Source organism: Jaculus jaculus, chromosome 7 (assembly GCF_020740685.1).
Source record: "Jaculus jaculus isolate mJacJac1 chromosome 7, mJacJac1.mat.Y.cur, whole genome shotgun sequence".
NCBI lineage: Eukaryota > Metazoa > Chordata > Mammalia > Rodentia > Dipodidae > Jaculus > Jaculus jaculus.
In genome coordinates this window covers 131,205,813-131,349,991 of record NC_059108.1, presented here as the reverse complement: position 1 = coordinate 131,349,991, position 144,179 = coordinate 131,205,813, and the positions used below count along the sequence as shown (strand labels likewise).

The window sequence follows — 144,179 nt, the reverse complement described above, 5'->3', positions numbered from 1 at the left end:
TGAGTGTGGTGGGATCCAGCACTCAGAATGCAGAGGTATAAGGATCTCTGTGAGTTCCAGGCCAGCCTGAGATGGCATAGTGAATTCCAGGTCAGCCTGAGCTAGTCTGAGACCCCCAACCTCGAAAAAAAAACAAAAACACATGTAGCATAAGTGTGGCGGCTTGCATGTAGTGTTCCCAATAGGCTCGTGTGTTTAAATATCTGACTTCTAGTTGTAGGTGTTGTTGGGGACGATTGTGGAGCCTTTGCTGTAAGAAGTGTGTCACTGGTGGCCGACCTTGGGGTGTTAAAACTCATCCCCACTTGCCACACTCAGTTCCCTGATCCTACTTATTCCCTGCTACTGTGAAGACGTGATGCTCAGTCATTTGCTTCTACCATGCTTTCCCTGCTGTGATGAAACTGGCCTCAAAACTGTAAGATGGAAATAAGTCCTTTCCTTCCATAAGCTGCTGCTAGTAGGATTACCTGTGACCCCAGAGAGTGGAGAATAGGAAGTGAAGTGGAGGCTGAAACTCCCCAGAGCTCACATGTGAGCTGGGAACCTACCTCAAAACAAAAGGGAGTGTGAGGACCAACACTCAGCATTGTCTTCTGGCCTCTTCACATGCACCATGGCACACAAGAGCCCACACTTATGCAGGTACGCACAACGTGCACATGCACATGTAAACACACACAATAAAAAACAAATTCTGGGGCTGGAATGATGGCTTAGTGGTTAAGGCACTTGCCAACAAAGCCAGAGGAACCAGGTTTTATTCCCAAGTACCCATGTAAGCCAGATGCACAAGGTGGTACATACATCTAGAATTCGTTTTCAGTGGCTTCAGGCTCTGGTGCCCATTCTATCTCTTTCTTATATCTCTCTCATTTTCTCTCTCTCTCTTTCTCTCTCTCTCTCTCTCTCTCTCTCTACCTCTCTCTATATATATATATTTCTGAAATAAATAAATAAAATACTTTTTAAAAATTCTTAAATAAATTCTGCCTTGAGATTAAGATAGAATTTCCAACATCTAAAGAGTTCTTGAACATACATCTGCTATTTTACACTATTTATGAAAAGAAATAGTCACATAATTGACTATTATAAAATCAAATATTGATTAATTCTGAAAAATATTGAATTTGTTCTGAATGTCCTATAGTATCAAATGTTCAGCCAAGATAAATAAGCACATTCACCTCATTAGTATGTAAATTTTCCTTCATCTTAATAAATAATGAAACTATATATACCAAAGAATTACTTTAGAATAATCTTCCACATGATTTATTAACAGTAACTGTTTGATTTGTGTACCTACTCCATAATCTGCACAACATGTGGCAAAGGTTTTAAGAATCTCTGCTATATGTAGCCAGTAATGTTGGAGTGGTTCCAGGATTATAATCAAACTTTGAAACGCCCTGTTAAATGTACCCACCGGGGCACGCTTTGGCTTTGCACTTGGAATAGGTCTATCTGAAGCAGGGACCAAAACAGAGGGGCTTCTAATAAAACAGCCTCTGATTGTATCTCCAACACAGTTTCAATTCAGAAATTGGGAGGTCCTGTTGAAGCAAATTTTACCTGAGTTCAAATCCCCCCTCCCCATGCCTGGATCCATTCTTCAGTCTTCCAGATGGTCCTCTTGGGCAGACCCAACATGTCAGCCACAGTGTCCATATCTGTTCCACACTTGTGTATCTTTGATGTACTTCCTCATCCTTAGCCTCATCTCCAACCTTCCTCTGAGCACTCTCCCCAATTAGGATCAATCTCAGTATGTCCCTTAAGTGCCAGGACATACAACCCACTTTCCAAGTTGTCCCACTGAAGCTTTTCACTAAAGAAAACAAAAGGAGGAAAGTGGCAGCTGCTCTTTAAATCTTCATAAACCCACTCTCGCTGCCCTTTTTGTCCTCCTGGTGGCTTTTCATGCCAGATACCATTTGGTCAGCATATCATTTAGCATTGCATATATATAGTATTCTCTTCCTTAACAGGTTACCTCCTATCACAGGTGTCCCAAGTGGATAACATATGCCAAGCACAAAGTGAATATTTAGCAATGCATGTGCCAAAGTAGCACTGCCAGTCAGAGCTTGCAGCACTTACAAGGCAGAGTGCCCTGAAGTTTGAAGGGCCAATCGGAGCACAATGCTTCATTGTTAAGAGTCTTCTAGTGGTTTCTCATTGCACTTGGGATGAACATGCCTTCTAACATTCACATTTTAACTCCTACACATTTGCCAAACTGTATCTCCTTCCACTCACCTCTCCCTGCATTTCCTCCAGCCACAGGGGACGTTTTTATTACGTTGCTGTGTCTCCAAAACCCTGAGCATTTTCTCATCAAGGGACCTCTGCTTCATACTCATTACCTAAGGATCCCTGTGATCTCTACTCTCCTTCCAACCCCATTAGAGAGATCCACCTAATTGGAGTAGATGTCTCTACTATATCCTATTCCTAAGCACAAACAAATCCATTCTCTATTATTATTATTATTATTATTATTATTATTTATTGTTGTATATATTTGGATGTGGCATACACATACGTGTATATGCATACTCATGTGTGTGTGGCATACATTCTGTTGGCATGTGGGTGTATGTTTATGTGTGTGTACATGTGTGTTGATACCAGATTACAACCTTGGGTGTTATCCTCAGGAACAATGCCCACCTTTTTTTTGAGACATGCTATCTCATTGTCTTGGAGCTCCCCAGGTTTGGATAGGCTAACTAGCCATTGAGCTCCAGGGATGCTCCAGTTTCCACACTCCCAGTGCTGAGATGATAGGTGCCTGCTATCATTCCTGGCTTTTTAATGTGGGTACTGGGAATCAAACTAGGACCTCATGCTTGCAAACCACTCTATCCATTGAGCTCTCTCCTTGACCCCAGGAAGAAATCATTCTTACAAAATGTTTTCTTCATATCATTTTCTACAACAGAGAACAACCTCAAACTTTCTATTTAATAATGTTATGTGCTGAATGTTTGTGCTTCCCTCAAATTCATATTAAAGTTATAATCTCCAGTAGGAAGGTATTAGAGGTGAGGCCTCTCAGAGGTACTTAATGTGAGAAGAGGTTTTGAGAGTGAGGCCCTCAGGGTAGGGTAAGTGCCCTTAGAAGAAAAGGAAAACTAAGCTTTCTGTATCCATCTGTCACACGGGCCCACAGCAGTAAGTCAGCCATCGTCTACAGGTGTCCTCACCAGGGACTGAGTCAGCTTCTCCCTTGATGCGGAACCTCTCAGATTCCAAAACTGTGAGCTAGAAATGTCTGCTGGTTAGCCACTCGGTCTTTGGCATTTGGTGATAGCAGTCTGAGATGAATAAAACCACTTAGCATTTGTTTCATTTCCTTCCTCAAACAATGGGTACCTCCTTTACAATGTCCATCTAAAGAAAACCTCTTCTTCTCAAAGTCGTTTTGGTTTTCTAAGTTTTTTTAGGTAAAAGAGAATAGTATAAATTCTTATGGGAGAGGCATAATGGCCTGATTAACTCAATTAACTCAATAATCCTATGTTATAACCAATTGTCCTGAAAAACTAATGCATAATAACTAGGCCACAGTTAGGCAAATAGGAAGTCGTAGCACTGAGTTTGAACACAGACCATCTCCCAAAACCAGACAGGCTCTTCACCAGCATATGGTGGAGTATCTCACACTGTCTATCACCTCTGTGAGTAGGGAGGAGCGTCATTGCTGATCACCAGTCTACCTTTGCCCTCACTCTGCAAACAAATGGCTCAGCTGCAGACTGAGGACTGAATTTTTACATAATTGCACAGAGTACTCATAAATCTATAAATTTAAGGCTCTAAGATTTTACCATTCAAATTCTTTTAAGCTTTATATGATAGTTCTAAAGAAATCTATCAACACCAGCTTGGCACTGGCTAAAATGATAGATTGCAAAATTTGCTAATTGTTTATGTGTGGACTCACTCACACTTGTTTGGCTTATCCATGAGATGTCACTTCTATGCCTAGTCCATAAGAAATCCTCTCACTCCCGTTTTCTCCCTTCTTACCTTTCACATTTTGAGATAAAGCAGAGGCGCTAGGGGTCAGAACTTCAGGACATGTCTCCCAGACATTCATTTCTGGCTCTACAAGAACGGTAACAATATCCATGTACTGAAGACTTCTTGCAGATATACAGTATTGAGCAGTGAGCTCACACGTAAGCTTTGGAGCCACATTTGGGCTCATCACATCTCTGGAGTGCATAGTCTTCAAATGAGAAATACATCCATAACAGAATGTTTTAATATGAAATGAGTTAATATATCTAGAATGTTTGGAACAGTACTGGCATACAAGTGTGCTCAAATCAGAGAGACATGCTCATCTAGGAGAAGACAGTACAAATGAGGGGTGTTTGGGAGGTTGGGGAGCCCTATAGACTGAGAGAGGAGCTATCTGTTGACACAATGGTTCTCCAACTTGGCTTAATGAAACACTTTTGCTTCATTAGCCCAGTATTCAAGAGCTGAAAGTGGGTAATGAATAAAGTCATAGGAAGATGTATACCAGCTATTAGTTTCTAAAACATGTTGGCACTAACTGTATCCAAGCATATTTAGTCCTTATAGCAACTCCCCTCTTCTAGGTAAGCAAGCAGGCTTCAAAAGGTTAAGCAATTTGTTCAGCCATAAAGCTAATGAAGTTGCCAAATGTGGGTGAAAACCCAATTTGAATCAAAAAATTAATTATGCTAATTCAACATAAAATTATATCAAGCTTGAGTTTTTATTCCACTTTTTTTATAGGGATATACTATCATGTCTACCATCATGTACAAATAGAGAGCCCCATGAATGAATGAACAAAATGGAAAGCACATTAGCAATAAAACTCAGAACTTCCAGTGCCTAACATCAGATCCCTTCTTCAAAAACACAAGGAATTTGAACTTCATCTTTGTAATACTGCATCATTTGACAAAGGGCATCATTTATTTGTATTAACATAATAAACATAGTAAACCTAAAACAATGAACTTGACATTGATTTTTAAAGATTCCTTTTGTATAGCAGGCCCCTGGATACAACAACTGTCCTATGAAATGGGTGATTTTTAATTCTGTATCACAAAAGGACAAGAACTGAGGCTTTCCAAAAAAAATTTTTAAATTAAGAAATTTAAAAAAAATTTAAAAACTGGCCCCAGGTCATCGACTTAGGAGCAGCAGAGCCAGAACAGCGCGTTCTGAAACCTCACTCCTTTCTGCAACCCCTGAGGGGATAAATACCATCAAACCCTAATCCCTGTCCCCTCTCAAGGAAAAGCGTCATCCAGAGCACCTCACCCTATGTTCAATCCCTTCTGATTCACTCTGGTTATAGTATAATGACCAGCTTTGTGGAGAAATGTGAGGGAAAGGCCAAAGGCAAAGTGAAAGTACCACTAGGTAATTTTTTTTTTTTTTTTGAGAGTAGACAAAGAAAGCAAGGACATCAAAGCCTGACATTCCCCAGGCTAGAAAGCCATCCATGCTAACGAGCCCACATGTCTGCGGCACTCACTTCCATACGCCTCTGGCACCTCAGAAAACGGGCTTGTTCGCCTTCCATCCAGAGGGTTTTCATGCCTCTCTATATTTTTGTTTGTATCTGAGCTAAACATTTCCTTTTCTTCAATTACCACTGATGTGACAAGGTTTCTGCTTTGGGATCTGCCAAAAACAGAGATGAGTCCTAACTGACTGTGACCTTCATTTTAGTATGTCATCTCAGCAAGATGGAAGCCTCGGGACACAGAGAGAGGGTTTTTTTTGTGTTTTTTTTTTTACTTTGTTTTTTTATTTTTCCTTTAGTTGCTTTCAAACTGTGCAATGCGATATTTAGCTCTTCCAGACACAGCTCGCAGCCCTTTTGAATGAAGGGTAGTAAGCTGCCATGACTTCTTGACACGTGAAGAGGACACAGAAGGGTGAACCATGCCTCACAGCCAGCCAGCCTGGGGACCAGAAGCAGATGTGAAGTGAGAGTCGCCCTTGTAGTCCTTCACTGGAAGCAGAAACAGTCTTGCCTCACCAAGGCATTAAGGGGCAGGCTCCCTCCAACCCCACAGAAGGGCGCCAACCTGAGGCAGCAGGCACTTAGCACAGGACCGCCTTGATCATCCAGTGAGAACTCACTGTTGATTTAACTGGGCTCGTGGACATGCCACACTGGTCAAATCAATTTGTTCCTGTGAATAAAGTATTCAGTTCAGAACAGGGTCTGGGCCCCTGGACGCAAATCACCAATGGTCTCCCGTAGCAGTTTTCGTCTTCACCATCTCAGCTCTCCTCTAGATAATTTTTACTTAGACCAGGGTGTCTGCACCAACTCAATGGATGTTTGTGACATGCTCTTCTTTTGCCCATCTTTGTAATCCATCCGAGGCTGGAGGTCAGTGGCCACAGGTGGGTAAGCCCCCAAATTTTTGCTCATCTACTCTTGCAAGTCTTGCTTATGGTTTTGTACCTCGCCAGAAACCGCAGCTTCCATTTAACATGTGTGAACAGCTGAAATTGGGACTAGAAGACCTCTGTTTTAATACCTCTGCAATAATAGTATAAATAACTATCATGGCAATCCATGGTTATAGGTCACTGAGAAGCTTCCAGCACTGTGGAAGTTTTGTAGGAGTTCTCTTAATGACGCCTCCTGGGAGACTGTGACGTTGTCTTCACTTAAACCTTGTGGAAACTGAGGCCCAGGTTGTGTCTTTGACTTGCCTCAGATCACAGAGCTCATAAGCAACAGTGGTAGAATTAGAGGTCCATCAGCTCTGAGGGCTTTCGTCGGAGAATATGTGTGCAGCCACCACCAAGCAGCCATTTCCATGATTGTCCATGAGAAAATGCGATGTAAAACCATAAAGTATTCTTCCATTATTTGCATTTGTTATTATAGCTATAAAAACAGTAATTTTCATTGTCTCATTCAAATGGCATAGCTCTTGGCTGCCTATATAACATACATTAAACACTCTAAAAAGATTTCAAATTAGGGGGGTTGGGGATGTAGCTCAGCAGTGAAAGGCATTGCTTGCAAATCCTGCTGCTCTGGGTTCAGTTCACTAGCACCCACATAAACCAAGATTCACAAAGTGACGCATGTGTCTGGAGTTTGGAGAAAAGCAAGAAGCCCTGGGCTGGAGAGATGGCTTAGCGGCTAAGCGCTTGCCTGTGAAGCCTAAGGACCCCGGTTCGAGGCTCGGTTCCCCAGGTCCCACGTTAGCCAGATGCACAAGGGGGCGCACGCGTCTGGAGTTCGTTTGCAGAGGCTGGAAGCCCTGGCGCGCCCATTCTCTCTCTCTCCCTCTATCTGTCTTTCTCTCTGTGTCTGTCGCTCTCAAATAAATAAATAAAAATTAAAAAAAAATCTGTGTTTAAAAAAAAAAAAAGAAGCCCTGGCATGCCCATTCTCCCTCTCTCTCTCTCTCTCTCTTTTCCTCTTTCTGTCTCTCTCTCAAATAAATCAATAAATATAAGATATTTTTTAAGAAATTTTAACAACATGGCATAGGTGAAACTGGTGATAATCAGCTGGGGCATAATGAGATACTCCTTCACTAAGCCCTCGACTGAGTGTACTGCAAGGACGGCTTCTTTGTTCTGTCTTGGCACTGTGAAGTAAAAGCACTCAGGCTCCTACTTTACTCGGGGAGGGGACTTGAGACATCATCGCCACAACAGCAAAGCAGTCCCCTCTTCCCAACAATGTCCATGCCCTAGTCCCTGGAGCTTGTTACTCTGCTGCCTTCCAGGAGAAAACACTCTGCAGATGTGATGAAACTTGGGACCTTGACATGGGGGTTATCTAGTATGACCCAGATAGACCTGATATAATCACAAAGACCTTCCGAAGATGGAAGAGGGAGGCAGAAGATCAGAATCAGAGAGATTCAAAGATGTCGTACCACTGCTATGAAGATGGAGGGAGGGGCCATGAGCCGAGGAGTGCGGTCGCCTCCGGAGCTGGAAGAGACAGGATAGGCTTTCCCCAAAAAGTTCCACAGGGCTGCGTCTCTGCTAACTTCCTCATCTCGTCCCCGTAAGACCCACCTCAGACTTCAACCTCCAGAACTGTGAGATCAGAGATTCTGTGTTGCTTTATGTTTCTATTACAGTGGTAATAATAGAAACTTAAGTAGTCCCCTGGCATTAGTAGAGTGGAGGCTGAATCTGAACTCTGGTAGTCAGGAGCTTACTTTCTGTGTGATGAGTGTCTCCACCTGGATAAAACAGAGTAAGAGTAATAACAGGGTTTCTCTCACCAGGCCTTGAAGATGGTGAAGTCACGACGTATTTGAAGGTCTCCAGACAGCTCATGACTAAGCCCTGCAGACCCTGCTTCTCCAAGTAGAAAAACTGAAGTTTAGAGACATTGAGACTGTCCCCAAGGATGCATGGCTTCTAAACAAAACAGGGTTAAAAATACAAATCCTCAGGCTGGAGGTATGGCTTTCCATTTAAGGTGTTGGACTGCGAAGCTAAAGGACCCAGGTTCAACTCCCCAGGGCCCACATAAGCCAGATGCAGAAAGGGCACAAATGTCTGGAGTTCCTTTGCAGTGGCTGGAGGCCCTGACACACCCATTCTCTTTCCCTCTCTCTCTCTCTCTCCCCCTCTTTATCAAATAAGTCAAATATATATATATATATATATATATATATATATACATATATATTTTTACATATATATATATATACATACTTTATATTATACATACACCTATGCCATATATATAATTTAAAGTTTATATATATATATATATATATATATATATATATATATATATATATATTTTAATACAAATCCTCAGGCTGGAGAGATGGCTTGGTGGTTAAGCGCTTGCCTGTGAAGCCTAAGGACCCCAGTTTGAGGCTCAATTCCCCAGGACCCACGTTAGCCAAATATGCACAAGGGGGCACACACATGTGTAATTCGTTTTCAGTGGCTGGAGGCCCTGGCATGCCCATTCTCTTTCTGTCTCCCTCTGCCTCTTTCTCTCTCTGTCTGTCACTCTGAAATAAATAAATAATAAAAATACAAATCCTCAAAACCCAATGCAGAACATTCTGCACTTTAACATCCTGTCTCTCCATGAGTTTTTACGTCATGATTCTTTAGTGTTCTAGGTTGAACTCAGTCTGAACCCTTCCATCTTCTTTGCAATTATAAATTTAATTCCTCTTTCTATGCCCACCCTACTCATTCAATAAAGATTACAGTTTCAATAAACCACAGTCTTCTTGCTCAAATTCTTTTATGAGAACTTTATCTCAAGAAGTAACTTGTTTTCTTGCCTAGTAGTAAGGCAGCTCAGTGAAGGCAAATGCCTTCACGAAATACAACCCTAAGGGCGTGACAGATAAAAGGCACATGAGACCCCATCACCAGCTACCACCAAACCCCCTGACCTGACATTGTCTACCTAGCTCATCCTAGCAGAGTGGGGCCCACCCTACGAGCTCACAAACTTGACTTCTTTCAGGACTTTCAAATGAACGCAGCACCCTGCAGATGCAAAGCTGCTTTCAGAGCAAACTTCCACCTCATAATATTGCTTGCATGTATGTCTCTATCTGACTATCTCAGAAAGTGCTTCTCCTTAAAATTATGGGATGCAGAATGAAAAACCCATCAGGATTTAATAACCATATTTCAGCCTCTCACTGCTTAACAGAACTTGGCTTTTTCAGCATTTTTTTCAGTTAATTCAAACTGGAAGAGGATCAAAAAGGTGGAGAGTTCTAATTCTATTTTTAGCTGCCACAAACCATCCATCAAAGTTAAGCAACCGTGGGGAAGCGAGCAGAAGGAAGGATGAGGCGTGAGTGTGGAGGTTGGAGGGATATTTTAAAAAGACAATCTCACAGCCCAACAAAATATAATTAACAAAATTTGATCAAGACTTCTCTAAAAAAAAAAATACACAAAGAATCAATATTAGGCATAAAATCCAAATGTGGGTGGCTATCTTTAGAGCAGAAAAAGAAATCATTAGGCTAAAAGACTTTACCCTCCCATTGGGAAAATTGCTTTTTCTTCACACCCCCTCCTTTTGCTCACTCAGAAACTCAATTGAAAAGTCAATCATCAAAATCACTTAGCAAATGTCACTAGGTGCTGCCACTTTCCACACACATTTGTTTCTTGATGGGAACTTCAGGGAGCAGAAACCCTGGTACATTTCCTCTGACATTCTGCAGTCTTTACTCTTTGGTGGTTTTTCTTTTTTATTTGTTTGTTTCTTTGAAACAAAAAGTCCATTTGGTAAGGTTACAGGCAACAGCTTTTCCCCTTACCATTTCAATGTCCTTTAAATACTCAGCGCACCACTGAGAGCAGCAGTTGCCCTGGTTATAAAGGATCACAGCACTCCAGTCATCCTCCCTGCAGCCGGGCTAGCCTTCTGCAGCTAGATGCCACGGGGTGTCGGCTTTTGACATTTCATCCTTGGAAATGCCTGTTGCTTAACAGACATCCTGACCAAGAGTAACGCTCGGTTGGTTTATGATTCTGCAGGCCCACAGATCAGCAAGGCCTCACCCTGCTTCTACCTCTCTCTAACACGCAAGTGAAACAGATACACACAGATGCACAAAGACTCCAGGAGCAGAGTTTGTAGATCAGACACACACGGTCAAAGTGGAGCCTTAAAGAAGCATCTGATGACCTCAGTCATGAATTCCTGAACTGGAAAGAACTCTGTACGAGCCTCCGATGCCTGGTACCACAAGTGGGCTGCTAATAATTCATAGCCAGAATCAAGTGGCAATTTACTGGATACCTTCTGTGTGAACTTGATGTATGATCATTCTACTTCCGGATTCTATTCTCTGGCCAGCATTGCGAGTTGGGACAGCTTGCATCCTTTTCTCATACTGGGCTGAGAAATTTACATGTGAGATAGATAGATAGATAGATAGATAGATAGATAGATAGATAGATAGATAGATAGATAGATTATCAACCACTAGATGTTTTAAAGATGAAAGAATTATTTTGCCAAACCCAACACAATGACCTGTGCTTTTAGTGTATGTTCAACTAACCAAACTCACTGCACACACACTTCTAACTTACTTTGTCTTAGCCATGGATGAATCCTAAAGATGACAGATGGTGACAATAGCAGACAGCTGCAATGGAGCCCTGGTTCCTCACGAACATTCTGGTGTCAGTCTTCCAATAATCCTTAAATTTGGAAGGCAACCACTGGTGATCTTGCTTCCAAACTTTTTGACCTTTTTGCTTAATCACCCAGCTACTTACAAGAGAATTTTCCATACTCAGTAGAATAAGAAGCTTGATTTTTTTTACATCAAAATATTAAAGAAGAATTTGCTTTCTAACCAGAGCATGACTTTATATGTGAGTCATCATAAATATTCCTCCAGAGTGTAACTATAAACATCGTATTCTACATTTCTAGCAGCTCATACACGACCTGGCACTCTGAGGACAGTTATTTAATATTTCAACTCCATGCCATGTCCAAAGCGGGGTTGCAATTAGTATGAAATCACAATAGAGAAGACAAAGTGAACTACATCCTACAACTGAGCTAGAATCATGATGGAACAGCAGTTAAGAGCATCATAGCCATGTGGCTTGCTTTAGGCCAGAGTCATGGTGAAAACACATCACCTAGCCTTTGAAGAATGCAGCTTTAGCCACACAAACGATGTAACTGCCAGACCCAAGGTGGAAGTAACCTACAAAAGATGCTTTTTCCATGACCTTAAGCCTAATTAAATCATAGATGATTTAAGAACTCATAGTAAAAATTTCAGTAAGAACAGCAATGATACTAGTAGGAATTCTGTTTCATACCTCCGTGCCTCTTTCCCTCTTTCTGTGCACACATACACACACCCCGTAGTTAGAATGCCGTAAGAATAGATTTATATCCATAAAACCTTTTGCATTCCAACCTCAGTTCAGTGTAATAAATTCCTTTCTCTATGCCCCAAATAGCCAATATATTTTAACTGTAGTCATACTGCCATCTAGTGGACATTCTCCAGTACTTAGGTTCTGCTCTCCTCCAGAAATGCCAAACACCTATTATTTTTCTTCCCGGGACTCAGTTTTGGAATATCCTCTATAGGTTTTTCTGAGCACAGATAAGAGCATTCTTTGCACTCTCCCTCTCTCCTGCCATAGTAGAAAGATATTTTCAAATGTGCCAGTCACACTCAGTGAGCTGGAATAGAATTTCTGTCTTTCTGCTTTTCGTCTAAAAATGAGAAGATTCTCACAGAGAAAATGTGTCCCCTGGTGATGGGGGTGGCAAGACCAGACCTACCAGCCACAGCCTACCCTCTTTTGTTTATCTATGTGGTGAGTCTTTGAGGAAACAGGCCTGAAACAGACAGTGACATCCGCTGAGAGATGCTCGCTTTTTGCTGTAGTCCCGACACAGTTGTGAGCAACACTGTGCGGCACAGGTGTTATCTGGAAGGGGATTTTACCTCAACCCTTCATACACTGCGGTGATTTTAATGGAAGAATGTCCCCATGGCCTGCCTCTCTCTCTCTCTCTCTCTCTCTTTCTCTCTCTCTTGTGTATACATATATATGTATAGATATATATATATATCTCCATATATCCTCCACCATGATGAAGCTTCCCCTGGAATCTTTACCCCTGAAATAAACCCTTTCCTGCCATGAGCTGCCACTGGCCAGTTGTTTGACCCAGCAACGATAAGGTAACTGCAACACACACCATGACACAGCAAGATCACAACCACCAGGAAGGCCACACGGAGTGAAGGAGAGAGCGGAGACCTTGTTTCCTCCTCAGCGGAGGGACCATGTAGGTCATGTCTTACCAAGGAGCCTCAGTTTCTCCCACTGTTAAGTGAGTCATGAGATTATATGAGGTGCTCAAAGGCCTGTCCCAGTATTCAATTATATGTGAGATGTGACCTGTGTCATCTTGCAAACAATGCCAGCGCTAGACCAGGGTGACAAATATAAGGCTTAGATTGAAGATTGCCCATTTTATCTTACATTTCTCTTTTCAAAAGTGTTTTATTTATTTGAGATAGACAGAACTGACAAGCCAAAGCCTCTAGCCTCTGCAAATGAACTGCAGATGCATGCGCTATCTTGTATACCTGGCTTACATGGGTCCTGGGGAACTGAACCTGGGACTTAGACTTCACAGGCAGGCTGAGCCATCTCTCCAGCCCTCTTACATCCTTTGATTAAAAGTAAGACCTTTCCTGTATCGGGACAGACGGACTGCTTGTACTCACTCCCTAGAAAGTTGGTACGTGGTTTGATTCCTTCAATGTGGATCTTGGGGTAGACACTGGAGTCATCCAGGGTTTGGAAAATATTGACATCTGGGTGCTGCAGGGACTTTAGGGACAGTCCAGGTGATTGTAGTTTGCATGGAAGAGGAGGAAAAATAAAACATAAGGCCTTTGAATAATGAAATGAATCCTAGGAAAAGGAAGGAGTGCAAGACACCTGTACCCAGTCACCTCACCCCTCGTCCTCCTCACTCTGAGAGCTATGACCCTCCCCCAGCTTCCACGAAGCCCTTCTACCCACAGTGAGAAATTTCAAATACTATTACTTGGTTTCTTGTGAGTGCATTGTGACAATTCATTCTCGAAAGAAAATAAAAGATAAAAGGAATATTAAATTTTCTTTGCTAAAGGATTTTTAAGTATTGTAGATGTTTGAAAGAGAAAAGGAAATGTAGAGACCATGAATTCCAAGTTCTTGATTTGACAAAGATGTAAGCTGGGAGAGATCAATGGGATCAATAACTAGATATGTATAAGCTGACTGCTTGCTGCCACTTTCATATCCATCATCATGTCATTGACTCCTCACTATTACCTTGCAAGGTGGTCACTTAAAGCTATGCTGAAATTTCATGGTCAACGTAGGGAAATTTCTAATCAACATAGATAATTTTGGGCCTCAGTTTGAACCTACGCCCCTCTGGCATCTCCATGTCATGCAAAGTTCCATGTCCTGTGAGGGAGTCAGACCAGAAGCTGTGTAGTCTTCTCCACAATACCCTGGCTGGTTGGTATCCCTTATACCTACCTGAAATCTCAACCTCTGAAGCAATTCATCTGCCAGCAGTTGGTAGAAACCTGCTGTATTAATCAGCTTTCTGACACCTTAACAAAATATCTGAACAGTCTATTTACGAAGTAAACATTTTCTCCTGTCATTAAATATTCTTTGCCAGCATGATTAAAAAAAAAAAAAAAAGCTTCAGTGCTACATGAGCGACTGGGTGAAAACGACCAACATCTGTCCAAGCAATGCACGGTCTAACCTACTTAGCAGCAAACAACCTGACGTGATTTTCATACAAGTGCAATAGTGGCGCATAGCCATGGTGGGAAACCAACTTCTCTTGATTTGGCTAACTGATCTGCTCAGTGGAACAGAACCCATAGCTGGAGCTAGGAAACAAGTCAGAACCACACCCAAAAATGAGCCCACTCTTCATTAAACTCTCTCTAAAAAAATAATGGTTATCACATTTACTTCGTGCTAACTTTACTCTCCATTGGAGAATTTGCTTCTCTTTTTCGGATAGACTCAGATCCTTAGGAGAGAACCACCCCAACATACCTCAAAAGGGCCCCAGCTGAAACTAAGAATAACTGGGGAAACATGCAAGAGTGCTGTTTTCTTGGCGAACCAGGCACCAGCACAACGATGAAGGATATGGACACAGAGAACAATCGGCCCCTACCAAGTCAGAGCCACATGTTGGGTCATGACACGCAGAGACATTTTCTCCTACCCTAAACTAAAGGCTAATGCCACAATGCATGACCCATATACCCAACCAAGGAGGGTCCCTGTTAAGTGGGGTGGGGGGGGACAGGGAGGAGGCTCACAATGGTACCAACTTGACTGTATTCACTGATTACCAAAAATTTTTAAAAAGAGGATGGCCCCTAAGAAAAAAGCTTCAACTGTACAGTATGGGTAGACACAATTTCTTCATATCCAACTGATTAACATTTAAGTAGCTTGAAATTTTTCACTAATATAGAGGCCTGTAATAAATATCCTTATGCACACATATTGGCACCTTTATGAATTTTATATAGATAATAATAATAGTAATATGTTAATGGATATGTAATAGAGAACTAAATAAAACATATTGTATACATTATGTATTATGTATGTGGTGCTTTGAATTAGGTGTCCCCATAAACTCATGTATTTTGAATGCTTCATCCCCAGCTGATGAAAATTTAGAAAGTTGGGCCTTGCTAGCAGTGAGTTGTTGGGAGAAGGCTTGGGGTGCTACAGCCAGACCCCCTTTGCTGGGCCTCAGCTCGCTCTCCTGCGGCTGCTTCTCGCTTGCTGTGGCAGAGGCGTGTCTCTGTCGTCATGCCAGGCTTCCCCTCCCATCATGAAGCTTCTTCTTGAGACATTAAGACAAAAAAAAATCCCCCCTTCAGCTGCTTGCATTGGGTGCTTTGTCGCACAATTAGACGGGAATTGCAGCAATATAAATATTTTCATATGTATGTACTTTCCAATGAGATGGGCAAAATACTCCATTATTTTAATTAATTTACACATTTTTGTAATGTCGCATATTAATTAGAACCACAGGTCTCAAGTAGTTTTGATCAGAGCTGGGTTTTCCATAATCACAACTTGCAAATAACAAGAAAGACACCTCCTCTTACCAGAATAAATAAAATAAAAACACGTGCTAAGACGTCATTTCCTATGGCCTCTCCCTGGCTTTCCAGAGGTCCCAAAGGGTGAGAATTAGAACAACCCCGCTGAGCTGTGGCTGCCCTTCCTAAGTGTCCCCGGCAGGAAAGGCAAGCTTCTGGTTTGTTACCATGGCTATCAAAGACACCCACGCTAGAAATTTCCATGGAGCTGGGTATGACCCCAATCCTTCCACCTCTCTTTGTCTCCCTCACCTGGAACGTTCCTGACTTCCCAGGCTTAGTGTTATCACCCCCACCCCCACCAGAATAAATGCGGTTAGGTGCAGAGGCGTTGCAACCGCTCCCTCCCTCCTCTGCCCTGGAAGGGCCTGCTGCCTCTGCCCTTGGGCTTCAATTCCAAGGTCCCCTTTCAGACCCCTCAGAAAGTCCTAGTCAGGGGCGGGCAGCTGGCATGGCATCCTCTCCTTTCCGATCCGCCCCCCTCCACACTGCTGTTGGACCTCCAGAGATGGAAAACCCCAATCCCACAGCCCCAAATGCCTCCTTACCTAGCCCCCACCTCAGTCTAAGCAAAAGGACTTAACCTCGCCCAATCTCCAAATACCATACCTTCCCATCTCTCACACAAAAAAAGGGCTCTCCAGCACAAAATGACTAAAAGCAGAACTGCAAAATTATGGTCCCCAAACTCAATGGAATGTTATATGGCCACCACAGGTAAGTTAGTATGCACAAAGCCTGAGGGTCCAACCCCACTAGCTCAAAAAATAAATAAATACACATATAGATAGATGATATATAGATACATAGATTAGATAGATAGATAGATGATTGATTGATAGATAGATAGATAGATAGATAGATAGATGGTACATTTTGTGAAAATGTAGACTATAGAGTAATATTATCTACGTTAACCAGTTGTGGGAATGTCAAAATGCACCTCTATTTTGGGAGAGAGCTCAAAGATAAAAGGGAAGGTATAAATGGGGGGTTGATTAGGTCATGAGTGTTATGAGTACATTACTTATATTTTTTTACGTTTTTTTCCATTACTGTAATGAGCCTGAAAACAAATTTCATCTTGCCAGGGGGGAAGAGCATAATTTGTCTATTTAACTTTTCTCTCTTTGGGATGGGCAGACAGCAAGCACGAGGACCTGAGCTCAAGCCCCAGGACTCACATGAAAAGCCAGGCATGGCCACATTATGCCCCACAACCCCAGTGCTGAGGGCGTGGAGACAGGAAGGTCACTGGGGCTCCTGAAAAATCCCGGAGCTCCGGATTGGGAGAGAGACTGTGTCTCAGAGGAGCGAGGCAGAAGAGAGATAAAGGAGAGGATACCCGAAGTCGTCTTCTGGACTTCACATGTGTGCATGGGTGTTTGTATCTGCATACAGCGCACACACACACACACAGACACACACACACAGACACACACACACACACACACACACCACATACTATGCCCACCAAAATCAAAACTGAAATTTCTCTTAGGAAGTCAAAACAAATGTTAACTTTTTGGTTTCTAAAACTAATAGTACTGGGTTAACTACTGCAAGCTTAAAGCAGCTATCATTCAGTGAGTACTTATTACACTGCAAGCTTGAGCTTAGTACTTCCCATTCACCACCTAACTTAATCTGCACAACCATACTCACAGAACTAGCCAGCCCACCCACCTGTACACACCTTGAACCCAGAAGGCAGACAGGCTAAGTGAGTTATCCAAGATCAGTTAGCTGACAACAGACAGAGCAAACGTGGTCATCAATGCTTGGAGGAATTTTGACACACACAATTTATTCCTAACATTTCCAAGCACATAAAGACTAACGGGAAAATAAAAGTTTGATAAAGTTTCCTGCCTCATTTAACAGTATAAGCATGCCCAAATACTTCATTTAGACAATTTATGTTAGTAGAAAAAAAAAGCTCAAAATCAAATTACACTTTTCATTTTGCCTATCTACATGCTGTATTTAATGGGCTACAGGTAAGCTATGTGATACTTATGGAAATGAACTTTTATTGCAGTCTAAATAGCTTTGATAGTTTTGCTGTGGATTTTAAATTTGCACTGCATTTATTTTTACTCAGGAAATATAATTTATGTGCGGGCTTTCTAATATGTGTCCTATCTGATTAATAGCTGATGGCTCCATCTCAGCAGCTGACTCTAATGATGCCACCTATGAGAGTGGCTGTGGCATTATGGGATTATGCTACTTGGGCAAGGCCGTGTAAAATGTCAGGAAAACACCACACTCAGCTTTTGTCATTCAACCATTCGGAACTTTGTATGAAAATCACATCGTACTCAACCGACTTCCTACCAATTCTGTTTAAGCTAATGTGGTAGGTGGTTTGAAGCAAATGTCCCCCATGAACTTGTGTGTTTTGAATGTACGGCCCCCAGCTGCTGGCACTTGAAGAGGTGGAGCCTTGCTGGAGGAGACATGCTGCTGGAGGATGAGCGTTAGGGTGTCATAGTTCTTCCTTGCCAGAGCTTGGCACACTTTCCTGCTGCTGCTTTCTACCTGCTGTGGCAGAAGTGATATCCTGCCTCTGCTCACGTGTGCTGTCCCCTGATATCATGAAGCTTCCCCTGGAGACCATAAGCCACATGAACCCTTTCCTCCCATCAGCTGCATTTGGCCAGGTGTTTTTGCTCCAGCAATGTGAAGGTAAGTACAACCACTAAGTTGCTTTAACTGGACCAGGCTAGTTTTTTTTTTTTTTTTTTTTTTTTATCGTAGCCCTACAGTAACCCAATTTGGCCTCAAACACATGATCGTCCTGCCTCAGCTTCCCCCCGTCTCTGTTCTTGTCTCTCCCTTCTTCTCAATATGTCCCTCTCTCACACATACAGATACACAGAAACATCACAAGTATACCTTCGTACATCTATTCATACAGACAGACTCACATGAACCCTGATAGAAGATATGTAGTTTCCTGCACAATAAATTAAACTGAAGACTTCATAAACCTCGGAGGGAAACATTACTAAAATACAACCCCTTCAAATTAACCTCACATGTGTGGCACATGTGTATACAACATTCCTTTGATCTTATGAGCATCAACAAGGACACTTCAGTGGCTTCTGGTCACCACTTAAGCTCCTCGCTGCTTCCTGTTCCTATTCCTCAAAATCCCATGCACAGCAATTGTAAAATGTCTTTGGTCACCTTTGCTCACCATGAGTCCTGATAGCAGTCAGTACATCCCCAAATGGTTTGTCAGTATACTTTCCAAAAATAGAAATACCTTCCTGGGAATAATGCTAGTAGTATATGTGAAAATAAAATATACCTTTTACCGCTACCAGACTTTTCATGACTTGAGCTTGGTAATCAGGACAAAGAAATACTGAGATCTGTATTTGGTAAATCTTGGCAACAACAACAAAAACATTATTACAGTAATAATTTCAAGGCAAATCCATCATTTAGGGGTGTTCCACTAGCATACAGAGCTTGTCTGGAAAGATCTGTGTTAAGCACAAGGGTCCTGTAGTTCCCTGATTTCATCAAAAGGCCCAAACTCCTGTCAGGGACAGCTGCTCAACTACCAACAACAAAATTTGAAGCACAGAAGACAGATGTTCAATAACACAAGAAGACTGTCAGCAGGAGATATCAAATGTAAGATACTACACCAACACAGAGACTGCCAAAGACTCCACTTAGCAGGAACTAAAGTCTTGCCAAGCAGGAAGGACTTCAAGAAAATCAGTAGGAGTGGGCTTAGAGTGGACCAGCTAGAGTGTGACTTTCAGAACTCAGCTGATCTTGCCAAACACTCAAACTGAACAAAGTGGGGGAAAATAGGACAAAGTTGTCAGCAGATTCCAGCTGAAAATCCAGGTGACATGTTTACATGACCAAAAGAGGGGAGAGAAGGGAAGAGAGCAAATGTCCTGGATACATGACCTTAAACACCGGACCAGTTCTGAGCCTAAGACATTAAAGATGATACACAACGAGCCAGCTCCCTTTACTTGTCTGTCTGTCTTGGTCATCCTGTTTCACCTCTACCCACATTTGCCCAGATACACATCTACTAACTCACTCAAAAAAGACCTGTCCAGCTGTTGTCTCCATATAAAAACCAAAACACTTTCTATACCTCTTCAGGGAAACTGCTGAGCTACATCTACCCAAAAGAATAGAAATGTGTTGATTTTAAGATTTCATCCATCTTACCTCAGGGAACAAGAGAGGGTGGAGAGCCAGCATGCAGGTGTATGGAGCTCCTGGAGTTTTATAGGATGTTTGTGTTGGTTCCAGAAATCACTGTCTGAATCTGCTGGCATTTTCTCCCCCAGTACAAAGAGAGTAGCTTAACCAAAGGTCGTGAGTAATTTGAAAGGTGCAATTTGCCTGTCAAGTTGCCAAGTCATGAAGGAAATGCGTCTTGTCTAGAGAGCAAAGAGTGATGATGGCACAAGAGATGTCTGAAAGCAGCAACAGGGAACAGCAGGGGAAGTAGACTCTTTCCCTAAGGAAGGGATAAGGGTTCTCCATAAAGCTCTAGCATGTCAAAAAGCCCAGAGCACATTGTGAGATGTAGATCACAGTCTTCAAGCTGGTCACCCCACCAACTGCACTGGGCATTCCAATTTTACCCTCCACCTTGCCCCCATTCTCCTTTATCCCTGTCTTACCTCTCTGGAGCACCCCAGAGCTCAGTCCACGCTGCTCTCATCTATCTACATTAATTCTGGGTCATGAGCTTAATCTCATCCATTGATCAAGAAGCATCTGTATGCCAATGACACTCAGATTTATAGCACCAAGTCTCCCAACTGCATATTAGGATAGTCAAGTGCCCTCTCACAATCCTTATCTGAATATCTTGTATCCAACTTAACAAGTCTCAAACCCAGTTCTTGGTCTGGCACCCAAAACCCATGGAAAAGCTATTCTTCCAGAGGTATGATAAAATATTAGTGTCATCCTTGAACTTTGCTTTTTCTTATGTGCCTTAAATCTGAAACCATCACCAAAGATTACTAGATGTACCTTCAAATTCTATCCATAATTAAACCGTTTCTTACCACTGCACTATCATCGTGTCCTAGACCAGCCATTATATCCTTGGTACATGAACCATTGAAATAACCTCCCAGGTGGCTTCCATGTTTTCATACCTTCACAGCATATTCCACTCAGTATATACACACTTTCTTGGAGTCAGATCAAACTGTTTTCCTGTCCAGAACATCTGCAAATTTTCTATCTTATTTGGAATAGATTCCTTGACAATTTGGCTCTTGTGATTTGTTATACCCTTTAAACTCATAGCACTTAGTCGTACTTTTCCAGAGATAGATAGATAGATAATAGATAGATAAATAAATAGGAAAATACAGATGCCTACAGATACACTACAGCCCCTAAGGCAACCATGTTCTTTGTAAATAAAGTTCTAATGGAAGATAGCCATGTCTATTTAAAAAGAGCTGCCTGGGCTGGAGAGATGTCTTAGTGGTTAAGGGGCTGCCTGTGAAGCCTAAGAACTCATGTTTGACACTCTAGGTCCCATGTAAGACAGACGCACACTGACTCAAGCACACAAGGACACACATGCTCACTAAAGGGGTGCACGCATCAGGAATTCGGTTGCAAAGGCTGGAAGCCCTAGTGCACCAGTTTTCTATCTCTCTCATAACAAAGTCCAGTTTGTTGGGCTTGCCTCAGAAAAACAAACAAACTAAAAAAGACCTTTTCCTTGACTAAACTTCTGCCATTGTCCTCTTCTCAACTATTTCTCGATCTTAGTCTACTTCCTATCTTGTAAGCTTCTGTTTATCAAGATATACATAAGTCAGTTTAATAAAAACTTGCTCGTCTTTGATATCATTCAAATTTCTCATCTACTTCCCTTGATGTCTAAGCCTTTCTCTCTCTCCTACACACACACTCTTCTCTGCGTGCCCAAGCAAGTGTGTCCCGGACTCTGAGGAAATAAAGTACCTGGGCCTTCCCAGTGTTGGATAAGGGACTTCCCCTTGTCTCTGGTCACTGGACAAGAGGTAGGTATGAAAGTGGGCAACAATTTGAAGAACTAGCTAGACCCAATAATTTGACATAGTGACCATTGGATACTTTAAGCTGTTCTATATGGTCTCTGGGCTTCTGAACAGCTACCTGGAGCTTGAGAATGAACTTGGCCCATGTAAGATGGAAGGGCCAAGAGAGAAGCCATGTCCCCTAAATCAGAACGAGGCACTAACAATGAGAAAACAATGAGAACTGGCACAGAGCAATTATGCTTACTTATACTCTCAGAGCCAGAAGGGATGGGAAGCAGAAGTTTGGACATAGAATATGAGAACAGCAGAGAGAACTGGTTCTGAGAACAGCTGAGTGACAGCCCTCCAAAGAGTGCACAAAATTATATCAAAGACAGAATTTCTAAGCTCAAAATAGGGTAGATGTTCTCATGAGGATACTTCCATAGGAATCATGATTTTATTTTAGATCACAACCTGCTGAGACCAGGACACTTAGCTTATAATAAAGCTAACAATTTAAAGGACATTATTTTAATGACCACCGTGGAGTGTTCACTTATGCAGTCATTTAATAAATATTGATTGAGTATCTGTCACATGTCCATAATTGTGCTGGTAATGAAGATTGAGTGGTGAGGCCAACAGGCATGGCTCAGAGCAGAGGGGGTAGTGGAGGAGACAATGAGCTGAAGTTAAAAACCATTATGCACCTGTTATAAATTCTACAAGAGAAATCCAGGGGGATGGGTAGATGGATGGATGAGTTTTCTAACTGACACTTCTAACTTCATCTAGTTCACTGAAGAACATGCCTGCTTCCTAGTTGGTTGGCTGTGTGATTCAATGTTACATGCCTGATGAGGATCCTTCACTTAATCAGGGCCTATGTCTTCCATACTCTTGCCTTACTCTCACCTGCAGTCAGAACAGAGCTGTCTCTTTGCTGCCTCATTTTCCAGGCCAGGAGACTTATGGGGGACTTCCCAGGAAGAGAAAGGTGACTCTGCTCCCAAAGACCTTCCCTGAGAATACAATTCTGTGGATTTACCCATTGCTTATAAACATACTCAAGAAGCATATGGTCCCCTTCATTTGTGATACATGCATGGAATGAACTGTCCTGTCCCAAAGAATCTAATCTACTACTAAAAACTCTGTGTTGGAGAGAAGGGAAATTTTAGGAAAATTATAACTCAGTTCCATCACATCTTAGTCACTTTCAGTTACTCACATTATAATTCCAGTTCTTAAAGATCCATCGTCATCTGAACCTTGTGGACATCCATATGATTCAAAGCCCTTCTCACACGGCAAGTTGATTTGGGGTTCCATTAATCTATTATTTCCATTGTTCATTCATTTTCTCTTTTCTCTTTCTTCTTCCTCTTCCTCATCTTTTTCCTTCTTTTTCTTTCTTTCTCCCTCTCCCCCCACCCCATCTCTCTCCAGTTGCTGTGCTGTGGATAAACAGAAGTGACTCGGGTACCTGCCTGACTTCGCAAGCTGCCAGTGGCCAAGCTGCCCAATCCTTTCTCTTAGCTGACTCTGTTTCTCCATCTACCCTTGCCTCAAAACCAGGGTCCACTATGTGATAGGAGCTCAGAATGGACTCTTGTTGGACTTGGTGATGCATATTATAATCCCATCACTTGGGATGCTGAGGCAGGAGGATTTCAAGACCAGCTTGAGCTACATAGGGAGTTCAAGTACAGCCTGGACTACATAGGAAATATACTGCCTTACAAAACAGGGCTGGATAGATGGCTCAGCACTTAAGGCACTTGCCTGAAAAGCCCAACTGCCAGAGTTCCATTCGCCAGTGCCCACAAAAAGCCATATGCACAGGGTGGTGCATGCATCTGGAGTGCATTGGCAGTGGCTAAAGGTCTTGGCATGCCCATTCTCTCTATTTTTCTTCTCTTTTGTCTCTCACTCTCTCCTTACAAATAAATATATAAAATATTTTTAATCGGGAGCTGGAGAGATGGCTTAGTGGTTAAGGTGCTTGCCAGCAAAGCCTAAGGACCCAGGTTTGACTCCCCAGTAACCACATAAGCCAAAGAGGTGGTACATGGGTCTGGAGTTTACTGGCAGTGCCAAGAGGCCCTGGTGCACCCATTCTCTCCCTCCCTCCCTCTCTCTCTCCCCTTCTCTTTATCTCCCTCTCCCTCTCCCCCCCCCCTTCTCACAATCCCATTAGACTGGCCTGTTTTATATATGAGGGAGAAAGAAAGAGAAAGACAGAGGGAGATAGAGAATTGGCATGCCAGAGCCTCCAGCCACTGTAATCGAACTCCAGACATATGTGCCACCTTGTGTGCATGGGTAACCTTGTACTCTTGTATCACCTGTGCATCTGGCTTATGTGGGATCTGGAGAGTTGAACATGGGTCCTTAGGCTTGGAAGACAAGCACCTTAACCACTAAGCCATCTCCCCAGCACTCTCTCTCTCTCTCTCTTCAATAAATAAAAAATATTTTTAAAACAACAGAACAATGGATAATGGACTCTCTGTGACACACTTTTGGATTCTTCCCCATCCCCATCATATAAATTCTGCTGAGTTTTGCTCCTTCCCTGTTTCTTAAGAATATCCAGGCAAAGTGTCAGGGAGCTTTTTCCAGGTAGGCAACTCTCTCTGGAAGAGAGTTGTAAAACCTAACATGACTCCCTTCTGAGGACTCTGCTAGAACCACAAGCATATTCATAGGTTCCTGCCATGCCCGTAATGGTCACAGAGTTAGCTTCCCAGACCTCCCTCAGCTAGGCACTCTCATTGGGATCTCCCCAGTGTGAGCACATCAAAACATGGGCAAAGGAGACAATCAATGAAACTAACTAGTTCACAAACTAACAAGAATGGTTCGGAAATCCTTTATGGATCCCTGAGAGGACGCTTCTTTGCATCACAAGAGATCAGTCCTCTTCCATCCCTAGACAGATGATTCAACAGGATGGGACCAGCTCTAGCTGGAGTGTCACATAAAGCCCTGCAGGGAGGATCCAGGCCCCAACTGCTGCACAGGGTGCTTACTGCATTCGGGCCTTTATGAGCATTTCTAGGATCAGGTGATCTCACTCCCCACCTGTTAGTAACACCACTTTTTATAGCTCAAAGCCACAATAGACAAGAACACTCAAAAAATTTTGCATGGTAAAGCCCAAGAAGGCCCATCTCTGTCCCTGGCTATACCTCTCAGAGCTCTGTGACATCTCATTTGGTGAGAGGACAACTCAGGTCTGTCTGCAGCAGAATCACATACTCTGATGTGGACGAAATGCCCTCCGATGTAAAATGTAAAACCATACCCCAGCATGATGGAAATAGGGGGATCAGCCTTTGAAAGATGAAAAGCTATAGATGAGCTTATGAGTATGATGCCTCCCTTGTAAGACTAGAGCCATATCGAAGAAACACCAGAGAGTGGGCTGTCCCTCTACTTTGTAAGTACATGGTGAGAAATCAGTTGTTTACACATAAGGAAGACAGGCCTCCTCAGACACAGGACCTGACAAAACCATGATTTGAACTTCAAGTCTCCAGAACTATGAGAAATAAAGTCCTACTGCCCAGTCTGTGGCATTCTGATACAGCAATTCAAACTAAGACACTAAGAAATAACAGATAAAGGAGGAAGAGGAGAAGCAGGAAGAGAAGAAGAGGAAGAAGGGAAAGAGGAAGGGGAATAAATAGAGGAAGGAGAAAAGGAGACAGTCACCTTGGGCTACATTAGCAGAAAGTTTTTATCTCTGTTCTCTGGGCCAACCACACCAGACAGCCAATATTATCAAGTCCTAAAATTGGAAGACATGTGAGAACTCAGGATGGGCAGCCCCACCTCACCCCTAAAGTGCCTCTAGATTCAGGAAGGTGATGGATCTGAAGACAAATCCTCACACCACAGGGGGAAAGAGCAACAACAGGACAGAAACTCTCTTGTGAACACCAGAAAATTAAGAGGTGAATATTTTTCCTCCATTGTGAAAACTCAGCTGCATCAAAAAGACTATTTTAGGAAGAAGCTAGGAAAAATTACATCAATCTTTCAAATGCAGTATAAAGAGATGGACATGGTATGATGTGCCCTTATGACCCCTAGTATGTGAGAGCTCTCAAAATACCTTATCAGAGGCAATAAATACCACTTCCCCAAATTGTCCATGACATTGGCCTTTATCTATTTTTAGGGCTTAGAAGTAGAAAAGAAGTTAAGCTTTCATGGAGTTGATTTGATCTTTAATTAGAATTAGTTTGTGAAAGTTCTAGAAAGGCAGACCTCTGGGTCCAAATAAATCATTTTTAATGATTATAACTCTTCTACCATGAGGATATCTCTATAGGTGAACAGAGCCATTAGGCAAAAATTAATCGTCATAGTGCCAACACCAGAAGAGGGTGCCTTCTCTGGCCTCCGGTACAGCACAGCTTCCAAATTACTCAGGAATTTGTAAGTCTATTCTGAAGAGGATACCATTCATTGGGATGCTTCATTTTCAGCATGTTTATCACAGAATCACATCCACTGAACCCCCAGGTATCAGGAGAAAAAAGGTCCATCAAAGAGGACCATTTATGAGACTGGCTTATATTCAGAGTCACCCATTTGTGGTTTAGATCTGTGGTTAAAAGTTTGGATGGAGCAAAGAGGATTACTATCAAAAAAAAGTGTTTTGGGAGCTGGAGAGATGACTTAGCAGTTAAGGCACCTGCCTGCTTAGCCTAAGGCCCCAGGTTCAATCTTCCAGTTCCCACATAAGCCATATGCACAATGTAGCACATACATCTGGAGTTCATTTGTTGTGGCTGGAGACTCTTGACAAGCCCAGTTTCTCTCTCTATCCACCCCTTTCTCACTCTCTCAAATAAATAAATAAAATATTTTTTAATCTTTTTACTTGTGAAGCTGAGTAAATGGCTCAGAGTTTAAAGGCACTCACTCCACAAGTCTGCGGACTAGCGTTGAATCCCCAGCACCCACATAAGCCTGATGCAAACTGGTGCTCCCATCCATGGCCGAGAGGATGGAGTCAAGAAAATTCTGAAGCTCATGGGTCAGGTAGTCTGGCCTTCCCAGTGGCATAAAACAATAAGAGAAACCCTGTCTCAAGCAGGTGAAAAGAGAGAACCCATACTCAGAGGTTGTTCTTTGACCCCCACATGCAAGTTGTAGCATGTGTGCTTAAACATACACACACACACACACACACACACACACACACACACACACACACACACGACCTCGCATCACACACATATACATACACACAAAAAACTAAATTAAAACCTATTAAAACTATGGTTTTGGTCTGAGTCATAAAGAGAAGCACTTTCTTCCTTCAAAAATTTTGAGTTAACAGGGAAATTCACAGAAGAGTGGCGGAAAGATTGTTAGAGCCACAAGCTGGGTCATTATGCACAGAGACATTGCCTCCCCCCCATAACTGATGGCCACCCCCACAATGCAAGACCAATAATCCTCATGGGGGAACGACAGGTAGAACGCTAACGGTGGTACCATCATGGCTGCATATGCACTGTATACATAACTAATAAAGAATACATTCAACATAAATACAAAATACTGGGCTGGAGAGATGGCTTAGCAGTTAAGGTGCTTTCAGAGAAAGCCAAAGGACTCAGGTTTGACTCCCCAGTACCCACATAAAGCCAGATGCACAAAGTGGTGCATGCATCTGGAGTCCATTTGCAGTGGCTGAAGGTCCTGGCATGCTTGCTCACTCTCTTTCTCTTTAAAATAAATAAGTAAAATATTTTAATAGAAATAAAATTCTGAGTTAATGCTGGATTCTGTCACCATGGTGATGTGAACTGGTGTGTGGCTTCGTACTAGTTACAGTGAGTTGCCAAGCTTGACTGAATCTTAGCTTCCCTTCAGTGACCTTACAAATATATATATTTATATATTATCCACACAGACTGCACAGCACAAGTGAAACTCCAAAGAGGATCTCTACTAGTAACAAACACCAGACCATCCTGTTGTTGCTTCTGTATTTATATGTGTGAGAGCTCAAACAGATGCCCTGTATAGTAAGTACTCTTACTTAAAAAAAAAAAAACAGTCAAATAAGTTACCTGTTGCTGTGCCTATTTCAGTTTTTAATATTTATTTTACAAATGACAAAGGAACACATTTGATTCCAAAAGCACACAGCTGGAAGCGAGATTCAGACCTACCTTCCTGTTCCAAAGCTGGGGTACACAGATTCCTCATAATGCTGCCCCTATGCCGGTCTTTCAAACCCTCATTTTGTACACACTTGACAATAACAAATTTTTCACTGCCAATTTCAGCTTTTCCCTTTTATTGAACTCTCGGTTTTCTTTTGCCTTAGCTTATGAGCCTCTCTTCTGGTTTCTTTTCCATAGCTCTCTCCACCCACATGCTACTGGAGCACAATTATATAGACTAGGTTATGGCTCTTTCAACATCTGCTCTGACCTCCCCCTGTTCCAAGAAAGCTAAAATCCACATTGTCCAGACTCCCTTACAGCTAAGATTTCAAGTGTGATGTTGTCCATTACGAGGCCATACTGACAGGACAATAGGAGGACCAAGAGGCCCATATTGGATTTGCTTTTGTTGATGCGGGGGTCAGTGGTCTGGGCAGGCTTGTGACCAGCAATTTTGAACATAGCTTTCTGGTCTCTGGCTTACAACTGTGATGTGTAACCCAACAAACAGCACAGGGAACAGCAGTTTTATCAGCAGCCTCCTGAGTAGAGTAGATCTACTCAGTACACAAGTAGCAGGGGCATAGGTAAACCAGCTCTGAAGTCTTTTCCATTGGCTTTCCAGTCGTTTAGTAAGCATTTAATTCTATGCATTAAATACCTTCCTAAGGAGCCAGATAAGTCCTCTAATTTGCAAATGAACTCTGACTACTGTTGAAGGGTGCTAGCAACATCCTAGAAATATTTTTTAAAAGCTCCTCTAATGCTTAAGTTTTCATATATGGTCATATTTTTAAACTTCCTTTACATATCCTAGTTTTAATATCCTTGGAAAGTTTGTTCTTCAGCAGTTTATAAACACTTTTTTTTTTTTTTTTTTTTGCTTCTAGTACTTATTTTTCATGTATGTGTGTTGTAGAACAAGAAGCCTACCATCATCAATATTCTCACTGATTTACAATGCCCTCTATGGACACTTTATCTGATGTTAGGGATAGTCAGATGTTTTTCTCCTAATGGATCTAAGTATATATAGTTTTTTGTTTTGTCTCATGGCATGCACACCAACACAGTTCTTGTATTGTAATATTAAGCAGAATGGAAATAACTTGTGGAAACCTCTCTAATATGATCTATAACTGCTTTACTATATATTGAGTATATGTGTTGACTTTCATCAAATGCCTCCACCACATCTGTTGAAAGCAACACATTTCCCTCCCCATCACCCATTAGTGTAGATAATTACATTAGCAGATTTCCATTATTAAACCACCTTTGATTTGTTAAATGAACCTCACTTGGCTATAATGCCATCATCATAGTCATTGCTAGAATTCTACATGTTGGCACTTTATTTGGGATTTCCTTATTAACATTCTGAGAAAATATAAAATTGCATAGCTAATTGTTTTTTGAGTGTTTACAAATAACAAAGAGGTGCATTAAGTTCCAAGATCACAGAGCTAGAAGCAAGATTCAAACCTATGCTCCTATCCCAAAGCTAGTTTCTCCATCTGACTTTATGTCATGTCTGTTTCATGAAGATAATTCACAAGCCTCCTCTTTCACTCTTTCTTTCTCCCCCTTTCATACTTTTGAACTAACTAAGAACTGTTTGTTCCTCAATAATTTAAATTTCCCAACTGGAAACCTGAACCTGATGTCTTATGGCAAATGGCTCAACTTGTTCAAAATAATTGATCATTTTCATTTTTTGAGTCAGTTTTATTAAAGCCGTTTGTTTAAGCATCCATTTAGTTCCTGCATTTCTTAGCAGCTTTCCCTTACCTGCCCCCACAATCTGATGCACACTCTGATGGGGTTTAGAAATGCCATTTACACATGATCTAGATATGATAATACAAAAGATAGCATTTTCAAATTAAATGTATGTCTCAAAAAAAAAAGAGAAAAATCTCAAACAAGATAAGATGGAGTCATTGTAATAACTATTAACCACTCAATATCTCTACGTGCCACTCCTCACCCCACCACAAAAAGTACTCAAGTATCTTTGGGTAACCTAGCAGGTCAGCAGTTTCCAATTTTTTTCTATCCCATTCTTTATAAAGTTAATTCACTTTTGTGTTTGATAACATGCCTATAAGTTAGGCTTTTAAAATTCCTCCTATTTGAAGTAAAAAGAGTTGAATTCACTTCATGTGATAAGCAAGGGTAATTCCCATGCCTCCAGGTGCCCTAGTCATTGAAGAAGGCACTGGGAAGATTTGTCTAAGCCCAGCACGATATTTGTAACCTCAGGCATGTTGTGAAATTTAGTTTCAAAAAGGATCTAACTTATGGGGCTGTTACAAGTCTGAGATGAGATAACTCATGAAAATTGCTTAATACAATCTCTGCCACCTTGTAAGTAGTGCATCTGCTCAACCAACAGCTATTTGTTGCCTCTAGGTTAGGTATCAAAGGCTGAGTACACGCTACAGACACAGCTGTGCATGAAATTAAACTTGATCCCTGTTCCCATGGAGCTTACAAACTAATTCTCAGAAAATACCTCCTGATATTATTTCAAGATGCTAAGAACAGGGACAATCCATTCATTGCTAAAAATAGTACGAGTGGTACATCAAGAAACTGCAAAGTTTTCATTGATCACGCTGGTTCCCAGATAACAGGATTATGAAAGTCTCTTGACAAGAGATAATGCAGCACACAAAAGGGCTGAGGAACTACCTAACATTGATTAAACCTGAAACAAGAGAAGAGGTAGGCAAGTAGATGCCACCTGAGGTGACCATCTTCCTGTTACCAGGAAGTCTTCTGAGTCCTCTCAACTTCAGAGATCATGTGACCTCTCTGGGTTTGGGATTCCCTCTGAAAAGTGAAGATACAGTGGCAGATTATTTATTATTTATTTATTTTTTTAAGACAAGTTGGAGTTTATTAAGAAAAGATTTTAGGGTTGAAGAGATGGCTTAGTGGTTAAGGCATTTGCCTGTGAAGCCAAAGGACCTAGGTTCAATTCCCAGGACCCACATAAGCCGGAGGCATAAGGTGGCACATGCATCTGGAATTCGGTTACAGTGATGATGACCCTGGCACACCCATTCTCTCTCTCTCTCTCCCTCCCTCTCTCTCTCTCTCTCTCTTGCTGTCACTCTCAGTCTCTCACTCTCCCTCTTTCTCTCTCTCAAATAAATAAAAATTTAAAAGTAAAAGATTTTAATGAGCCGAGGAGATAGTGCAATTGGTAAAGCAAGTGTCTTGCAGGCATGAACACCTAACTTCAATCCCTAGAACCCAAATTTAAAAAACATAAAGCTGGGCCTGGTGGCAGGAGTTTATAATCCAAGCATTGGGGTGGTGGAGACAGACTGATGGTGCTCACTGGTCAGTCTTTCTAGATGACTTGGCAAGTTCCAGGTCAGGGACCTTGTCTCAGAAAAGATGAACAGCACCTGATGAATAATGCCGAAGGTTGTCCCTCTGGCCTCCACATACATGTGAAGGCATACATACCCATGCACCTGCACATGCCCAAACATGCACACACATATGTAGGCACATGCACACATACAGAGAAAAAAGATTTTATAATAGACATTAAGCACTATAATCAGGAAAGAAAGCGTTTAGGAAAAAGAGGTGAACATAAATTCCTCAATAGAAAGCCACATGTCCCACATTATTTCCAAGGTCAATGGCTGTACTAATACTTTTCAGCAATTTTAAATGTTTGGGGGCTTTGTGGTGGTACTGGGTCCAGAACATAATCCCTAAATCAGATCTGACTTATCCCAGGATTCAAGTCGTTAAGTGGCAGATGTGAGCTGAATTTTATAACTGGAATATCACTCTGGCATCCCCTAGATATCCTGATCCTTGTAACATGTCTAATGAATTCAGACAAGACACAGAGCGTATAGTGGAAGGCAGAATTTATTACAGAATAGCAAGGTGGCACTCTCAAGGGTGAAAGTGAGCAAGAACCAAACAGGACATCGTGTAGGAAACCCTCTTATGAAGTGAGAGGGGACAATGGCAAGAACGTCCATCGTGCTGACCTATATGTTTAGGCAGGCTTTATATTATTTTCCAAAAATGTCTGGAACAGATAATGTTCCTGAAGAATTTTGTCCCATCCAGGTGACTGGCAGGCCCATTTGGATTGAGGAAGGGAACAATGGTATGTCTTTGTTCCTGCAATAACTATGATCTTGATCTTGTGGGTAAATTTTTATTTGCATGGTGTGTGTGTGTGTGTGTGTGTGTGTGTGTGTGTGTGTGTGTTTGCACGCATGGCTGCACCAAGTTAAATACTTAGCGCTACATGTGCTACTTTTCCTTGAGGACTATTTCAGGGAAATAGTAAGTTTTGATATAGTCATATTTAACATGAATATGAAAAGTGTTTTATGCCAATATAAATGTTAAAGAATACCAAAAATCAGCATTGTGGGCTGGGGACTGCTAGTTTCTTGCCCCATCTCCCCTCCTTCCTTAGTACTTGCCCCTGGCTTTGTTGTTACTCTTGTGTGCTGTAAGAAATGTCCAAGTACTTGGACAAAAGACTACTACATCTCATCCTCTCACATCACCCTCTGCCTAGAATTTTACCAAGTTTTGGTAAATGCCATGTGAATTAGCCATTCCAGCAAGCCTCCTTCAAAATGGATAGCAATTGACAAGCGCAGTATGTTGAAAGTAAAATGCTACTGAAGCATGCAAAAGAGAAAACTTTTGGAAATCAATATTGATTTAATTATTTTTAACTAAAAATCATCATAACCTAGTAAGCCATAGCACTCGATGACTCTTACACCTTTTACACTGCTAGGGAGAAAAGTCAGACTAATTATAAGCTTGCCATTCAGTAACATTGATCATTTCCCATATAGCTCTCTATATACTACAGAAAATAACCAAATACCCTTGTACCCTTGTACTCTAAGAAAGTGATGTTTTGATTATATAATGTAAGCAGGAGCTGCAGAGATAGCTTAGCAGTTAAGGCACCTGCCTGCAAAGCCTAAGGACCTAGGTTTGATTCCCCAGTACCCATATAAGCTACATACACAAGGGAGCACATGCGTCTGAGTTCATTGGCAGCAGCTAGAGGCCCTGGCGCACCCCTCCTAACTGTTTATGTGCCTTTCTCACTCTTACACACATATTTTCTCTATCAAAATGATTAAATAAAAAAATTAAATTTCTTTAAAAAAAAGAAAATGAAAGCAGTGTGTCTAATAGATTGTAGCTACCCTAACAATTCCAATATATATGTGTGTGTGTGTATATATATATATGTATGTATGTATGTATGTGTATATATATATATATATATATATACATATATATATATATACACATACACACATACATATATATATGTATGTATATATGTATATATATAGTATAAAGATAGAAACAGAACCATAGAAAGACAACCAATAGGATGTGACTGTATGTGTACAAACACACACACACACACACACACACATTTGTAAATAGAGTGAAGAGGATAAATTAACTTTATGAAAGTCCCTCACACAAATGTAGAGACTTGGTACAGACACAATTTTCAGGGTAGGCCAGTAGGCTAAAGACCTATCAATGACTTCCTCCAAAGACCGACTGTGTACAGAATACCTTTACACCTAGAGAGCTATCCTTTCTATGAAAACCTTCAACTGATTGGGTGACGTCCATCCACATTAAGAAGGATAATCTTCCTTATTCAAAATCTACTGATTTCAATATTGATCTTATGCTTGAAATATCTGAGACCATCTCAATAATTTTGACCAAATCTGGGCACCATGGCCTAGCCCAGTTATGAAAGTCATTGTGACAGGACCTTGGGTTTTTGTTAATACCTTAGTTGAAAAGACAATTGCCACATATGTAGATATGCCATCAGATGTATGTATAAAACAAAATCTGGAGTGTCTCTGGCCTGAACCTACAAAGTATATGTGATACTGTACCTGAGAAACTGGAGTTAAACACCTTTGCTCTTATAGAGAATTCTCAGACTGTTCAGAAACTGTTGTCAGCTACACATAGTTAGTAAACATGCATACAACCAGAATTCCCAGAGCTATGGGAAGGAAACAGGTGGAGACTCTGAGAACCTTCCATTTTCAAAACATTTGACATTCTCACCCATTCAGACCCTTCATAAGCAGTGAGGAATTGTGAGCATTCTGGGCCAGAAATCATGTCACCCTTTCAGGGAGTCCCTCACGCTGAGGAGGCCTGTAATATGAATGCTCACCTGTACTGAAGACTCGCATCATCTTCCTGTGTCTAGTATGATCTCCAGAAACAGCTGACAGCCTTACCGACTGGGGTAGAAACTCACGGCAATGAAGGAACAGAGGCCAAAGTTCATGCTGGCCCCTAAAGTACATGGGCCACCCCCTTGCATATAAAGTCCTTAACATGGCCTTAATACTATCCACATTGTGTTAGAAACATACCATGTAACAAAAACCCTTAGTGTGACCTGTCAAGTGCAGAAAATTATAAACTGTCTCTCTAGTATGGATTCTATAGTGCACCCCTCCAGTGAATGTAAAACTATAATACCTTGTTGCAACAAAATCATCTCAAGTTTCTTACCCAACTATCTTCCAAAACCCTCAGACTGTTGCATTTTCCATGGCTCAATAATTATGAATTCTATACTGCATCAAGGTCAACTTTATTGTAGAATGAAGGCAAGGGTGGGGTGGAGAGAGGCGGGAAGAGGAAGAAACATTTTGGAACAATTTCAAGCTATACATGAACTGACATTAGACAGAGAAGCTATTTTCAGAATAATATAATCAAAGTATAGGAGTACTGACATACAACCAAAACCAGACTTTCAAGAAAATGTAAAATCTTAACATAGTATAAACCATAATCATGTATTGGGAAGACTCTACCTAGGAACAAACACTATAGAACACTGTGGTTTCTATGCCATGTCCTTTTTTCCCCCTTAAATATTTTATTTATTCATTTATGTATTTATTTGTTCATTTATTTGAGAAATGGGGAGAAGTGGTAGGGGGAGAGAATTGGCATATCAGGGCTACTAGCTATGGCAAACAAACTCCAGATACATGCTCTACCTGTGCATCTGGCTTTACATAGGTACTGGGGAATCAAACTTGAATCCTTTGGCTTTACTTTTAACTGCTATCTCTCCAGCCTCAATTTTTTTCCTTGAAAAAATTTTAAAACAGTTTTAGTAAAATACACATAACAAATTTATTCATTTTAATCATTATTAAGTGTATAGGTTCAATGGTGTTAAGTGTATATACATTGTTGTGGTATCAATTTTGCCTTGGACAACTATAACTGCAAATTCATTAAGCACTCCCCATTTCTGTCTGGCCCCAAACCCTGGCAACATGGAAACAAACCAAATATCTATTAACAAATGAACAGATTTAAAAAATGTATTTTATACATTTAGCCAGACTAAAAGGGAAGGACATTGTGATACATGTGACAAATGGATGTGCCCTTCTACCTCTGGATTCCAATATCTATTCCATTTCACAATCCTCAGACCTCATGGTAGCTTAAAATATTACCCATAAATCAGTGACAGGTATGAAAGATAGTTGTTTTTTTTTTTTTGTAAATGGGGTCACATACCACACAAAGCAAGATCTTGTGGTCTCGCCAATAGATCTGAAAATAATTGTTTTCAGTGTAGACTTCAGATCACTAATTCTGTAATGTATACTGGTTATATGACTTATCTATATTGCTACAAAATAAAGTAAAAATCTATTTGCAAATGATTTCATTGAATGAAGTTATTGTGCCAGAGTGAAGACAAATGCAGTACTACATGGAGTACATTCAGTGTGGAGGACAACAGGTTGCAAATCTTATTGATTAAAATATAAAGGGTTGGGCTGTAGCTTGGTGTTACTGTACTTGCCCAGCATGAGCAAGGTCTTGGTCCTGGCTTTTATCTCCACCATAATAATAAAAACATTTAAAATAAATTTCAAAATAATGACTTCTCAGACTGGGGAAATGGTCAGCAGTTAAGGCACTTGCCTGCAAAACCTAACAACATAACCCACATAAAGCCAGATGTGTAAAGTGGTACTTGCATCTGGAGTTCATTTGCAGTGGCTAGAGGCCCAGTGTTCCCATATTCATTCTCCATCTATCTCTATCTTTCTGCTTGCAAATAAATAAATATTTTTTTTAAAGTAAATTAGTTCTGGAGGCTGGAGAGATGGCTTAGCAGTTAAAGGCGGTAAAGCCTGACAGCTGGGTTTGATTCCCAGGACTCATGTAAAACCACATTCACAAAGTGGTACATACATCTGGAGTTTGCGTTCAGTGGCAAGAGGCCCTGACATGACATTTACTCTCTCATTCTCTCACTTCCTTTCTCTCTCTGCTGGAAAGCCTGTGATCTTTCAGCTTAATTTCCTTGTTCTCTAGAGTAGCTTCTGTCCAAAGCTTTCCATGAATCAGCTGAATTCAGATAAGTAGTAAGGCTGGTATTTCATCCAGATATTAGGGCCCAAGTTCGAAGTTCTTACCATGGTGTTACCATTACCTTGGCATTTTATAAAATGGTTTTTATCTGGAGGCTACCATGGGCTTGCCTCAATAAATATAATTCATGTACTATAAATCCAGTAAAGAAAATCGAATCTGATCAAAAATCAAGTCCTGCTAGATGTGGTGACACAAACCTACAGTCAGGAGGCTAAAGCAAGATTGAGTTCAAGACCAGTCTGGGATATATACTGACTTCAAAATCAGCCTGGACTACATAGCAAGACCCTATCTCAAAAAAGCAATCCAACAAACAAAAAGGAACTGGTGAGCACCTATAAAAGAAGAGGGGCGGAAAGGATGTAAGAGCTCTAGGGTGGTAGGGGTGTTTGGGGCACTATTTTCCCAACAAGAAGTGGTCGTTGCAGTCATGACTTCACAGCGTCATTATCTACAGCACACCTGTGCAATATTGGGACATTTCAACACTGAAGAAGGAAGGCCAAAAGAAAAAAAGACATAAAAATAAAAGAAGGGCAAGTCATAGAAAAGAAGTAGTTCACTATAGGAGAAACGAGGGAGAGAGACAAAAGAAAATAAAAGGAGAGAACTGTGATCAAAACACATTATGTACATGTAAGAAACCTGCCAGTTATAAAAAGAAGTAGGGCTGGAGAAAATGGCTTAGCAGTTCAGGTGCTCTCCTGCAAAGCCAAAGGACCCTGGTTTGATTTCCCAGGACACGTAAACCAGATGCACAAGGGGGCACATGTGTCTGGAGTTCATTTGTAGTGGCGATAGGCCCTGGCACACCCATTCTCATTCTCTCCTCTCTCTGCCTCTTTCTCCCTCTCTCTCTCTCAAATACATAAATAAATAAAAATATATTTAAAAAGAAGTAAAGCTCATATATGCTGAAAATGAAATTTGGTATTATAAAAAATGTACAGCAATATGGAGAATAAGACATTCTGGGTTTTTTATTATTATTTAGTATATGTGTATGCACACATGCGCATGTTCATGCAAGAGCCACAGTGCACATGTGGAGGCCAAATGACAACATTTGGGTCAGTCTTCATGTTTCACCTCATTTGAGGCAGGGTCTCTGACAATTCACCACATTTGAGCGCTTCTCAGAAATTCCCATCTCCAGTCCCTTCTCATCACAGGCACACAGCATTACAGAATCCACCACAGCTTCCAGCTTCCACGTGGTGTCTAGTGATCTGAACTCCAGGACTCATAGGTATAGAGCAGACACTTCATCCACTGAGCCATTTCCCCATCCCTCATTCTTCATATCCAAATAGTTCAAAGATATTTAAGAATATCAAGCTATCACCTGAAACAGTATAGAAGCCATAATGGTGGATACACAAGTAAGATTTATTAGTGATTCACACTCCAAGGCTCAGGGACCATTGCAGTAGAGGTAATGAAAAGAATGTAAGAGACAAAGGAAAGGAAGGAGTGTTTACAATAGTGCCTTCTAAGCACAAAGTTGCTATGGCATTCATGGCATCGCAGTGGCTGATGATACCTACAAAAGACATGCATAATAGGAGGAGGAAAGATGACATCAAAATAGGAGAACACTTGGAAAGAAGAAATTCAATGGGGGAAGGAGTTGGGAGGAGAAAGGAAATGGGGTAGAGAGGACTATGATCATGGAATATTGACTATATGTATGGAAGTTGTCAATAGAGTTGTAAAAAAATTAATAGTGATAAAATATTTCAGAAGAGGTACATAACAGGCAAACATTAAAATAAATGGGTGGGGGCTGAAGAGATGATTCAACTGTTTGCCTGCTTGCAAAACCTGCCAGCCTGGTTTCAGTTCCCCAGCACCCATGTAAAGCTGATATGAAATAACTAAGGTAGAGTTAATGGGTGATGCATTGCTAGTCTTAAGTGAAGAACGGCTGGAACAGAGCCAGTCCTCCCACTGAAGAGGGGGCAGAGGAGAAGGGTATAGAGGGTGGAAAACAGGCAGCCCAGGACTGTGGTCTGTGGAAGAGAAGAGAAATAGGTGAATTGAGTCCTGCCATGTCCTGTGTTGAATAAGAGTGGTGAGAGTTTCTGTCTGGATGCACATGTCAGAATCCAATGCAGGCAGGGGGAATATGGAATACCAGGGCATTACAGAGCTGGAGAGATGGCTAAGGCACCTGAGATATGCAGAGCAAAGTACCTGAAAGGAGCTGTGCAAAAAGACATTCAGAAATCCCCAAGGAGGTCTATTGTATTGTGCTCTGGCTCCAAACTAAGCAACACCTGCATATGTGAGATTTCATGGGCAGGGCAGTAAATAGCAAAGGGAAGAAAGGTTAATAAGCACCTATTAGCAGAACTACTACCAAATTTCTCACAGAACTAGAAGACGTTCAAGATTTGAAAACTATTAGACCAGAGAATTCCACACTTTAGGGAATGGGGCTAGAAGTGCCTAAAATATCAGGAATAAAACAAAGGTGTCAACTCTCACCACTCTTCTTTGATACAATGCTTGAATTCTTAGCCAGAGCAATAAGGAAAGGGAAACAACAGGTCAGGAAGAAGTCAGATTCTCATTTTTGGATAATCGGATCCTATACTTAAGGACCCAAAGACTCCATCAGAAAACTCCAAGATCTGATAAACACTTTCAGCAAAGTAGAAAAATACAAAATCAACATAAAATAATCAGCAGTTTTTCATTATACCTACATCAAAAATGCTAAGAAAAAGACCTCTACCATGAAAACTTTAAACACTGAAGGAAACTGAAAAAGGACTCTAGGAAATGGAAAAGGCTTCCACGTTCATACATTGACCAAATTAATATAGTTATAATAGTCATATTATAGAAACCAATGCATGAATTCAACACAATCCCCACAAAAATTCTAATGCCATGCAAAACAATCCTAAAACTTATATGGAAGCACAAAAGACCCTGAATAGCCAAATCCATGTGAAACCTGAGGAAGGCTTGGTGAGACATTGACCACAAATCCATGATGCTCTGCCTCAGCCAGGACTGGCTCATTCCTGCATCTTTTAGAGTTCTCTTTAACTTTTAGTACTTCATGCCCTGTGGTTAGTTAGGACTCTTTTTTAATATTATGATTATTATTATTAACAACATATTTCATATGGATACATGTGTTGGTACCCTCTTTTCCCTCATCCCTGCCTCCATTCTGTTGGGGACGCTATTCAGTGGGGTTGCAGGTATTCCCCATGGGGTTGTAGTTTATGGGTTTTGGTGGTGGGAGGGAATGCTTCTGGGCATGGTGTCTCAACCTGTGGCTCCTGCAATCTTTCTGCCCCCCTTCCACAAAATACTGTGAGCTATGGTGGGTGAATTTTAAGTCTACTTCAGCGAGGAGCTCTTGAGAGCCTCTGGATCTCTGCTTTGGTAGGTGTTGACTGTCCTCAGGGTCTGTCTCCTTCACCCTGGTGCTATGTTCACCATGTTCACCATGGAAGCAGCACTCCTGCATGTCTCCCCAGTTCCTCTGTGGCTTCAGCTGTGGCTTAGCTGAAGTGCGAGGGGAGTTTATCTCCCCCAGTCTTGATACCTTTTGATAAAGAAGAACAGATTCTCCAATGGAGAGTGAAGTCAGCATAGTTTAAGTGGGATAAGCATTATTAAGTTGGGGAGAAATTGATGTATCTAACCCATTTTTTAGCCAAAGACTACTGAGAGCTTGACACTGGAGAGCATAATCTTTGTCTCCATAGGATTCTGATCTGGTTCCCAATTACAGATATTGGTTCCTTTGCACTGAGATCTCTTAGCCAATCAGAAAGCCATTGGTTACCCACCAAGACTGTGTGCCACTATTGCACTGGCATGTTCATCCTGTCAGGGAATTTGTTTCTGAGTGGCTTAGACCTCTGGTTGTTTGGAATGTTGTTGGCCACTTTCCCCCAGTAGCTCATGTAGCGCTTCCCAGCACTAGACAGGCTAACTGTCTGGGGACTGGCTTTTTTCTGAATTCCAGCCAGCTCTCTCCATGCTCTATATTGGCAGCATATGGTGTCTTCAGCAATAGGATCTTATTTTTTGCCTCAGCCGGGTAATCAAGTGCTCTGACAGAAAGCTGTCTTGATTTGGGGACCTTGTTAGTTTCTCTAATCAACAGCTCCATGTTCTCTGGTACTGGGAATTATAGGCCAGACACAGAAAAAAAAAAAAAAATTCTTTTAAGCTTAGGCTTCATCTCACCCTCTCCAGGGCTCTACTTTCAGGTGCTCCCCCCTTACTCCTTTTGAGGGTCATATCTTTCAGGCTATCTCCAAGGATAAAGGTTTCTACTGTACCAGCTCATTTTGGATTTAGTTTTGTGTTTGTTCCTCTCCTTCCCTCCCCCTCCCCCGAAGCCCTTCCATACTTATTATATGGGCCTTGAACAACACTCGATTTTTAAATTTCTTTTTGGTTTTCTTTTTACTTGGACAATTTCATACATGTACATAATGTATTTGGCTCATATTTTCCTCCTATATTTTCCTAGCTAGGGTCTCTCCTCTGACTAGGTAATGATATAATTAATGAATTTTAAACTTAAGAATCTTACACTTTCAGAAAAGAAAGAGAGAATATTTTCCAACCAAAGATATCATAAGCAAATAAAAGAGATCAACATTCCACAGGGGCAAATAAATACAAATACACTTATCCAAATCCTAGAAAATTGAAGCTACCACTCTGCCAGCAGGATAATGAACTCTGTGTGTCCATGACATATTTCAGGAATGTAAAGCTGTTCTAACATTTGAAATCAACATGATATACCACATTAGCCAAGTAAGAGAGAAAAATCACACAACCCTCTCATTAGATGTGGAAAAAATGCACCAAATTCAACACTTAAATAAAAATTTCAGAAAGTTGAAAATGGAAACTTTCCAAAAACAGAGAGAAAAAAAAGAAAAGAAACAATCCTACACTATTGTAATAACAGACAGTTAATCCTAGATTAACAGTGTTGTGTTAACAGACAGTCTCCTAAGGACAAGCAAGGACCTGTGCTCTTAGCACAGCTCACGTTGTTCTAGCCCGTGCAATGAGGCAACTCTAGTACCGTCAATGAGGCCGACATACTGCACACTTGCACATGGAGAAATTTTATATATCCCAGATATAACATGAAGCATTGGCCATAGGAAGTAACTGACACTTAACCACTGTTGAAGTATAAAGTCATACAATGATTTTGGGAAACTTTAGTTGATTCTGATAATGTTCGGCATATATTTAACATAATAGTAACTTTTTTTTTCCTCAACATGAAGTCAGAATTAAAAAAAAAATACTTCCACACAAAATTTACATGGGAATGTTGACAACAGTTTTATTTTAATCCCAAAATTTGAGAGAAGAATAACCAAGATTTGGTATATCCACACCATGCAACACTCTCAAGAAATAAGAAATAAACCACTTATACACACAGCATTGTTGCATGAACTTTTTTTTTAATTTTTTTTTGTTTATTTTTATTTATTTGAGAGTGACAGACAGAGAAAAGGAGGTAGAGAGAGACAGACAGAGAATGGGTACACCAGGGCTTCCAACAACTGCAAACAAACTCCAGACACGTGCACCCCCTTGTTCATCTGGCTAACGTGGGTCCTGGGGAATTGAGCCTCAAACCGGGGTCCTTAGGCTTCACAGGCAAGCGCTTAACCGCTAAGCCATCTCTCCAGCCCTGTTGCATGAACTTTTCCTGGAGATGCATAAATAAAAGTCTATCCACCCCAGCCAGGGCACAAACAACAGATCAAAGTAATAATTTCATCCAAGTCTAGCTTGGTGAACCATGAGTTTATTTGGCCTACTTTCATAGTATAGGCAAGGGGTTACTTATAGGAATTTGGATGATCCCCAAACAGCCACAACACTAAAAAGTCTCACCCCCAGTGTAGATGATGGCTGCAGAGACAAGCAACTTTCCACACTCCTGTGCCTCCCATGACCATGCGCAGCTGGGCAGAAGTACAGCTATGAGGAAGGCACAGGAGGGAACAGCTAAAATGCCAGGTGTTCAGTCAGGTTCTCACTGCTGGTAGAAATCATCCTACAAAGAGCAGCTTTTGAGGAAAAAAAAAAAATTATTTTGGCTTATAGACTCAAGGGGACGCTCAACAATGGCAGGGGGAAACGATGGCATGAGCAGAAGGTGGACATCGCCACCTGGCCAACATCAGGTAGACAAGAGGTATAGGAGAGTGTGCCCAACACTGGCAAAGGAAAACTGGCTATAACACACATAAGCCTACCTCCAATACTACACTGGCTCCAGGAGGCGTTAATTCTCAAATCTCCATCAGCTGGGAACCTAGCATTCATAACACCTAAGTTTATGGGGACAACCTGAGTCAAACCACCACATTCCACCCTGGCTCCTATAAACTGTTAATCATCCATAATGTAAAATGAAATGCATTCAGTCCAACTTCCTAAGTCACCACATTTTTTATCAATCCTAATGATGTTCAAACATCCCCCATAATCCAACATCTTTTAACTGACCCATAATACCAAAAACAAAAAAATTTTAAACCATAATAGCACAGAACAAACATTCACACTGCAAAGATGGTACTTGGTATAGCAAAGAAATATTCAGTCAATACAAGATTTAAAACAACCAGGGCAAACATCAAACTCTGTAGCTGCAAGCCCAACAACTCTAGTCAGTGACAAATCTCCAAGTATGGAAATTTGAACCAGCCACAAGTCTCTGGAGTTCCAATTCCACCCTTCTAGCTAGACTACTCGGAGTCCTGGAAAATTTCATCCAGGGCCAGCAGCAATCCTTAGCAGCCATCTCATAGTCCTGGCCTCTCCTCTGGGTCTCTACCTCAATTCATGGTTCATCCTAATGGGTCCATTGGGTCTCCATGCAAGCATCCAGCAAACCTGCTAGACACTGCCCATAGTCATTTTCAAAACACAACACTGTGTTGCAAACTCAATGACCCTCTCTTTCCTGCATTTCTTATACTCCGTAATACCAGATAAGCTGCCAATTTGTTAATCCAGGGGGAAATAAACTTTGAAGAATAGAACACTCTGAGCATCCAGGCCCCTTTAAAATGGTCTATATTCTTCCTATTCTCCCAATGCAGATGAACTGGCTCAATCGCAATGGTTGTAATCTCTCATATAATTGCAGCTGGACAGGCAGAAGTTTGGGTCCAAAGATGTTTTTTTCTGTGCCATATCCCTCTGGACACAGCAGTCCTTTTCTATGTACTGCAATCCTACACAAGTTCTCAGGACACAGACAAAACATCAAGCCTCTCACACAAATTGTTTCTAGTCCAGAAAAAGCTCTTTCTCACCTTCATAAACTAAACCTCACTGTCCTTAGTTCTTACTGCATTCAGGTCTTTCAACTCTGACCACAATAGTCCATCAAGTTGTACTTACAGCACTGCAAGGCATCTCTTAGGCCAAGATTTCAAATCCTTCCACATTCCTCTTGAAAATCAGCTCCAAAAGGCCAAAGCCACAGAGTCAGGTGTCTAGCAACAAAGCACAACACTCTCAGTACCAACATTACTGTTGCAGTCAGGTTCACAAAGCTTGCAGAAATCACCCAAATAGAGCAGCTTGTGGGAAAAGGCAGCAGGAGAGGGGGGGGTGTATTTTGGTTTACAGACTCGAAGGAAAGGTCCACGATGGCTAGGGAAAATGATGGCATGAGCAGAGGGTGGACATCACCTCCTGGCCAATATCAGGTGGACAACAAGAACAGCAGTGTGCCAAGCACTGGCAAGGGAAATGTGGCTATTATTCCCATAAGCCCACTTCCAACAATACACTGCCTCCAGGAGGCGTTAATTCCCAAATCTCCATCAGCTGGGAACCTAGCATTCAGAACACAGAAGTTTATGGGGAACACCTGAATCAAACCACCATACCATGTGAAAGTCAAATGATCTACCTTACCCTTTATTCCACAAGGGAACATCAACAGGCCCAATATTGAGGGTCTCTTATGAGTAGTGGTCACAGCTGCTCTGATGAAGCAGGGAATAAGACAGCACTCCACAACAAACAAATTTCAAAGCATTCTGCTAACTGAAAGGAAACATTTACAAATGTACATAGTGGTTAACATCACTTTTACATTCTGTAACAAGAAAAACTAATTTATAGTAATGAAAAGATCATATAAATGGTTGCCTGAATTTAGAAGTGAGAGAAAATGACTGTCTAGGTATACACCTAGAGAGAACATTCTGGGGTGATGGAAGGAATCACAAGTTGTCAACAGTGTTGGTTACATGCCATGGATTACCCATTTATCAAAACTCATTGAAACTGTACACTTTAAATGACAACATTCTATTGTATATAAATATCTATATATTAATTTTCAAAAATATTCAGCTATCTTAACTAGAAATCACTCAGACTTGGTTTTAATTTAAAATTTTTCTCTAATGATTTTGTCTAATAATTAGCTCAAAGTGAGACTTCATTGTAGTTTAGCTCATATTAGAGTTCTTCAAATTCTTAAATAGAATTAGCTTAATAAGGAACATTTTCCTTATACAGAATTCCAAGATTTACTTTACCCACATGAAAAATCAATTTTCTTCTAAGAGTTCAATTAATGCTTATAAATCATATTAATGAGAAACATGTTTATGGTATTTGAATATAAACACGTTAAGACTGTGATAACCCATCTAACAATATCAACGTTTAGAGGACAATCTAATTCTGTGAACTAGCAAAAGACTTAAGTGTCTTTCCTCCCACACTTAAAGAGACGAGAATGTTCATTGGTGTTCAGTCTGCTCCAGAGAACATGTGTGAAGACAGACTGAAGAAGGCAAAACACAGGACGGCTGCTGCAAGGATGTCCCTGGACCCACTTAGAGAAACGGACTTGTGCCCGGTGTTCTTTCTTCCAGCCATCTGAGAAAATATTCTCAGAGAGTTATAAGGGTGATAAAATTAAAAAGTTGGGGTTAAGGCTGGAGAGATGGCTTAGAAATTAAGCACTTGCCTGTGAAGCCTAAGGACCCCAGTTCGAGGCTTGATTCCCCAGGACCCATGTTAGCCAGATGCACAAGGGGGCACACACGTCTGGGTTCGTTTGCAGTGGCTGGAGACCCTGGCGCGCCCATTCTCTTTCCCTCCCCCCCCCCCCTCTCTCTCTCTCTCTCCCTCTCCCTCTCCCTCTCCCTCTCCCTCCCTCTTTCTCTGTCTGTCTCTCTCAAATGAATAAATAAAAATTGAATAAAAATTTTTTTTAGAGCTGGAGAGATGGCTTAGCGGTTAAGCGCTCGCCTGTGAAGCCTAAGGACCCCAGTTCGAGGCTCGGTTCCCCAGGTCCCATGTTAGCCAGATGCACAAGGGGGCGCCCGCGTCTGGAGTTCGTTTGCAGAGGCCGGAAGCCCTGGCGCACCCATTCTCTCTCTCTCCCTCTACCTGTCTTTCTCTCTGTGTCTGTCGCTCTCAAATAAATATATAAATAATTTAAAAAAAAATTTTTTTTAAAGTTGGGGTTAAGAGAATTCAAGAATGCAAGCAACCCAGTTAATTTAATGTTTATTACTATAAAAATAGCTGTAGATTTAGTTTATTAATGTTGTATTTTCAAATCGTCCACTCGTATCACACAAATCAAAAGCAAAGAGAACAGAGGGAGAGAGGACGGTGAAGGAGGGATGTGTTAGCATACAGAGGAAAGCAATGAAGAGTCATTCAGCTTCCTCTTCAGACACACAATCGTCTAGGACAACGCATCACACTCAGATGTGTCAGGCACACAATCATCTAGGACAATGGCATCACACTTAGATGTGTTAGCACTCACAAAAACGCCTCTGTGATCATCAAACTATGGTCATCTGCTTGATCACTTGCAGAGAGGACAAAGAGAGCTTCCTTAGTTTTAGCAGCAAGATCATGAAGTCACAACCACCCAAACCAGGACTGATGGATGGTCTGAATTTTAAGGGACACGCCAGCCAATGCTAATGATCTACCTCCATTCCCTTTGGATTTAGTTCAAATAAAATCTTTCACAGGATCAAGCAAAACTTTATCTCCATTTACTCTTCATTTTTTTAGCCTCAAAAATATTGTCCATCAAAACAAAGATTGGTTTTGAAGCAAAATGAAAATGAAAAAATCCAAACTGTTCTTGATGCTCTGTGAATATTAGCGTGTGGCTTCCACACGAAAGTTGTCAAACTGTGCAAATTCAAAGGAATGAGTTCCTATAGCTGCCCAGCCATTCTTCGGATATTTCACAGAAACATTCTTCCATAGTATCTTGCCATCCAACAGGCCAGAGGCCAAAGAATCCTGGAGGAGGGAGAAATGTATCCCTTGAAAACATGGAAATGAACTTCTCAAGTCCCCTTATTAATACCATAAAGCCTACCTACTTACTTAGTAGAGCAAAACCTTCCTCATTCAGAACTTACCACTGCAAAATACTATTTCATGCATTTGCACAAAAGTTGAAAATACAGCAAATTCTTCTGAGAGAATAAGCAGTCCCTATGTAAACCATTCCCAATGTGTAAGCTGAACCTCAATATTTCCTGATGCTCTCCCAGAACTCAAAACAAGCAAAAGCTTAATATTTTTACAGTATTACTACAAAATGTTTTTGAAAGTCCATTGAAATAAAAAGAATGCCATTTACAACTGTTGTACACACAGATGCCTGCTCACAGATGAGACTCTGCTGTAGCCCGGACACCTGCTGATGCCTCATTATTACCTAGGGTTCATTACAATGGGTTCTCCCTCTTCCAGAACAGGAGGAATTAGCCCTAGTTGCATTGTTTCCCCTCAATGTCACTACAGTGCCATGTGGAACACTGACACCCAAGTGAGAAAAACAGCAACCAATCTAAAAGATGCCTCGCTGATTTTTCTAATCCAAACAGAGAAACAGAGAGACCAATTGATTTGTCCAAAGTTTCAAAACTGAGTTAGTGGCAGAACTGAAACTAGGAATAAACTACTTAGTATTTTGTAATAATTGTGCATGTGAGTTTATGGCTTCCTAGACATACAATATAAGTACCATAAGATCCGGGACCATGTCTTCCTTGTTCCTGCCAAATTTACAGGATCATTTGGCATATATTATTTGTTGCATAAACAAAAGAACCCTCAAGCATATCACCTGTATGAAGACTATATCCTTTTTTATTTTCCTCGAGGTAGTGTCTCACTCTAGCTCAGGCTGACCTGGAATTCACTATGTAGTCTCACGGTGGCCTCAAACTCATGGTAATCCTCCTACCTCTGCCTCTCGAGTCAGCAGAGTCTCATCTGTGAGCAGGCATCTGTGTGTACAACAGCTGTAAATGGCTGGCATTCTTTTTATTTCAATGGACTTTCAAAAACATTTTGTAGTAATACTGTAAAAATATTAAGCTTTTGCTTGTTTTGAGTTCTGGGAGAGCATCAGGAAATACTGAGGTTCAGTTTATACTTTGGGAATGGTTTACATAGGGACTACCTGTTCTCTCAGAAGAATTTGCTGTATTTTCAACTTTTGTGCAAATGCATGAAATAGGATGGGATTAAAGGCATGCTGACTATATACTTTAACGTCAGCCATTTGATTCTTCTCAGCAAACATCAGGCACCTTCAGTGCCAGCATGATGCCTGTGGTTTAATGACAGACTTTGACATCTGTCATGTCCATTGTAAGGACAGCGTGAAAGCACTGCAGTGAGGCAGCTGCTTTAGAGCAGGTAGTGAAAGAAAGCATGCAGCAGAAAGCCAAGACTTGAGGAGAAGCAGAATGCCTATCATCAATACAGCAAGAATTCATGGAATGGTTTTCAGTCTTCAAAATCATGCTCCATCCTAGGATCAAGACCTAAATGCTAAAAGTAATAAATCTCACTATATTAGGGGCATAACAGAAGAGATAGCTAAAGCAGGGGTGGTTGTATCCAACGAAGAATAGAATATGTATGTTATTATTTGTGGATAAAAGCTTAAGGGAAATATTAAGAAGTATGGAAAAGGGGCCAGAGGACTAGAGAGATGTCTTAGTGGTTAAGGCATTTGCCTGCAAAGCCAAGGAGCCAGGTTTGACTTCCCGGGGACCCACATAAGCCAGATGCAAAGGGGGGGGACATCTGGAGTTTGTTTGCACTGGCTGGAGGCCCTGGCTCACCCATTCTCTCCCTCTCTCTCTCTCTCTCCCTTTCTCTACCTGCCTATTTCTGTATATCTATCAAATAATAAAAAGAAAATAGTTTTTTTAAAAAAAGGAAAGGGGCCAGAGTGAGATGGTGCTATTTTATAGCAAGTGGTCAGAAAGAAAGTAAGGAAATAACCCACACAGAGACTTTAGAAAGCTAACAAAACATGGTGTTGAAAGTAATAAACAGAACAGTATGAAGAGTAAAGTACAGCAATAAGCCTATACACATATGCAGACTTTCTTCCGTCAAAAGGACAGCTGCTGAAGCATGCACAAAAGGATGGGTCATGTAATAAGGGAGAGTGCCTGCACTGTTTGTACAAATGTCCTGTGAGGCACTTCTCCTTCCACTTCACAAGTTCCAGACAGACTAAAACATAAAAATGAATGCCAAGTCTTGAAGAGTTTGGATGGAAAAACTGAAAAAGGATCTGCTGAAATAAAATGTAATACATAAAAAGCAATAAAAAAAAAATGTAAAATGCCTAGCCAGGTGTGGTGGTGCATCTTTTAATCCCAGCACTCAGGAGGCAGAGATAGGAGGACCACCGTGAGTTTGAGGCCACCCTGAGACTACATACTGAATCCCAGGTCAGCCTGGCCTAGAGTAAGACCCTACCTCAGAAAACCAAAAAAAAAAAAAAAAATAGTAATAATAATTAATTTAAATTTACATTTAAAAAATGTAAGATGTTTAGTAGCAAAACTTTAAATCTTTATCAAAAATAGGCACAAGCAGCTGGGTATGGAGGTGCTTGAGCTAGAGTGAGACCCTACCTCAGAAATAAACAAAAACAAAAAAAGTCAGGAACAGGGCTGGGTATGTAGCTCAGCTGGTAGAGTGCTTGTCTAGCTGACTGAAGCCCTCGCTCTGACCCCAAGCACTGTACGCAGCACATGGAGTGGTGCACTCCTATAATCCCAGCACCCAGGAGGGAGAGGTTGAAGGGTCAGGAGTTCAAGGCCAGCCTGAGCTACATGAGACCCTACCTCAAAAAATGAATAATAAAAGACAGAAACAAAATTTAGTATAAAATGGTGGTCTGAAAATGTCAATTGCTGGATATCATGTGGGTTATTTTTACATAAATATATCCCATGGATGGGTGGTATACAATGGCAGACCCCTAGCTCTCTTCATTATTTATCATATCCCTCATGTATTCTACAACAAAAAATACTAGAAAGCTGTGAGAATATAATATCTCATCATACTGACTGGCAACACTTACCTTAATTAGTAGTGTGAGGGTATACCACTTTTTTGCTATAATTTCAACATGGCCAGAAGTATATATGATCCATCCACCTTTAACACAAAAGGATTGTCCTAATTGATATATTTTCAAAATATAAATCACAGAGTCATTTAACATAGTAAAAATTCTCAAGTGGTATCTGTATATATTAGCCAAACAAAAGCAAACTATGCCCCTTCATTTCCAGATCAATACATGATTTAAACCAAAAATCCTTCCTTCAGGCACACATTCCACACATATATATTGAGATTCTACTTTGTGCATTAAATTGTGTGTGCACTCCCAGTGGAACTTATGAGGTGAACTTCAAACTAACCATAACATGCTACGTGAGCACCTACAGTCCACATGTACATTTACTTAACTGAACTGACTGTAGAGACTAAGAGGAGTACTGCAAGACCATCAAAATATTTCTGGCTGATGGAACTGCCTACATGAAAATGATGTCAACTTATAAATGAGGGAGAAAAAATCAGCTACTTTTTGCATTTATTGAAGCTGAGTTCCTGAAAGAAACCTGCGATGAGATGTCAAACAGGCAGCTGAAAGCAGCTGTGGGGGCTGAGGATACACATTTGTGTGTCTAGCTCCAGTTCTGCTCCTGACTAGCTTTTGAGGTTGTGGGCAAATCAATTAACCTGTCCAGATTAACCATGCTGTAACTAGTCAACTCTTATGATAAAACTCTTGCCACAAACTACCTCTTCTTTTGCAATGTTAGTTACCAAGCAGTACATCACTAAAGAAAACTGTTTTATTAATGCAGAAGGTAAGCCAAGAGGCTGAGAATCAAGAAAAGTCACCATCAATAAGGTTTTGTGTCAGTAAAGACAAAGTGTAGCTCAAGGCCAACACATTCTCAGCATTCCTGTGGGGTTGGGCTGAAATGTTCCCCAGAGCCTCATGTGTTCTGAATACTTGGTGCCCATCTGGTAGCAGCATGGGAAGGTTGTACAGCCTCTGGGAGGTGGCGCCTTGCTGGAGCAGGGATGTAACTGGGGATGGACCTTGAGGCTTTGCAGTCCAGCCCAATGACTAGTCAGAGCTAGCCCACTCTTGCTGCCTCCTTCCTCCCAATATGACAAGATGTGATGCCAAGCTTGCCTGTCATGCTTTCTCTGCCATGATGAAACATCCCCTCAAAATTGTAAGCTGAAATCAATCCCTCCCTCCCTATAAGTTGTTTCTGACTGGGTATTTTGTTCCACCATTTTTGTGCATTTTTGGCACAAAAGTATCAATTATGGTCTTTACACTATCTCCAGCATTTTCTTCTTCCTGTCTTTCATCCTAGTATTCACACATCTTACCTAATAGACCAGATCACCCTACATACCCTCAAAAGGTTTGTTTAATCATTTTCTCACTTACCAAGCCTTATAAATTAAATAACTCTGATTTTGGATTGCTAAGTGTTTGCCTCCATATGTTGACTGTCTTCCCAACTAGCCGCACAAGCACTTGGAGGTAATTCTTTGCTGCTCCCAGAAAAACAAGCAGATACTCAAAGTAATCGAGCATATAGTAAGTTCTATTAAAAATGTCACTCACCTATATCCGCTGTGACTTTGTAAGATCCATTTGCAAAAACCCAGAAGAAAACTCCTGATGCCATTCTAACCAAAATGCCACCTTTATCCACTCTTCCTGCAATGAACACTCCTCCTCTCTCAGGGGTCTCTATGTAAACATCGCATTGGACAGTCAGATTGGTCCTGCAGAGTGAAATGGCATAAGGGTACTCTTAAATCATGGCATTCTTAACGCAGTACCACGATGCTACCCCAGAGCAAGTGCTTCCTTCTTCGATCTGAGGCAAGTAAAGAACTCACTGCAACAGAGCTCATCACACAGACGGCTCAGAGAGTCTGCGTTGATGGCCATCTGAAGTTTTGTGTGATTAAGTCAAGCCATCTTTTTGATTCTTTTAATGGATAATATTTAATTGTTTTCAGTTACTTGATGTTATGTTTGTCTTTCAATAAATCTACTGCTCCTAAGAATATGATATTAAAGGAAGATAATTTTTCTACAAGACATAAAACATTAAAAAAAAATCCCAGGGAATTCTGAATAAGAAGGCTAGCTCACATTTCTCACATTTCCAAGTGAGCAATAAATAAAAGAAGTGCTAGGAAGCACTTGTGACAACACAAGCCATTTTAAAACCAGGAGGTTGTCATTTAAATCTATTCATACAAAAACTCATGAATATATATCTAAAAGTCAATTTCTAAAAAGACAGTCAACTCTGTATGGCTCTGCAGCATGACCTCTGAAATGTGAGCAGAGTTTGAAGGCCTGTTAAGTTCTGTGTGATGGTCTCTTCCTGGGGTATCTGGGCTGGACCCATTGAATGTACATGTTCAAACCTCCTGTGAGATGCTGACGCCAACAGTCCAGGAACTACTTACCCCACCTAGGATCTCCTTCTGAACACAGGCAGTAAAGCCACATAATTATATGTCACCCCTGAAGACAACCTACTTCCTACTCAGTATCCAGAAGCAAATGGAAAGAAAAACCCTTGTACACAAACAGCAATTTATCTAAAGACAGACTGAGAATACCACAAATCTATTTTGGAAATGAGATGAGGGAGAATGTGGGATCTATAATTATGTGGCTTTTACATTCCACAGAGTATCTTCCTTAAAAACTGCACACAACTCAATTTTACTACATATAGGAAAATACATGCAGACTGGCACTTATACTAGGTGCACAATCAGGAAAAATAGGGGCAAGCAGGTGTGCTCCGTGCAAAATCAGGAAGGTCCACACCCAATTATCCAGTTAGAACTGAGTAAGATAGCCTATTCTTTCATACATACTCTGACATTGGGGGAAATCTCTCACCAGCATGAAGCCTGGAGTCAGAGCTCAGGCCAGGGCCAGGATTTAGAACTGGGTGGGGGGCAATGCAAAGGGGATGAGGACTCTGTAGCTTCCGCAGATAAGCAACTCAAGGATCTTCCCAAAGTTACCTTCTCTTCCCTAATGTCCAAGCTTCATATCAGGCTATTTAGAAGCATCACATGACTAGCTAAACAAGGGTGTGTATGTGTGTGTGTGTGTGTGTGTCCTTAGTGAAATATACTAGTAGTGGGAACAAGTAGAAAATAATCACCTAAAGCAAATAAAGTAATAAGATATGACACACTGAAATTCCTCAATTTAATGTAGGGGAAAGTGAAATTTTGATGTAGTAGCTATATTTAAGTGAAAAAGAAATATAACCTGTCTCTATACCATATATCTAAAGAAAGAATTGAATTCCTTAGCCAACTAATACTCATTTGCTTTTTGCTACTGCCATCAATTACAGGTAAGGTGGTGTAATTCTACTGTTTATCCAGCAGGTGGTAACACAAAACCAACTAATCAAGTCTCCAGCACCCCCCCCCACAAATAAATAAATAAAAAACACTGAAATCACAGTCTATAAAGATTCAATTATAATTGGGCCATGGAGACAAATTATTTGCTGACATGTGGTCACCCTAAGATATTCACCAGTGGTGACACACCGATTGGGCTCTTAACACAAGAAAGAAAACTCTTAAGTGCAGAATGCACCAACAACACTGCAAAGCTACAAGCTGACAGGTCTGAGGACATGGGTCTCACACACCATTGGTGATCTCCTATGATGCTGATCGTGCTGGAAGCATCAGCTGCCCAGGTGATGGGCCGCTGGTTGAGAACCTGGCGGAGGGTGAAGCGGTGCTCGCTGGGGTCTTCGCTGTTCAGGTAGTACTCGAACACACCAGTCTGGTCAGCAAAATTTGGAGCTTCACTAAAAAATGGGTAATCTGTTCAGAACACAATAAAATCCCTGCTTAGTATCTTAGATACTTATTATCAATGCTTACAGAATCTCTCCTCACTGATGCTCGGGGTATATTTTGAAGCAATTTTGAAAAAATTTAAAATACATAAATAAGATTCATAGCCAATCAAAGTTTAGGTCTAAAAAAGAGATATAGTTCTATATGCCATCTAATTTTTACCTACTTTTCTATCATCCCCACAGGAGCAGCCTCCAAAACAAACTATCCAGTGGCCTTTACGTACCAATCATCTAGATCACGTGCTGGGACAGAATCCTGAGGTTCTAAAAGGAAGTGACTGGTAGAAGTGGGCACATCTCTAGCTTTGGAGGAGGAAGCAGTGCTTTCCCCATCAGGAGTTCAAGTACATTCCAGGACTCCTAGCTCAGTCCCTGCCACTTTCCCACAGCTACAGGTTTGGGGAGATTTACAGAACTACCAGACCCATCTTGGACACCCATACGTCTAAACAGCACCACTTCTTAATCAACAAATGTTGTTTGCTGAGTGATCTAGGAATATCACTATGATGGCTGTGTGTTCTATTTTCACATGGTTTCCCTACATGGCCCATCATCACAGCCTTCTTTAATAGCTTAGGGCAGATCCTCCTAAACACTACCAGGTGGTCTTTAATATAACCTCCCAGCCATAGCTAGAGGAGATGTACTGGGTTTGATTCCCCAATAGTAGTGCAACCGCCCCAAAATACTCAATTCACTGGCACAAAGAAAGGTAGACATCAGTGTGGCTTAACTGGACTCAAAAGAATGACAGTAACGACTTGATAGGGCACTAACAAAGTTACAAATACTAGGTTTACCAAAAACACATTAGAATGGTTATTTTCATTCTCATAATAATCCCAACTTTTTGCTGGCACTGAATAATACAAATTCAGTTAAAATGATAGAAAACTTGGCTATCTTTTAACCAAACAAAGATGAGCATTAATGCATATACTTTTTGACAGATCATGCCCCCAGGTTGAGAGGCACAAATTGACCTATTGCTACTACTAAAGATGGATGCCACGTATGTTTCTGTAAAAACGAAAAATACTCACCCATATTGAAATCATCCTTATAGATGGGTGGGAAGGGCTTGGATGTGGGAGGAAGTGGGTAGCTGCCTTTACGACCTGTGGTGAGAGTGGTGAGTGTGAATAGCTCATCCTCATGCAGCTCCAGGGTGAAGCGGCCACCACTGTCAAGGACCTGAGAAAAAGACACCTCTGTAGTCAGGGCCATGGCTAGGGCTCATCTCCAACAACTTTGAAAAAATAAGCTAAAAGAAAGATATCTCATTTCTGCTAGTTCATTCTGCTCACTTCTAAAACACCTGGGAAAGACACTCTACTACCAGGGCCCTGGAATCTCCTCTTTTGAAGTACTTCGAAAGATTATAAATTATACTTCATATAAATGATTTTTGAAAAATGATTCCACCACATGGCAGGAAGGAGGACCAGGCCCATGTGTATTCATGTCAGACTGTGCTTGTCTGTTACACAGGAAGCTCTTGCAAGCTTGTGTACACTCAGTGCGTGCAACTAGGAGGCCTGCTTGGTTCCTATGCAATACGAGAGAGAAAGTCACAAGAAATCTCATTATTGACTCAGCTGTTACTCATAAGAGACCTCTAACAGTTAAGAACTAAAAATATCCTACTTATTATATGCACAAAATATATTTCAATTTGTGAGTTTGGTTGATGTCCCATTACTGATGTTGGCAACTTAATCTCTTTAATAACTTCTCCTTTGTCTATAAAATGAAGGAAAAATATATATCTCAGAGTATTGTTTTAAGAATTAATCCTGATAATGTTTAGAAAGTATATACTTATCTCGGTGTGTGACTGCTGAGAAACACTCCCTGTGGCACAGCCGTGCTGTGAGAAATGTAGACTTCTGTGGACATTAATATCCCTTGCCTAACTACTGTCAGCACCAAATTTAAACCCATCTTATGGAACTTTGCAAAGTTTTTTTTTCTATTTAAAGTGACTAATATATGTTTGCTTTATTAGTAAACTGATGGTAAGATCAATGAAAATGTGAGGCTACATTAAGGCTTAGGGTTAACCCTAAATGATACTCTTTTTCTATGGGGAAAATCAATTCCTTATGTTATTTCTAGCAAACTGTTATATAAAAGTAGAGATGGCTTCTTTTCTCTATTGGTATTTAATCATCGATACTGACTAGCTAATTAAAAGAACCTCCATAATGATAACAAATTGCATACAATTGTGTCAATTAGGTGCTTGTGTAGGCCAATTACTCCTTGAACCCTTTCCCAGGAATCACCAAGTACAAACACTGTACTTGGCCCCTTGACAAAAAACTAAGTAAGGCAGAGTGCTGATCCTCAAGAACTGATCGCCAAGTACAGGCAGTGTTAGGCCCCTAGACTAAAGGCTAAGGAAGGCAGAGCCCCTGTCATCAAGGTGCTGACGCAGTGGAAAGTGCCCAGCTAGGTTAGCACACTCCTGTGCTGACACTGAGACAGGCAGGTGGGAAGCTTCAGAGGAACTGACATTTGGGCTCAGTCTTGAAAGACAGCAAAGATATTCCAAGAGCCAAGACACCACCACCACTCCAAGAAAAGGGCAGAGCAAGGGCAGAGACACAGAGGTAAGCAAACAGACAAGCCATGTTCTTAAAATGCAACAAGCTTAGTCTGTGAGGAGAGGCATCAAGAAAGAACAGCATCCTCGGCCTCATAGGAGGACAGTGTGGGGTCAAGTGCTGTGCTGGGGAAGGTAACTAACTGGAAATCCCCTGGTGTGATCAAAATAAGCAACTGGCAAAGGTCAGATCAACACTCCAGATACCACACTGATAACAATGTGGTGGCTGCCCTTGACAGAGTCTGCAGGAGCCAGTTTCTAAAATCCAGGAGAAGAATGATAAAGAGTAGGGGCAGACAATGGGAGCAGAGGACAAGGAATGAGGGAGGGAATATGCAGCTGTCAGAACTGTCTACCTGCCTCAGCGCTGGGACATAAGGGGGCAAGAGGGAAAGAAAGTTTGAGATAAGACCTGAATTTCTCCCTTGGGCAGCCAGGTCATGGTGGCAGCACCACCCCTAACAAACTCAAACTTAAGAAGAAAAAAAAAACAGCTTTGAGCATACAAATTTCTATAATACCTTAAAGATTTCTACTTAAGAAAAATTTGGGGGAAATTTATTTCTATTGTGCCATAGCCATAAAATGAAGTATAAACTGAAAACTTCTTCATTCATTAGTTAAATTTGGTCCCTTTTAATGTTTTACTTTTGTATCGCCCCAAGTAATGGAGTTTATTTTAAAATTACCCATAGGGAATCCAGTTGCTTAAAAAGAACTTTCTCCGAGGAGCTTCCAAGTTTGGTGTACCACACCTGCAGCTCTGGTAGTCCACTCTACGGAGGAAGCACAGGAGAGCAGGGTTGAGTACCAGCACATCCTCTGAGCATCTGGGAAACCAGCCCGCACGAACACAGCACTGACAATATGTACTGTTCCTAGTTACCAAAAGAACCATCTCAGTTTTTAAATAGTGACACTTCTGAAAATAGGAAAACACTAATCAAACACATACTTTGTATCTTTTAAATGTGAGCCACTAAGCAAAGGCCACACTGACCTTTGGGAGCAAACCCCTGCGGTAACAAGTCTTCAGAGTCTGCCTGTCTTTCCTCTTCAGAGAAACTTGAGGAGAGCCAGCACAGACTGACTCGTTTTGTAGGAGACCTGGAGTAACTTCGCTGACAACAATACTGAACTAAGCGTGCCCCAAAATGCGCCTGTCATCTGTTCTTCGTGAACATGAGCTCTACAACCTAGAGCTCGGCACACCTAGAGATGCGTCTCACCTTGCTCCTTGTTGACTGATGCCCCTAAGTTGGGCATGCTCAGGAATGAGCCCAGGACTTAATGTGCTTTCCTGCAGGACCACACGCAGGTCCCCTGAAGAAAACCTCATGCTTCCTTTCTTACATGAGGTAATCAAACTCTCTTACTTCCTGGTTGTGCTTTTCATCTTTGCACTCACCAAGATGTTAACCACTGCATTAACACCTAAGAAGTTTGGTGAATGTTAGAAAGTTTAGTGTCTTTACTGAAAAAAAAAAAAAAATGCTTTTCCCTGTGCAAAAAAAAGTTTAACAATTTTCTGGTGGATAAAAACAAAATTCTTATGCCATGAAAACCTAACAGGTGGAAAAATCTGGTACCTGTTTTCCTGGTATAGAAAGAACTTGGTTCCTTTGAAGTTTTTGTTTTGTTTAATTTTTATTTGTTTACTTTTGGTATAACGTTCTCAAAAGATTAGCACTTGAAAGTTCTGGTGCTCAAACCATCAAGAATAATTTTCTTGCAAGTGACTTTTGTGTTTCTCAAAGTCACAGAGAAATTTACCATGTACTGGCTTCTGTTCAGTTTCCTTTAACGAAGTCAGGAGATACAAGACACCAGGGCAGATAGCCATTCATACAATTTGTTAGGAATTTTTAATATAAGACTTCACTTAATAATTCCTACTTACAAGAAATACAAACTTTCAAATCAGAACAAAAGTAAAACATAGGTACTTACAAAAGATCCTTGAAGATCAAAGGTGGCCAACTGCTTTGAAACATTGTAATAAGGTAGAAAGGGCCTTATACACATAGAATGTTTATGAGTCTGAGGGAAAAAATCATGTACATTACTCAAACTGGGGAAAATATTAAATAATCAACATGTGCAAGTTAACAGAAGTAGAAAACATTGAATAGCAAACATGAATTTATTTCAAATGATAAGTTTTTTTCCTAACATAGCCTTAATGAATGTATATTGTGCAAGCCTAGCCAAAGCAAATACTAATTACATGTCAACTAATTCAAACTGAATTCACAGGTGGCGATATTCACACTCAGAATTATCTTTTGTTATAAATGCTTTCCAAATAAGACACATCAAATAAAAAAAACAAAAGCTTGGATGATTTCACTGAAAAGGTATCCTATATAACCTTCCAAATGCATATAATCTGTAGATTTCATATTACTACCATCTTTTACAAAATGGTCACTTTTATGCACTGGGGTCAAAAGCTGTATGAGGCATAATCCATGCTTTACAGGATTCAGCCATCACAGGCTTACTGGTCATAAAAAGTATAATTCTAAACAGACATGTCAGTACCTCACTCTTAGTAACTGATTGTACAGAAAGACAGAAAATCAGTTTAGAAAAAAGAAATTTGAACAATGCTATCAAGTAACTTAATGTGGCATCTATAGATCCCTCATTCAGCAGAACACACATTCTTTGCAAATGTAGCCTTGGACCAAGGTACACCATATTCTTATCCACAAAATAAGTCTTAATAGATTAAATAAATTGAGTCACACAAAGTATATTTTTACTACAACAGAACTAAATCAGAAATGAACAACGGAAAATAAAAGCTCTGGAAATTTTGAAATTATTTAGAAACTAAGTAATAGATTTCTAAATAATTCATGGTCCAAATAAAAAATAAAAATATTCCAAGAAATAACTAGGCATGGTGGTACACGCATTTAATCCCAGCACATGGAAGGCAGAGGTAGGACGATCACTGTGAGTTCAAAGCCACCCTAAGACTACATACTGAATTCCATGTCAGCCTGGGCTAAAGTGAGACCCTACCTCAAAAAATAATAATAACAACCAAAGACTTCCTAAATATAACTTTAAAATGTATCCAAGGACAGTGGAGCAAACCTATAATCCTAGTGCCCAGATGGAAGTGGGAGCAGGATTACCACCAGTTTGAGGCCAACTTGATCTGAATAGGCCTGCACAAGCTACATAGTAAGACCCCTCAATTTAAAAATAAATTAATTTATCTATTCAAGACATTCAACTTACTCTAGGAATAAGTGCAAAGATACAGACATCACCTAGAAGATGAAATTAAAGGAAAACACTAAAGCAGCAGTGGTAGAACAACCCACCACCACTTACAAGGGACTTGATTAGACTAACTGCTGATTTACCACTGGGACAATCATCCCAAAATGTTCAAGGAAAAATACATGCCAATCAAGAATCCTATACAGCTATCAAAAATGTCTTTTAAAACTTGGGAGCAAATAAAAACAATATCAAATAAACAAAAACTGAGTTGATTCACAGCAGAGGCAGCTTTCACCAAATACTAAAATAAGTGCCTCATACTGAAAATAAGTAACATCATATAGTAACCTGCAAAAAAAAACTACTAGTAGTGACAATTACATTAAAGGCAATAAAATGCTTCTCTTTTCTTCTCATAAGTGATTTTTTAAAATGTAGTATAATTGCCAATAACAGCTCCAAGAAGCCAGGTGGGGAAAGTGATATTTACAGTAAGGAAAGAACCAGATGGTAAAATAAATACATAGAAACTGATGAAAACAAAAAACAAGATGGTCTGAAGAGATGGCTTAGTGGTTAAGGCATTTGCCTGCAAAGCCAACAGACTCAGGTTCGATTGCCCAAGACCCACATAAGCCAGGTGCACAAAGTGGCACATGTATCTGAAGTTCATCTGCAGTGGCTGGATACCCTGGTGCACCCATTCATATTCTCTCTCTCTCTCTCTCTCTCTCCCTCCGTCCCTCCCTCCTTCCCTCCCTCCCTCTTCCTCGCTGCCTCTTTCTCTCTCACATAAACAAAAAAACATATAAAAAAGATTTTTAAAAATTCATAGACTTATGTTCTACTGAAAAACAAAACAAACAAGAACTTTAGCATTTGATTTTTATGTTTTATGTGTGTGTGTTTATATGTGTATGCATGGAAGTAACACCAAAAAGCAAGGGTGCTTGGTTTTGTATTACACTATTTTTCCACTAAAGAAGCGAGTTAATTCAATATCAACAATGAATTATTACCATAGTTTCAACGATGATGGTGAGGTTACCTAAGCCATCAGTCAGAGCTACATAGCTTCCCCCTTTCTGTAGATGGCCAACTGTCTTCAGATAATACCAACCTGGTCGAGTAAACTGAGTTGTATGAGCTATAGAAAAGCAAAAGAAGATACAAAATTAAAATGGTGACAGAGCATTAAAAAATAATTTTATACTTATTTAAGTCTGCTTGATTCCAAGAAATCATATTTTATTTTTGGAGAAAGGTTATCGACCAATATCATGTTTTGATCTCACAGATAATTCTGCTCAAAGGTATAAGTGCAAGAAGGTTTTTTTAATGACCAAAAAAATTAAATTATCATCATTAAGAATATTGTTTTTCTTTTTCCAAAGTATAAAATTAAGTTACTTCTACTAACATTTGTACATGTCTATTTAACAGTTTCTAATAAAACTTTCACCAGTTATACTAGTAAAAATTAATTTAAAAATACATATGTGTATATATATGTGTGTGTGTGTGTGTGTGTGTGTGTGTGTGTGTATACATATATATATATGCATATATATACACAGATACATACATACATATGTATATATGTATGATTTTTTAAGTTAATTGTGTACTTCCAAAACTGTGTTATGGTCTCAAATTTATTTCCAAACCACAAGTTTATTGTCACCTCCAAATATGGTCCTGAAAACATACTAACCATGTCTCAACAACTCAGAAAGTCACTAAATTAGTATATTTATTCACCTAGGTAAGTAGGGCCAACAATTTTAATAGTTAAAGAGGTTAACCAACCAACAAATATGTAACCAACTAAATGTTTCCGTATTTGTGGAAGAACTTGTTAAGGAAGCTTAGAATAATCTCATGATTACAAATTTCTTTGACGATAACATATCAACTAAAAAAGAAAAACACAAGGCTGGAAAGATGGCTTAGTGGTTAAGATGCTTCCCTGTGAAGCTAAGGACCCATGTTTGACTCTCCAGATCCCATGTAAGCCAACACACAAAGATGAGTCAAGCACAAGGTTACCCATGCCCACTAGGTGGCACAAGCGTCTGGAGTTCAATTTCAGTGGCTGAGACCCTGGCACACCAATTCTCTCACTCTCACTCTCTCTCTCTCTAAAATAAAAATTAAAAAGAAAATCCCAAAAATGAACTTAAAATTTCAAAAGTTCACTTTGAATTCATCTTACCTTTGAAGATACTTATTTTTTTAAATGATTATGATTTTGAAAGAAAATATTAAGTGCTAAATATTTTGTTAAATTTTAGTTTTGTGTGTGTGTGTGTGTGTGTGTGTGTGTGTGTGTGTGTGTGGTGTGGATGCATGTGTGCCATATTTACACAAGTGGAGGCTGTCAGTCCTCTCAGAGATAGCCTCACCCTTGTTTTCACTGCTGGGAAAGCCAGATTCACCTAGCTCCACCTCCCACTGCCACAAAAACACTGGGATTAGAGACATTACACCTGGCTTTCCAGGGGTGCTAGGGAATCAAACTTGTCTTGCAGCAAACATCTTCAATTACTGAGCCATCTCCCTATCCCCTCTACTAAAATTTTTAAAGAAAAATTTCAGTATTACTCAGTATATTTCATTTATACTACATTGATTATTAGCATGTTATATTCCTTAATGATATGTATGATATCAAGTTCTCCTGTAACCACTATAGGAAGTTCTGAGCTGCCAAAGTCACAGACACATCCATTGCCCCTTGAGCCATGTCAACTGTGTGTTGTCTAGTAGACATTCAGTTGATTTCCGCTCAACTATAGGAAACTCAGCTTGTTGCCACTTAAAATTTATCTGAAACTGCTTTACTCGGCAAAAGATTTGGCTTACTGCCTTTTCAGCTGGATCTAACATCCACCTGGCTCCTTACTATCTTATGAGTAACAAAGTCTTCAGCATGTGATCACTTTTGTCTATATAAGAGTCATGATTTATCTTTTCCTTAAAGTCACTGTTAAATATATATATATATATATATATGAGCACACACACACACACACACACACACACACGTACATACAAAGATTCTCATTACTTTTAAGGATCAATCTAAAGCCATGATATTTTATATAAGAGTTATATTTATTTCATTTAATGATCAAAATGCTTGTTAATGACCAGATACCTATTGTTCACTCACTTCTATTTTATTAGCATATTATTCCAGTCAACAATACTGAATAGATAAAAGAAAAAAGCATCTCAAAGACTAATTCCAATATTTTTAGATATTCTGGGATGTAATGGATCTTTACAAATATATTTTATTAGCAACTACTGTACTTTGTGGTTATAAGCCTACTCCTCTTCCAATCAGGAGGCAGTCCCTTTTTCCCTTCCCCTTCTCCCTCCCCTCTTCCCTCCTTCCCACTCTTTTCTAAGAGCCTGACCTTAGAAAATGCAAGTATTGAATCCAGAAAGTAGGCCAATTACCCAAAATACTCTCCAAAAACACTAGCAAATTTCCCTTAAAATAGACTTAGGCTTAAAATTTGGTCACAGTGTGTGTGTAACCTTCTGTGGTGGTTTGATTCAGGTTTTCCCCACAAACTTATGTGTTCTGAATGCTAGGTCCCCAGCTGGTGGCAATTTGGGAATTGGAGCTTCCTGGATGTGACATACTTCTGGGGGTGGGCTTTATGGGTGTTATAGCCAGCTTCCCCTTGCCATGTTTGGCACACTTTCCTGTTGCTGTTAGCCATCTGATATCAGCCAGGGGGAGATGTCCACCCCTGCTCATGCCATCATTTCCCCTGCCTCATGGGGCTTCCCCTTGAGTATATAAACCAAAATAAACCCTTCCCTCCCACAAGCTGCTCTTGGTCAAGTGTTTTCTGCCAGTAACGCAAAGCTAAACACAATACCTCATCTAGGTTTTTCTGTTTTGTTGCTTACAGTATAATTGAGGGAGAAAGAAATGGAATGTGACCTGTACCTGAAACCCATATAGGCGATTCTACTACATAGTGCCCACTCCATGGCTCCTGGGCAGTCATCAGTCCACACCGCCCGTAAGGTAGTTCTTCATAGTAACTAGCCACCAAATTCCAGGCAATTGTGCTAAAGCATTTGTATGATTAAAAAAAAAAAAAAAGGAAACATAAAACAATCTGTAATGAAAATACAAACTTTAGAAGTCTTAAGTAAAGAGTCCTCTCATAGTTATGGGTATAAATGAGCATAAATATCCAAAACAGAAAATGTTGCCTAAATTCACTCACATGTTTTAAAAAAGATCCAGTTTTAGCCGGGCGTGGTGGTGCACACCTTTAATCCCAGCACTCGGGAGGCAGAGGTAGGAGGACTGCCATGAGTTCAAGGCTACCCTGAGATGACAGAGTTAATTCCAGGTCAGCCTGGACCAGAGTGAGACCCTACCTCAAAAAAACAAACAAACAAACAAAAAAGATCCAGTTTTATATGCATATAACCATTTTAATAATGAATCGTATAATACAAAGCAATATAAGCATATATGGGATACACAATATTTTTACTCATTAGTAACAGAGCCAGAAGATAAATCTTACCTGACCTGTAGTATACATGTAAAATTTAACTCAAATGCAAATAAAGGCATTAGCTATACCTGCTTTCCCTATTACAGTCAGTCTTCTTAATGCCCTAGTTTCACAACATAATCCTTACTAACCTTATTTTGAATTGCTGCACAGTTTTACAACTGAGAACGCTTTAGTCAGACTGTGTTTACATCATGTTTCCACCATTTAACCTCTTTTGACCTCAATTTCCTCATCAATAACTGAGGATGGTAAGTGTATCTAGCTCATGGGGTGGCGGGAAGGATCAGACATGCTAATGTATCACAAAGGGAAGGAAGATGGCCTGTCCTGGGCTGCTGCTATTGTTTTGCCTTAGCTACAAAAACTAGCTAGATCAGCTTGCTGATCTGATTCCTGCCCCCTTACTGCAGATGATAAGACCATAACGTTCACCATACATACAGAGCCCTAAGACTGTGACCTTGTAATTCTCAGAAAACTTAAGTACAAAACAGAAGTTCTTGTATTCAACTGGGTTCCTCAAAGTTAAAAAACAATGAGCTCACCCAGAGAATTTTACTTTCCTGATGAAGTCTTTATCCAACATTTAAAAAAGAAAAACCACTGGCATGGCATTCTTAGAAAATCAAAGCTTTGTAATTCTCTCAATCTAAAATTGAAATCATAATCCTATTTAAAAAAAAACACCCCAAGTGAACTCATAATAGTTCTCCTGATTTGATTCACACATGCCTATTATCTTCTCTAGCTAAAGGTTGAAGCACAGATTGAGAAAGTTTCTGAAAGGCATTTTGTAAAATCTACATGAAATCCCTTCAAAACCCATTTACCTTTACCCTCAACATTCCCTTTCTAAGATTACACTATAAGCAAATAGTCATAAATGTATAAAAGATATTTGTATCCAATTTATTATTCTAGTTTGTGAAAAGCTACAGTCTTAAATAAAAACAACTCATGACTAGGAAAAAGAAAACAATCAAATACGAGAAACATATTTTCTGCACTGTTTATGAAACTTGTGCAGCATCAGAACAACCCAGCACACTGACCAGGTACACAGAGCGCCAGGACCCTGCACATGTTGACTCAGTGAAGTTTGGCAGCTGTTTAGAACTCAGTACCAGTACTTCAGGAGCTTCATAGGGCCAGGCAAGATTGGGAAATACTTCTCCATGTAACAGAACACGCACACACACACACACACACACACACACACACTTTGAAATATACATATATGACTTTAACTCCAGCCCTCAGGAGGCAGAGGTAGAAGGATCACTGTGAGTTCAAGACCAGCCTTGAACTCACAGTTTGATTCCAGGTCTGCCTGGGCTAGAGCAATATTCTACCTCAAAAAAAACAAACAAGCAAACAAAAAAGAAAAGACTTCAAGGCCAGCCTGGGCAACATAAGAAAATCCTGTGTCAAGAAAACAAAAACAAAAAGCATTGAAGTAAAAATATAAAGTACAGTCTCAATTTTGTATTAAAAATATAAACATGGAGGAGCTGGGGAGATGGCCCTTGGTGGATAAAAGCATTTACCATACAAGGATGAAGACACCAGTTAGATCCTCAGAGCCCATTTACAAAGTTGAGCATGGCCATGCATGCCTATAACCCCAATCCTGTTGGGGGTGGAGACTGGAAAATCACTAGGGCTAGCTGCTCAGCCAGTCTAGCAATATAAACAACAGGTATCACGTACAAGTGACACTGTCTCAACACAAAAGAGCAGTAAGGAAGGACGCCCATGTCCTCCTCTGATCTCTAACTATATTAACATGTACAACATGTAGCACACACATGTGCTGCACATACTATACATACACACACCAGACACATCACATCACCACATATGCATACATGTGTGCATGTGTATGTATATACACACACATAAGCAAAATCAGAAGGACATTTTAAGAAGAGTTACTTCTGAATACTAAGTCTATAATTGGTTTCCTTTCACTCTTTGTACTTCTCTTCCATTTCTAAATTCTCTGCAATGAATATGCACTATCTCAACACCAAGCAGGCCAATGCGGAAGTGTGCATATAGATAAGCTCTTGTTTTGTTATCATTATTTGAGAAGGCTAATTTGAGTCCAATAGTTTAAGAAACACCCTCCTTAATAATAAATAGGATCCCATGTCATTCCTTAAGAACTATTTTGTGAACCAACAATGACACAAAATAATAGATCCCAGTTAAGTCAAAGTGAAAACTGGATACCAACTCAACTTTGGCCTGATCTTTTGAAAAGTTTACAGTCACGAAAAGTGGGAAGAAAGGAAGCAATTCTGCATTAAAGGAGATGTGAGTCCATCTCTAATGCAATGCAGGGAACTGCATTAGCTCTTTCTTTTAAAAAAATACAAGCTACAAATGACATTTTGGAAAATATGAATGTAATCTGGATATAATAAACATTTTAAATGTTCATATGTATGAAAATAATACAGTTATGTAAGATAATACCCTCTTGGTTTAGAGAAACAAAATAAATGGTACAGTGTCATGACATTAAAAATGAAGTTATTTTATACACATTAAAATATGGGTAGATGATCCTGTGGCTTAGCCACTAGTAAGAAATAAGGGATTTAGTGAGACTAAGGGGACTAAAGGAAGCTACTGTGAGGTATATATGACCAAAATGTAATATATACATATACACAAAAATACTGAAAAATAAAAAGTAAATGTAAATCAAAATAGATATATAATCAAAATCACAGAACTGCATTAATAAATTATATGTCAATAAACCAATTTTGCTCAATAAATACCCTCTAAATATAGAAAATTACAAATAGATTAGATGTAAATTAGGCCTAAGTATAGGTATATAAGAAACCAAATAAAACTAATGTTTACCATCATTGAATCTAAGAGTTAAAATTAGAGGTCCATTATATCTTTTTTCTATTTATTGCATTCTTCTTAAACTTGTTACCTAAAACCCATAGAAGTAGCTTAATAGCTTACGAAGTCATGTTGCCATTGATGTAATTCTGATTTAGTATGCGGCCCCAGCATCCTGCTCCTATGTCATTGTTTAAAGTGCTAAAGTCTTCAGAAGACCAAAGTTTCTTCCCAGTCAACTTCGCATTCCAGACTGAATGGGTTCCAGGATAGTGAGCCCTAGAAGAGAAAGGGTAAAAGTAAATGGGAAAAGTCAGTGTGTACCATGTATATAAAGCTGTTGAGTGAACAAAAATACAGAGCTTCTTCAAGGTTTCCTATTTTAACATTCCAGACAGATGAAAGATCCAGTGAAAGCCTTTGCTTCCCACTCTTCTATCCATGGATATCTTCAAATGATGGTATAAATCCTTTGACCTTTTAAATACACAAAATTAATCTATGGTGTTAGAGGTTTGATTAGTAGTTATACCTTGGAGGGAAATGGGATTAATGAATAGAAAGACTTCCAAGGGAAAGATTTCCTGGGTACTAACTGGATGGTAGATCTCTATGTATGTTTACTTTGTGGTAACTCATTAAGTGACTGGGGCATTGTGTATGCATGTATGTTAGTTGTAAATGAAAAAGTTGTGAGATGAAATCATTAGACAGTAGATATGGAAAGCAAAATTGAGAAAATTATGAAGAGATACTTATTTTTAAAGGAAAAAAGTTTTGAGTCAAGTTTTACTAGAATACGGATAAAATCGACACTATGAAAAACACAATTGAGAAACATAGTACAGTAATGCTATATGCAAGTAAACAGACAAACAGAGAATTTGAAAGAAATACAGAATAAAAGCATAGTCACAGGAGTTCTAAGGTATAACTGGAGCTTCTAAAATTAAACTGAAATAATAGAAAAATAATTCCTTAAATAATTATTTAAGAAAATATTATTAAAACAAAAGAATAACATTACATATAGGATAAGTAATAGTATGAAACCACTCAACTTTAAAAATGAACAAAAAATGTTACCTAACTGGTATAACTACAAGTATCTCTAGACATTGCCAAATGTATCTTGGGACATAAAATTACCCTCAGCTAAATAACAAGAGGCATCTCCTTAAGCAAGAACCAAGTAAACAAATCCCAGAGAAAAGGTTTTGCTTTACTAGGTCCTATTACTCAGTAATGAAAGACATGGAGAACACAGACATCAGTTATATCAAAACTGTGAGTAAAGCTCAGCACTCGGGAGGCAGAGGTAGGAGAATCACTGTGAGTTCAAGGCCATCTTGAGACATAGTGAATTCTTGGTCAGCCTGGGCTAGAATGAGATCCTACCTCCAAAATAAATTTTAAAAAACAGTCCTCTGACCTTTACACATATGTGGCACACATGTGTCTACACACATACTCTCCTATTAAACAAAAGATAAAAAGAAAAACTTTAAAATTAAAATTTAGACTGAGAAAAAAACTTTTTTTAAATAATTTTTTTAAATTATTTATTTATTTATTTGAGAGCGACAGACACAGAGAGAAAGACAGATAGATGGAGAGAGAGAGAATGGGCGTGCCAGGGCTTCCAGCCACTGCAAACAAACTCCAGACGCGTGCGCCCCCTTGTGCATCTGGCTAACGCGGGACCTGGGGAACCGAGCCTTGAACCGGGGTCCTTAGGCTTCACAGGCAAGCACTTAACCGCTAAGCCATCTCTCCAGCCCAGAAAAAAACTTTTTAAGACAAATAACCCAGTCTTTTCAACAAAATTCTATTTAAAAAAAAAAAGATGGCACGAGAGCCTAAAGAATAGAAGAGACTTAATTACCAATTAATCACAATTAAATGGATCCAGATCTGAGAAAATGAAACTTTTAAAGAATAATAATGGATACATTACATCATCATAGAAAGGTCCTCAAATGCATACATCTAAAGAGAAAGAGATGACTGGAGCCATGAATATTTTAGCTAGGTGAGTAACTTTACCCTCAGAGAATGTCATCAGTAGGGTGGAAAAGGTAAGAAGAAAGGCACAGTCAACATGCAGATCAAGCTGCCAGCCACTGCCAGTGCTCAAAGTAAAGTAGGCCTTACCCTATAACATCAATCACCTTGAAGAGCTCAGGGTCAAGCAGCATGGAAGAAGAAATAGGCTCCCAAAGATTATCACTCGCTATGATTTTCACCCGCTGGAGACCTTGAGAGTCCATCACCTTTCTTAACACCTTGTGAGATATAAACAACACAAAAAAGGTTACAAATGAGTTTTACTTTGTCTCTGTGCATGCATGCATGTGCACATGTGTATAGAGGTCAGGAGACAATCTTGGTGTTATTCTTAGCAATGTCATTGTGGTGGTTGGATTCAGGTGTCCCCCATAAACTTAGGTGTTCTGAATGCTAGGTTCCCAGCTGATGGCAATGTGGGAATTAACACCCCCTGGAGGCAGTGTATTGTTGGGGGCAGGCTTATAGCCAGCTTCCTTTTGCCAGCGTTTGGCACACTTTCCTATAGCTATTGTCCACCAGATGTTGGCCAGGAGGTGATGTCCACCCTCTGCTCATGCCACCATTTTCCTCTGCCATCACAGACCTTTTTAACCCCACTAAGTGCTCTTGGTTTGGTGACTTCTGGCTGCATTGAGGACCCGACTGCATCAGCCATCTACCCTTCATGAGACAGGGTCTTTCATTGGCCTGGGGCTCACCCATTATGTCAAAGTGGTTAAAGAGCAAGCACCAGGAATCCTCCTGTCTTAAAGGCATGGGCCATCAAGCCAGGCTTTTATGTGGCAACTTAGACAAGCAATACCCTTGACTCTACATAAATATTTTAAATTTATTGCTACTCTTAAAAATAAACAAATCCATATTCTCGCCAAGAGCCATATTAGCATATTATATGGAATATCAAGGCTGCCAAACCAGGAACCCATATTCATTAGTCATTATTGGAATCTCCTGGAGGAATTTCAACAGAGGACACATAAAATCATGCAGAAAATGGTAAACACAAACTAAAAGTTTCTATGTCCTGAGACATTTCTATAGGAAAACTAAAGGCCAGAAGGAAAGGCAGTAAGATCTGACTGTAAAACATTGGTGGGTCTTACACCAATACAATCTGGCTGTAAAACATTGATGGGTCTTACAACAATACAATCTGGCTATAAAACATTGGTGGGTCTTACAACAATACAATCTGGCTGTAAAACATTGGTGGGTCTTACAACAATACAATCTGGCTGTAAAACATTGACGGGTCTTACAACAACAGCTAGTCTTTTGAATCAGATGATCTGGGGTAGAACACACTGAAAAGCAACAGATCCCAAACGTTAAAAACTATTCAAACAGCACAACCAACCTCAGCATGGGACCACTAAATTAAAAGGGCAGCCAGAGTGTAGTAATTCTAATGCTCTCTACAGATAAAATACACACAACTAGAAAGACACATATGTAATCATAAGAAAATAAAACATAAGCACAGACATGTCAAATGTGGGATGTAATGGCCCCTGAGCAATGCTGGCCACCTGGCCATGAGATGTCCTGCTACAATACACTAGCCTGTCTTCCGCCCTTGCCCTTCACTGGCTTATCAGACTTGCACTCACGACAATTCTTTTTCTTCCAGCCTTCACTGCCTTCCCTCCTACACATGCCCCTGTCTGAGCAACTTGAGTTCCCCTCCATTTCCTCTTAAAGATTCCAACTACACATCATCTCTAACGGACTCCCCTTATCTACCCAAGAAGAGGTGTCATCCCTTCTGGTACTTCCAGAGAACCTGGTATTGTATTATTCTATTAGGAAAGTTATCCATAACTTTCTATCCCTTGCCCAAACTCCTTGTGAACTCCTTCTAACTTTAAATCAAAAGCATGAACACATGCCTGAGACACTAGATGTTGAGCAAATACTTGCTAATTGACTGGCTGAATGAACAAAAGAAATGCATTGGGAATTCTCTTTAAAAAAAAAAAAAAAAACACTCAGCACTCGAGAGACAGAGGTAGGAGGATCACTGAGAGTTCAAGACCACCCTGAGAATACAGAGTGAATTCCAGGAAAAGAAAAGCCCACACGTTTACACACTCATCTCAAATGAAAAAAAAATGTAAAATTTGAACATAATATAATCACAAAATATTTGGGAGGAAAATGACATAAGGGCCAGGAAACTGGCTTAGTAGTTAAAGGTATTTTTGCTTGCAAAGCCTGCTAGCCTGGGTTCAATTCTCCAGTACACGTGTAAAGCCAGATACACAAAGTGGTACGTGCATCTGAAGTTCATTTGCAGTGGCAAGAGACCCTGGCATGCTCACATACTCTCTCTCTCTTTCTCCCTCCCTTCTCCTCTTTTTCTCATTTTCCTCCCACTTTCTCCCTCTCTCAAATAAAGAAAATAATTTTTTTTGTTGTTTTTTTGAGGTAGGATTTCACTCTAGCTCAGGCTGACCTGAAATTTACTATGTATTCTCAGGGTGGCCTCAAACTCACAGTGATCCTCCTACCTCTGTCTCCTGAGTGCTGGGATTAAAGGTGTGTGCCACCACGCCAGCTAAGAAAAAATATCTTTAAAGAAATTATAAATACAACTGAAAAGTAAACTAGTAAACAGCTTACCCTGAAAGGCAAACTGTCAATTTTTTACCAATTATAAGAATTACTATTTTGTTTTCCTTTTTATAAACTATAAATGATAATAGTTACCTCATGGGGAAGTGGAAAGAACCAAATATGAAAGAACTAAACTAAGCTTGGAAAGTGGTGCAAAAATAATGGTTTCCAAATATGGTGTGATACCACTTCACAAGTAGAAATATGTCACATTACACACTTAAACATAACAGGCATTTCAAAAAAATGATTGACTAAATATGCTATAGATTGCAGAATATAACAATAGAAGAAGCAAAAATTATGGAGTTATGAAAATATAAAATACACAATGGTTTTAAAGTAATGATTGCCAGAATTCTAAAACGATTTTTTTCCTTTGGTACTAGGGATGGAAGTGAGGGCCTCGTGTGAGCACATACTCCACCCTGACCTGTGCAGCGATCCCAATAAACTAGAATTTTAAACTAGAAAAACCCAACTCAATTCTTCAGATATGGGCAATTCGGGGCCTGCAAAGAACCTACGAAGAACTGCACATGCTTCATATCAGGAATATAAACATTAAAATTTAATTTTAGCCAGGCATGGTGGCATATGCCTTTAATCCCAGCACTTGGGAGGCAGAGGTAGGAGGATCACCGTGAGTTCAAGGCCACCCTGAGACTCCATAGTGAATTCCAGGTCACCCTGGGCTAGAGTGAGATCTTACCTCAGGAAAAAAAAAGTTAATTTTATGATACAACTAGTAAAATAACTGCATTATAAATAAAATGTATAGTATTTCTATTAATAAATTTTCTACTTATTTTTGTGTGTGGAAGTATAAGGAATGATTCATAAAAAATAACTTATAAGATTAAAAGATATAGTTATACGGACCTTGATATAATTGACGTCAAATGTCCTTTCATTCCAAATCTGAAACAAAAATTCAAAATGTTAGAAAGTTTACAAATGTTACAGATTAGACATTATCCATTCTGTTACACAGTAGGAGCTCAGTAGGTACTGCTGATAGTCTAAGTTCAGACTACATGGAAATTTAAATATCAGTTTAAATAGATGGCATATTAATAAGCAAATGCTTATGGAGGCCCACTGTGGGATATGTGAGGCTTTGTAGGAAACAAAGCAGAAAGCATCAGTGGACTAGTATCATGTTTCATATCATTAAAAGATGTTTAAAAAAAATTTTTAAGTAGGGGGCTAGACAGATGGCTTAGCAGTTAATGGACTTGCCCGCAAAGCCTAAGAACTCATGCTAGAATCTCCAGGTACCACATAGCTAGACATAGTCATGCAAGCACGCAATGTCGTACAAGCACATAAGGGGGCGCACACATCTGGAGCTCATCGCAGTGGCTAAAGTCCCTGGCATGCCCATTCTCTCTCTCTCTATCTCTCTCACTGTAAGTAAATAAATAAGTAATAAAAACATTTTTTAAGTTGTTAAATAACAATTTACAACCAAAAAGGCATATTTCTAGCAGCCTGCCAAATCTAGCCTATTGCCTGTGTCTCCTAGAGTACTAGCAGGCTTTTAGTTTCAAATGTTAAAGTATCCTTTTGACCTTCTAACTTCTACTAAATATTTATGCTGTGGCTCCTTATACAAAGTCAGCTGATCACAAATTCAAGATACTAATCAAAGACTCTCAGAATAAGATGAAAATAGCCACTAAATCATAGAGGAAACAAGGTATTTTTTATAAACTATAGAAACTAGGAAAAGCTATGGAAAATCATTTGAATTATGTTGGTATTAAAAAACAAGTTAAGGGGGCTGGAGAGATGGCTCAGTGGTTAATGTACTTGCCTTCAAAGCCTAACAACCAGGGTCCTATTCCCCAGCACCCACATAAAGCCAGTTGCACAGTGGTGCATGCATTTAGAGTTCATTTGCGGTGGCTGGAAGCCCTGGCTTGCCCATTTATATTCACTGTCTCTCCCACTCCCTTGCAAATAAATAAAACATTTTAAAATAAGTAAATAAAAAGTTAAAACTCATAGTCCAGGACTGGAGAGATGGCTCAGTGATTTAAGCACTTGCCTGAGAAGTCTAAGGACCCAAGTTAAATAACCTAGTACTCATGTAAGCCAGATGCACAAGGTGGCACATGCATCTGGAGTTCACTTGTAGCAGATAGTGTGCCCATTCTCTATCTACCTCTCCCCCCCATCAAATAAATAAATAAAGTATTTTAAAAAAATAGGTCATGGAGGTAGCTCAGTGATTAAAGGCACTTTCCTATAAAGCCTACCAATCTCTAGCACCCACATAAAACCAGATGCACACAGTATGGCATGTGTCTGGAGTTTGTTTGCAGAAGCAAGAGGCCCTGGTGCACCCATATTCATTCTCATTCTCTCTCTCTCTCCTTCTCTCTTAATAAATAAATAAACAAGCAAACATTCCAGAGAGGGTACAGACTCAGCGCAGTTCAAATGAGGGAAGAATTTCAATTGGTAAAGAATATGGTCACATGCAGTTAACTTGTGTTACTATCAGATAAGAACAAAGTAGTCTCATACCACAAAATGGCTAGTCAGCAGAATGCCACAGAATCAAATTACTTTTTAAAAATGACTTATAAATTTTCAAAAATAAACCATATTTTTAATGTATTACTAACTCCAATATAATCAATGTCCAAATCATGATAATGCTTGGCGCCCACAATCCAGCTCACAATATAGTAGGCAGTCAGCTGAAGATTGACATAAGGCCAGGTGAAACCTCTGCCCAGCCATCCAGGGAATGACCATGGCAACCCTGAGGAGAAAAGAACAGATGCAAAGTGGAGTCGTGAAGCCAGCCTCACACTACTGGAAACAAAACGCCCCTCCCCACTAAAAAATTAGGCAGAAGGGAAATACTTGGTGGGCCCAAAAGAATTATTACACCAGACACAATTTTTTAAAATCCTTTCCACTCTATAGACATTCTGATTTCTTAATTAATCTTAGAGTCAGATCCCACACACATTCTTTCAAAAAAAAAAAAAAAAGCTGGGCATGGTATGGTGGTGCAGGCCTTTAATCCCAGCACTCGGGAGACAAAAGTAGAAGGATTGCCATAAATTCGAGGCCACCCTGAGACTCCATAGTAAATTCCAGGTCAGCCTGGGCTAGAGTGAGACCCTACCTTGAAAAAACCAAAAGAAAAAACAAAGACAAAAAGTAACAACAAATGTTTCTTTCAAATTCATAACTAATAAAAAAGAAATGTACATTCTATCATCTCTACTGTATATTGGAATGTTTATTATTAAATTCCTGTTTTCTAAGGTCAAATCAAACAGTTCAAAAGGCTCATGCTAAATTACTCTTATGAGGTCAGTGTAACACAAATTTCTCATTCACAAAAATATCTTCAAGATATCTTAAAGTTAAACTATTAGTAGGTCAAACAATCAAATTTATTAAACCTAAATGTGTCCTTACAGCAACATAAATGTCAGTGACTAATAAGAAAATACTTCTTTGTTAACTGAAATATAACAAGTAAATCCACATTCTTCTTAGACATCTATTAAGTAAACAAAAAAATTAAAGAAGAAAAAAATGAAAATAGTAAAAAAGCACTAGGTTCCAAATCCCACTGTGGTGGTTTGATTCAGGTGTGCCCCATAAACTTAGGTGTTCGGAATGCTAGGTTCCCAGCTGATGGAGATTTGGAAATTAACACCTCCTGGAGGGAGTGTATTGCTGGGGGCGAACTTATGGGGGTTTCCCCATGCCAGTATTTGGCACACCTTCCTGTTGCTGTGCAGCACCTTATGTTGGCCAGGGGGTGATGTCCACCCTCTGCTCTTGCCATCATTTTCCCTGCCAATGTGGAGCTTCCCCTCAAGCCTGTAAACCAAAATAAACCTCTTTTTTCCACAAGCTGCTCTTGGTTGGATGATTTCTACCAGCAATGTGAACCGGACTGCAACAGAAAAGTGGTACTGAGGAGTGGGATTGATGCTAGACACACCTGACTGTGTGGTTTTGGCCTTTTGGAGCTGATTTGCAAGAGGAATGTGGGAGGATTTGAAACCTTGGCCTAAGAGACGCCTTGCAGTGCTGTAAGTACAGCTTGATGGACTATTCTGATCTGAGCTGCAAGACATGAATGCAGTAAGAACTATGGACTGTGAGGTTTGGCTTATGAGGGTGAGAAAAAGCTTTGCTTGGACTGGGCTAGCAATTTGTGTGAGACGCTTGCTCTTATGCCCATGTCCTGAGAAGTTGTGCAGGGTTACTTTGTGTAGAAATGAACTGGTGTGAGCAGAGGAATATGGCACAGAAAGAAAAATCTTTGGGTGAACTGTTGCCCGTTCAGCTGCAACTGAGAGATAACAACCTTTGAGACAGGGCTAGCTGACCTGTGCTAGGGCAACAAGAAGAATGTCAACACTTTTGAAGGGGCCTGAGTGCTCAAGGAGTATCCTGTTCTTCAAAGTCTGCTTTATTCCCCCTTGGACTAACAAATTGGCATCTTACCTAGTATTATGGAGTATAAGAAATGCTGGAAAGAGGGTCATGGAGTTTGCAACACGGTCTTTTGTTTTGGAAATGGCTAGGGGCAATGTGAAGCAGGTTTGCTGGATGCCTGCATGGAGACCCCATGGGGCCATGAAGATGAGCCAGGAGAGATGCCAGGACCACGAGATGGCTGCTGAGGAGATGCCGGCCCCGATTTCCAGGACTGTGAGTAGCCTAGCTGGAGGGGCAGAATTGGAATGCCAGAGACTTGTTTCTGGTTCTATCATATTTGGAGATTTGTCACTGGCTAGAGTTGTTGGACTTGAAGCTACAGAGTTTGATGTTTTCCCTGGTTGTTTTAAATCTTGTATTGGTTGAATGTTTCTTTGTTATGCCCAATGCCATCTTTTGCAGTGTGAGTATTTATTCTGTGCCATTATGGGTTTTTTGAGTTTATTTTTTGGTATTATGGCTCAGTTAGATCTTGGACAATGAGGATATATGAACATCATTGGAATTGATAAAAACTATGGGACTTTTAAAGTTGGATGAATGCATTGCATTTTATATCATGTATGGTTATCAGTTTATGGGGGCCAGGGGCAGAATGTGGTGGTTTGATTCAGGTGTCCCCCATAAACTTAGGTGTTCTGAATGCTAGGTTCCCAGCTGATGGAGATTTGGGAATTAACGCCTCCTGGTGGGAATGTATTGTTGGGGGCAGGCTTATGGGTGTTACTGCCAGTTTCCCCTTGCCTGTGTTTGGCACACCCTCCTGTTGCTGGGGTCCACCTTATTTTATGTTGGACAAGGGGTGATGTCCACCCTCTGCTCATGCCATCGTTTTCCCCTGCCATTATGGAGCTTCCCCTCGAGCCTGTAAGCCAAAATAAATCTCTTTTTCCCAGAAGCTGCTCTTGGTTGGGCGATTTCTACCAGCAATGTGAACTGGACTGTAACACCCACTTTGGTTATAATATGTTAAATAAGCCCAAAAGTTAGGTGCCTTAACTCTTAAATATGATACCCATTTAGTTCACTGCTGAAAAAAATCAAAATTACAAAATGCTTGTGTCTAAACTAATGTCATTTCATAAAAAGTATGACATTAAAGAAATGGAGTATTTGCAAACAATAAAAAGTATGACATTAAAATAACAGGACACTTAAAGAAATAAAACGCTAACTATAAGGAAGGCACATGTGTAAGCCTTTGTTGGGATGTGTTCAGCATGCTACACTTCCTACATTCAAATGAGGTTTGACCTTGAAAGCAGCCCAGTGGGGGAGTATGTGCTGGAGTCAATGATGTTTTCACTGTTCAAAACATTTCTGGAATCTCTCACAGAAGACCATTTGAAATCATATGCTTTCCACTTCTCTTTTATTACTGTCTTCCTTTAGTTATTGAGAAAATTATATTTAAGTAACTAAAAATCAAATCTTTGTTTTGTTTTGTTTTTCAAGGTAGGGTCTCACTTTGGTCCAGGCTAACCTGGAATTAACTATGTGGTCTCAGGGTGGCCTCAAACTCATGGCAATACTCCTACCTCTGCCTCCCAAGTGCTGGGATTATAGGCGTGTGCCACCATGCCCAGCTAAAAATCAAATCTTTGAAACAGATCATTAATTCTACTTAGTCAATGTAAACCTGTTTCAAAATGGCAAACTCATTTCAGATGATGGAAGCACCCCACCACTTTGACTGTTTAAAATACTTCACATTGCTACAGAACTATCAAATGACTATAGTCCTGCTCGAGCAATCATCTGGTGATCCCATCACAGTGGGCAGGAATTGGGAACTGAACTGTTCAGTATCCCAGTAACTGTAATAGTGAACTGATCATCACTGAGGTTTAATACATCAAGCCAGGCACAATGGCGCAAGCCTGTAATCCCAGCACTCAGAAGACAGAGGCAGGAGGGCTCAGGAGTTAGAACTATGGAGTAAGTTCCAGGCCAACAAATACTACATAGTTAGACCCTGTCTGAAAATATAAAATGAAAGAATAAAATTATAAAGTATGAGATATTAGTAAGACCAAACATTATATAACAATGAAAGGTTATTACTGGCCCATGATTTGTAACTGGTAGCCTAAGGGCAGTACTAACATCACTAGTATTTTAGCATTAAAACTCTACCAACATGATTCCCAATTTAAAGGTTAAAAGAAAAGAAACTTACAAGCATTGCAAATAGCACTTCTTACCCATAAGTATAATATCACGGTTCCTCTTCTTAGCTTCCTTCATTAACCACCATTCATAGCCTCGAAAATAATTCTCATCTAGGGCATAGTGCATATGAGAGGGTTCTGTACCATCTGAATAGTAAGCAAAAAGAAATGACCTACGAATGGGGCTAACCTAGGACACACACACACACACTTCATAAAAGTATTATTCTAGTTCCAATCCTGAAGTTGGACAAATAAGAGTTATGTAAGTTGAAGACAATTAATCAAAGCATATTATTTCAGACTTTTTTATTATCCTAAGCACTGTAAAAGTGTTAAATTTAAAAAATAAACATAACTTTGTATTAAAAGCAGTACTAAGAGAAATGTTATCACCTATATATCTGAAAAAAATCTTAGAATCATGTTCAGGCTGCTGAGCTCTCTGAGTTTTCAATATCTATCTCCAACTTCAAGTTCATATCTCAACTTTCAGCCTCAATTTTAGATGTGAATCTCTACACTTCTGAGCTCTAATTCTTACAACCCACATCATATAATAACAAATGTTGATATAAGTGTGGAGAAAAAAAGGAATGAATATACAACCCTACATAAGAATATCAAGCACAGAGACAGACCACAGCCATCAAAGCCCTTGTGTGCTCTCATGTTTCACAAACAGCTGACCTTAGTATTCTTTTTAGAGGTAACACCAACATCATAAGAACTGGTTTTCATCTATGTCTAACTTACCTTCAGTAAATACTGCAAACCATCATTATAGCTTCAGTCTAAATGGCTCTTACAAAGAACACTTGAACCCTTTGAAATAGCTTGGGACAAGCTTTTACATTGTTAATTGTTTTTCTTCCAAGTTCTAAATCACTCTCTCATGGTTACCTTGAATTCCAGGAACAAGTCTGATCCACAAACATCTTTATCACAAAGGTCTGAAACCATCCTCAAGTTACAATGAGCCTCTTACAACAATCATGAGCGAAACCAAGTTGCCTCCTCAAGTAAAGGTGACTTCCAGGAGCTTTTCAGAACAACCTTGAGCTAATGAACAACCAACCACAGCCTGACCAAGACTTCCTGGTCTGTCAACTACAAAATCCCACACCTTCTCAAACCCATGACCCCTGCCTTCACTCCCCTCTATGCAACCTCACAGTCCCTACTAGCTCCTCAAAGACAGGCCTTTAGCCACTAGACTTTTTTTCTGTTCTTTCCATGTGCCTTCAACGACAGCTCCTTTCCTGCCCTTGACCACTCCTTATCTCTTTGATTGGCATATGCAGATATGTGGTCAAACCTAGTCAGCTGAAATCCCCAGAGCCAGGATCTTTGCCCTGAAACTCCAATAACAATACCACTATGCTGAGGTAAGTTAAACCCACTCGAAGACATGTAGAAGATACTTCCAAATTAACTACAATGGAATCTGACCTACAAATAATAACCAAAATCTAATATCACTGGTAGTACATTTTCTTCTTCATGCAAATTGGTAACAGGTACTACACCAAGTCAACCATATGGTGGCTATGAACAGTGAAGACTCAGTCATTAAAAGTTTTGTTTTTAAAATAAAAAGCTGGATTTTGACATATACATATGCTGTATTAAATATTATGTATTGTATATTTTACCACACATTTTATAGTTAATAATACCTTGCATATTCCATATATAATTAAAACTTTAACTTCTCCATGAAATTCCAAACTTCTTTTATGATCTGTCCAGTGTACATAATTAAAAAAAAACTGTGTATTTGTTTATTAATAATTATGTCAAGTAAATAAGAAGTTTAAAATCTGGGACTGGAGAGATGGCTTAGTGGTTAAGGCATATGCCAGTAAAGCCTAAGGACCCCGGTTCAATTCTCCAGGTCCCACATAAGCCAGATGCATTTGGTGGTGTATGCATCTGGAGTTCCTTTGCAGTGACTAGAGGCCCTGGCGTGTCCATTCTCACTCTCTCTCCCTCTCTCTGTCTCTAATAAATAAATATATAAAAATAAAATCTTTTAAATTTTTTTAAAGTCTGAATACTTTTCTTAGAATTTTGTATTTTACATAAATTTGAAGACAATGAAAAATCTGCTAGATAATGATAAACCTCCTTGGGGTAGGAAGGTTAATGGAACACATGTGATGCGAAAGCAGAGGGGTAGATACTGGCAGAGAAAGGTTTAAGGAAGGATATGGGGACAGGGAGGAAATAGGGGTGGAAGGGATTAACTCAACAATAAGAACTGCAAAAAAGCCATATGGAAACCTACTACTTTGTACGTGAATTAAAACTATGTTAAAAAGAAAAAAGGAGGGCTGGAGTGATGGCTTAGCGGTTAAGGCGTTTGCCTGCAAAGTCAAAGGACCTTGGTTCAATTCCCCAGGACCCACATAAGCCAGATGCACAAGGGGGAGCATGCATTTAGAGTTCATTTTCAGTGGCTGAAGGCCCTGACACAACCATTCTCCCTCTCTTTGCCTCTCTCTCTCCATCTCTCTCAGATAAACAAATAAATATAAAAAAAATTTTTTAAAGAATGTGAAGGTACATGGATGGATAAAAGAAGCTCCCAGAAGGCATATGTTATTAACTGAAAACCCCCGTGCCTGGGGTGAGACACATCCCAGTGAGTTGTTAGTCAGGGACCAAAACTAAATGGTCTCTAGGCTTCATCTGAAGGACACAAAGAAATCAAGCTTAAAGTGAAAGGAACGCTTCCTCACTGCTGCCTCACTTTCATAATTTGGGAGAGTACTGTGCAGGGTATTATAGGAGAAAACAGTCTTACACAGATATGGACCTTGCGTACTCCACAACTGACCTTCCAGGAAAGATGCCTCTGTGGTGCAATACTGCCACCATGGTTATGTAGTAACCAACCCCTTTGTGATCAGATTGCAGGGCTGTTCCACAGAAGGGAATACATTCCTGGTACTGTAAACCTGATCAAAAGTCTGTGGCTCAGGAAGTCATAGGCCCTATGGGAGAAGCCTACTACTGTTACGCTAAATGGACAGGTTGTTAAACTGCCTTCTAAATATTTATGTTTATACCCCAAGATTAGTGTTTACAGAGAAGCTTCTATTTGTAGGGGGCAGAGGTTAAAGTAGAGACTCATAGCAGGTAAAACTACTGAGGATAAATGACTACTGTGTGCTTAGCTGCAAAGGAAATACCTGCATCACCTCCTCCAAGGTTCAGGGAGCATCTGGGAAGAAGGACCAGAAAGAAGGTAAGAGTAGAAGGAGGAGAGGAGTGCTGTGGAGTGCTGTCATCCGGACACGGCACGGCTACTGCACTCATAACCGCACAGCAGCAGCTGTGGTTTCCTGTGCAAGACTGAGCCTATGAACATCCCTTCCTGAATTGGAGAGGGCCTCCCAGGGACCCATGACTCCCAGAGTAGATGCTGGCAGTTAATGATTGCTGGGGAGGGGGAGTCATGTCCTTCAGTGATGTAGCCACTGGCAAGTTGCCCATATTCCAGTAAATACTTCCCTGCCACCCATGCTTAGGCAAGCAACTCTAATTTAATTCTGTAGATTACAATATAAAATAAAAAGACATGAAAGCAGGGAGGGCATTAGTTTAGAAGAAGGGATTGTGTGGAAGTGACAGAAGATATGAGAAAATATTCCAGTGAGAATATGATCATAATATATTATTATACATGCATGAAACTGTCAAAATGAAATAAAATAATTCAAATAAAAATCTTGCACTGAAGAGATGGCTTAGCGGTTAAGCGCTTGCCTGTGAAGCCTAAGGACCCCAGTTCGAGGCTCAGTTCCCCAGGACCCACGTTAGCCAGATGCACAAGGGGACACATACATCTGGAGTTCGTTTGCAGTGGCAGGAAGCCCTGGCATGCCCATATTCTCTCTCTCTCTTTCTCTCTCTATCTCTCTGTCTGTCACTCTCAAACAAATAAAATAAACAAAAAAATTAAAAAAAAATCTCAAAAGAGTGAAATTATACTCTGAAAGCGTAGATTTAATTGTTAAAGAGGAAATTCTACTTCCCACATTGCTCCTACCTGTTGTTTGCCCATCACCACCTATTTCAACTTTCAAAATATGCAAAGAGGCACCGAAGTCTGGCTGTGGGAAAAAGGAACAGCATTATCAATGTGCTTTGTCATGCGATACCTCGAGATGCTTTCCAGTGACAGGAAAACCTTGAGGAGCAGCTTATTCTGAAGTAATCTATTTTCAAAACCTAGGATGGTGAAGCTTATAAATTCTGTGGTTGTAATCACCCCACACTTTGTAAAATGTCCTTGAAACTGTTAGATAATTATTTTCATTACCTTAAAGAGATAATCCAGTATTTCAGAACGATAGGGCTCTGGGTAATTTACTAGAAGTCGGGAGGTTGCCTGGAAAAAAAAAATGAATTTTTAAGATGAATGCAATAAATCTAACCAATAGCACGTGTCTATAGGTTCACAGTGCTGCCTGGCATGTACCCTACTGCACCACTTCTGGGGTAAGTGGACAGCTACTCTCAAACTGCTGGCCTGACCTTCCCTGCCAATCACGGCACAAGCAGGTGAACAGGTTTTCCTCTGCTGATAGGAGGTTTAGCTGGGAGATAAGCTTGAGAAGGCTAATGAACAGCATGATTACAGATTCATCTTGAAATTGAAACAGTCAGTCTTAAAACAATGTATCAGTGACACGTGGAATCACAGCTCACTCTACCCATTAATGTCTTGCACATAAGTCACAAACAGCAAGGTTGACAAGAAGCACTGCTCTCCCCATCTTTGTAAACTCCACCTGTTAATATTAGGACTGGCTGCCCCACGATCCCCAGTCCAGGCTGCACAAAGGAAACCTCACACAAGAACAGTATCAAAGAATGAAAAAAGCTATGTGCAAAGTATAAGATTATACCTCATCGTGCCCAGACCATTACATCTGGCAGCTTGAAGAAATCTCAAAGCTAATAGTTGTGACCATAAACCTGTTTTTTGGGAGGCAGTCTAACTGAGACTGGGTAACAAGGAGTTAAATACAGGATAAACAAGGAAAACCCCAGCTGTGTCTCTGGGTTAGGCAGAGCATCATGTCACTTGAAGGGACCAAGGAAATTGCAGCTGTTTCTTGGTAGCTGTGATGGCTTATATTGCCAACCTAACAGGACCTAGAATCATCTGTGAACGACTATGTAGATTAGGTCAGCCTCTGTGCATGTCTGTGAGGCATTATCATGTTTAGGTTAATTAGGGTAGAAAGACCCACACTAACTACAAGCAGCACCATTCCATGGGCTGGGTTCCTGGACTATGTAAAAAGAAGAGAGCAGGCTGAGCGCCAGCAATCATGGCTCTCTGCTTTCTCACTATGGGGCTGATGTGACCAGCTCTGCTCAAAGCTCCTGGTCGCTGTATCTTCCCCACAATAATGGAGTGTAACCTGAAACGGTAAGCTGCAATAAGCCCTTTCTCAGCTAAACTGATTTTTGTCAGGCATTTTTGTCCCAGCAACAAGAAGATAATTAATACAGTAGCTAGTAGGGTCTGCATCTCAGAAGCCTCCACTTCATTATAATCATTCTCAGTGGGGTTTTGACCCCTCACCTCCTCACACACTTTGGACTTTTCAAAAGGATCATGGGAAATAATTGCCTAAAAAGGGAGGTCTGGCCCAATATGGTTTGGGAGAGGGAAAAAAAAAGGGCCACTCTATCCCATGAATATGCCACCAAGCTCTTCAGAAAAGCTTCTTAAAAATCCACAACTCAGAGCCCACTGTGTTGCTACCACATGGGAACCGGCCCCTCCAGTTTGTCTCTAGAGTGCTGGCTTGGCTCTGAGAAATATTCTGCTTAGCTGTGTTTATGGGACAAATTCTTCCCTTCAAGAAGACAAGATGCAAGGAGAAACCTTCCCTGAGTAGCATAAGCAAGGGAACTAAAAGAGGTGGGTTTCCAGGGAGAAATAGTAGCATACACCAGGACTGGAAGTTAGACAACCAAAGTTCAAGTGCTAAACATGACAGGTGTATGTCAAGGGCAAGATACCTGGTTTTTATGGGACTCAATCTTTCATTCTATATTCTCACATATATGACACTCTGGTGGTACCCCATTACTTTCTCACCCAGAATCTCCCTAGTATCTACCACCAAGTCACAAATACATCTCTAGATCAACAAATCCAAAGCCAATTTAACAGTTTTACCTGAATCTGCTCTTCCTGCATTTTGGATCTTACTAAAACATCTGCCTGAGCTATACACCTGAGATAATTATTTCAACAAATTTCCCATCTGGTTCAGTAACCAAGAGATTCTTTTTAACAAAAGTATTTAAAGAGTCGGGTGTGGTGGCACATGCCTTTAATCTGGGAGGCAGAGGTAGGAGGATCGCCGGGGAGTTCGAGGCCTCCCTGAGACTACATAGTTAATTCCAGGTCAGCCTGAGCCAGAGTGAGACCCTACCTTGAAAAACCAAACCAAAAAAAAATTATTTATTTGAGAGAGAGAGAGAGACAAAGAGAAAGGGGGAGAGAAAAAGAGAAGGAGAAAGGGAGAGAATGGACACACCAGAGCCTCTAGCCACTGCAAAAGAACTCCAGATGCATGCACCACCATGTGCGTCTGGCTTACATGGGTTCTGGGGAATCAAACCTGGGTCCTTAGGCTTTACAGGCAAGCACCTTAATCACTAAGCCATCTCTCCAGCCCTGCTAGGAGATTCGTAATGCCTCTCATATCCATCTCCTACTCCTCAACCCCATTGGCTTAACCTGGGCCTTCACTAATTAAAACTGGACAAACAGTCACAGGACTCCCACCTGCCTCTTTGGTGTCTATATCCACTCTACTTAAAGCTCAATGTTCCCAGGACATAAATATTACCGTGCTACTACTGGTTAAGCCTGCTAAGATATCTCCTACCCCAATAACTTTCAAGATAAAGTTCATTTTATACCACAGCCCTTAATAAGGTGGATCCCAATTCTATCAGCTTGCCTCTGGTATTCACACATCTTTGACACAGGCCTACCAAATAACTTTTAGTCTGCCGTATGTATTTTCTGGCCAACTCCAATTCAACCTTTAACTGCCAGCTCATGGGCTTCCAAGTAGTCTGGCTTCTGCTGCCCTCCACTAAGGGAAGTACTTCTTTGGCCCCCTTGCCACCATGCCTCTATGTGTCCTTAACACTTCTAATCCTGCGCCTAAACACTGCTTTGCTTTTCTCACTTCTAAATCCCTTGAGGACATATGGTATGTCTTACGCAAGTACATATCCTTACCATTTGTCATACAATAAGCATTTACTTCATCTTTTGTTAGGTTTTGTGGTTGTTGTTGCACTGATAACAGACATGAAATGTAGGAGGTTTTGATTTAAACATAACCTGCATCCTGAGTCTATCATTTACAAGCTTTGTGGCCAAGAGTAAATACATTTGTGTAAAGTGAGTTATTCATTTAGCCATTGTTTCACTAGTATCAGACGCCCATTAGAAGCTCAGCAAGGAGAGATGCCTTAGTGGTTAAGCTCTTGCCTGTGAAGCCTAAGGACCCTGGTTCGAGGCTTGATTCCCCAGGACCCACATTAGCCAGATGCACACAGGGGCGCACATGCGTGGAGTTCATTTGCAGTGGCTGGAGGCCCTGGTGTGCCCATTCTCTCCCTCCCTCCCTCCCTCTCCCTCCCTCCCCACCTCTCTCTCTCTCTCCCTCCCTCTCCCTCCCTCCCTCCCCCGTCCCTCCCCTCTCTCTTTCTCTCTGCCTTTCTCTCTGTGTCTGTCACTCTGAAATAAATTTTTTTTAAATGAACAACAAAAAAAAAGCTCAGCAAAATCCCTGGCATATAATATGCTCTGAACAAATGGCAGGCACTATATACACACATTTTTTTAATATATATAATCAAAATCCTTATATCCTAGCAGAGGCTCCAGCACTCCTTGAATGAACAATGTAATTGCACACTAACATACCCTTGACCCTAGTAAGAACTCTTCCTACCTTGCATGATGCTATTGGAAACATATTTTACTGTCTACACTCCTCCCTTAACACATAAGAAGCCAGCCTTAGACAAACAACCCTGCAATCACTCTCGCATAAAGGGGCAAGAGAGCCATATGTTGAAACACATCACAAGGTGATACATTTCCAAATTACTAACCACACTGCCTAAAAAAGGCTGGAAGCTATATGCAATACCAGGAAGAAGCCTTGGAAACATTTCTTCATTCAAAGACTGTAGAACACCTTCTAATCCCTAAAAGTCGACACTACCCACAACTGCCCATGAGCCAGACATCATCCTCAGAACATGATGTGTCCTCACAATGCTCCTGCCAAGAAGATATCACTGTTCCCTCAAAAGAGTAAGAAGCAAAGAGAAATAAAACCACCTTCCAAGCCCATAAAGGAAAAGTTAGGACCCACATTTTTAATTACTATACCAAAACGCTTTCCCTACAGAAATGAAGATTAAATGAGAACAATCTAAACACTCCAACAAACTGTGCCTTAAATAGTTTCACACACACACAAAAAAGTTTTAAACTGGTATGCAAACATAATGTTGTAACCATGTTTGTTCATTCTTTATTAGGCTCCTAAAATGAGTAACTATAGTTACAGACACTGGTAATTGTCAGTGAGTTTATCAGATAAGAATTTCCTTTGTTTTATGAAATAATTATTTTAAAAACTTTAAAATGAGATAAGTAAAAATAAATAAAGACTTCCATTTTTCAGTAAATTTATACATTCGATTTGATATCAAAAATGCTGGTATCAGAAGGCTGGGGCTTCCTTATATGAAATACTGGCTTTTTTGGAAAACAACAGGGATAATACAGTACTGACAAACAAACGTTCATGCACTGAACAAACACACTGAAGAACAAATGTGAACTCATTAGTCCACAGGTTCCTCTAAACTGATATATGTTCCAGAACCTGCTGGTGACACTGTCAGTTAGGGACTACAGAAGGTCATTATCTACCGCCGTTGCTCAGGTTGCTATGCGGGAAACTAGAAACTAGGATTCAAGCTCAATTGACTTTGATGATTCAAGTTCTCTCTGCTTCAACTCCAAAACACGGAAGCCTTAAGAGTTCAGTTCTTAACATTCTCAAGTACAGGTAGCTGTTGTGTTTGTTTAAATGTTGGGTACAAAAAAAATAAAGGAAAATCCCTTTCCTCAAATATCTGGCAGCATACACCTCATGGACCCAAAAGTTAGAGAAAGAGGTCACACAAAAATCAAAGGTGACTAAGAGAATGGAATACAGCCAAGAAGAATCATGCCACTGAAGCCACCAGTTGGGATAGCTAGGGACACCCAATGACAATTAGACACAGAGCTGCAACAGCCTTCTGTTTCTTTGCAAATCAATCCTATGAAATGCTCACGTAAAAATAACCCATCTCAACCATCCTAGTCAAGAGAAGTCTAATACATGTCCACTAAATATAAATTTTGGTTGGAATCCTGGAATGGAGAAGTGAGACGCTAAGCAAAAGCTAGGGAAATCTGAATGAAGTATTGTGCTGTAGTTAGTGATGTGTCAACAACTGGCTATGACAATGAAGCCATTCTAATATGGGATGCAGATGAGAGAACGCTGGCACCGTTTCAAAACTTTCCTGTGAAGCTGAAACTACTTTTAGAAAGAACAAAAATTTTTTTTAATTCCCATCCCTGAATTCTTTAAGTCAGGAAAGGTTTCTCTCAGGACCTGGTGTGAGAGCTTTCTGGTGTGTTTGTAACAATGCAGGTTCTCCGGAACTACGTCAGAATGGAGAGAGCCAAGGCTTCACGCAGTCCCCCTGTGGGCCCTGCTGCACCCCGGGGTGCGTGTCCCGTCGCAGACGGAGTTCCTCCGCCCGGAGTCTCCATTCGCATCAAGTGCTCAGAGCCCAAGGGAAGTTTGCGGTCTCAGATCTTCCAAATGAATCCATGCGCGAAAATAGAGACCCCACCCCCCGACAGCTCGGGGTTGAAGAGATGGCTCAGCGGTTAAGGCGCTGGTCTGGGAAGACTAAGGTCCCAGCTTCGACTCTCCAGGACCCACACACAGGCCAGCTGCACAAGGTCGTTGGCACTGGCTAGAGGTCCTGACGCGCCCATTGTGTCTCAAATAAACACATACATACATAGATAAAGTGTTTTCTTGAAATTGTGGGGTGGTGGGAATGTCCTCCCCACCCCAGGCATCTCGGGTCCCCGGGCCTGCCCGTGGGACGACCATCCATCCCACCGCCATCTCCGCGCCGAGGCCAGCCCGGCCACCCGGCGTGCCGACGCCGCCGCGGGGGCTTGTGGGTGGCCCGGCATGCCCCGCGCCGCCCCCGCGCGCCCGCGCGCCCCTCCGCTCACCCCGCCGCCGCTGACCGCGCCGATGCCGTCGAACTCCCGGCCCAGCCCGTCGGAGTCGTCGAGCACGTACGCGCCGCCACCGCCGGGCGCCAGCAGCGCGCACAGCAGCAGGGACACCGCGGCGCCGCCCGCCGAACCCGCGGCGGTGGTCATGACTTTGGCTCGCCGTTGCCGGGAGGCCCGGACTAGGCAATCAGCCATTGTGTGGGTCACATGACAGCAGCGCCCACGGAGGCGGGTCCGGGCGCCACCATGATGAAGAAGGGCAGCCGGCTGCTGAGGCACACCCCGCCATCTTTAGTGAGGGCCGTGGGCTGTCCGCACGCAGCCGCCTTAGTTTTGCGAACTACATGTTTTAATTTTTTTTTTTTTTTTTTTTTTTTTTTCTTCACGTCTCTGAGAATCGACCTGTTCTGGCTACTTTTCCGACCTCTTCTGATGGCCCACACCTGCCAAAAGAAGAGGCTAACGAATGGGAGGAGCAAAGCAAGAATGAGGACCTGGTGTGGAGGCCCCAACTAGGCCCCAATTCAGAGGTCATTTTAGATGACCATCTTTAGAAGCCTGACTTCTTCACCTAACCTGAGAAGACCGCAAGTTGAAGACACATGTTTAAGTGATTAAAAAATAATAATAGGCACTCATTAAATCTTAACCTGATGAAGGTTTCCATTCTGATATATCCAGGGCTTGTAGCTTAAGGAAGTTAGGAATATTGATAGAAAAAATAAAAGGATGAAACGTTAGTTAGTTGTAGTTAATAAACTGTGTTGTCTTTTGTCCTTGTACTGGTTGGACTGAGTGGTTAAAACAGTAGTCAAAAACTGAAAAGAGCAGAAGGGCTTGCAGATGGTTATGAGATGGTCAAGCTGACCAGATACAGAGGAAGGGATGGGCTCTAAGAGAAACAACAAAGCCAGTCTCAGCAGGCCCCATCTGGTCTCCATAAAGTACCCCCTTGTTTTTAGCCCTTGATTCTCTTCTTCTTCTCTTGTAACGCTTACAGGTGTGTGAGCCTTCCTCCCCCAACCAGTTCGATGTTTAGAAAGGAAACAGTTGAACCTCTTGTGAGGATGGGTGGTTGAACCAGAACAACACTTCTCTGTATCTCAATCCAGTCACTTTAAAGATCAACTTATTTCCCTAACCAGAAAGCTCTACAAACCTGTTCAGGTCTCTCCCCCTTGCTTTGTTCAATAAAACTTGAAGTGCTTGTCCCATTCAACTAATCATGATTGGGAGACAACACAACCCAGAAGTGAGTGCTACACTTCCCCACTATTCCTGAAATTTTATTTCAGCGATGTGCACACATCACATACCAACTACAAGATAAAGTGAGTAGTATCACATGATAAAACGGGGAAAAACCATGCACATGAAATTTGGAAGTTATAACCAATACTCAGCATATGTGATCCCATAGTACACAGTACCCCTTTCACTTCAAAACTTTTGTGCAGTGTGTGAAATATGCAGGAAAGGAAACAAAATCTTTAACAGTAAAGGTAGCCAGCCTCTCCAGCCCCAGGAAATACCTTTGCTTCTTATTAGTTCATACATCAAAGTTAGTACTTAACAGAGAAAACATATTGTCTCCATTTTCTAAATCTACGATTGGGAAATAATTTAACAAGAAAGTTTTTAATAAAAAGAAGAAAGCTATACCAGCTGAAAAAGCCCATCAAGATGTAAGATAAAGGCAAGTTATCAGAAAAGAAAGCATGTGCTCAGTTTCTCTTGTTTCTATAGATTCAGGATCAATGAAATACAGAAGATATTAGAAGAGGTTGGCCCGAGGTCTCACACTCCAAATGGTTTAAAAAGTAAACAGTTTTAAATTTTTAGTATTTCTAAGTATCACAACTTTGATGTTTAAAGAAGGATGAGTAATCTAACCTTTGAAGGAAAATGTGTTGAAGTTTTATAGCTGTCTGTCATCTCACTTGAGGAAATGATTTGACTTTTAGAAATCAGATGTAGGCCTTCAGAAATTCAAGGACAGAGGCCAACTCTTTTTCATCTCAGCACTTCCTAAGCATAGTGCCCATATATTGTATGTATTTCCTGAACTTGAAAAAAAACAGGTCACATGAGATAAAAGGGGTACCTAATTGCTTAGTGGTTAAGGTACTTGCCTACAAAGGCAAAGAACCCAGATTTGATTCCCTAGGACCCATATAAGCCAGATGCACAAGGGGGCACATGCATCTGGAGTTCATTTGCAGTGGCTGGAGGCCCTGGCACACCCATTTTCTCTTGCTCTCACTCTCTCTCTCTGTCTCAAATAAATAAAGAAAACTAAATTTAAAAAAAGAAAAAGAATGGTGGTAATATACTTTCAAGGCATTCTCTGAAGCAGGAGAGGTGGTAAAGTTATTTCTCTTCATAGATAATCTTGTACCATCTGTTGATCTCCTAGCTGTGGATATAACTGATTGGTTGCAAGTGAATAGTATCAGTCAGTTATGGGACTTCTCTTCAAAATGTGTGATAGGCTCTGTTAAATCAGTGTTGTCTGACAACAACAAAAGTTGGTCAAAACAACAAATCAGGATGTGAGGGTGGTCATCCCATTGGTCTCCAGGGTTGGTTCAGCTGATCTGGCTGGCTAGGCAGGGGTCCCTTTTCTCCCTCACTGCTCCATGTACACCTTTCTCAAAACTGCACACTGGGTAGGAGAGGACCTTCCCCAAAAGAGGAGGATGGGTCTTAGGTCAAGGGTGTAAGAGTAGTGCACTTCTCTGCTAGAACCTCCAAACAAGCTCTCAAGAACAAATCCACCTTGTGGAGTAAATTATATGTTGCTTAATGGGCATTTTTCTTAAAAATAAATACAGGGGCTGGATAGATGGCTTAGCAGCTAAGCACTTGCCTGTGAGGCCTAAGGACCCCAGTTCAAGGCTCAATTCCCCAGGACCCACGTTAGCCAGGTGCACAAGGGGGCTCATACGTCTAGAGTTTGTTTGCAGTGGCTGGAGGCTATGGTGCGTCCATTCTCTCCTCTCCTCTTCTCTCCTCTCCTCTCCTCTCCTCTCCTCTCCTCTCCTCTCCTCTCTCTCTCTCTCTCTCTCTTTCTCTCTCTCTCTTCCTCTTTCTCTCTCTGTCTGTTGCTCTCAAAGAAATAAAAAATAAAAATAAATAAATAAATACAAATACGAAATTTAGAGGTAATATTTGTCCTGAATCTTCAGACAGCCTCTCTCCTACAATCTACTAGCTATTGATTAGGACCAGAGTATTTAACCTCTTTATTTTTCTGCTCTATAAAATAGTAATGCTAGTGAAAAATAGGAGCAAAGTAGCTTTGTATAGGCAGTCATTCAGTGACGGAGGCCAAAAGAGAGAATACCTTGCCTGCTTGGACAGGACTAGAACTTGCATCCAATTCAGTCTCACCCAAAATGGCTGCAAGCAATACTCCACAACAATAGCTGTCTTCTTCTTCAAGCTTAACACACCTGGGTGGGCTGGCCCCTCTTGAGTAAGCCTCTCATGTCCACCAAACAATCAAGTCCCTCCATGACATAATCTGAGTCTGATGATGAGGCTCATTCTAATTGGATGTTTAATCCATAAATGAGCCTATCACATGTGTGTAAATAACTCTTCTGGTCCTTGCTTTAGTAAGTTCTCCCCCCTCTCAGTCAGGCTGGGAAAGGGGAGGATTTCTTCTAGCCTGGGCATTTTCCTGCTTGCTTTCTGCATTATGTTTTTGGATACTTAACTGTTTTGTATGTGATCTCTCTTTAAGCCTTTAGTCCTTTACTCTCTCTTAGTATTCTTTGGGGATCTCATGGTAGGCACTCCTGCTTTTTCTTCCTCATGTGTGTGCCTTCTACAGAGGCTCTACCCTGGAGAGTTCTCTCTGTGAAGGAGGTGCGAGGGGATCTTTGGGCTTGGGTTCTCCTCTTTGCTTTCCACATGTGTAAATCCCTTCTCCAAAGGCTTCTTCCCCAGACATGAAAAGGAGATGTGCTCCCTTGCCCTTCCCCCTTTCCCCATAAAATGCTGTGCATGCTGACACATGCCTGTAATTCCAGAGCTGGGAATGCAAAGACAAGGCATCCCTGGGACCACTGGCTCTCTAGCCAAATGAGTGAACTCCAAGTTCAAAAAAATATCCTGTTTCAAAAAATAAGGTGAAGATCAACTGAGGAAGACCCCTAATGTGAACATTAGACCCCCACACAAACACTCATGTGCACACAAGTATGCACACATATGCACATGTATGTGCATGTGTATGCACACCACCCTCATATACACATCCAAAAAAATGATAATGGCAATGTACTGGTATGAAGTTCAGTCACATTAATATTCATACAGTACCTAGTAGAGAAGCCAACGCACCACAAATTAGTAATATAAAAACTTAACAGTATAACTTTTGAGTTTACTTCCCACGTCTAAAACAATGTAAAAAAATATATCTTTATTTGACTTTGGACTTTTTATTTGGGAGGCAGATACATTTTTGTTTGGTTTTCTTGCTTTAATGTCAATTTGTTTGTTCTAAAATCACCCAAGCCCATGTTCAGTGTGGCTGAATCCCCATGAGGAGAGTTTTGGTGGGAGGCAGAATTCTGGCCCCTTCAGGAATAAAGGAACCAGATGCTCCCTCTTGCTGCCCTCACCAACAGGCTCTGACAGTGACCAAGAAAGTGACAAGATGTATGTGGAGCTGGGAAACCGCACTGGAACCCTGAGAGTTCCTAGAAAGCAGCTCTGCAGAGGATCCATCCAAGGTGTCCTGAGGGGCCCAGCACAATGGAGTCCACAGTGCCATCCTAACCTGCACACTCAGGGAGAGTGGCCTGGTTCTCATTTTGTCCTGTGACTAAAACTGCTAATGAGCCTCATTCTAGAAGCTTTACATCAAGCTGGGGACCTATCCTGAGTGCTTTCCAAGTCATTCATCTTTGTTCCAGGTAGCCACAGACCATTTCTATTGTCTGCAACAAAGAGCTTTGACTAACACACCCACCCAATTACAACCCATGACTATTGTGATCATTACAAAGAGTTCCCAGCTGCTGTCTGCACTTCTCCCATGTTACAAATTGCCCGTAGTATTTTTGTCAGTCACTGATCATTATGTGTAGGTTTGCTCTAATAATGGAACTCTGAGTAGTCTTACTGCCCTCCGATGTTTAGTCTCTTTTGGATTGTCAACACCATTTTTTTTTTATGTATGTTTCTGCCAAGAAAGGAAGTTTAGTCTACCTAGATGAAACTTAAGAAGAAAATGACTTTATATTGTTTTTCATTGCTTGGATCAAATGTCTGACAAAAAAAATGTTTTTAAAAGGGTTTACTTTGGCGTATAGTTTTAGGAGACCTAGTCCATCATGGTGGGGAAGGTGCGGTGGCAGGGTTCTGAAGAAACTGGTCACATTGAATCTTTCAGCAGGAAACAGAGAGTGGACAAGATGTTTGACAAGGCTACAAAACATCAGGGCTCACACCCAGTGCTCTACTTCCTCCAAGGAGGTTTCATTTCCCAAAGGTTCTACAACCTTCCAAACAACATTAACAAGCCGGGCGTGGTGGTGCATGCCTTTAATCCCAGCATTCAGGGGGCAAAGGTAGAAGGATTGCCATAGTTCGAGGTCACCCTGAGACTACATAGTGAATTACAGGTCAGCCTGGGCTGGAGTGAGACCCTACCTCGAAAAACTAAAAAAAATAAAAATAAAAAAATAGTAAAAGCATCACCAGCTTTGTTCATACACATCATCCCATGGAGGGCATCTCACATTCAAAACACAACACAAAGTTCAGGAGACTTTAAAAAGGAATTATTAATTGATTGAATTATTTATATGTGTGTGAGACACATACTGTACTGCATGTGTGGAAGTCAGAGGTGACTATGGTATATCTGTGCTCCATCTGTATTGAGACAGGGTTTCTTGCTACTGCAAATAAACTGCCAGACTAGAGATGAAAGCCAGACTACTGGGCTGGGTGAGGTTTGGGCCTCCGTCCCCCACTGCCATAGACTCAGGGGATCCCAGGTATATGTGTTATTTTAAATTTCGTTTTACATAGGGAATTGAACCCAGGCTGACCAGCTTTGAAGCAATCACCTTTAACCACTAAGCCATCTTCCCAACCCTTCAAGAAATATTTCCAAGCATCTAGTCCAACAAATATATGTAGCAATGTTTAGCCACATATATCCAAGCTATTAGCATCACACATGGAATTGACATAAACATTGATCTTGTATTCTTTTTCATACTTAATTTTCAAAGATCTAGGGCATACTTTGTCCCTATAGCATATACTAATTTAGCAAGCTGGCCTTATCTCCTTAGGAGTTCTCTCAGGTACATCATCAGGGCCTTCAGCCTCTCCATCACCCTCAATTGCCTCCATAGTTTGGAACTCTAATTTCACAGACTTTCTTACTTTGTGCTAAGAGTCCCTTCTCTTGTGACAATAAACATAAAATGACTAGTTGAATATGCAAAAAGAAATAAAGCGGAGACACTATAGCAGTATTTCAAAGTTTCGCCATGCCATCTTTACTTGCTGCTTTTGTTGGTGACATTGCATCAGACAGAAAGCTAAGATGACTTAGTTTCATGACGGACCATAAGCAGAACAAATAAAGACCTGCATTCTCCGTCCTGTGAAGAAGTCATAACAAGGCTGACCCTCATTCCATTACCCTGCTACCTATGTGTTAGCCCGAGAACCCTCTGACCAACGTTGGATGTCCAGTCTGTGAACTCAGGAAGCTAGAAAACTGACTGGCTAAGAATTGTGACCCCATGAAACCATTGAGTGATCTAAGTGTCTCAGTGCGCTGAAATCTTCAAGTTTTCATTGAAAATTGCTGTATTTCTGTACTACGTGACAAAAATTTGATAAAGCTGGCAAACTTCATTGCATAGAGTAAACAAGGTTTTTTCATAAACTAGCCATAATTCCTTATTTAAGCAGAAGAGATGAAAGTTCACATTTCTCACGTCTTCTAAGTACATCCTTTTTTTCTGCCTTTTGAAGAGTAAAGTACACAGATACTTGATATGAATGTGAAAATGAAAATGCCCTTTTCCTAAAAGCAGAAGTATGTCCCACTTGGGGAAAATTAGACATTTTGAGAATCACGAGATACTCATCAATAGAAAACACAGATAAGCAGATGTGCAAAACCAAGCAAAATTAAATTATGGATTGTTGTTACAAGTAAACTTAATTCATTGCTTCCATCTTCTGTAAAGGCTTGAGACATTTATTACTAATTTTTTCACACTGAACTTCACTTTTTCATCATTTCAGTGGCAATATATCCTCGCTCTTAAAGTTAATATATAATAACTTACTCTGAACATGTTATGTGTCTTATAAATGTATTAGCTGTATAATTTTCATCAAAAGACAAAGAAAGCTGTAAAACATTCACATTCATGATATGCCTGGGTTAACTCCAAGATTGAAATCTCTTTTTCCATCTCTGGGTAAAAAAGAACCCCATTTCCAACAACCTTTAATGTCATTTGACAAACAAAGACTTAGCTGTTCTGATGAACAGCCTAAAAATTGATTCTATCTTCACAAGGTAATATTCTTATTTTCAGGTCTATGAAAGTATATTAAGACACAGTATGCCTAACTTTCATATATCTGAAAAGTAAGAAGTTCTAGGAACTAATTTCCCTTCATATTAAATCACTTATAGATTTGGCAATGGCTTTGAGCTTGTTAAAGTACTACATACAGTTTTAAAATAATAATCTATATCATTCTTAAATAAATCTTATTTACTTGTCCAAGCCAGTTACATTATTTGCTTTTAGCAATCTCTACTTTCTAGCCTCAGAGGAAAATTAAAAGAAAAAATGGATTTATAATCTAATACTACATATAGACTCCCATTAGCCTCACAAAAGTAAAAAAACAGACTACACAAAGTTGGCTACTTGGCTTCCTAGGTACCTACCCCATTTTTGCCATTAAACCCCACAATATCCACCATTTATCACCCGACCATTCTCCCTCTTTTGTCTCACTACCATGAATTTGATCAGTCTGGATGGGTCTACAAAATCCTCTACCAGCTCATACATCCAAATGGCTTATCTTACCTTATTTGAACATCGCATGGAGTTGCCATTGCATCTGCATCCGTTATTACTGAACAGTTCTCCTCGACCTGGAGACATACTCCTTTTGGGTTCCCCAGTGTTTCTCAGCACACAGTACCTGAAGCATATAATTGGTAGATACATTAGCATGTTGCACAAATGAATGAGTGAAATACATGGCACACATTCTGTTAAGTAAAACATGCACCTCAGTTCATGTTTGTAATTAGGACGTAAAGAAAAATGGGTTATAAAATTTAAATGACAACAAATGACAAAAACATCCTCTAAACTACTTAAGAGATTTTTTTTGTTTGAACTTGGGTAATGTAAGCCTTCCCATTAAGATGCTGCTTCCCCATTGGTTTATGACAAAATATGAGTGCAATTTCCTGTCCCCACAATAGTGCTGGTTTCTCTTCTTGATGCAAGCAGATTTATCAGCCTCCTCAGTCGAGAAAAAACATCATTCCAAGAGACAGGGGTAAGTTTAAAAACTAGAATGAGACTTTAAAGGATATAACATACTTTGGCATGATTATCAGTAGTGCTGGTAAGGTTTCATCTGGTTTGGGCTGTGTAAAATGTAGCAAATGTAAGAGAGAAATGAGGAAGATGCCTGGCTTCCTCTACTTTAAACAGCGGTAAAGTGATGTCAAAATATAAATTTAGAACGAGTTAGGTAAAAGTATGGGGTACAAAAGGAGAATATCTGTGCTCTGTTTTATTTCAGGAAATGGTGTATTGGCAAACTGCACGGGTCAGGAAAAAGCCCTACCACTTCCTGGCTGAAAAGCTTTCTGGCATTGTTTCCTCATCCATTCAATGGTCCAGTAATACTTTTTGTACTTATCAGAAATCATGTGAAGCTAAGAAGTTAAGTTTGCAGTGTCAGTAAGCATCAATTATAACTTTTGTTAATAAATTACTACAGGGTCTGAAACAGAAGTCTTAAAAAACAGGTAGTAAATTTCTAAGTGAAAGCAAACATTTCTTATGGTACTATAGGAAAAGTTTCCTTTTGGTTACTGCTATCAATTGAATTATTTTTAGTGCTGACTAGGATATGCATTATTTTATTACAGATTGTCTTTTTGAACACTTGACAAAATAAAAATTTCAAATATCCATATTTCTCATTGCTGTTGTTAAAAACCATTTTCTCAAAATCTGATTAGGAGTCAAAATGATATTTGGAAAGATGTGTGAATAACCATGTGTCCCCTTACAATTTTAGATGCACTTTCATTGAATTAACATGACTTGGCATAGCACAGGAAGTATTACTGTTCACATCATACTGAGGACCTGGGCTCCTCTGTGATCTTCTGGCCAGATGCAGGGGCAACACAATGAGCACTGGTATATTGTGGATGTTCATAAATAATGAAGGCTTGCCAGGTGCTAGATCTCAGCCATCATCTCATTTAACCCTCCCAACAACACTGTGGTATGGGCACTAACTTACACTTGAGGAGACTAGAACTTAAAGATAAGAAGAACCACGGGTACTCCAAGGGCCTTTGAGGGCCTTGCAAACAGCTTCTAGCTTTGGCCGCCTCTGTTGCCCAACAGAGTAGAGAGAGACCTGGTATCTGCTTCATCAAAACTCTCTGTCTTGTGGCCGCTTTACCCAGGCAGGAAATGCCTTAACAGCTAGAAAATTTCATTCCGTCAATAACTTCAAAACCTTACTCAAATCATTTCCTCCATCTTACATATATTTTTACTTTTTCTTTTAGAGAAAAATGCATATTTATTTAGTAACACTGACAAGGAGCCACTGGCCATGCTCCTATTTTGGTTCTGGCCTTAAAGGGAGAGACTTACGGGTTAGTTGTTTTCTCTGAGCTGCATAAGCCTGCTGCAGGTCATGATGTGGACCACTCTGAGCTCCATCTTAAACATCTTACTAAATCCTTCCTGCATCTCAGCTGTTGTCTAGTGTCATTTTCATCCTTCAGTTCTAGCCTTGAGAAATACCGTTCAGATAAATTTTCTCTGTGCGAAAATGTTTCATTTTTGTTCTGGTCTTTGCAATCTAGTTCTATCAAGAATATACTTATTTCATTGCATTGATAATATATTGTCTCAGCAATGTGGATATAGCAATTTTTTGTCTTCTGGTTCCAATTATTGCTATTGATACACCCTTTGTAGGCCTAAAATTATCCCTTGTAGATAATCCGTCTTTTTGCTCTAGCTCTTTCCATTTCCTTAGTCTTTGGTATATGCAGTTTGATTACAGTGTGTCTAGAAATCACCCATTCTATTTGCAAACATAGCTGTTCTCTGGTCTCCCTTTACTCGATGATGGAATTCAACTTACACATATGTGGACCTTCATACTTTCTTCTCCACGTCTCTGGTATTTTCTTATAACTGATAACGTTGATTTCTTTGAATTTATTTTGCAATAATACTAATTCACTCTTCAGCTTCATCTAGCTTGTTGGTTGGTTTTTGAAAAAGAAAACTACTATTATATTTTTAATTCTATAAAGTCTATTCTATTTTTTCTAACTTTTTTATGAGAGAGAAAACTGGCATGCCAGGACCTCCAGCCAGTGCGATCAAACTCCGGACGTGTGCCCCACCATGCGCATGTCTGCGACCTTGCACGCTTGTGTCACCTTTTGCGTCTGGCTTATGTGAGACCTACAGAGTCGAACACCGGTCCTCAGGCTTCGCAGGCGAATGCCTTAACCACTAAGCTATCTCTCCAGCCCTTTTCTGTTTTTGTAGACGGTCATCTTTATAGTCTCTCCTCTTCACCCTCCTTCTCTCTCTCCCTCTCTCCCTCCAGTTAAGCATGTATGTTGCCTGGACTAAACTAACACTGCAGGCTCACACCCTTTCCAAGCTAGGACCTGCTGGATGCAGTGAATACACAGGGATGGATTTTATTTTAATTTATTTTGTTTTATTACAGCTCCTCACAGAATCCAAGCTGGAATAAGGAACTTGCTAGCTTTCCTCTGCTGTCTTCAAATCTCTGTGGAGTGTGTGTGTGTGTGTGTGTGTGTGTGTGTGTGTGTGTTCTTTTATTTGTTTGCCTTTTTCCTGAAGACAGAGACTCCAGGATCCCAGTGGGGTTGGGGGATGGTGGAGGGTCCCCTCTGTCAGCATGGGTGCAAGATTTGTGCTTCATTTCTGATTCAGAGGTTCTAGTGGTTTTACCCATGCATGCATTTGGAGTACCTGCAGCCTTCTTTCTCTCTTCTTTTTTTTCCATCACAAATATTTTCCTCTTTGAAGGGTTTCCTATTGCTTTAAAAGGCTGCTGATTGTGTTTTGTCTCACACCTGTAGCTGTGATAGCACTGCAAGGCCTTGGGGGAGTTAGTTCTCCCTTTAGAAGGGGCGGTATCCTGGGTTAGTCACATTCTAGCAGCAGAGTCCTTGTGCCTTGCGAAGGCAGAACCTTCTGTGCTTAGGACTCATCTATCCTAGAGTGGGAGCAGTCTGGGTGACCTCCAAGCTGTCCCTGCAAAGATTTCTGTAAAAGTTCCATTAGGGGACTCACCCAAACCACCAAAGTGCCCCACCAACCCTAAGTGAAAGATGGACTCTATGCTTAAGTGATTCTATGCTATCATAGCTTTGAAAAGGAACAAATCGAATAGACAGCTATGTCTAAAAACAGAAATTGGTAATCACAAGATGTTACCGCTATCAATAAAAAAAAAAAAAAGAGGGAATGTGGAATATAGGACAGTGGTTAAAAGTGTGCTTTCAAAGCCTACTGGATCAGGTTCTATGCCACCAAAAGTGGCACATCTAATGTTCCTTTACATCAGCAAGAGGCGCTGGCATATCTTCCCCATACTCACACATAATAAATAAATAAATAGTATTTTTGAAAAAGAAAAAGAGCATGAGGGATTGTATATGAAATTTAGTAAAGAAATTGTGTATCCATGTAGATTATCAATCCTCCAGAGCATTTACTGAATCCTCAGCACCAATGAAATAACAAAACTTATCTACTGATCACAACCAAATAATTACACTTTTTATTTTCAGTTGTTAAGATGGGTTTTGTAGTTATAAATTCTGGCTATGATTTTTAGGTCATGAGAAACCTAATACCTTCCAATCTAGCATTCTTTTTGTGTAATTCTTATTTGAAGTGGACAAAATATCTAGTTTGGTTTTATTTTCTAAGTTTGATTAAATAATTTTTCCATTTAAATAACATTATAACTTACAGTATTTCCAGTACCTTCAATAAATGAAAGTCATGATTGTCATGGAATTCTATATCTTAAAATATCTGACCTATAGTTCATCTTTCATTACAGAACTAGGGCATTTAAAGAAGAATGTCAATCGCTGTGAAAATAAAGTGTTATATATTCACGTCTGCATCGACCTCTATCTCCTGTTGAGATGCATGAGGAAAATTAAGTGGATTTTAGCTCATGGAGGACAAGGGACGCCCCCGTTGTTCCTGGAGGCTTCTTTGCCAGCGCTCTACTGTAACAAGCACGTCCGCTTCTGTTCCTTTAACTCGGCTGACCTTTTTACTTTAAGCTCCAGGAGTTGGATTCTGACTTCCAACAGTTAATAGCCCTGTGAAAACTGATTCACACTCTAAACGTTCTGATGAGTTGCTTAGGACTTTAGAAACCAAGGGAGGGGGGATTGGGAAATAAAAGAATCAAAGAGAACTTAATGTTGAAAACCTACAAGAGGGGGAGTTGGGCCAGACCTTTCCTTTCCCGTTTACCCCCTCCCCTCCCTGGCCCTGCCTCCCCCCCACCCCCAACCAAGACACAATGAACAGCACGTGCCTCCAGGAGCCCCACGACGTGGACCACTACCTGTTCCCGGTGGTCTACATCTTCGTGATCGTCGTCAGCGTCCCCGCCAATATCGGGTCTCTGTGCGTGTCCTTCCTGCAAGCGCGGAAGGAGAACGAGCTGGGCATTTACCTCTTCAGCTTGTCCCTGTCCGACCTGCTCTACACGTCCACGCTGCCCGTGTGGGTCCACTACACCTGGAACGAGGACAACTGGACCTTCTCCCCGGGCCTGTGCAAGGGCAGCGCCTTCCTCATGTACCTGAACTTCTACAGCAGCACCGCCTTCCTCACCTGCATCGCCCTGGACCGCTACCTGGCGGTGGTGCACCCGCTGAGGTTCTCCTTCCTGAGGACCAGGAGGTTCGCCCTGGCCGCCAGCCTGTGCGTGTGGACGCTGGAGTCCCTCTTCAACGCCGTCATCCTGTGGCAAGACGAAACGGCCGTGGAGTACTGCAATGCCACCAGGGCCAACTTCACCTTGTGCTACGACAAGTACCCGCTGGAGACGTGGCAGATCCACCTCAACCTGTTCAGGACGTGCGCAGGGTACGTGGTGCCCCTGGGCACCATCATGGTCTGCAACCAGAAAGTCTACCAGGCTGTGAGGCAGAACCAGGCCACGGAGAGCGGCGAGAAGGCCAGGATCGTCCGGCTGCTGGTCAGCGTCACGCTGACCTTCGTGCTGTGCTTCACGCCCTTCCACGTCATGGTGCTGGTCCGCTGCGCGCTGGAGCGCCGAGCCGCCGCGCACCGCCCCGGGGCCGCCGCGCACACGTACACCGTGTACCGAGTCGCCGTGGCCCTGACCAGCCTCAACTGTGTGGCCGACCCCATTCTGTACTGCTTCGTCACCGAGACCGGGAGGTCTGACCTGTGGACCGTGGTAAGACTGTGCGCGGGGAGACACACCACGTCCCGCGGGCACAAGAAGCACGCGGCGTCCGTGTCTACGAGAGATACCGTGGAACTGGAGATGCTGGAATAGGACGGTTTGGACGGAGGGAGGTGAAGGTATACGGTATTGTAAAATCGGAACGACGGGTTGAACAGGAAGCATTGCATGTGCGGGCACACTTTAATCTTGCACAGTGGGGGTGTTTGAGAAGTACTTTGTGCAACACTCAATCTCATTAAATAAGATACGCTAAACAATATTTAACATTTTCTTGGTGACTCGGTGTCAATGTTTGTGGCAACTTTCTCTGTATTTGTGCTACAGTCCCCCAAAGGTTAAAAGACAGATAGAGAGAATGGGTGTACCAGGGCCTCTAGCCACTGAAAGCGAATTCCAGACACATGTGCCACCTTGTGCATCTGGTTTACATGAGTCCTGGGGAATCGAACCTGGGTCCTTAGGCTTTGCAGGCAAGCACCATAACCACTAACTCAACCTCTCCCACCCCTAATCAAAGTATTTTAAAAGATTTTTCTCTTACGCTTTTCTTTTCTATTTTTTTTTTATCTATTCATTCTACTTAAGCAAAATTGATCAAATAGTAAATGTCTTAACACCATTTGTATGGTCACATTAAGAAACAGAATCTTGACAACCACAAACACTCCTTCTGATAATCAATTTATAAATGCACACTGATAAGTCAATGTGTTCATAACTATTTTTCATTAACGTCCTCCATGGTGATGGTATACACAATAGAAAGCCACCTTGCTCTGGCACCATACGTATGGTTTCTGTATCTTGTATGTTTCTTTCTGGTCAGAATGCTTTTTAAAAATGATTTTATTTATTTATTTGCAAGCGGAGAGAGAGAAGGAAGAGACAGACAGGGAGAAGGGTGCACCAGAGCCTCCAGCCGCTGCAAACATACTCCAGATGTGTGTGTGCTTTGTGCATATGGCTTTGTGTGGAACTGGGGAATCAAACTGAGGTCGTTAGGCTTGGCACACAAGTGCCTTAACCACTGAGTCATCTCTCCAGCCTAAGGATGCTCTTAGAGAATTAACAGATTCGTCTGCACTCTAAGATACGCATATGCTTAAAGACTAAAGGTATAATATTCAAATGAGGTGCAATTAAATTAGTTTTTAACTGCTTGATTAATCCATGATAAATTGTTGCACTCTTCTGAGATTTAAATACATTTAAAGATAAAAGACCTAGAAATGATTTGGCACACATCTGAAAACTCTGCTAAGACTGTTATTCAAGATCACCTAAGTGGCTGAAAGCGGAGCCAGCCCTTGATCTCAAGAGCCCTGAGCCCCCCAGAGTTGACATCCTCCTTAAGAGTCTTTTAAGAAAATGCTTTCCCATTTATTTCCTTAGGCATGATGAAAATATATTCATGACAAGCTGATCAATAGAGTTAATGGGTTTAGGTTTTTTTAAAAAGGAGAAAAATGAGGTATTAGTTTACTCATTAATTACTCTGGAAATACAACAAATTGTATAGATGCTAATTAAACAGAGATCTGATTAATACTTTTCCTCATTTGGTTATGTAAAATTACATGACAAAATTTTAGCTTGTACTGTTCTCAACACAAGTGTTATAATTAATGATTAACAGTACAGTATCAATGTAGGGTGTTATGGGACCAATCAGCTTTTAAAAGGCCAGTTGCCAAGACCTAGCAGCCTGCATTTTCTCAGAGCGTGGCCAGTGATGTGCTGTAAGATTTAAAATAGAGACGGTGAAACCAGCCAGCAGCATACAGCTAATGCTTCGGGTTTTTTTTAAGCATTATTAGTTAGTTATTAAAATATTCCATTAACTGAAAGTCTTTCTGGAGGAAATAAGACCTTCTCGCTGTTGTTACCTGGGGTTTTGTTGGTAGGAGATGTAGCCTAGAACCCCAGGTCCTTCACCTACCTACTTTCACAACTTTTCACGGCTTCCCCAGGGCTTGGTTTCTACAAACTGCAGAGACTATAGTAATGCCTGCTTTTAGCAAGTAGATGGAAAATGCTGTGCACATTGTGGTGGGTTATCTAAACGTTCACTATTTGTAGTTGCTCCCATCTTCATCAGGATTGTGGGCAGCTAGCTGCTCGAGAGAGATAAAGACCCTAGGAGTGTAACACAACCATGTGAGCTGCTAGAAGCTGATTCCAAGACACTGTTGTGATGGTTACACCACCAGGTTGGTTAAATTCATCCATCAAGATAACTTGAGGTCCTCCATGCTTTCTGGTTCTGTAGGACATTCCCAATAGTGCCTGCTCCCAGGTGATCACAGTCCTGAAGAGACACACATTGAAGGCATCAACACACAGGGAGTTATCAACTTAAATTTTACTTTTTTTGACTTTTTCTTCTTATTCAAAATGATATATTTTTTAAATTTTATTTATTCATTTATTTGAGAGCGACAGCCAGAGAGAGAAAGAGGCAGAGAGAGAGAGAGGAGAGTGGGCACGCCAGGGCCTCCAGCCACTGCAAACTAACTCCAGACACGTGCGCCCCCTTGGGCATCTGGCTAACGTGGGTCCTGGGGAATCGAGCCTTGAACCGGGGTCCTTAGGCTTCACAGGCAAGCACTTAACCGCTAAGCCATTTCTCCAGCCCCAAAATGATATTTTTAACTTAAGAAACTCAATGTATACGTTTTGGATAGAGCAGAGAGTAAATACAGATTTTTTTTTAAAAAAAATTTAATTTATTTATTTGAAACAGGCAGGAAGATAGTGAGGGAAGCAGAGGGGCAGGGAAGGGTGGGAGAGAATGGGCATGTCAGGGCCTCCAGCCACTGGAAATGAACTTCAGATGCATGTACCACCTTGTGCAGCTGGCTTACATGGGTTCTGGGGTATTGAAACTGGGTTCTTTGACTTTGTAGGCAAGTGCCTTAAACACTGAGTCATCTCTGCAGCTCTAAACACAGGCTTTTAAAATCACTATTTCTCTGCCTGGCTTTGAGAATAAAGGGGAACATAAAAGACATAAAAATAAACGCCTTGTTTTGCTCAAATTGTATAACATTATCTCCCCAGGAGCATTCATAGCAAACTTGTTTACTCACGTTGATTTATTCCTTCTCTTTCAAGCTAAGCTAACAGAGGTCTTTCCAGGACATGAAATGTCTATTATTTAAAGTAATTATCAAATAAATATCAACTAATGTCCTCTATAGTCTGTGTTGACTTCATTGACTTACTGTTAGCTAGGTGGGCTTGATCTTAAAACAGAGTTTGCGATACAGAACACAGGACTTTTCTTTATTTCTTGCTCAGAGCTTCCTTCTGCTCTGCACACACACAGCCCTGCTCTTTTCTGGTGTAGCCCATCTCCAGGTTGCTATGGTAACACGCTTGCTACTGACCCAAGAAGGCTTTTGTGATGAGTGATTACGGACTTTGTTGTCTATTTGGCTACTCTGCTACAAAATCAGAAGACTTACTCAGACACAAAACATATATTCAACTTGTCCCGTCTCACTAAGGCAAATTAAAAAGCAAATGCCCGCACTCACTCTTATAGCAAGTGCTTACGCTGGGTTGCGTAGTGCCTAATGCCAGCTGGCACAACACCTTTTGACCTCCTCAACGTCTGAAGTGATGCATCCTGGGCTTTGCCATTATTTTCCTGGGTACTAAGTCAGCAACTGCAGGAAGCATTTTTTCTAAATATTTTTGCTTGTTTATTTATTTGAGAGCAACAGACAGAAAGAGGCAGATACAGAGAAATAGAATGGGCGCACCAGGGCCTCCAGCCACGGCAAACAAACTGCAGATGCATGCGCCCCCTTGTGCATCTTGCTAACGTGGGTCCTGGGGAATTGAGCCTCGAACCTGGGTCTTTAGGCTTCACAGGCAAGCACTTAACCGCTAAGCCATCTCTCCAGCCCAGAAACATTTTTAAGAGTCCCCTTCGCTGACCCTCCTCCCTCCTTTCTCCCTGGAAGTGGCTGCCAAGGCAGCTGTGGTAATAACAAAACTCTATCTTTACTTTTTCTATTGCTCTATTGTTCTAGAAAAATTAGTTCAGATGGAGATGTTTACTTAAATCCATGGGGTAGACACTTCTAGAAGGGAATATTTCGTTTATGGGAAAGCAGGATATGTTTTTAAAACATTCTGTCTTCATAATATAAACACGTGATTTGATTTGAGTACTGTTTTCTCATCCTGTGGCATTTCGGAGACATTGGAGATGGAGCACATTGAGTTTAGTAGCATGGTATGATGTCATGTTAGTTGAATGCATTTGATTTGAAGGAATAAGATGAAAAATGCAAAAGCAGGTCAAAGCTTAGGTGAAGCAGAAATTATATGGGAGTTACGATTCGGTTTTGGTTGGCTTCTATGTTTTGCCTTTCCTTCTCCAAAAATCCAATTCTAGTTACATCATTTATTGATGGTCAAAATGCAGTTTTGATTGTGGCCACGGGAGGGCGGTCGTGTTCTATCGTACCTGTTCACCACCTCAAAGAACCAATAATGGCCTGAGTATTTGTTCTCAAAGAAATCTGCCTTGAACTGGAAATGAAAGGAAGAAAATGCCCACATTCCTCTTGCACTAGTCATTCTTCTGCCCTCCAAAACGTTCATCAATCATCATCCAATACTTTCACTTGCTTTACATGCCAAATGTCATTTCAGATTTTTTTTTTTTTACTAAGGTGGTTAAAATTAGTGAGTTTCACATGTAAAATAATATATAACTACAGTCTGCAGAGAAACAGGAACTGGAGAATCTCTGGGGCTCACCGACGGACAGCAGCTCTGGGCAGAGGGAGAGACCCCATCTCAAGAAAATACATGAATGAGTAATAAGAGAGGGTCACCCAGTATTCTCCTCTGGCCTCTGCATGCACACGTATGGAGTGTGCACAACTACATGCACATGTGAAAACTCTACACATCACACACCATACAACACATATACTGTACACAGAACACACATACATATGTGCGTACACATGCACATGCAAAGAAAAAAGGTGAACCGTGTGTACACTGCCAAGAGGAATGAACTGGAAAAACCAGCTGTAGAACAAAAATATAAATTTAATTATCTGGGAAGTGTGAACTCAGTGTCAAATTCAAAACAATGAGGAACTCCTGCTGTCTTTCCTAGCAAATGGTACAAAAATATTAACTTCAGTGCTCTGCATTTCATTGAAAGTTCTTGTATATTCATTTGAACTTCTAAATATCTTTCTGAGAGAATTCATTTCAAAAATTACCCTAACATTTCTGTCCTGCTTCCAAGATTTACTGACACTTACAAATGACTTAGCTAAATTTGTAAACAAATTTATTCAGGCCCCACAGGGAAATATTTCTGAGTTTTATCAAATTAATCTCACAGCCCACTTGCCAAGCTATGGGAAACTCCAACTCAGTCCTTACGGGTTGCCTTTATCATTGGGGTTCACACCTGAATCATGGAGGTTTATAAGATACTAAGAAATAGAGCAAGGGCCAGGCGTGGTGGCACACACCTTTAATCCCAGCACTAGGGAGGCAGAGGTAGGAGGATAACTGAGAGTTCAAGGCCACCCTGAGACTACATAGTGAGTTCCAATTCAGCCTAGACTAGAGACCCAACCTCGAAAATTAAAAAATAATAAAAGAAAGAAAGAAGAAATAGAGCAGGAGCCTTTGGCTTAGGCTTGATTGAAGTCACCAATGATAGTGAGTGTCAGTTTTCAGAAGGTGTTGCTGCCTTGCTGGATATCACTGGACCAAGGCTCATTGCCCAGGTAGACGGGAGCCCAGGTGAAGATGTGGTTCCCGAGCATCAGGTACACATCCATGCGAAAGCATTGTCACACCCCCCAGAGCCGCCTCTTTGGAGAATGTCTAGCTGCCAGATCCTTGTGGCTCTTGGCTACATGCAGGGTCAAAACATGCACATTAGTACCTAATTGAACACATCAGCTTTGTCTCCTGGTCACAATGAGTGATTCAGTGGGCGGCGTGGGACTAGGCTGCTTATATTCTGGGACAAAGGCTTTTTCTCTGGCCGCTGGTAACACAGTATGTAGATAAGATGCTTGAAATCTTTCTGGCCATTTTGTTAATGTGAAATAGCCAACATGGGGAAGGAAGGGCAGCTGAGTCAGAACACTGAAGCAGGATCCTAATAATGCAGTGGCTTCCTATAAATGCCAGTTGCATGGACTACATGTTTATTTAATATTTTTTATTTTTATTTATTTATTTGAGAAAGAGAGAAAGAGAGAGAATGGGCATGCCAGGGCCTCCAGCCCCCCACAAATGAACTCCAGACTCATGTGCTAACTTGTGCATCTGGCTTATGTGGGCCCTGTGGAATCGAAACTGGGTCCTTTAGCTTTGTAGGCAAGTTCCTTAACCACTAAGCCATCCCTCCAACCCCCACATGTTTATTTAATCCAGTCTGAATCTGATTTTTTTCTTTTTGGTTTTTTGAGGTAGGGTCTCATGCTGGCCTGGGCTGACCTGGAATTAACTATGTAGTCTCAGGGTGGCCTCGAACTCATGGTGATCCCCCTACCTCTGCCTCCTGAGTGCTGGGATTAAAGGCATGCACCACCACGCCCAGCAGATTTCTTTTTTTATAATCTGGATCTTAAAAGGTCCTAATAGAATGTGGAACACGGAAGTGAGGTTGATGTTATAAACTCTCACTGTTAAATAAGCAAGGCTGGGGAGGCCCAAGGAGCTCTGCAAGGACATCTCTAGTTTGTGAAGTCAGCAACTTTCATCTAGCCATTAAAAAAATCACTGATGAGTTCCTCACCTTCCCTAGGTGTTATGGTTTGAATGTGAGGTCTCCCCCACAGGTCCAGAGGCTTGGATGCTTGATCCCCAGCTGCTGGCACTGTTGAGAAGGTTGTAGAACCTTTGGGACATAAGGCCCACCTGATTGAAGTAGGTCACTGAAGCCAGTCTTTGAAGTAATACCTGCCCTGGCTCATGCCTGAACACTTTCTTCTTTCTGACCCACTACGATGAAGGATTCTTCACCACACACCCCCAAACCCTGCCATGCCTCCCCCGCCAGGCACACTGACATTTCTCTGAAACTGCGATCCAAAATGACCTCTCCTCCCTTAGGTTGCCTGTCAGGTACTTTGTCACAGCAATAAGAAAAGTAACAACACTCAAGAGCTCAACATATACCAAGCTCTTTCATCAGGAAATGGTTAGGTGAAAAAAAAAAAAAAGGATGTTAGATTCATTTTTGCATGTATGTGTGTGGTGTGCATGTGTGTATGGAAGTTCATCTGTGTGTGGGGGGGAAATGTGTGCATATGTGGGTCCATGTACATGTACATGTGTGTGGGAAGGCCAGAGGTTGACATCAAGTGACTTCCTCAATCACTATTCTTTTGAAACAGTATCTCTCGCTGAACCTAGAGCTTACCAGTTTGGCTAAACTAGGAAGCCAGTGAGCCCGAGGGGTTCCCTGAATGGGAGTACAGGTGCACACTACCACATGCACCGACTTACATGGGCACTGGAGATCTCAACTCAGGTCTTCACGCCTGTGAGGCCAGCACCTTGCCCCAGCCCATTCTTTTGTTTCATTTCTTACAGCCTTCAGTCAGGTCTCTAAAAACATTAATATAGAATAATATAATTTTTGTGAGGGGTTTCTTTTCCTATTTTCAAATCCAGAAAAACTACTTCTCTGAGGAGACTGTGCCCTAAAAAAAGGTGTGCTTTTATGCATCAGGGAAAGAGTGAATTTTAGTTGGAAAAGAGTCACTAGCAAATACAGCCTCAACTCCCAGACATTATGGAGAAAGAATGGAATTAGTTATTTATTGGCAAGGAGAAAGAGAGAGAGAGAGAGAAGACAGACAGAGATAATAGGCACACCAAGGCCTCCAGCTGCTACAAATGAATTCCAGATGTGTGTGCCACTTTGTGCATCTGGCATAACATAGGTACTGGCAAATGGAACCTAGGCTGTTCAACTTTGCAGGCAAGTTTCCTGGTGACATTTGCACTCATCATAGACGATACCTGTGAGCTGCCTGATTGTGTGCCTGTTTACATCCATGCTGTGCTGCTCTCTGCTAGACACTTATGAGCTGGACTTGTAGCTCAGAGGTAGAGCACTTGCCTGGCATGTGTGAGGCTCTGAGCTTAATCCCCAGGAGTACACATCCACTCTCAAGGCCGTAGAATTCACATGCACAGGATTGTGAACACAGATAACCACAGTGTCCATGCAGTCCATCTGGGCTTCCCCATGGTTTGTACTGGTGAGGACTTTGCTCTTTCTTTTACAAACTGGGATGCCGAGAGCAAAGAAGAGAACTTGTTTCCTTGTCTTGAACATGAGGATTCTACTAACTGACCGAATGATATCTGTTACTTGGTACAAATGAAATATTAGACATAATATATTAGAGTGGTGGAGTCCTATTTTTATATTGAGCATTTCTACCTTAACATGAAGCCATTAGAAATACACAAAAACACTTTTCTATGATTGTGATTTCTTTGCAATTCTTATACCAGGAAAAGTTTGACAGGCCACTTGCTTATTCCACGTGTGTCAGTATGTTTCACCCTATGAAAGCTGAAATGAATTAACAAAAAATTATCCTCCTGTTTACTACAGACTTGGATTAAAGGAATGATTACTATGATTCTACTTAGTGTTTCAAAAAAAAAAAAACAATCAAATTTTCTGGCTGACAGGAGAGTCACTATGCTCATTATCTGTTTATGATGAGGCAAAAACAGAGGACATTCCTGCAAGTCCCAGTGAGTTATGGGAGTCCTCTACGAGCCGTACATTAGCCATGGATCCTCCTGTCATCTGTCCCCTGAAGTTTGCTGAGAAGGATTTTTATAATAGAGCTGAGCTTCTCACAATTTGTTTCTGTCTTGCTGGCTCCCAGCCTAGAATTCTGAACTGTAAATTGGAAACGCTAGTTTAATACAAAGTTCACTGAGAATGTCACACACACACACACACACACACACACACACACACACACACACACTTCCATCTCACTTCACCTTGAAACCTTGAATATTCTGGCTCCTAAGGCTCTTTTAATCAGATGTCTTCCTTGCACGGGATTTGGTAGCTATGTTTGGCATTGCATAAAAGCTAAATGGTGAAAGAGAAAGAGGGAGAGAGAGAGAATGGGCATGCTAGTACCTCTAGCCATTACAAACGAACTCCAGATGCATGTACCACCATGTGCATCTGGCTTACGTGGGTACTGGGGAATCAAACCTTGTTCCTTCAGCTTCACTGCTAAGCCATCTTTCTAACCCTGAAGGAAACTTTTGTTTAATTTATGTTCACCTAAGCTAAAGTGGCCTTCACCTTGAAGGGGCCTTATGACAGACTGGAGCAAAGTGAACCTGAACAGTATGAGGACCTTTCTGAGGATACTTTATCTTCCAGATTTTTTTTAAAGCAAAATCTCACTATGTAGCCCAGGCTGCCCTGAAACTTAGCCAAACATTCTAGCCTGGCCTCAAACTACAGTGATTCTCCAGCTCTGCCTCCCAAGTGTGAGGACTCCTGGCAAGTGTGGCCACCACTTAGGGTCAGGTGTTCTTCTCACCTGTTTCCTCCAGGCCAGCGCTGAGGCAGTTCGCTATTGAATACGCATACAGGTGCACTCTGACAGCACTGCGACCTGTGACCTCCCATCATGGGACCGTCCTGTTGTCACCTCCATGGGACCTTTATTGCACTCAGGTTTGTGTCCTATGAGATGGACATTTGACCAAGGGGAGACCACAGTTGAATTCTTCCTTTTATTTCCTCCATGATAAAATTATACAGCCTCTCAGAGGCCGCACCTAGCAGCAGTGGGACAAGCAATCAGTCACACTCTGTAGCCGTGCGGTCTACAATGCACCCTCATATTGCTGTCCTAGCTCCTTCATTCCCTTGCTCCTCACTGCTGCCCCACGGGAGAATGTAGTCTGTGTCGCCAGGACCATCTCCCACTAACTTCCAATCTGATCCACCTTTGTCCCTGGTGTTTCCAGCATCTCAAAATAGTCTTTCTGGGCTGGAGAGATGGCTTAGCGGTTAAGCGCTTGCCTGTGAAGCCTAAGGACCCCGGTTCGAGGCTCGGTTCCCCAGGTCCCACGTTAGCCAGATGCACAAGGGGGCGCACGCGTCTGGAGTTCGTTTGCAGAGGCTGGAAGCCCTGGCACGCCCATTCTCTCTCTCTCCCTCTATCTGTCTTTCTCTTTGTGTCTCTCGCTCTCAAATAAATAAATAAATAATTTAAAAAAAAAATAGTCTTTCTAACTGCACGTTAAGTAAAGCATGGCTGCCGCCTAGCATAAAGCTTTCCCTGCACTGCGCTGCCATGAGAATGAGTGTCCTGGCTAGCTGTGGCAGTCAGGTTCGCATTGCTGGTAGAAATCACCCAACCAAGAGCAGCTTGTAGGGAAAAAACGAGGTTTATTTTGGCTTTCAGGTTCAAGGGGGAGAAACTCCACAATGGCAGGGAGAACAACAACATGAGCAGGGAGTGGACATCATCACCCCCTGGCCAACGTAAGGTGGACAACAGCAACAGGAGAGTGTGCCAAACACTGGCATGGGGAAAGTGGCTGTAGCACCTATAAGCCCACTCCCAACAGTACAGCGCCTCCAGGAGATGTTAATTTCCAATTGCCATCAGCTGGGGGAACCTAGCATCCAGAACACCTAAGTTCGTGGGGGACACCTGAATCAAACCACCACACTAGCCGCATATGATTTCCAGATCATCTTTCTTCTGTCTTTCCCACTGGTCCTTCTAAATACCTTTCATATTTGTTATTTTTCCATCCAGATACCAGCTTCTCAGTTCAGGACTGCACTAAATGTCTTCTAGCTGTCTCATCAGAACTCCCTCCAAATATCTGTCTGACTTTAAGCTTGCCTTCCTCCATCTCACTTGGAAGCCAAGATGAGAGTTATCTTCATAAAGAACAAATTTGATTTTTGTCATTCAGTGCTTGAAACTTTTTTCACGGCTAATGGTTGACCTTAATGGAAAAGTCCAAATTATCAATCTTAGCTAAGAGATTCTAAAATTTAACTACTGCTTCTCCCCAGCCTTTATCGTCTGCTACCTCCTCCTTCGCAGTCAGCTCCAATGGCAAGAAACTACCTTTTCACTTCCTGGAAACGGAGCCAGACTTTGACTGTGTGGCCCTCAGCCTGATTATGCACCCTGCCCCACTCCATCCACGCTCCTCAGCCTTTGAGGCCTAGGAACCACAGCTCGCTTCCTGAGATGTTTTCCCAAACCCTCCAAACGGAGCTAGCACTGCTCACCCCGTCTACTTACCCCTGTCACTTAACTCGTACTTGTAATACTCAATATATAGGACTGTCTGTCAAGACCTGCCTCTGGTGACCCACTGCTTCCAGCAAGGATCCTCCTCCTAAAGTGATCCCATGCCAGATAGTATGATTCTTAATACTCTTATAACTTAGTAAAAATTAAATACTTGACAAAAATTTGTTGAAAGGACTAATGGCTGTATTAGGTGTTTTTGTTGTTGTTGTTGTTACGTACTATTAAATTGCTCACCATCTTTTATAGTACAATTGAAAAGATAAGTGTATTTTTTCTTTCTTCTCTACTTCTCCAGTGTACTTAAGAAGCAGACTGGAATGGCATACAAGCCTTGTGAAGTCGATTAGGAGTGTCACCAAAGGAAGCTTAAATCACTGGGTTTGCCTTTTTGTAACCACAGTTTTAGACTGTTTTGTGTTGCTATAACAAAGTGCTAGAGTTTGAATCACAAAGCAAAGGAGTTTATTTAGTCCAACTGTCTGGAAGCTTGAGGGAATTGGAGCCATGCTGGAGGAGGTGTGTTGTTGGGGGTGAGCCTATGGGTTTTCCACCTGCTGTGGCAGAGGCGATGTCCAGCCTCTGCTAATGTCATCCTTTCCTCTGCCACCATACAGCTTCCTTTGAGTCTGTAAGCCAAAATAAACCCTTTCCTCCCACAAGCTGCTGTTGTTCAGGTGTTTCCTTCCAGCAAAGAGAAGGTAACTATAAGAGCATGAGGTCGCATTAATCCATTCCAAAGCATGGAGCAGTCATGACCAATTTACCTTTCACAAGGCCTCACTTCTTAAAAGTTGTACCACCTCAATATTTTCACACTGGGAAATCAAACCTTCAACACATAAGTCTTTGGGGAAAACATCACTTCCAAACCATAACTGTCACAAATTTAACAAAAAAAGCTAAATTCCTGATGTATGTTCACAATGATTTATTATCCTTCTACATTTTTACATTTTAAAAATCCTACATTGTCTTCTTACTACATATTACAAAGTAGAACATACTTACCCTTGATCATTTATGGCCTCAAATGTTTTATGGCCTTATAACAACTTGAATTTAGACTTCATAATGACTGATAAACAATGAGGCTTCCCTGGGAACATTATTATTCCCTTCCTCAATAAAAATACATCTTATTGGCAATAGTATATGTACAAGAGGATTCTGCTTAAATTTGAGGACAAAATACCTTCAGAACATCAATTAAGATCCATTGCTAGGGTTAAATAAAAAAGATACAGTGCTGGAGAGATGGCTCAGTAATTATAAAGGCATTGGTTTAAAATTCTGACAGTTCAGGTTTGATTCCCCAGTATCCACATAAAACCAGCTGTACAAAGTGGCACATCTGGAGTTCATTTGCAGTAGCAGGAGGCTCTAGTGTGCCCCATCCTTCCTTCCTCCCTCCCGCCCTTTCTTTCTCTTTCCTAACAAATCAATAAACAAACAAATAAAAGATCCATTGCTCAAAATGACCAGTCAGATTGTACTTTAAGTCATATTGTACTGTCAGGAAAGAAGAAAAAGGGCTGGAGAGATGGCTTAGCAGTTAAAGGCTTGCCTGTGAAGCCTAAGGACCCCTGTTCAAGGCTCTATTCCCCAGGACCCACATTAGCCAGATGCACAAGGGGGCGCACACATCTGAAGTTCATTTGCAGTGCCTGGAGGCCCTGGTGTGCCCATTCTCTCTCTCTCTATCTGCCTCTTTATCTCTCTCTGTCACTCTCAAATAAATAAATAAAAATGAACAAGACAACTCATTGTCAAGGAAAAAAAAATATTTAAAAAAAGAAAGAAGAAAAAGCCCATGGAAACAACATGACAACTAATGGGCTATATGGTTGGTTGTTAAGGTCATAGAGTTTTAACTTAGATGTTTGGGTTCCAGTTCCTATTCTGTTTTACATCTCTATGATCCTCAGTCTCACATGCAAAGGAGAAAACATTATATGCTTCCTAAGACTGTTAGGGAAATTAAGTAAAATATCTTATATGAACTCTCAGCAAACTCTCAGTCTAGTGTCATATCTGGCAGCCACATGTGCTTTGCCTTGTCTCCATTAGGTGTGGCAATGCTAGTTCTTCAGAGATATCTGGGCCTATTACTTTCATAAACAGAATATCTCTTCCCCCTGATGCCTATATGAGGAATCTAACTGGTATTTAGTTTCAAGTCCAGTGTGCTTTTACATTTCTCCTTGCAGAACCATCCTCTACTCCATCCATTACTGTTACCAGGGCTTCTCACTCACAAGAAGCTAAGGTTGCATGATAGGGAACACAAAATACTGTAATCACTCAGATTCCAGTCCCCCATATAATTGAATTATTGGAGATACATAGTTATAAGCACTCTGAATTTGGCCTCTCTCTCTCTCTCCTTCTCTCTCTCTCTCTCTCTCTCTCTCTACCTCTACCTCTATCTCTATCTCTATCTCTATCTCTATCTCTATCTCTATCTCTCTCTGTATATGTGTGTTTCTCACCTCCTAACCAGGGCCCACTTTCATGATATATCCATAAGACACTTTATGTACTCAAGTGCATGCAAATATATAAGTCCAGGGAGATGCAGGCCCTATGAGACAAACCTTTAACCAACTGGAGACTTGAGTTAAAATTCCCTCTTATCTCCTTCAAGGTAAAATCAAACATCTCAGACGATGTTTCTATACATATGTATAAAATCTATCCCAAAAGGCTAAAATATGCACCTAATCGTGCCAATCCCCATGCTGGTCTCTAAAGTGAGTATCAGGATCTCCATCACTCTATTATAAAGGCGGCTTCTGGGTGAAGAGGTGGAAGGAATAATTAGCTGGTCCTGGGTGCATGTCTACCCACTTTGCCTTGCCTAGTATAAAATGTGTCCTTTGGTGTGAAGTAATGTTGTATGAGACATATGTTGATGAATCAAGCACTTTGTAAGCTTCAGCATGCCATAGCAATGGAGGTGGTGCAGGTAGAAAAACATACATGTTCAGAATAAGAATCAATTATGGTAAGGCGGCATGACTGTAACCTCCATCCAAGGTGAGATGATATCTAATTAAAATCAACCTGATACCAAGAAACTGATTTCTTTAGTCTCTGTTGCTCATCTCTGTTGGTCATTAACAGTAGCATTAGGGACTTCAGAGAGAGCTCAGTTGATGAAGTGTTTGACTCACAAACACAAGGACCTGAGTTCAATCCCTAATATCTACATAAAATGCCAGGCATGCTAACACACACCTGTAATCCCACTGCTGGGGAGGTGGAGACAGATCTCTGAAACTCACTGGTCATCTGGTCTAGCCAAATTGATGAGATCTTGACCAGTGAGAGACCCTGTCTCAAGAAGACTTGGCAATTCTGAGAGTGGCACTGAAGGCTGTCCACTGGCTTCCACATGCACACGTGCCCATGCACCCAAACATGTACATGAATCCATATATGAACATGTGCACATGCATGTACACTACACACATACATACACGTGCAAAAGAAGTAGCAGCAGCTAGACCATGATGAGGGTTCAAGTGCCCTAGCATCAGAGGGCTCAGATTCCGTATTTACAACGCTCACGAAACCTTTGTGTCTTCTCTAGCCCAGTGTACAAGATTGCCCAATGTCCACGGTCCCCTGTGAGGAAGGATTGGGAGAATATCTAGTGTGTGTGCACATACTTCAAGTGTTATTGAAAAGTTATTCTTCAGTAAGTTGAGTTCTTCATTTCTATTTAAATATTGAAACAGGAAGTAATACCACAAGTTTCCATTACGGTAACTCATGTCACGAGTCTGCTCACTTCTGTGTGTTTAGGAATAAAACAATACAAGTCATCAGTCCACATCAGCAGTCTAGCTGTCTTATTCTAGGAACACTGTGGTCTCTTGGCCAGCAGCACAGATCCCTGCTAAGACATTTTGATCGACAGTCTGACCTAGTGACCTAGTATAGACACTGTGTCCTCTATCTCTGATAGGCATATGACCAGAGCCACACATTCTGCTTCTTTGAATCCTTCCATTCTCAGGAACAGTGTGGAGTCCAGTCTTATGGTCATGTCTCCAACCACCAGTCTCCCTCTCCCTCTTGCAAAAACAGCTTCCTACAAATTTCTAAACAATTGTTAGTGCCTTTTTGATTATTGTATTCCCTACTCCTTTGATTTGTCCTCTGGGTCCCTTCAGTAAACATAGCCAGGCGATTGAGCTTTTAGATCTTGTATAATGAATTAAATCTCACACCCGAACTCTATAGACCTTCTGAAAGTTTCATCAATGACACAATAAAACAGTCCTTGTATTTACTGAACACCATCACCCATAGGTCATAGGGCCTTCTCTCAGCTTCCTAAAGTTGGCCTTGACTTCATCCTGAGAGTTTTAGGATCATCTTGAGATGTTTTCCAGCCTTTGAATCCAAGTTGTCAATGAACTCTCATTTTTCAGTAAATAGTCCAATCATCTATCTGCCTTCCCCATTTCCCAAGTCTTGCAAATCTTTCAGAGTGTAGGCTGTTCCTTCTGTGTCAGAGTTTGTATTTCCTTCCTGACCAAATGTGCTGAAACCTGGGCAAGGCTGGAGATAATGAGGAGTGACTTTGAGGTGAGCTACAGTGCCTTAGCTGATGCCCTTTCACTGTCCATAGGAAAAGGGAGACTGCTCCCTATAGAAAGATATGGAGAAGCTTCAGCTATTCTGGAGAATTCATGGAACTCCAAGGTTTCCAGTTCTCAGGACATTCTTCCCAGATATCCCTAGGAGAAGTCAGGGGATATCTTGTTCATCAGGGCATTAATGGCAGATAAAACCTGTTCAAACTGTGCAGAGCTGCTATAAGTGAAACTAGGCCTTGGGCTTTATTTTTAGAACATTCTTCAGGAAATGAGAGTCTCTTTCAAATACTATAGAATTTTTGGTTTTCTAAGAGTATCTTTTTTTAGCATCTGGCTGTCAGGAGCATCTCAGGCTCTTGTTCCAAGTGTTTCAGTGTTTAAGAGACATGTGCCAATCAAACTTTCTTGAAATTATCATGCCCTTGAAACATTCAAGTACAACATGTCAAAATACCTCATCTTTGCCCTGAACCTTACCCTGATTAATTTCAGGTGAATGCCTTAGTAATTGCATTTTATAGTCACTGACAGCCAAGAATGATGACCATTTCCACCTACCATCATAAGTACTTAGTTACTGCCATCAGATCTCTGAATAATTGAGCTTGAAACATCTAAAAACTATACTAAATTAAGGAAGAAATCTTTACTGTGCCTCAATAACTCTCCATAGTATCATGCATCATAAGGGTCCTAGAGATGCCTAACTGAATATTTCTTAATACTTATGTCAGAGCTCAGGCCTAGGATCAGAATTTATAACTGGGAGTGAGGCAGTATAGGGAAGTGAAAACTTTCTTTAGCACTCTTCTTCAGATGAGCAATTCAAAGTGCAGCTCAAAATCCTGTGCACCCACTCATGGGAATCCATTAAAAATGTGTCTTGGGGGCTGGAGAGATGGCTTAGCGGTTAAGCGTTTGCCTGTGAAGCCTAAGGACCCTGGTTTGAGGCTCGGTTCCCCAGGTCCCACGTTAGACAGATGCATAAGGGGGCGCACGCGTCTGGAGTTCATTTGCAGAAGCTGGAAGCCCTGGCGCGCCCATTCTCTCTCTTTTCCTCTATCTGTCTTTCTCTCTGTGTCTGTCGCTCTCAAATAAATAAATTAAAAAAAATGTGTCTTGGGCTGAAGAGATGGCTTGGTGGTTAAGGTGCTTGCCTGTTAAGCCTAAGGACTCATGTTCAATTCCTCAGTACCCATGTAAGCCAGGTGCACAAGGTGGCACATGTGTCTGGAATTCTTTGCAGTGGATGGAGGCCCTGGTGTGCCCATTTTCTCTATCTGCCTCTTCCTCCTCTCTACCTCTCCCTCTCTTAAGTAAATAAGTAAAAGTAATATTTTTAAAAAATGTATCACTGGGCTAGAGAGATGGCTTAGTGGTTAAGGTGCTTGCCTGCAAAGCCTAAGAATACATGTTTGAATCTCCAGGTCCCACATAGCCAGATGCATAATGATGCAGGGTGCAATTTCGCACATGCACACAAGGGGATTCACATGTCTGGAGTTTGCTCACAGGGGCTAAAAGGCCCTAGTGCACCCATTCTCTCTCTCTCTCTCTCAAAATAAAGATTAATAAATGTATCTCCTCCTGACAGGATAGCACTCATCAAAAAGCCAAATGATAATGAATGCTGGCAAGGCTGTGGTAAAAGAGGAACACTTAACCACTGCTGGTGGGAGTGAAAACTTGTACAATCACTGTGGAAATCAGTATGGAGACTCATGAAACAGTTAAAAAATATAGTTATCATTTGATCCAGCAATAACACTTCTGGGTATATGCCCTAAAGACTCCACTCTTAAGTACAAAGATACTTGCTCAGCCATATATTGGCTGCTCTATTCACAATAGCTAGAAAATGGAATCAGCCCAGATGCCCATCAACTGATGAATGGATAATGAAGATGTGATTCAGATACACAATGGAATTCTACTCAATGGTAAGGAAAAAATGAAATAATGAAATTTGTGGGTAAATGGATGGAGTTGGAAAAAGTCATTCTAGGAGTGACACATGGACAGAAAGACAAACACCACATGTTCTCTCTCATCTGCTTCCTAACTGGGAACAATTAGAGATGAGAGTAAATGGTAGGCACCACCACAAATATGGGCATCAAACTTGAATGGGACTGGCAGAGAGAAGAACTATGGAGAGAGGAAAAGAGTTACTTGACAAGGAAGAGCAGAATGTTGAGGGATAGGGGTAGGAAGGGTGGGGAGGAAATTATTAAAAAGTCAAGGAACATGAATCAGTCCCATAGATACCCTAATTCTGACTAGCATTCCACAAGATATAACCATCAACAAATAGGTGGGGGGACAGTTGGGACAAAAAGTGGAAAAAGCTTATTCTTCTTGAAACCATAGACTCTGGTAATTCCCAGGCCCAGAGTTGGGTTCCCCCACCTCTAGTGAGGTGTTGGTCATTGCCAAGACACTTGTTTACCTACCAGGACTAAAAGGTTAAGACCCTATTGCTGAAGATACCGTTGGACTGTGGTCACAGGACATCAAATTACCATGCTGGAACCAAAAGGGAAACCAGCTCCCTCCTGGCTATCTCCCATAATTCTGGAAAGCCCTATGGGAGCTGCTTAAAGAAAATGATCCCCGCCCTGAGACTACATAGTGAATTCCAGGTCAGCCTGAGCCAGAGTGAGACCCTACCTCAAAAAACCAAAACAAAAAAAAAAAAAAAAAAAAGAAAAGAAAATGATCCCCAGCAGCATGAACAAGCAAGGAACCCTGAAGACTACGAAATCAACCAGCAGGACAAGAAGTCACACTTGTACTATAATGGCACACAGACTCATGGGTAGCCAACTATTTTCTGTTTGTACATGAGGCCCACTCACTGGGAGAGATTTTATACCTAGTACTGGAAACCAAGTCAGATTCCCATAGTCAGGAAACTCATACTTCAGGGAGAACTTCCCCCCCTACCCGCCACTGCTTTCTGGAGAAGAAGGGTAGGTTTGTACACCAAAACTCTCTCAAATAACTTTGCACACCTCTTTAACACAAGATGCTCTCAGTCTTAGTTGCAGAACCTGCTTTATCTTACAGATGGCAGAGAAAATGGAACAGAGTCAACATCCATCGATAAGACAAGAAGATAACCACCTGCCCACCATGAGACTTGCCACCACTTTCATATCTGCCAGGGCCCAGGAGAACTTGCAGTGGAAGCTGTGCATGAACTTCCTGCTCTTACTGCTAACCTGACAACCAGCTCCAGGGTGATGGTGACAGACACAGTGATCAAGCACAACCTATCAAAGCAGAAATCCACAGGCTACAGAGAACTCAACACTAAATCAGACTGCCAACGGGCCTGCTGTGGCTCAGGGAACATTGTGGAAGAGGGAGAAGAAAGATTGTTAAGAGTGACTGAGTGGGTGGGAATACCCTCCCATTGGGACTGACTGTGGCCTTTATGATCCCACAGTAAATTCCATAAGCCCATAGAGGAGGTCCCCATAGAAATGCGAACAGGGGAGTGGGAATAAAAAAGCAGAATCTGTTAAGATAAAATAAGCAAATAAATGTGTCTCAGCATCATCCATTGGTCAGGAAAGGGAAAGAGGAAGAATGTATCTCTTCACTCATTTCCTACCGGTCAAAGGTTTACCTTGTGGTAGAGATTAACCCTCTCATGTGCTCCCAGACTTTTCCCATTATGTGTGCTGAGCAGTATTCCCAGGAAAGGCCAAGTCAGGAGATGAGAGATGAGATCCTATCAAATTGGCCTACAGAATATCAGGCAGAATATATTCAAATCTTATTGCCACAGAGGTCGCTGGAACAAGACACAAAAGCTGCAAAGACCCAAATTATATATGACAGATTAGTTGAGGAAAGGAAATCAGAGAGGTATGGGGTAGGAATGTAGGAGAAGCCAAATGTCTGTGTATTGATAGGACACTTTGGCCTTTTGAATAAATTGACCCATAGATGTGTTTAGTCTGGGAAGTATTGAATATGAATGTCTATATGCAAAGATGCATTTTTAAAATATTTTATTTTATTTATTTATTTGAAAGAAAGAGAGAGAGAAAGAATGGGCGTACCAGGGCCTTTAGCTACTACAAACTCCAGACATGTGCGCCACCTTGTGCATCTGACTTATGTGGGTCCTAGGGAATCGAATCAAGGTCCTTTGGTTTTGCAGGCAAACGCCTTAGCCACTAAGCCATCTCTCCGGCTCAAAGATGCATTTTTTTTTTTCCTTCTCACTTGCAAAAGTCCCACTAAAGGGCACTGTATTACCCCCAGCACACTCCACATTCCCCTTCCCTTTCTTACTCCTAGAGGTATTTGGCTAAACGCCTTGAGCACTGGGATCATATCCTGTCCTGTAACCAAGCCTGGTGGAGTTAGCAGCTGCAAGCTTTCCAGCTGGATGATTCTCAGAGGTGAGCAGATGGGAATGAGTCATGCCTCCTGGGAAAAATGAGCAAAGCCCCAGTTCTCTGGGATCCTGTGTAATTCCCAGCACAGGTGAGCAGAGAAGAAGCACCAGGCACGTGTTGGAAAGAGCAGCAGTCTCCTTTTAAGAACCTGCTTAACACTTTCAGGGCATTAGGTGGAGGCGTTGGATATGTGTAAGCAGCTTGTCTGGTAAAGAAGCTTAGTCCTGGTTCTTAGGAACTGCAGTGACATTGTGCCAGCTCTCTTCCCTACAGTTGTTTGTTCTCAGCAGTGGCCTCCAAATCAGCAATCACTTTCCCTCTATCTCAGAAGCAAGTTAATAGCAATAGTTGCTGTATCATCAAAGCTGAGCCTTGGGTCTATTATCTGTGCATATTGACAATCAGATAACTCCATTCTGTTAAGTGAACTGTCTGGGTTTGTAAGGGGTATTGAATTTCTTAAGGCTCACTCCAAGGCAGAAAAGAGATGCTGTAGAATTTATATCATAGACATATCTGAGGCCTATTGTGTGCCAGGCATGGCATCAAGCTCTCATGTAAGAGTAAGATAGGAGTTGATCCTGTGGAGATCCAGAAACCTAGTAGGCAAACATGATATCCTGGGAGGTTTGGGCAGGGTGTTATAGAGATGGCAGGGAGAGAGGGCTGGCTTCAATAAGGAAATGAAATTTCTCCTGAGACCTGAAGAATAACCTTTCCTGCAACTGAAGTGAGGTGTGATGGAAGTACAGAACAATGAGACAATAATGAGATAGATGTGGCGCTTCTCCTCCTGTCTAACTGGACTACCTCATGCTATGGCTTGCCCCTCACTTGGGATGCTCCTACAACCAGGTGCTGAATTCCTGTATCTGAGAGACAGTCAAGTTTATCTGCTGCCGGTAAGTAACAAGCTAGTAGCAAGTGCCTTGAGATGGACGCATGGGAACTGATTATCCATCCCTGGCTATCCATTTCTTTCTTTTTTTTTTCTTTTTCTTTCTTTCTTTCTTTTTTTTTCTTTTTCTTTCTTTCTTTTCTTTTTTCTTTTTTTTTTTTTTTTTTCTTGTAGTAGGGTCTCACTCTAGCCCAGGCTGACCTGGAATTCACTATGTAGTCTCTTGGCCCTGAGCTCATGGTGATCCTCCTACCTCTGCCTCCTGAGTGCTGGGATTAAAGGTGTGCGCCACCACGCCTGGCCCTGGCTTTATTTCTAAGTGTATCATCATACTCATAGAAGCTATCATCAAAGTGCCTAATGGACTTTGATTTATTTCCCCAATCACACGACCTTGTAACTGAGAATCACAAATGTCAACTATTTCAAAGTTACTAGAAAAAGGCATAGAGGACTTAGAACCTACTCCAGAATCTTTCCAGCTGGGATCCTCAGTGGGCTCGTCATAGGGACAGAGAAACAAACGCTTCCTTTGACAAAGCTTTCTCATGCTGTGAGCTTTTGATGTGCCAGTCACTCCTGAGGCATCTATCCTCCCTCCATTGGATTATACAAAACCTCTGGTCTGCATATTGCTAGGAAGTGGTGAAGGGTTCAGACCTGAGCCTGAGTGTAATGTTATTGTTCTTGTTCCTTCCTTTCTTCTTTTCTTGTTCCTCCCCTCTATCCCTTCCTTATTTTCTTCCTTCTTTCTTAATCCCTTTCTTTCTTTTTCTTTCTTTCTTTCTTCCTTTTCCTTGCTTGTGTGGTGTATGCACATGTATTTATCCTTCTGAGTGCACCATGCATTCAACTGCGGTGGCCTCAAGCTCCTTCACTCTTCTGCCCTTTCTTATTTGAGACCAAGTCTCTTACTGATCCCAGAGCTTTCACAAGCTCTAGTTATTCTCTGCTCTTGTCCACTGCTGGACTGGGGTAACATGCATGCATGACCACACTTAGCTGTCTAATGTGGCTTCTGGAGATTCAAATTCTGATGGTCTCAGACCACCCCCCTCCCTTCAGGCCCTCATGCTTGTACAGGAAGCACACGTAATTGTGTAATTTGAACATGTAATTCTTATATTCTCCCTATGTCTTTTCTCTCCTATCAAAACATAAGGTCTATCCCTTCCTTGATCCTATACCTCCAAACATAAAGAAGCAGGCCATCCTTTTTATGGTCTTAGAAATTGTATAAAGATTTACTTTATTTGAGGCTGCAAACTTTCTGTGGGAAATTTGTTAGGAATGGTAACAAAATATATTTTTCTCATGTGACTTTCTTCCATCTTAGATTTATTCTTGCACAATGTCAAATTCTCTCATAATACCTCAGTTACCTCCACACCTTGAGCCCTTGGGAAACTGATTAGATGTCTACAGCGGTCTTTCCACATCCACTGCCCTACTTAGCCGTTCTTCACACATTAGCCAAAAGGAGCTTTGGAAATCTTATTAGTCCTTATCCTGTTGAAATATGCTGGTATCAATTCCTCTTAATATAGTTTCTAAACCCTAGCTTAGCAGATAAACCTCATCAGATCTCAAGTCTGGCCACTAACCCCTTTCCCTCTGCTTCAATAGTCCTGGTCTCCTCACCCACACTTTGCTTGATCTTTTCTGAGTCAAGGAATAGGCTTGTCTTTCAGCCTGGGATCCTCTGTTGCTTATTCCTCTTCTCATCAATCTATTTGATATATAAGTCATCACTTAGATGATAAGTATACCACTTCATTATTCTGAGGAGCCTATGAAAAATACTCAGAGCATGTCCCAAAATTAATTTTGGTGAATTATGTGTGGTAACAATTAAATTGATATTTTCACATTTAATCTTTTTTCCATATTGGAAGCACCTATTGGGCACTACTTATCAAATAGCTATTCTTCTTTCACTGTTCAATAATACTATTCGCATATTTCTTTTTTTACATTTATTGAGAAATTCTTGCCTGCATATAATGTACTTTCATCACCTTTACCCCATTGTCTTCTTTTACCCCCCCCCACACTTCTGCTGAACTCCTTTATATTCCCAACTTGATCGCCTGCTATTTTCATGTCTTCGTTTGTAATCCACTCCACTTTGCACCTAACTCTGTATCTATTCTCCTTCATTCATTTCTATACTATTCTTATTTGTTCTTTCTTTTTTGTGGTGTTAGAATAAAACTCAGGGTCTTGCAACTGCTGTGCAAGTGATACACCACTGAGTTACACCCAAGCTAGTTTTGAAAAATATTATTCTTGCACCTTTACCACACAGCATTAATTGCTATATAGCTTTATATTAAGTCTTTATAGTATAATGAAGATTTTCTTCATGAAAATGGTCTTTGTTATCCTTGGACCTTTATACTTACTAAATTTTAGGATAAATTTGTCAAGTTCTGTGAGTAAATATTGATTTTAGTTGAAATTTAATTGGGACTGGAGAGATAACTCAGCTGTTAAGGTACTTACCTGGCCAAACCTAATGACCTGAGTTCATTTCCCCAATATCCACATAAAACCAGATGCATAAAGTGGCACATAGATCTGGAGTTCATCTGCAGCAGCTGGAGGCCCTGATATGCCCATTCTCTCTCTCTCTCTCTCTCTCTCTCTCTCTCTCTCTCTGTGTGTGTGTGTGTGTGTGTGTCTGTATCCCTCTGCTTGCAAATAAATAAAAATATTTTTTAAAAAATGAAGTTTACAGATAAACTTTTAGAGTTTTACATACTTCTGTCCTTTCATCAAAGGAAGTTAGCATATTTTTTTGTATCTGATTCTTTAATGTTCATCAATAAAGTTTTATAAAGTTCCCCATAAATATCTTAATCTGGGTTAGATTTATCCCTAGGTCACTTGATATACTGCTAATTAGTGTTTTTAAATAGAATCCCCTCCCACTATCCCAATATCCCTCTTTGTCCCTGAACTCTCACATTTTTCCTGCTATTCTCTCTTATATATTCATGTCATTTTCCCTTCCTTCATCACATGCAACAACCTGGTAATGAAGTGAATAGTATTCAGGTCTTATGTAGATAATGTCAGCCTGCTGAGAGGTCATGAAAGCAATGACCAGATTATGTCTGGGAGATAACATTCCAAAGCACTTCCCCTCTTTTCTTTCAGCCATTGGAGGGCGTGACGGAGACCTCACTAAGTGCTAAACACTCAACTGGTCACTTCTTGTTGGCACTTTCACAGCTCTTGAGACTCCCTCACAGTCACAGCAGTCACTGCTATCTGTACAAAAGGAGACTTCTCTAGCCAAAAGTAAGAACAACACTAATAGATATGCATAAATGCATTTAGAGAGTAATTTGGTGGGCATGATATAACCTCAGGCTAAGAAAATATCAAAGCTTCTCAGACAATTAAAAGATAAAATTTCTAGGTCAAAGAAATGGAAAAGTAGCCCAGCCCAGTGGCAAAGATAATATCAAGGATGTTGCCCTGTAATGGCCCCTTTCAGACTTCCGTGGATGATCTCGATGAAAGGAGGCAATCCCTACAAAGGCCTATTCACCAGCCTATGAGATCAGGAAGAAGTAGGTCAGAAGCCCATTTGGGTTTTGAGAAAACTGTAATGCCCAAAGCAAAAACAAGCTTGAATGTGTGAAATTACCCTTGGGCAGAAGCAGGCAGTGAAAAGTCCCAGTTCCCAATAACCACCTCTACATGGCCATGGAGGACAAGAGACAAGACTTCTCCCCCAGGAGTTGACAGGGTGAAGTGCCCCAGGTAGAAATGGGTAAGAAAGATCCTTGTGGAGGACAGATCTCGGGCGTATTTAGACGTTTTTTCTTCAAGGGTTTGTAAGTCTTCACAATCAATACCTACCTGATGGGATTTCCTTAGTGCTACTGACCAGGGGCTGTTTGCAGAGTTGTTGTTGTTATTTTATATATATATTTTTTATTTTAGAGAGAGAGAGAGAATTGGCACGCCAGGGCCTCAGCCACTACAATCGAACTCCAGATGCTCATGCCACCTAGTGTGCATGTGCAGCCTTGCTCTTGCATCACCTTGTGTGCCTGGCTTACGTCAGATCTGGAGAGTCGAGCATGGGTCCTTAGGCTTCGCAGGCAAATGCCTTAACCTCTAAGCCATCTCTCCAGCCCTGTTTTCAGAGTTTCTATTGTAGTATCTTATCCATTTCTGCATATTAAGTGGGAATTTGGGGCCAGATAACTTTCTTTAGCTCAAAGGAAGCCAGACCTTGAGGAACCACATTTTGACTGTATTTCTCAGCTACCTCTATAGTGAAGTAACTAAGTTATTTTTCCAACAAAATAGGACTGCGGTGATAAACTTCACTTGACCCTTGGCCCATAAAAGTCCTCCACACTTATGTTTCCCACTGTATGACTGAAGCGGTAAGGCCTTGGGTGACCTCCAGATGCTACATATTGGAGATGGAGATGGCCAGCATGCTCAACTTCTAGGCCCTGAAGTGACTGTGAAAGGCAGCATCACCACCATCAATCCAAATCCTCTCATAATGACTTCTTGTTGGTTAAAACTAAAAAAATAAAAAATAAATTATATTTTATTTGAGCTCCAGTTTGGCATATTGCCATTGTGATGGTGACTCCTGTCAACTTGGTGAAATTTAAAATTACAGTGGAGCCAGATGTGGTGGCATATGCCTTTAATCCCAGCACTCAGAAGACTAAATTATGAAGATCACCATGAATTTCAAGCCAGCCTGAGCTACAGAATGAGTTCCAGGTCAGGTTAGGCTACAGTTACACCCTGCTTTCAAACACCTAAATAAATAGACAAATAAAATATCACAATGAAAATAAGCCTTTGGGTAAAGCTGAGGTCATTATTAGATTCAATTAATTGAGGTGGGAAGACCCACTCTTCAGAGTGGGCAGCAACATTCCATGGGCTGGAGTCCTGGACTGCAGAGAGGGGGGAAAGCGAGCTGAGTATCAGCATTCACCTCTCTCTGCTTCCAGGCGACGAACGTAATGGGACCAGCTGCCTGTACCTCTGATTGCCGTGCCTTCCCCGCCATGATGGACTGTAACCTTGAACTGTAAGCTGAAATAAACCCTTGCTTTCTTGATCAAGTTGCTGCTGGACAGCTGTTTAGTTGTAACACTGGAAAGCAATAATAATGCTGTTGTTTTTTTTCAGAACTTGTCCACTTTTTCAATAATTGTCATATTCAATGCCTTGACTTCTGCACCACCCCTCACACTCACCTCATGGGTCAGGTTGTGTGGTCTGTTCTTATGACTGTCTCAAACACATACGGTATTAATCTCTGCTCTCCTCCCCATTCCCCTTTCTTCTGTCTTCTCCTGTGCCCCTCTCCAGTACTCTCCCGGCAAAACTACAGCTCTGCTTTCTCCCAACCCTGATTGCTCCTACATGCACATCCTCCTGAGGCTAGCTCCACTTTAAACTCAAGACTGCTGAGGGAAGTAGCCATAGCACTGCCCTGCAATCATGCTGAGTCTCCACAGTGCACCCATTCATCTCATCTCCTGCACAGCTATTGCAAACTTCCTTTCCTCTCCACAAGTCTTCATTTCCTTCCCTTCTCCTCCTCACTCCCAGCTGATAAGTTTAAATTCCACTTCAATAAGAAAATGGAAGCAATCAGGGGAGATTTTTCCATTAGCTTCCACCACCTCCTGTACTGCCCACCTGCATCTGTTCCTCCGCAGTTTGCCTTCCCTCCTGGGTGAGCTGTCTGTGCTCCGTTCGAAAGCCAAAGCCTCCATATGTGCACTGGGCACCAGCTCCTTCATCTGCTGCAGGTTCTCACTCCAGCTACTCTCTCTTCTCGCCCCTGCAGCATCACAAGTCCACTCTACCCTGGATCTTTCTCATCAAAACACAGAACATATTGTAATATGTTTCATTTTTAAACAGAATTTTTTAAAAAAAATAACCTTGAATTTACATCATCTTTCAACTTCCATCCCATTTGCTAGCTTGTAAGTGTGTGCTTGAAAAGAGCCTTTTATGGTCTCCCTCTTCTTCCCTCTAATCCCGTTCTTTCCTCAGCCCATCCCAAGCAGGCTGTTGTTCTTATGATTTCACTGCAACTGCTTGTGTCAAGATCACCAATGATCTTCATGTCACCAAATCCAGATGGTCAATTATTTGCCCCCATCTTACTCACAGCATGAGCATGTGATATGGTATGTTATCCTCTTTGTTTTTTAAAATTTGTATTTATTTATTTAAGACAAAGAGAGGGAGGGAGTGAGAGAGAGAGAGAGAGAGAGAGAATGGGCATGCCAGGGCCTCTAGCCACTGCAAACAAACTCCAGACACATATGCCAACATGTGCTTCTGGCTTATGTGTGACCTGGCGAATCAAACCTGGGTCCTTAGACTTCGCAGACAAGCACCTTAACCACTAAGTCATCTCTCCAGGCCCACCCTGTTGGTTTTTATTTTGTTTGTTTGTTTGTTTGTACTTATATATGTGAGAGCAACAGAGAGAGAAATAGGGAGAGAGAAAGAGAGAGAATGGGTGCACCAGGGCCTTCAGCTACTGCAAATGAACTCCAGACACGTGCGCCCCCTTGTGCACCTGGCTAAAACGTGGGTCCTGGGGAACCGAGCCTCGAACCGGGGTCCTTAGGCTTCACAGGCAAGCGCTTAACCACTCAGCCATCTCTCCAGCCCCCACCTTGTTTTTCTGAAACAACTTACTCTGGATTTTGAGGGATCCTCTCTCTTGGTTCTTTGCTGGTTTTACTATTCATCTTGGAGTGACCTTTAAAATGTTGGAATGCTCCATACTGAATCATTTATGTTGGTTCTTTCCTGTCCACATTTATTCTCTAGGTAATTCCGTCAAAATTTATAGCTTTTTATAATATATCTAAACAGATGGATCTCAGATGTCTATTTCTAAGCCAGACATCTCTGTTAACTTTAGGCTTGCCTGGCCAACTGCCTTCTTGACATTCATACTTAGATGTCTAGTAGTTATTTCAAAAGTAGCTTTCTAAAATCACAGTTATCTTTACCCTCAAGCCTGCTCAATAAAAGTAGGACATTTTTTTTCGGTTCTTTAAACCCAGTCCTCTATTGTCTTTAACTATCCGCTTTTGTTAAAACCTACAATCAATGCCTCAGGATATCCTGGTGGGTCTGCTTGACTGGGTCTGACTTCTCACACTTCTGTCAGTGAGATCACCCACCTTGATGACTGCAATGGCGTCCTGTGGTCAAAACTGCACACCCCTCTCAGCCTCCTTATTTTCTCCTTCTACACTAGCACAGTTTTTACCTGGGCACCTGGTCTTCCAGAATGTAGACGATGCCTCGTATCATTTCTTGCAGTTTGGGGTGCTCAAAGATCTGTAAGAAGAAACATCTATGGAAGTGCTGGGGACCTTCCTTAAGAGACAGATCAGAGGAAACCTTATTTTTTTAACCTCTTCCATTCTGCTCTCTAACACACCAAGGTGAGTCTCCTTAAACTACAAGGCTGTATTCTCAGATTAATTCTTTTCTATCTGCAGTTGTGTTTTTAGAGTGGTGAGTTGAAAGGATTTTGAGTCCCTGAGGAGTCAGTAAAATACTATCTATCCACCTCCTGATTCAGACATTTGGGCCTCCTGTCATTCCAAAAGAACTCCACATGCATGTGCTACTTTGTGCATCTGACTTTATATAGTACTAGGAATTCAACCTGGGAAATCAGGCTTTGCAAGCAACAACTGAGCCATCTCCCCAGGCCCCAGATCTAAGCCACTTTCTAATTACTACACACTGTCATCTGGGTTTTATTGGTACTGCTGAACTTTATCAAAATTGATAGGCCCTCTACCTGGTGTCCCTACTTCAGCTCTTATTCCTATCGTCCCCATAGCATCAAGGAGAAGAATATCTTAGACTTAGGTTAGCTCATACTTCTCTGTCCACAGAGGCCTTTGTAGCTCTCCTTATTAGTCCTGCTGTGTTCCCATTACAGTCTTTCTAGATGTTTCTATGTGTCTATGGTCTGTCCTCCTCTTCCTCTGCTCTCATCTCAACCCACGTCTCACCCCATCCCTGACATTCTAGACAGGGTGGTCCATAAATTATATTGCAAACACTTTCCTTCTGCAAGGTCATACAGTTATTTCCTTTGCCTAAAAGGCTCATCCTTGTTATCTTGTGACTTACTCACTGACTTTCTGTAAGATGGGACTCAAATCAAAAAGGCCCTTTCCGACCACTAGGTCTGTTCCATTACCATCACCACCAATGATGCCTCATAAGATCTGGCCTTCTCAGCCTCCTTGCACAAAGCAGCTTCTCTGGCTCTACTGGGCCCAGATTTTTGCAGGGCCATAATGGACGTAAGCCAGAGACAGTACCAGTTGGGGCTCACGGGAACTTAGCTACTCTTCCCATGCAGTTCCCATCATGGCTCTGCCCCCATTCCTAGATATTCACAGTGGATGTTGTGTTTACTCAACAATAACTTAGCTTCAAGCACCATATCTTGCATCCCTCCCTTTCCATTCCACTTTCTTACCCACTGCTAACCACAATTGAACTGGTTCACTTCTTTTTAAACAATTATAAAGTTTCTTCTTTCTAGAAATTGGAAACAGAAGTTTGAGATCTATCTATACAGGAATATTATGAGAAGCTATGAATTTTGACAAAGCTACTTGGAATAGGAATGTGAGTAGGAAAGAATCAATAAAAAGGATTAAGTCTAAACTGTTTCAACATTTTAAAGGTCATTTAAAGATAAAGAAGAATGACTAGTTAAAAAAAAAAATAATAATGGAAGAGATCACAGATCCCAACTCTCTGTTTGCCAGGCTCCACCGGCAGGCAGGTAGTGCTGAGGAAGGACCAGGCCTGCTGGTTCCTCCCAAGGGGTTGAGGAAGAGGGTGGACATCGGACGACCCAGAATCTCTCCTAGTCACTGGAGAAAAACCACAGTGAGTCAGGAGTCTTGTCAAAGCAGGAACTCGCTTTATTGTTGTAAGTAGTTGCCTATATAATGTTGGGGGGAAAAGGCGGGGATTTTAGGATGGGGGAAGAGGTAAGGGCCAATAGTAAACTGTGACTATTGAAATGATAATTCCAACTCCTGGGCGGAAGTAGCAGGCCAGAAGCCATTAGGTGTCTTGCTGAGTCATAGCTGGCCAGAGACCGGGCACCAAACTTCAGCCAGGCTCAGGAAGTTCCACTAGGCCTCATGCCCAGGCCTTTCAGGGCCCAACACCTGTTGTCATATACTCCTTGCTTTACTAATTGATACTATGAATTTGGTTCCAAAAAACTATGATTAGTAAATAATGACATAGGGTAGTTTGGTCCACCCAGGTTTATGGGAAAAAACTCAAAAGATTAAGGGACATTTTGAGTCCCAAAGAAATGACTCTGTGATATGGTATTTCATACGTGAAGGGGGGAGTGCCATTTGAAGCAGAAATTTTCTATACCTTCCCTTCTGAAGGCTAAATTCCTTCACTAGATTGTCTTACTAAGCCATATGGCTCATTCCTGGAAAACTGCTTAATTTGGTTCAGAATCCAAGTCTGCTTTCTATTGAAATGTCAATATAGGCCAATCAGGTCTTGAAGATGTACAAAGATGTGCCATTAAGGAATAATCATTTTATACAGCAGAAAGGTTGATCACATTATTTAGTTGGCAAATGCCATATTTACAAGTTACTAAAGATATAAATTTGAACAACTGCCAGTTGACCTGAGGTTCACATTCTTCAAAATGAGTGGTTCATAAGATATTTATGTAGAGTTTGATGATGCCTATTACATATTTATGTTGAGTTTTTATTAAAAGAAAATGTTGTTTCCATTTTGACTTTACTCTGTCTTTATAAATGCCTTCAAAATCAAATTCTTGGAAAAGAGTATTAAAAACTCCTTTGAATGGAGCTTATAGAATTTTCTGGTTTGCCCATGAGTAAGACTTATTCTGACATCTAAGGAGACAGAGTAAAGCACCTGCTAAGCAAGCATGAAGACCTGTGTTCAGATCCCCAGAATGACATTGACAAGCCAGATGCAGCAGTGAACATCTGTAAACCCAGTGCTCCTGTGACGAGACCAGAGAGGGAGATAGGAGAAAGCCCGGAAGCTGATGGGCCAGCTAGCCTGACGTCTGCAGCAGCAAGCAACAGAGACCCCGCCTCAAACAAGGTAGATGGAGAAGACCAACACCTGATGTTGTCCTTTGACCTTTATTCACGTGCTGGGGTATGTACATGCCCACATCCAAATACACACATCATACATACATATAAACATACACACATACATATATACATATACACACACACAAAAGAATTATCATGAAATCATTTATTCGTTCAGCAAAATCATGCAACACATACTTATCTAGTAACACCAGTGCCTACTTGGAGTTTGAGTGTAAATGTCCCCTATAGCCTCAGGTACTTTTGGTTAAGCTTCCTACTTAGTCCCTGGCTGGTGGAGTCGTGGGAAATGGAGCCGTGCTGTAGGGGATATATTTCTGGGGGTGGGTCTTGGGGCTTGAGAACATCTCTGCTGTGGATGGGAGCCAGCTTCCTCTGCCATGACGCAATGTCCCCTCAAAACTGTAAGCCTGAGATGAGCCCTCTCCTCCCCCATGCTGCTGCTGGTGGGATGGGTTGTCCCAGCAACAAAAAGGTAGCTACAGCACTATTGTTCCTCCAGATTCATAACAGCGAACAAAAAGACTGAAGTCCCTGTTTTTATGGAGATTAGAGTCTGGTTCAGGGAGAGAAGCCTACAGAGGCCTACAGGCCACAAAGAAAAGAGCGGGCAATGCTGGTGGGGATGGAGTTTATTCACACCTGTGTCACCGGTGTCTGGTGTTCTGGTTAACAGTTTGTTCAGGATGGAGAGTTGTTAACAATAACGGTGACAATATGAGACCTACAGTCTGATCAGAGGGAACACTTGCTCTTGTGACCACAGGACGGGGTGGTGAGAGAAGAGGTATGGTTTAGCTCAGTCCTTCAGAGGGTCGCCTGGTCCTGTGCTGCCTAAGGATGGCATCCAAAAGGGAAAGTTTGGGGAGGTATAGGTTCTTGTTTGGATTCCTGTCCTTTCCACATAGTGAGCCACAAAGAAATTTCTTCAAGTCCTCTAAAACGTCAGAACGCTTGTAAAACTGGGAAATTTTGCTGGTTTGGTGATCTCCATTGTCTAAAGCAATTGAGATGTCTATGTGGCACAAAGACTAGTTTGTTGAGAAATGAGTCTCCAAGTTAAAATGTTTTCTGAAATGCTTCTTTCATTATTATTATTAATATTTGTTATTATTATTTTTAGACTCCTCTTAGTTTTCTTAAGACTGGAAGGGAAATAATCATTGCCTTAGGCCTCTTTAATTTTCCTTAAGTTAGTTTGTCCATCTATTCATTTGTGGTAGTCCCTAACTGCCTCGTAGAAAGAACCTAGCACCTCTGCCTTGCCGTGCTCTGGTCCACTACTAGAGTTTCACTGAATCTTCCCCCCCACCCCACCCTCACTCTTTCTCTCTCAGCAGTTCCAGGAAGATGGTACCTTTACTCACAGACCTTCTTTACTGAGTCATACATACCTAAAGGCTCACCCTAGTGTCTCTGTGACAATCAAAGAAACCACATCTCTTTCCGCTTCTTCAGGAAACTGACAAGACCTCCCCAGACCATCTACCCCACCTACCAGATCAGAGGTCATGGTTGCCACCCCAGGTCAATCCAGGAAGTGTTAAAGGTTGACAGGAGAATTTGGGTGACCTAATTCATGATGAAGAAACCTCTAAGGGGGGTCCACATTGTAAAATCAGCAGTTACTCATGCCTGAGTGACGGTCTTGGATACTTTTGCTTTCCTAGCCCTCTTCCTCCATATTTGAAAGTTTTATTCTATGGCTATTTTAGGGTAAAGATAAAAATAATAGTGATTGGGTTCATTATTATAGATTCTTTTGCCTACTTGAATTTTTTTTGTTCTCCTTTGTAAATGAATGAAAGTTCAAACATTTTAGGTAGTAGTTCCTATGCCTAATGGAATTTTTTTTTTCCCTAAAGTTGGTGCCTTAGCATCTCTACCCCTGTTGTGAACACTGTTCCTTACAAATTCCTCACTTCCTTTTCTGTGTCTTTTGACCTGCTCAAAGCATCCCGCCAGTGCCAGTTAGGAAGAACGTGAGCCAAGGAACTTCCCATTCCCACATCCTCATTGCTCACTTGGGATTCTGTTGTCAGTTCTCCACTGAAATTGACTCTGTAAGGTTATTCTATGACCTCTAGAGATTGCCAAAACTTGTGCATGATGGTCAACCCTCACACTTTAGGTCTTTCTCTCTTTCTCAATTGCGCTCTCTCTCTCTCTCTCTCTCTCTCTCTCTCTCTCTCTCTCTCTCTGTGTGTGTGTGTGTGTGTGTGTGTGTGTGTGTGTGTGTGTGTGTGTGTTCTCTCCACCATTCTTCATTTGACTAGCATTTTTGTTGAGTATGCACTATGTTTCAGACTGTGTACCAGACTTTGGAAGCATGATTTCAAATAAACAGGCAAGTTTCCAGTCCAAAACTGGCTTTTTATCCAGTGGGAATGACAGATGGATATCAAGTATGATATGTATAGGGATATTTGAGGAGCACACAGGTCCCGTGCTTGAACTTGAGAAGTTAATAAATACTTCCTGCAGTAGGATAATATATAATCTAAGACCTGAAAAGAAAATAGAGGTTAACCTGGGTAGGGAATAAGAGAGTATTAAAGAAATAAGTGATTAGGTTGTGAGGTCAGAACCTTCATGAATGGAATTAGTGTCCTGAATAAGAAAGGCCTGAGGGAATTTGTTCAACCACTTATGCAACAGAGAGGGAGCCCTCACCAGAGTTCTGGTACATTGGCTTTGGGCATCCCAGACTCCACAGCTGAGAGTAGCCATAAATTCCCATTGTTTATAAATTTCCCTGTCTGTGATATATATTTTTTTAAAGCAGCCTAAATGGACCAAGACAGAGGGGCCTACATTTGAAATTGGGTTTCCCTGACTCCACAACTGGACTCTTTCTTCTCCACTATGCTGTTCATGTAGGCTAACCCTGTCTGATCTCCCAGAGAAAAGGTTCCCCATCCTCCCAGCCTGCCCACTCTGTGAGGTGCCCTTCTGCTAAGCTTCCCTAACACCCTGAGCAGAAAACTCTGTGCTGGCCTCTCCAATGTGTTATTCTCTCTTTTTTTATTATCTTATTTGATTTATTTGAGAGAGAGAAAGAAAGAGAGAGAGAGAGAGAGAATGTCAGGGCCTTCAGCCACTGCAAATGAATTCCAGACACATGTGCCACCTGGTACAGCTGGCTTACGTGGGTCCTGGGGAATCAAACCTGGGTCCTTTGGCTTTACAGGCAAACATGTTAACCACTAAGTAATCTTTCCAGCCCGTGTTTTTAGGTTTTAAGTTTTTAAGTTTCTCTTTTTAAGTTAAATGTATGCTTATCCTACTTGACCATAACACATTGGAAATAAGTATATATGTGTATATACACTACATAATATATGTATATACCCCAATAATAAATAGATAAATGAGGATTAAATTATCCTGCAAAGCTCTTTATGTATAGCACCCAATATTATAATTAATTCTTTTGTTAATGCTTTTAGCACCTAGTAATTAGCCTACAGTAGTTTTTTTTTTTTTAATTTTTTGTTTATTTATTTGAGAGTGACAGACACACAGAGAGAAAAAGACAGATAGAGAGAGAGAATGGGCACGCCAGGGCCTCCAGCCACGCAAATGAACTCCAGGCGCGTGCGCCCCCTTGTGCATCTGGCTAATGTGGGTCCTGGGGAATCAAGCCTCGAACCGGGGTCCTTAGGCTTCACAGGCAAGTGCTTAACCACTAAGCCATGTCTCCAGCCCCTATAGTAGTTTTTAACATTAAAATGAATAAATGAGTCCAAAGGGATTACAACTAATGATAAACAATACCTTTATCTTTAGACATAGTGACCTTTTAAACTGAGAGATCTATTCTTCACTGAGAAGGTTAGTTTTAATGGTGCCATGTTAGGTTCAAGCATACATCTTCTGAAGGTCTTCCCTGAGTCGCCTTAATTACACACCTTCAAAGCCACTTAACCGCAAAGCTCCCTCTACTTTTAGACCTATGGTAATTTTGGAATTTGTACAGCTCCAAGGGAAGCCAGTTACCACAGAGTACATTTGAACATGCAAGCCCAAGATGATCAACGTCACTGAGCGCCCACATCCACAAGAGCCTCTGCTCTTTCAGCACACGGAGTTTCCACAGCTGAGCTTGATCTCACCACCAAACCTGCATCGCATGGCATACTTCTTTATTGTCATTACCACACATGCGCAAAGCGAGGGAATGTGTTGGGAGCCTTGTGCGCAGCATTCAGCCTCATGGCATCCCAGCTTTCTTCATTCTTTTCATGCTTTGACCTGGACTCCTTCCATGCCAGGCTTTCTCCAGTGCCTGCTTCTGGTTTTCTGAACCTTATGTCATAGCCCAGAAAATCTCTGCAGCTGATGACTCCACATCCTCACAAACTCTTCCACCTCAACTTCCTCCCAAGAATATAGACCCTACCTTGACTGTAGCCCCATTTTCCCAACCCTGAATATCTCATTTATTAAGTAACTTGATGCGGATGCACCAGAATTCTAGAATGGAAGCTACAGCTCTTTTTTCTACAAGCAAACTTCACAGAAAATTTAACCCAAGACAATAATTTTAAGAAACAAGAAGTTATGAGTCACAATTTAAAAGTGCAAGGGTAAAACATAGAATTCTGCTTATGCCAAAACATTCTCTCTGACTCAAACAGAAGCAGGGACTTGGTTTCAGCCACACTGGTTATGGAAAGGAGAACCTCTGTTATAAGTTGGAATGACCACAGGAAAATGAGCAATTGAGACATTAAAGTGATTATGCTTCATAAGTGTCTGAGACACAGAAGTGAATGTGAAAATTAAATCAATTATTCTAATATTTTACACTTAAAAAGGTTACATGTAATGATTCATGCTGTTGTGGGAGTGCTTAGAAAATTCCAACTTGTCCTTATAAAACAATCGGCTGAAGTGTTCCAAGTTAAGATTAGACATTATTTCAAAGCATTCTTACTGTCTACAAGTACACTAGGAAAATGGAATCATTTTGTCAGCTTTTGGGCTATAAGAAACTCCATTTGTTAGAGTCTACATAACCCAGTATTATTTGCAATCATAACAATAACTGGTATTTTTCAGGAAATCATTTCTTTTCCAGGAACTGAGCAAGAAAGGACTTTATGCTTTTTAGTTCTTATAACAACCCTAAGAGGGAAATACTATTGTTAGCCTCATTTTTCAGAAAGGGAACTATGTATCATCATGGTTAAAGTCTTGCACAATATTACTTAACTAGCATGTGAAGAATCAAGACTCAAAATATAATTTATCAATGTTTTAGCTTGATATTTTATTTCATTCGGGAGGGATCCAGTCTTTATCACTGATTTATACATGTTACCCTCTGCCAAAGCATGGAAGAAAGTACACAGAGTCAACAACAACAAAAAAAAGGTTCAAAAATGTATTCTTGGCTACAGAAATGAGACATTCCTCAGACCAATGTGAGACACTAAGACACACTGAACCATAGATACAATTATTTCAGAGAATACCAAGCAGGATCAGTGCTGAAGAAAACAAAAATCATTTAAATGCCCCTGGGCTACATCAAAAGCAAATGAGAATAACATCAAAGCACAAAATATTCATAAAACTCAAAAAATTCATAAAATCAAAGAAGAAGATTTTGAAAACATTCAGAAGAAAATCACCTTCCCTATAGCAGTGAGGACTGGAATTATATCCAGCTTCTCCCAAGAATCCATGCAAACAATAAGAGTGCAGTGAGATATTTCAGGTGTTGAGAGGAAAGTGTTAGTGAAACCATTGTGGTAGCTTGAATGGATGACCCCCAATAGATTCATGAGTTTTATTAATGCTTCTTGGATTTCCAACTGCCTGGCTACAAAAGCTTTCACTGTGGGCAGATCCTAGGGTGCAGCCCTAAGGTGTATTTGGGAGCAGATCTGAATTCCGGCCAAAGATAGGCAGGTTGCTTGAGCTCCGCCTGGGTTCCTGGAGTGTGCTTGCTCATGGAGCTGGTGGTGGTATTTCTCTTTGTGTGGACCTGTGGAAGGGAGACAGCTTCTTTCACCATGATGGAACTTCCCCTGAATTTGCACACTTCAATTAAATTCCATTCCTCCTATAAACTGTGTCTTGTCTTGAGGTTCATCCCAGCACCAAGAAGCTAACTGCAGCAACCTTCCATGTTAAGTTATCCATCAAAAGTACAGGATTTAAACTAGGCTCGGTTGCTCACGTCTTTAATCCCAGCACTAGGGAGGCAGAGGTAGGAGGGTTGCTGTGAGTTTGAGGCCACCCTGAGAATTCAGAGTGAATTCCAGGTCAGCCTGGGCTAGAATGAGACCTTACTTTGAAAAACAAAAACACACACACAAAAAAGCACAGGACTCTCTAAAACCAAAATTAGACAAGTTACCTCCATAGACCTGTCCATATAGATTCTTCAGAGAAAGGAAAATCCCATAGGTCAAAAACTCCAATCTACATTTTTAAAAAAGAGTATCAGAGAAAGCATAAATTAAAATAAAGCAAAACCTTCATATTTCTTATTTTTAATTGATATAACAGCTTTTTTCAAAATCATAGCAAATTATGTTTGATTGTGTTTGTGTGTGTGCATGCTTATTCATAAGTGACATTTATGAAAGCAATTTTACAGGATAGAAGAGAAAGGACTATGTGAGACTTTGTTATCATAAGTCAATTGTACTACTTGTGAAGTGATAAACATTACTTGAAAGTGGGACTAGGTTAGTAAATATATATGCATACATTGCAAACTATGACATCATGAACAAAGTTTTTTTTTTTTTCTTTTAAGAAACATAATAGATACAATCACAAAGGCAGGAGCCGCCTGAGTGACTGCAGCTCTCACTGCTCAAGCCAGAGCACCCAAGTTCGCTCTCCGAATGAACCTCACATAACAGAAGCCATGGTGGGCTTCTGTAATCCCAGATGCTGACAGTGGCTCAGGGCACAGAGACAGAATCTCCTGGGCAGGACAACAGCAGATGGTGTGATCCAGAGAGAGAGAAACCCTGCATCAAATGAGTTGGAAAGGCAAAGGCAGACCCAAAAAATTGTCATCTGGCCTTCAAACCCATGCCATGGCATAAGTGTGCATGCATTCACAGACCTGAGAACACATGCACACATATATACAAAAATAAAAACAGAAAACCCACAAAAGGAAAAATAAATGTGAAAGACCAAATTAGGAACAAAGTGTGTTCTGTAGCTGTTATACTTATTAACCCAAATGAGCTTAAAGTGAATATCCCCACTAAACCCTGAACATCAATGCCTGAAAGGACAGTGTTCATAATTTCCAAACTCTGAGAGCAGCCAAGATGTCCCTCTACCACTGGCCGGTTCTGAATGTACAGTGTAATACATCTGTAATGCCCCATTCATATTTTTGCTATCATGTCAGTTACTGCATGGGCAATAGACCAAAGAAGGGAAGAGTAAAATCAGAGACCAATTAAGTGCCCTAAGTAGTGGAAAAATAGGTAGAGAGAGAATTGTATGAAATATGAGATAATAACCAGGACTACTGGTCTTTGCCTTCAAAGTTTGCCCTTTTGGGGGGCTGGAGAGCTGCCTCAGCAGTTAAAGGTACTTGTTTGCAAAGCTTGTCAAGTCATGGTCAATAGTCAGCACCCAAATCAAGCTGGACACAGAGTGGGGCATGCATCTGAAACGCACCGGCCACTAGCCTGGTGTTCATTTGCAGTGGCAAGAAACCCTGTCTCAAGACAGGTGAAGAGTACAGACACCCTGAGGCTATGGTTTGATCTCCACATGTACACACCAAGTGTGATTTCCCTCCCACTGAGTGGGGCCTCTCATCCAATCAACAAGCAGTTGATTACCCCCATAGCATAAGTGTCACTGCCGCACCCACGGGTGCGTCTTGCCTGGCTGGTTGTTCAGACTGCAGATGACTTTTGTCCCCCAACAGCTTGCATAACACCTTCCAGCCCTATGGCGAATGTCTGGCAAGGAGATAGATGGCTTCCACCTCAGTTCCAACTTGATTGCTCACAGTTCTCACCCACCGCACCTGTGGTGTGTGCAGCAGTGGAGTCTTACCATCTCACTCTAGTGGGTAACCAAGCACTTTGTTTTGGGGGCCTCTTGGGCCACCACAATGCAAATTAAGTGCTCTGACTCCCACCACCACCCTACAATGGAGAGTCATAGCTGAGGATGCTTTTGATCCACCTCCCTGTGCACCTTCCCTTGTGATTTCCCCAGAGGAGCTCATCGCCATCGTTTTTATCTGTTAATATTTTTCTCTTTTTACTTTTTTACAAGACTACATCAAATGAGAGCTTGAAAAAAAATTGTAAAACTATCTGTATAATAAGATAAGAGCTCTGCAATTTTCAACCAGGTGGATACAGTGTCCCCACATAAGAAACTCACCTGCAGTCTTTATAAAAAGGATGTATAAAGCACATGCCAAAAGTCACTGGGCTTTACATGTCTCACAGCCATGATACCCCACTGAACTTTCTATGAGCACCCAGGATAACCTTAAGAAACTGCTTTTGGTTTCTTTTGTGAGCACAGTTCCTGTTTATTTTTAACCTAAATGAAATATATCCTGTCAGAGGGGGTTCAACTGATAGCTACAGGCTTTATTCTTGGGAAAGAAAAAAAAAAAGAGTACCTAGAGAGAATGCGTATGAATGCTTGATGTCCTTCCGTGCACGCCATAGGGTCCTGCCCTTCATGTGGGGTTATAACGTACATTCTGAAGAGGGGTATGTGAGTTTGCATCCAGAGAGGAGAAAAAGATCATCCTAATGAAAGCAGGGCGACCACTCTGCAGCCTTGGGAAAGATTCTGGACCCTCTAATGAGGATGCTGGGGTGCAGAAATAGTGTAACCCTTCACCTCCATCTACCTCACTTGTCAGTTTTTCAGTGCATTGGAGCAGTTCAGGAGAAAGTCTGAATTCAATGATAATACAAACAGGAACAGTTATATTTTCCCCTCTTTCTTCCAAAATGTCCCACTGAATCACTCCCCACTCTTTAATGACATGCTGGGAAGATCCTGTGACCTAATCCATTTGTCCCCCATGAGCAGTTTCCTGCCCATTATAAAACTCATTTTCAAGTACCTTAATGTCCTGCCCCATCTAAAACAAGATGCAAGTCTCATTTCTGATTCTAGCATGTTTGTCTTCTCCCCATTACCTGCTTCCACTGCCCTCTCCTGCCTCAGTCAAGCTTGGGCTTGGGACTTGCAATGGACCATGAACATGATCTCTTCCTCCACCTCTCCCTTCTCTTCTGACTCTTTCAGTACTATTACCTACAGAAGAGAGACTAGAGGGAGAGACAAGCATCTTTTCTCTATCGCCTTGGGTAGGTAAGACTGAACATCATGGCAGAGTGGGTATGATAAAACAGAACTGCTCACTCATGGTAGCTGAAAAGGGAAATGAGAGGCAGAGGGGCCCAGGAGCGAGAATACCTCATGAGTGACATTCATTCTCCAACCAGGCCCCACTGCTAAAGGGCTCTATCACCTCTCCTCTCGATAATACCCTCCTATTAGAAATCTATTATTGAATCCAACTGATAATCAATACAATAAATTAAAAATATTCATTAAGGGCTGGAGAGATGGCTTAGTGGTTCAGCAATTGCCTGTGAAGCCTAGGGACCCCAGTTCGAGGCTTGATTCCCCAGAACCCACGTAAGCCAGCTGTACAAGGTGGCACATGCGTCTGGAGTTTGTCTGCAGTGGCTGGAGGCCCTGGCACGCCCATTCTCTCTCTCTCTCTCTCTCTCTCTCTCTCTCTCTCTCTCTTTTTCTCTGTCACTCTCAAATAAATAAGTAAATATAAACAAACAAAAATATTCATTGACTTGGTCATAGCCCTTATCATCCAGTCACATAATTGGATCCACCAGCTAGAGACCAAGAATGAGGTTTTTGGAAGGAGACTTCATGTCCAGACCTTAACTGGCATGCAGGCTAGGTGTCAAGGAGGACACTAGCTGAGATCTAAAGGCTTTGGGGACATGGATGACAGTTACTCACATAAAGCCAACTTTATAACCAGTTACTGAGCCTCCCTGTGTTAGGGGGTATAGTGGTTTGAATAGATGGCCCCCAATATATTCAGTTGTTTATTTGTTTGTAGTTTACATCTGCTGGCTACCTGGCAATGTCACTGGGTGGATC

At 41.1% G+C, this 144,179-nt stretch overlaps 2 protein-coding genes across 6 annotated transcripts; one reads left to right on the top strand and one right to left on the bottom strand.

The window, feature by feature from the left end:
• Nucleotides 1–45,970: 45,970 nt before the first annotated feature.
• Nucleotides 45,971–96,894, bottom strand: Galc (galactosylceramidase). 5 transcript variants are annotated; one of them, XM_045155175.1, is made up of 17 exons: nucleotides 96,851–96,894; nucleotides 82,698–82,766; nucleotides 82,425–82,488; nucleotides 78,401–78,514; nucleotides 74,348–74,487; nucleotides 72,594–72,632; nucleotides 69,180–69,310; nucleotides 67,149–67,304; nucleotides 63,569–63,693; nucleotides 60,618–60,745; nucleotides 58,306–58,395; nucleotides 57,045–57,131; nucleotides 54,788–54,938; nucleotides 53,523–53,703; nucleotides 51,440–51,603; nucleotides 49,856–49,932; nucleotides 45,971–46,749 (listed from the first exon to the last, which is right to left on the bottom strand). In XM_045155175.1, the coding sequence occupies exons 1-17, from the start codon at nucleotides 96,866–96,868 to the stop codon at nucleotides 46,603–46,605; spliced, it is 1,881 nt and encodes a 626-aa protein (XP_045011110.1). In that variant the 5' UTR covers nucleotides 96,869–96,894; the 3' UTR covers nucleotides 45,971–46,602. The 5 variants fall into 5 exon arrangements, with proteins under 5 accessions (XP_045011110.1, XP_045011107.1, XP_045011108.1 ...); XM_045155172.1 differs by lacking the exon at nucleotides 96,851–96,894 and adding an exon at nucleotides 88,749–88,964; XM_045155173.1 differs by lacking the exon at nucleotides 96,851–96,894 and adding an exon at nucleotides 88,749–88,964 and having other exon boundaries at nucleotides 78,401–78,478.
• A 376-nt stretch (nucleotides 96,895–97,270) lies between these two features.
• On the top strand, nucleotides 97,271–102,810 carry Gpr65 (G protein-coupled receptor 65). The gene is made up of 2 exons (XM_004649358.2): nucleotides 97,271–97,334; nucleotides 101,154–102,810. Exon 2 carries the CDS (start codon nucleotides 101,631–101,633, stop codon nucleotides 102,639–102,641), a length of 1,011 nt encoding a protein of 336 aa, XP_004649415.1. The 5' UTR covers nucleotides 97,271–97,334; nucleotides 101,154–101,630; the 3' UTR covers nucleotides 102,642–102,810.
• The last annotated feature ends 41,369 nt before the right edge of the window (nucleotides 102,811–144,179 follow it).

What these genes read in the sequence shown, in the direction of transcription:
- Galc (XM_045155172.1), bottom strand. Translation starts at nt 88,949, where the DNA reads ATGGCTGATTGCCTAGTCCGGGCCTCCCGGCAACGGCGAGCCAAAGTC. An exon ending in TAAGGATGATTTCAATATGG is followed by an intron (nt 53,704 to 54,787) that starts GTGAGTATTTTT and finishes TGTTCTGAACAG; the next exon opens with ATTACCCATTTTTTAGTGAA. An exon ending in CCCTCACACTACTAATTAAG is followed by an intron (nt 46,750 to 49,855) that starts GTAAGTGTTGCC and finishes TCCCTCCTCCAG; the next exon opens with GATTCTTTGGCCTCTGGCCT.
- Gpr65 (XM_004649358.2), top strand. Translation starts at nt 101,631, where the DNA reads ATGAACAGCACGTGCCTCCAGGAGCCCCACGACGTGGACCACTACCTG.